We start from the raw sequence: 142,566 nt of genomic DNA, 5'->3' as shown, positions 1-142,566 counted from the left end.
CAAGTGCAGCGCCTGTTCGCTCAGCAATCAAGGTGGCTGATTCAGAATCGCATCGATCAACACATGATGGGTGAGTGAATGACTGAACAAGGAGGGAGGGGAGGAGCCTCCCCCTCCTTAATTTACCCACCTATCCAGGATATAAACCCCTGGCTGAGAGAGAGCTGCTAACAGAGGCATCAGCAAGAAGAAGCAACTTGAAACTTGCAGAAGGGCTGGCTGAATCCTACTTGCACCCGTCTGCATCTAGCTTTGCACCTGTTCCTACCTCGTTTTGACAGTGAGTACCTGGGACAGGCAATTGTTGGTTTGGTTGGTGTGTGTGGGGGAAGTCCCTTCGATCTGCTGCTGGGCTTCTTTTAAGGGAAGGAAATAAAGTTGTGGGGACTAGGGAATAAAGCCGAAGCATGACTTAATTTCTAAAAGCTGAGGGCTGCTTGGGGTTCCCGAACACAACAGGATGGCAGGTGTTTTTTGGGCACATGTTCATCTTCTGCTTGCTGTTTCCTGACATTTTATAGCAGGTGCTTGCTGAGTCTTGGGATCAGGGGTCAAAAGGGAAAGAGGCTGTTTCAGGGAACCGGACATTCTGCTGGATGAACATTTGACAGCGGCATGTTTGTACGCAGTTACAAACTGAGCATCTGCCGGTGTTCTGTTTTCCGGGCAGTTTAGGAAAGGCTGATGGCCATGCCAGATCTCAACAAGGTGGCAATGTATTAATGTAAAGCTGGCATTTCCACAAGGAACTATGGGATGCTTTTGCAGGGCTCACCTGGCAGCACGGGGTTAGTTCAGGCTGCTTAGCAGGCTTTGTGCGTTCTCGTCTGTTTCCTTCCAGATGGTGGCCTCTCTGAAGCCCTGGCCTCTTGTGATCGCCGTGACCCTGTGCATCTTGTTCTGCTTGGGGACCTTAGTGGATGCCTACCCTCCCAAGCCAGAGAGTCCCGGAGAAGATGCTTCCCCAGAAGAGATGGCCAAATACTTCTCAGCTCTCCGGCATTACATCAACTTGGTGACACGGCAGAGGTGAGCAGGATCGTGTGGGTTTGGGTGTGCAGTAGTGGTTTCTTATGTACCAGGGAAATAATCACACACACACACACACACACACACACACACCCCGCTGCTTGCCTGAATGTTGGTGGGGAATGGGCATTGGGTGTAGAGGTCCAAAGCAACGGAGGAAAGGCTTTAGCTCCCTGCCAAGTAGAGCACACATTCTTAACATTCCCCAGGTGAAGGCAGCAGAGGGAGTGAGTCAGGGCAAGGCTGCTGTCTGAGACTGTATCCAGCTCACTAGCATCCTTGTCTGTCATCAGTTGTGAAGCTGCAAGGAAGCCACAGTGAACCCTTTCGAAAGATGATACCTTTCTTCAACCTTAGACTGTTCCTGTGCCAGGTTTCATTTTCGCTGTGTTGTGAAAGCACGCTAACAGCATACCCTCCAACATTTCTCCAATGAAAATAGGGATGTCCTATTTACTACTACTACTACTACTACTACTACTACTCTACTACTAATACCCCTCCCATCCAACTGGGTTTGCCCCAACCACTCTGGGTGGCTTCCAACATACAGTCATACCTCGGGTTGAAGTCGCTTGAGGTTAAGCCTTTTTGGGTTGCATTCCGCGGCAACCCGGAAGTAATGGAGTGTGTTATTTCCAGGTTTTGCCACTCACGCATGCACAGATGCGCAAAATGACGTCACACGCATGCACAGAAGCGGCAAATCACAACCTGCGCATGCGCAGATGCGGGTTGCATTCGCTTCAGGATGCAAACGGGGCTCTGGAACGGATCCCGTTCGCATCCAGAGGTACCACTGTATATAAAAACATAATAAAACATTAAACATTAAAAAAACCCCTTCCCTATACAGGGCTGACTTCTGATGTCTTCTAAAGGTTGTAAAGTTACTTGTCTCCTTGGCTCAAGGGGAGTCACATGACTCCATACCCTCCAACATTTCTCTTATGAAAATAGGGACATCCTGAGGAAAAGCAAGACATTCTGGGATCAAATCAGAAATCGGGAAGGCTTCTGTAAATCTGGAAAATAGGGACACTTGGAGGGTCTGCAAACAGTTTTTATCTTCTGCTGAGTGAGTGTGTAAGTTAAGAAGGCCCACGAAGCAAGTTCTTAAACCTTATTTGCCTATGCAAATAATCACTACTTTGTCAAGTACGTTAACTATGGTCTGTGCGCCCACAGAGTGTAGCTTTTCACTTGCAGAGATTGCTGAGCCCTGCAGCTTTTAAAGGCAGCCAATCAAATCAGCAGCCCAGCTGCTTAAAAAAAAAGAAAAAAGCCTATTTCAACACCTCCACCATTAGCACCAAGTGCCTGGTACAGCCCATTAACTGTCATCTCCTAGAAACTTAATTGGAAATCTGACCCAGGAGGCGATTAGCAAGCCCTCACCCCTCTGGGGTGATTCATTTTGTCTCCATGTCCTTCTTGAACTCCTGACCCAGTTCTGAACCCAGGGGAGCTGTGGATCTGACTTCTGCAAACCACGGAACTGCAGCACATATATTCCTGTGGGGGGGGGGGGAGCACAAGCCTTTTAGAATCCACTGATAAATGCCCACCTTTGCAAGGAGAGTCACACCCTAAGGGTCAGCTCTTGTAGCCAATCTTTTCTGTTGCTCTTCTCTGACAAGCCTTCTTTGGGGATGTTCAAACACAGGCAAGATTTGCAATGCAGGTTTTGCATTTGAGTTGCATGCCCAAACCATTGTATTGGGAAGTTTTTAATGTTTGACATTTTGTGATGTCTTTATGTGTGCTGGAAGCTGTCAAGAGTGGCTGGGGAAGCCCAGGCAGATGGGTGGGGTATTATTATTATTATTATTATTGGTTGTTTAGGGCTACTTGAAGTTTCTATCCTCTGCTCCGAAATTCCTTGATGATGATGATGATAATAATAATAATAATAAAATAATTTCTTATTTATACCCTTCCCATCTGGCTGGGTTTCCCCAGCCACTCTGGGTGGGTCCTAACAGAATATTAAAAGAACACTAAAATGTCAAACATTAAAAACTTCCCTAAACGGGGCTGCCTTCAGATGTCTTCTAAAACTCAGATACAGTCATATCGCGAGTTGAATGTGCTTCGGGTTGAGCACGTTTGAGTTGCGCTCCGTGGCAACCCGGAAGTAACAGAGCACGTTACTTCCGGGTTTCGCCGCTCGCGCATGCGCAGACGCTCAAAATGACGTCACACACATGCGCGGAAGCGGCCAAACGCGACCCGCGCACACGCAGACGAGCCGTCGCGTCTTGCGTTCCATTTGGGATGCGAACAGGGCTCCGGAATGGATCGCATCCCGAGGTACCACTGTAGTTGTTTATTTCCTTCACATCTGATGTGAGGGTGTTACACAGGGCGGGCGCCAGTACCAAGAAGGCCCTCTGCCTGGTTCCCTGTAACCTCACTTCTCACAGGGAGGGAACCGCCAGAAGGCCCTCAGAGCTGGACCTCAGTGTCTGGGCTGAACGATGGGGGTGGAGACACTCCTTCAGGTATACTGGGCCCAAAGGTGTAGACGTGAGTGGTGATGCCTCAGTAGCTCATTCTGTACATGCTTAGAGGCATTCCTTTCTTATCCTTGCTCCATCTGTTGCAAGTGCAGTGTGGGGCTCCTGCCTTGTAGCTGCTGAAATTAGGTGATGGGGAGAGGAAGAGTAAAAATCTGGACATCTCTCCAAGGGAACTTCTAAGATGGCACTAACTCAGTCCTTCCTCTCCATCCCTCTCTCTACACAAGGTATGGCAAGAGATCTAGTCCAGAGAGCTTGATGTCTGAACTCATTTTTGGAGACAGCAGCAGCAGCAGCAGTAACAGCAACAGTGACCACAACATGAGATCACGGTGAGTCCTCCTAGCATTGCAGGGCATAGCCCTTTTTAGAGTACCGAAAGCCACTTGTACCTGACATGGGTCCTATTCTTTCTAGAGGAGTGGGTGGCGCTGTGGTCTAAACCACTGAGCCTCTTGGGCTTGCTGATCGTAAGGTTGGCACTTCGAATCCTCACAATGGAGTGAGCTCCCGTTGCTCTGTCCCAGCTCCTGCCAACCTAGCAGTTTGAAAGCACACCAGTGCAAGCAGATAAATAGGTACCATTGCGGTGGGAAGGTAAACAGCATTTCCGTGCGCTCTGGTTTCCGTCACGGTGTTCTGTTGCACCAGAAGCAGTTTAGACCTGCTGACCACATGACCTGGAAAGCTGTCTGTGGACAAACGCTGGCTCCCTCGGCCTGAAAGTGAGATGAGCGCTGCAACCATAGCTGAGAACTTTCAGATTTGAAAATAAAGGGATCAGCAGCCTCGAAAATAAGGGTTCAGCAGACTCAGCTGTCCTGGGGACAGTCTACCGGATATCTAACTGTCCGGGATAGCAGTGGGAAGCAGTGGGAAATGGCGCTGGAATAAGGGAATTTCCCGCAAAAAAAGGGAAGGTTGACAGCTATGGCCGCAACCCCATAGTCACCTTTGACTGGACATAACTGTCCAGGGGTCCTTTACCTTTCATTTTTACCTATTCTTTCTAACCACGACAACTTTTGAGGATTGCTAAATAGGAAGGAAAGGACATGCTCTAAATGCTCAGCAGTGGTGTAGCGTGGGGGGTGCAGGGGGGGCCGGCCGCACCAGGTGCAACATCTGGGGTTAGGGGGCGCAAATCCACGGGTTAGGGGGTGCAAATTACTTGCCTTGCCCTGGGTGCTGACAACCCACGCTATGCCACTGATGCTCAGATACTTTTCTGTGTGATTACTGTGATGTCTAATCTGTAGAAACAAAGGTGAGTTTAAGACTCAGACTTGCTTGGGAGCCACCTCCATCTTGACCCAGTGCAATGTTTCCCCTCTGCCCCCCCACAACCCCCGAAAGATTACCCATCACTAGGAAAGCAGCATTCTGCACTTATCCAAAGGAACCTCCCTGCTACTATTATATGCCACCTTCTCCTCAAAGCTGGTGCTCACAACAACCCTGTGAGGTAGGTTGGGCTGAGAGGCAGTGACTGGCCCAAGGCCACCCCAGCGAGCTTTGTGGCTGAGTGGGGATTCGAACCCGGGTCCTGCTCCAGCATTCTGACTGTTACACCACGCTGCCTCTGAAGACAAATGCGGAATAATTCCAGGAATCGTGCACTGCGGATTCAGAGCTGTGCGTGATCCAGTGCAATTATTCCATCCGTTTATCTTTTATGGCCCTTATTTCAGATCTAGCACATCCAAGGGCGACACTGAAAAAAGGTTTATATGAAACATATACAGCGGTACCTCGGGTTACAGACGCTTCAGGTTACGCGATTTCGGGTTGCGCTTCATGCCGAACTTGGAAGCACCAGAATAGGTTACTTCTGGGTTTTGGTGCTTGCACATGCGCAGAAGTGCTAAATTGCGCTTTGCGCATGCACAGAAGCACCGAATTGTGACCTGCGCATGTGCAGATGCGTCTCTGCGGGTTGCGAACTTGTCTCCCGCACCGATCACGTTCGCAACCCAAGGTTCCACTGTATTTAACAATGTAATATCATTTAAGCCAGGCTTTCCCAAACTTGGGTCTCTAGCTTCTTTGGGGACTGCAGTTCCCATCATCCCTGACCTAGCTGATGCTAGCTAGGCATGATGGGAGTTGTAGTTCAGAAACAGCTGGCGACCCAAGTGTCAGGTGGCAGAGGAACCAACCCCCACGGCAGGTTGCCAGGAACGGATAAGAGAAGGAAAAGGCCTTACCATCTGCTTTTCATTCAATAGTCACAGAGAGAGGCTCTTGGAATAATGGCATTTTCCCAAGTAAATCTTCACCTCCCTTCTCTTCCACTTCCCCATTCATCAACAGTACTCCCCGCCCCCCATGGTCTCCAAGCCCTTTGCTCTCCTACTTTTAAGGCCTGCCGGGTTCTAGGAGGTTGTGGGTCTGGAATGCTTTCTGGTGATATTCCCACACTTGCCTATTCAGAATCAGAAGTAAGTCATAGTTTTGTGGAGCTTACTCCCTGGAAAAGGGGTATTGTCAGGCAACAGAGGAACCAGCCCCCTCGGCAGGTTGCCAGGAACTGACAAGACAAGGAAAAGTTCTTACCATCTGCTTTTATTCAGTATTCACAGAGAGAGGCTCAGGGATGTGGCCTCTCAGAATTATGGTGTTGCTCAGAGTCAAGCCCCACTCCCTCTGTCCCTCCCACTTCTCATGAGTCATCACTATGGGTGCTGAAAAGTTGAAAAATTGAAATACATTCTAAAATCAGTTCAGAATCAAATTAATTGCAGCCATTGGGCTAGAGTTCTATGAAGATTACAGAAGGAAGGGGTCAGACTGTGCCTTGGCCAAAGGCCTGGTGGAACAGCTCTGTCTTGCAGGCCCTGTGGGAAGATGTCAAGTCCCTCAGGGCCCTAGCCTCTTGTGACAGAACGTTCCACCAGACCGGGGTCACGGCTGAAAAAGCCCTGGCTCTGGTTGAGCTCTTTGCTCTCCTACGTTCAAGGTCCTCCATGTTCTGGGAGAGGGTGTGTGTGTCTGGAATGCTTTCTAAAGACACGGTGTCCATCAGCTGTCGCCTATCTCCCTCATCTGCCTCAGAGCTGTGACCTCCCTCAAACCCCAGTTGTAATTCTGAATTCTGAGAGCCAGCGTGGTGTAGTGGTTAAAAGCGGTAGACTCGTAATCTGGGGAACCAGGTTCGCGTCTCTACTCCTCCATATGGAGCTGCTGGGTGACCTTGGGCCAGTCACACTTCTCTAAGTCTCTCAGCCCCACTCACCTCACAGAGTGTTTGTTGTGGGGGAGGAAGGGAAAGGAGAATGTTAGCTGCTTTGAGACTCCTTTGGGTAATGATAAAGCGGGATATAAAATCCAAACTCCCCCTCTTCTTCTTCTGAACTGTCTTCTTCTTCTCTGGAAGGGTCAGGCTGGGGAGGTGGTCTCCACCATTCTCCCTCTTCCCAGTCCGTAACACCAAGTTTTGGGAAACCCTGGTTTAAACCACCCAGCCTGTGGTGTGCCATTGTTCTGGATGGATTTGGAAGGGTGGGTGGCCTTGTTTTTGGGACAGAAGCAGCGAATCTTGCTCCTTCCCCTGTAATTGTGTGATTCTGCCTTTGTTTCCTGCAGATTTGATGATTCCTATGGGTGGTGATGACCTTCGCACACCTTTGCCGATGGCCCGCCGGCTGCCACTTTTTAGACGTTCCAGTTCTGTGGTGTCGTTTTGCGGTTTTTAAATTTTATTTTAAAGAAAAACAATCAACCCGTGACGAGAGCCGAAACTTTTCTTTGAAGAGACCCTCTCCTCTCCCCCACTTCGATTTTTTCCACCTCGTACTCGTGAGGCTTGGGGAATCATTTCCCCTCCCCAGGCAACACTACAACAAAGCCATGCCTCCGTCTTTCCATAAACCAGCAGGGGGCGACACAAGAGATCTTTGTGTCTGGGGACAAGGTGGGGGTGGGGGTGGGGCTGCCATTGGTGGTGATCTAGGTTGTATTCGTAGTGACGTCTGTGTTGACTCACCAGTGCAAGAGCCTACTATGTCTCCTCTGGGTTGATCTTTATTTTATATACCATTTGTGTGCGAGTGTGTATGTGTGGTTATGGGTGAATGTATGTAAATGTATGCATTTTCAATGAATTTTCTCTGCATCCACAATAAAAAGCAAGTTTAATGGAGAAGCCTCCTGGAGTTTTTCTTTTAATTAAATTTCCCCAATTAATTTCAAATCAAATAATTACATAACATATTTGTTTCACGGATGGGCTTCCCACTCACACTCCCATAGTGTTTTTTATTCAAACCCTTTTCTTTCTTTCTTTTTTGAAATCTTTTTTATTTGATTTCCCCCCAGTACAGAGTTATAAGAATCCAAATATATATCCATATACAGAGATTTCTCCGAATCTCAGGACTCCCCCCCCCCATCCCCTCCTTGGAGTCCCATTTTAAACATTTAAAACTGTATCTTTTTCCAAACTCTAAGTTTTATATCAATCCATATTGTCCATGGTAATTGTTACACTACAAGTGAAATCAAAGTCCTGCCAAGGATTCCATCTGCTTTAAGTGGTCTCTTAAATAACTTATAGTTTCCCCCCATTCTTTTGTAAAAATGTTACCCTCTTGCATCCTGAGTTTTCCAGTCGGTTTTGCCATATCGGCATAGTCCATCAGCTTAGTTTGCCATTCCTCTCTGACAGGGACCTTGACTTGTTTCCATCTCTGGGCTAGCAGCAGTGGCGTAGCGTGGGTTGTCAGCACCCGGGGCAAGGCAAGTAATTTGCGCCCCCTAACCCGTGGATTTTAGTAGGGGCAGAGAGCTGTGAGTGCGAGCGCGCCCCCCCATGTTGCGCCCGGTGCGGCCGGCCCCCCCTGCACCCCCCACGCTACGCCACTGGCTAGCAGCATTCGGGCGGCTGTTGTTCCATATATAAAAAGTCTTTTCTGCTCCTATAATTCCTAATAAAAAAGCTTCTGGTTTTTTTAAAAAACAAAAGTTAATTTAAACACCCCCCCCCTATTTCATTATATATCATCTCCCAGAAAGGGTTTACCACCTTACAGGTCCACCACATATGATAAAAAGTGCCTTCTTTTTCTTTACATTCCCAGGAGGTATTTGTACTTGTCCTATACATTTTTGCCAGCTTAGTTGGGGTCAAATATCACGGTGCAACGTTTTCATATAGTTTTCTTTCAAAGTACAGTGGTACCTCGGGTTACATCCGCTTCAGGCTACATCCGCTTCAGGTTACAGCCGCTTCAGGTTACATTTCCGCTACATTTCAGAGCATCCTTAGCAAACCACAGTCCCTGGGATTCTCTGGGAAGCTGCAGGTAGACTCAGGGACTGACTGGTGGTTGCCATTTTATCCATGAGCATAGGAGCCAACTCTTAGGGGCCGAGGGATCTTTGCCCCCCAATAAAATATTTGAGGGGGCCACTCCCCAAAGTTGATGTGCATTGCCATTCAAATTGTGTGTATAAAACCGCATCAAGCAGCCAGTTATGCAGGGCGGAGCTTATCCCATAGCTGTCAATGTTTACCGTTTTTAAAGGGAAATTCCCTTATTCTGAATAGGATTCCTTGCAAGGAAAGAGAAAAGTTGACAGCTATGGCTTACCTGGCCCCCCCAATATTTTGTTCAAGTTGGCACTCCTGTCCATGAGGGATTTGATTTGATTGGTTTATTACGGCCATTGGCCCATATCTAAAAACAATACATCAAAATTTATCCATAAACAATACAATTTAAACAGTTCCAAGTTAAAACACCCCTATAAAACCAATTTTACTTCAATTTAGTAAACTATACACAATAAGCTCCCTCTATGTCAACCGCAATTCAAATCCCTCAGATTTTGGGGGATATGCGTCTTAGTTCTGGCACTTATTGATGGTTCTTAAGTTTGGCTAAGCTGTCAGAGTCATACAGTGATCCATTTCTCCTCTTATGAAATAAGACATTAATCAGGTATCTAGCGACTGCAAGGGATCTACTTGAGTCTTCGTCGTTTAATAAGTATATTATTTGGGCTTCCTGAGGTCTGTCAGCTATTCTCGATAAATATGGAGCCAAAAACTTGGACCGTGAAGCCGAATGTATAGGACAACAGAAGATTATATGATATAACGATTCTGTAGATCCACTTTTACAGTCACAGAGGAGTGAGATCTGTCCGTTGGAGAGTCTATTACCCAACACATTTGATGGGAAAACATTGAATCTAGCCTTTATAAAGGCGTACCTGTGCATCACCACAGATAAGGTAGTTAAATAAGATGGAAGCTTTGTTGGTGGTGTTAAGCCAAGGTTTATCGGCGAACAGGTGCCACCACCTGTCGCAATATTAAATTGTAAATCCATCTCCTCTAATTTGTGAGTTATAATTCTCTTGGCAGAAATTAAATCCAATTTTAGTAGTTCAGATGGAGATAGTCCTAAGGACACAAGTTTCCCATGTATTATTTTTGCCCAAGGGCTAGGGAAGTCGTCTCTCCAGAGACACTGTATCAAGTGGAGATTTGGAAGTTTATGCCATAATGCCAACCAGTAACAGAGGATGCATTTCCATAATGTGGTTTCTAGAGATGTAACATTTAGTTCGAGACGTATAGCAGTATTGCCTACACACCTGGGTAATTTTAGCAACCTTCTTAGCAGCTGGTTTTGGATTACCTCCAATTGGGTTAGATTAACAAAGGACCCCCATATTGGAATTGCATATGCTATTGTTGCAATCACCTTTGCCTTGAAAACTTTTAACACTGATGGAATATGGAAAGCCCCATCTGAAAAGAAAAAACGCAGTAGCGCAAAGGAAAGGGCTTTAGCTCTATTTAATACATATGCCAGATGGACCTTCCAGCCCATGTTGTGTTGGAGAAGGACTCCCAAGTATTGAAATTTAAAGACTTGGTCAATGGCTTTTCCGTCTATTCTCCAATTATAGGTTTTTCGACTCTTGGTGAAAATTAGAACTTTGGACTTGGCATGATTAATTGTAAGAAAATTTGATTTGCAGTAAGCATCAAAAATTTTCAGTGCCCTCCTAAGGCCTACTCTTGAGAAAGATAGGATCACTGCGTCGTCTGCGTAGAGTAGAAGGGGGCAACGATATTGGGCAAGGCGGGGGGCATGGATCGTTTCTTGAGAATCTATCAGAGGCGCCCTCATATCACTTATAAATAGATTAAAAAGGGTCGGAGCAAGGATACATCCTTGACGGACACCTCTATTGATGGTTACTGAATTTGAGAGGTCGCCGGCCGGAGTGATTCTCACCCTTGCGGCTGATCCGTCATGCAATTTAGTTATTAGCCACAAAAGTCTTTTGTCTATTCCCCATCGTGCTAATTTTCCCCAAAGTAATCCCCTGGGGATGCTGTCAAAAGCGGCCTTTAAATCAATAAAGGCTGCACAAAGTTGGCCTCTATTTGGGGCGGAATATTTCCGGGCAAGGTGGTATAAAACTAAGACATGATCAACCGCTGACTGATTCGGTCTAAAACCAGCCTGTTCAGGCCCAATCAGGTTGTTCTCTTCGGCCCACTTAGTAAGCTTAGTTAACAAGAACCGTGCATATATTTTCCCAATTATTGACAATAAACTGATATTCCTGTAATTTCCCGGGTCATCTGTCGAGCCCTTTTTATGAATTGGAATAATAATCGCATCCTTCCATATTCTTGGAACCTTCCCACTGTTGTTTACGGCATCAAAAGTAACGGCCAGGATTTTCGCCCACCAGTGTGCATGAAGTTTTATAGCTTCCGCCGGGACTAGGTCGGGACCGGGGGCTTTTCCAACTTTGAGATTGGATATGAGTCCGTGGATTTCTTCTGGGTCAGTGGGTGGCCAAAGAGGGAGCTGCTCATAGAATCCATCGATTTTGTTAATATTAAAGTCTGGTAAGGCAAAATAGTTCCTTAGAAATGATTCCCAAACTGGGGCAGGAATAACGGTTAGTGGGTAACTTTTAGATTTTCTGTTAACCAACAGCCAGAATTTTCTGGAATTACGGGTATTTGAGGCAGCTATAAGTGCATGCCAGCAGTTCAGTTGCCATTCCTGTTTGGCCTTTTTTTGCACATATTTGTAAGCTGATTTTGCCTGATAGTACTCCTTGGGAAGCATAGTCGCCCCTGAGGATTTGTAATCATTATAAATAGCACAAAGATGTTGTTTGGCTTCTTTGCAATTACGGTTAAACCACAGTGCACCTGTCTTGGAGTGGGCCCGATTTACCTGGTGGGTTGGGACAGTAAAGAATGACGTGAGGTCATTCAACAAATAGATTAATAGTTTGATCGTGTTCATATGAGGTTATGTCAAGGGCTGAATAGGTTTGTACGATCTCCTGCTGAAAAAATTGAGAATATTTTTGAGCCTGCGTTACAGACCACTTTATACCCTTCACTCGTAATGCCGTATTAATGCCCTCTACCGGGTTTTCTGTGTTAGTGTCTAATTGAGTTGGATGACTGTACTCGTCCCCGTGCCAGTCTAGGTCAAACATAGCAGCAAGTGGAAGGTGGTCACTGAACTGAATATTGTCAATCTTAAAAGAGAGAACTTTCGGCATCAGATCACTCGAGGCTAAAAGGTAATCTAGTACACTGTTTGATTTTATGCCTAGGTGGGTATACTCCCCCGGTATATCGGGAGGGCAGCTACCATTCAGGGGTACTAGGTTTAAGCGAATAGCCATTTGGTAAAGAAGTACTCCCGCCTCGTTTACTTTAGAGTCTTTTGAGGTTCTCCTCACGGCGTGTCTCAAATCATAGTTGTCGAGGCATGGAGCAGACCACCATTTAGCTTTAGTTAAATCGACCCAATTTGCTGCTATGCGTGCGTTAAAGTCACCCCCAATTAAGGATTGGCTGTTGGAATATTTAACTCGGCATGATACTAAATGATCTTCTAATATTTCCCATCTATCATGCAGTTCAAGGGATGAACCCCCTGGCGGGAGGTAGACATTGGAGATTAGCAGTGATACTTCCCCCCCCAACATCAACCCGGATAAAGCATAGGGGGGAGCAGTCGAAACTAATGAAAATTTGAAATGGAGCTTCAGTGAGATACCTATTACTAGACCACCTTTCGGCCGTCCTCCTTTCTGGGAGGGGCAAGCTGGAAGAGATAGAAGGTCGAATCCGTTTATAACAATTTCACCCTCCTCCCAAGTTTCTTGCAATAGAATGTCCATGAGGGAGAGACAGAGGTACGGTGAGGTTTTAATAATAGGATGGTTCCAGATGAGTGTTTTAATGTGGGGTCAATACTCCTCAGGCAACCTCCCCCTGCTATAATTAGATTTTATTTTATTTCTTTCAGACATATATACTCCACTCAAACCCATTCATGACAATAGTTACTAAATAAATACGCCGTGTATTTCTATAATGCCCAAAGAACAAGTGTTTACGAGTCAAAACACACCTGGCATGTTTTCTGAAACACATCTTCATCGAACAGCCTTTGTCCTCAGGATAGCAATGGTTGGGGCAACCATGTATTTGAATTTCATTGCTGTGGTCCAGACAGTGTTTGAAAGACATATATCCAGTTAGTACAGCAAGATATTTCGGAATACAGTGACGTTGTATTATACATATTATCTTCATTTCAGCGTCGCGAAGCCACGCATGATGGTTTGTTTATTACGGTAACTGTACAGCCTATTGGCCATAGGCCAGGGATTTAATCTTTGTGAAGTTTTTACATCGTTTCATATCTATGTTGTAGATATACATGATGTTTATTTAGTACCTTGACTTTATTTGCTCTTTTGCATCTATTGATTGGTCGGGGAAGGTTTGCCTCACAATGACAGAGCACAATACAACAAGCAAGAACCAAATACACCCAAAAAGTCATATAACATCATTTGGTGACATAAGAGTACCAGCTGCTGGTAAGGGAAAATGTCACCAGCTGTGACATATCCCATCACAATGCCTGTGATGCAGAATTAAGTCACCCTGGGTGAAATTCCCCCTTAAGGTTACAGGATCCTTTTAGGGTGTGAATATTTATTAAATTTAGGGATGCTGGAGAATTCTGGAAAGTTTATTGGCAGCTAGGAAGTGGAATGCGGCAAGCAGAATATAAAATGGAAGAATTTGTGATAAATTAACATGTGCCATTAAGGTAAGACGAGGAATATGCAGAAGAAATGATTTCGATGAGAAATGGAGGGTGTTTTTTTAGAATTTGCACTGTTAAAATGAAGGGACTCGAGTGGCACTGTGGGTTAAACCACAGAGCCTAGGACTTGCTGATCAGAAGGTTGGTGATTCGAATCCTTGCGACGGGGTGAGCTCCCGTTGCTCGGCCCCTGCTCCTGCCAACCTAGCATATCAAAGTGCAAGTAGATAAATAGGTACTGCTCTGGCGGGAAGGTAAACGGTGTTTCCGTGCACTGCTCTGGTTCACCACAAGCGGCTTAGTCATGCTGGCCACATGACCCGGAAGCTGTACGCCGGCTCCCTTGGCCAATAAAACGAGATGAACGCCGCAACCCCAGAGTCGGCCACGACTAGATCTAATGGTCAGGGGTCCCTTTACCTTTATGTATGCTTATTACCTTGTCAAAATAAAAGAAGAAGAATAATTTTAAAAACACACACAAAAAACAGAAACAAGGGCAGGAATGGCTGATGCTCGCTTACTCAACCTTTGTCCAGAATCAAAATCAATCCCGCAAACACAATCGGTATTTGCTGTTGCTGCTGATTTCATCTCGCAAATTATTCGCAATTGCCTTCCCCTCCATTTGGATCACATTTCCTTGACATTGAGATAAGCAGGGGTGGAGCAACATAATGATGACATAATTTACATAATGAAGCTGAGGGGGTTTATAGCAAGACCTGCATTCATGGCCACATGGAACTGAAAGAAGGTGTGAAGGCTTTGTTTAGAGGTTATGGTATTCCCTCACATGGAGGATGTGGACAGAAGGACAGAAGAAACCATTTTTAACCGTCGTACCCAGATCATAGGATAATTGGAAGGGAACAGATGTAGGAGTTATCAGAGACTGGGATGTTCCCTTCAGGCCAAAGTACAGTGGTGCCTCGCAAGACGAAAAGAATCCGTTCCACGAGTCTCTTCGTCTAGCGGTTTTTTCGTCTTGCGAAGCAAGCCCATTGACGGCTTATCGGATTAGCGCTATTAGCGGCTTAGCGGCTTAGCGGATAAGCAGATAAGTGGCTTAGTGGCTTAGAAAAAGGGGGGGGGGAGGAAATAAAGCTGCAGGAACTCACAAGACATTTTTGTCTTGCAAAGCAAGCCCATAGGAAATTCGTTTTGCGAAGCGCCTCCGAAACGGAAAACTCTTTCGTCTAGCGAGTTTTCTGTCTTGCGAGGCATTCGTCTTGCGGGGCACCACTGTATATTCTAGCGCATGAAGGAGAATTCAAAGACTGATGTTGCTGCAACCAAATACCTTGAAACTTTATTCAGATAGTAGATTGGGAAAGGTTATGGAACCATCATGCAACGTTTTGTCATATGTGGTGGAATTGTAAAATAATCAAAAAGTATTGGGAAATGATTTGTAATGAAATGAAGAAAATGTTTAAAATAACTTTTGTTAAAAAACCAGAAGCTTTTCTTTTAGGCATTACAGGACAAGAATTACCAAAATAAATGAAGAACTCATTTATGTACGCCACAACAGCAGACAGGATTCTATGGGCACAACTTTGGAAAGATTAGAAGTATACCTACAAAAGAGATTATGAAGTTAGGTAGAACAATAGCAGAAGGAATAAATGCATCAAAAAACCAGAAGAAGTTGGGGGAAGTCCCTGGGGTAGGGGGGACGAGGGATAGGCATGTGTGATTTGTGGCTTTTTTTGGGCTTTTTTCCATTATACGATGTCATTATGTTGACTGAATATAAAATGGTAAAATCTAATAAAAGGAAAGGTCATGGAAAACATGTTGTACGCTGAAAGAAAATTATATGAAAATGATGTACTGGTGGTATTTGACTCCTAGTAAGTTAGCAAAAACGTATAGAAAAAGTACAAATACCTACTGGAAATGTAAAAAAAAAAAGGGTACCTTTTATCACATGTGGTGGTTATGTAAGGCAATAAAAGCTTTCTGGGAAATGATATATAATGGACTGAAAAGAATGTTTAAAAGAACTGTTGTTAAAAAACCGGAAACATTTCTATTAGGAACAGATGTTCCAAAGGAGCAGAAAAGACATTTTATGTACGTGACAACAGCTGCACAGATGCTACTAGCTCAGGGATGGTAAAGAAGTGTCCCTATCAGAGAAGAATGGCAAACTAGGCTGATGGACTATGCAGAAATGGTGAAGCTGACTGTAAAGCTCAGGAACCGAGAGGACAAAAACTTCAAAAAAGAATGGGGAAAATTTATAATCGATTTAGGAGACCATTGCAAGCAGATAAAAACATTAGCAGGATTATGATCTCACTTGTAATGTAACAAATATTATGGACAATATGGATTGATAGAAAATATAGATTACAGAATAATATGCAGTTGTAAATGTTGGCAATAGGACCCGTGGAGAGGGTGGGGGAAAGTCATGAGATTCAGAGTAATCACGAGTAATTCAGAGTAATGAATGGATATGTATATGCATTGTTATAATTTTATATTTGTAAAATCAAATAAAAATGATTTTGAAAAAGAGAAACTTTAGAGGAAGCCTGGGGAAATTCAGACGGTCTAGTCCTCAGGACTCTTCCTCCCCAGACCACATCTCACACCAGCCCTGTTCCAGTACCCACAATGTGCTTTTCATTGGCTGAGTCCTTGAACTGAATCAGGCTGATCTGGGGCAATCCAGGCTTTGCTAGCCAGCTAGACTGGTGACTGGGAGTGGCCGCCGAGACCATATAACACCGGTTCTGAAAGATCTTCATTGGCTCCCAGTACGTTTCCAAGCACAATTCAAAGTTTTGGTGCTGACCTTTAAAGCCCTAAACGGCTTTGGTCCTGTATACCTGAAGGAGCATCTCCACCCCCATTGATCAGCCCAGACACTGAGGTCCAGTGCTGAGGGCCTTCTGGCGGTTCCCTCGCTGCGAGAAGTGAGGTTACAGGGAACCAGGCAGAGGGCCTTCTTGGTACTGGCGCCCGCCCTGTGTAACACCCTCACATCAGATGTGAAGGAAATAAACAACTACAGTGGTACCTCGGGACTGGGAGTGGCCGCCGAGACCATATAACACCAGTTCTGAAAGATCTTCATTGGCTCCCAGTACGTTTCCAAGCACAATTCAAAGTTTTGGTGCTGACCTTTAAAGCCCTAAACGGCTTTGGTCCTGTATACCTGAAGGAGCATCTCCACCCCCATTGATCAGCCCAGACACTGAGGTCCAGTGCTGAGGGCCTTCTGGCGGTTCCCTCGCTGCGAGAAGTGAGGTTACAGGGAACCAGGCAGAGGGCCTTCTCGGTAGTGGCGCCTGCCCTGTGGAACGCCCTCCCACCTGATGTCAAGGCAATAAACAACTATCTGACTTTTAAAAGACAACTGAAGGCGGCCCTGTTTAGGGAAGTTTTTAATGTCTGATGCTTTTTAATATTTGGTTGGAAGCCACCCAGAATGACTGGGGAAACCCAACCAGATGGGCGGGGTATAAATAATAAATTGTTGTTGTTGTTGTTATGGGACAGCCCTGGACCACTTCAGTACAGCACAGTTAAATTCTGCATAGACCACTTTCTTTTGATGCTTCTAGTCAGTGCTCTCCTCCCCCTGGGGGGACACAGGAGGACGTATACCCCTAAACATTTTCTGAATCTAAGCTTGGCCTTATTGAGGGGCAATATTTCAATATGAATAGGAAAATGAGAGTACCGCTAAACATTTTTCTTATAGAAAAAAAAGCACTACTTCTAGTGCCCTTCATCTGAGCACTCAATGTGTGCAAAAAGTTGTAGCTCATGGAATCTTGGAAGAATTCATTCTCCACACCTGAAGTATTTCTTCTGAGTAAGAATTACTATCTTTGGCTGCTCAGCATCTTCTCTCCTAGGGATGGACAAATTGGTCCATTTCAGGTTTTCTTAGTTTCTCATCTTCCCAGTCTTAGACTTGGTTTTTACGCATTTAAACAGCAATCTGCCAATACTTTTTTTTTTTTTAAAAAAAAAACCTTCATGAAAATTTGCCAGAATTTTAGGGCAAATTCCTCCCAATATACACATTTTTGTATGTAGCCGTGAATAATATACGCATTTCGGCAGTTATCTTCACAAATATACACATTTTTGTACGTGTTGGAGAACAGCATCACAAAATTCGAAGAAGTGCAAATTTCAATGGATAGTTGTCTTCCAGCTTCAAAAACCAGGTAGTGTTACCAAGCCCTTCACAATGTGCCTGTCACAACAATTATCAGTGCCGAGACTAACAGGTAACTTCTGCCATGATGTAAGCAAAGGCCACCCCCTCTTTAAACATTGCAGCCGATCAGCTTATATTGATGCTTCTCTTAAACTTCGAGAATACAGTGGTACCTTGGGTTAAGAACTTAATTCATTCTGGAGGTCTGTTCTTAACCTGAAACTGTTCTTAACCTAAAGCACCACTTTAGCTAATGAGGCCTCCAGCTGCCCCCATGCCGCCGGAGCATGGTTTCTGTTCTCATCCTGAAGCAAAGTTCTTAACCCGAGGTACTATTTCTGGGTTAGCGGAGTCGGTAATCTGAAGTGTCTGTAACCTGAAGCGTCTGTAACCCGAGGTACCACTGTATACCCCCTAACTCTATAACCAGAATGTCTGTATGAATGTATAAAGCGCTATCATCCTAGCCCCATCCATGTTCCACAACAGTTCCAGTTATTCAATCCTACAAAGAGCTCAGCTCAGGAACACAGTCGCTGTGTCTATAAATCCCCACACCCTGCCTGGGTTGAACCCGTTCTCCTTCCTGCTCCCCCCCCTTTACTGGGTGCAGCTTCCTCGCAGAGTAATCAAGGTGCCTGATACAGAATTGCGTCGATCAACAAAAGATGGGCGAGAAGGATGGGGAGGGAGGAGCCACCCCCGCCTTCGTTTACCTACCTCCCAAGGATATAAACCCTCAGCCGAGAGAGCGCTGCTAGCAGAGGCACCGGCGAGAGGCGACTTGAAATTTGCACCCCTCGGCACCCAGCTTTTGCACCTGTTTCGATCTCTTTTGGACAGTGAGTACAGTGCGGCAGGAAAGCAGTTGTGCTTCAATGTGTTGTGCTTCTTTTCAGGGGGGGGGGGGAGTTGTGGGGAGTAGGGAAGCAGAGGCCGGCTGAAGCACGACTTTGTTTCAAAATTCTGGGGGCTGTTTGCGGCTGACAAACACAAGATGCTCTGTGCGTTTTGGGGCAGCCAGTTCCAAGTTTAGATGTGAATGGGAGGAGATCTGATTTTAGAAGCAAAATAAAATAGCAGCTGAGGAGTGACAATCGTCTCATTGATCTTCTTCTCCTTAACTCCCAGAAGCCCCTCTTTCCAGCCATTTTCAACCAGTGGAGGGCTTGGATATTGGAACTGTTCCTGGCTTAGGGCAGAGGGTCTTGGAGAGAGAAACTGCAAGGGAGAGGAGGCCAAAATAGGGAGGAGGGATATCACTGAAGTACCATTACCATCAGCCTCAACCAGCATGGCTTATTGTCAGCAATGGTGGGAGCTGCAGTCCATCAAGATCAGGAGGGACACAGGTTCCTCATCCTTGTTTTAGGTAAAGGTAAAGGGACCCCTGACCATTAGGTCCAGTCGTGACTGACTCTGGGGTTGCGGCGCTCATCTCACTTTATTGGCCAAGGGAGCCAGCATACAGCTTCCTGGTCATGTGGCCAGCATGGCTAAGCTGCTTCTGGCAAACCAGACCAGCACACGGAAACGCCGTTTACCTTCCCGCCGGAGTGGTACCTATTTATCTACTTGCACTTTGACGTGCTTTTGAACTACTAGGTTGGCAGGAGCTGGGACCGAGCAACGGGAGCTCACCATGTCATGGGGATTCGAACCACCGACCTTCTGATCAGCAAAACCTAGGCTCTGTGGTTTAACCCACAGTGCCACCCATGTCCCATCCTTTTTTAAAGGATGCTTAAAAGTTCAGTATGGAGAGGGTTTGCATTGGAAAAGTATTCTTGTCTCCACTACACTGTACAAGGAGCTATTGTCTAGATAGGTAAATTTCCAATAAGCTTATGGCCAAGTGTGATTTGAACTCTCCCTTGCAGGAAGGGGGAGAAGGTCAATTCAGTTTTTATGTCAAGCTGAATAGATCAAATCCATACTTTCCGAAACAACGTGAGACCCAAAACACAGCCACCCTTCAAAATCCGCCCTCTTCTAAATTTTGCGATTCAGTTCTAGAAACAAGAACCAAAAAGTGTTTGCCAAAATGGATACATTAGGTAGGAAAATCAGCCTATTTGCAGAAATGAAATGTGTAAGGTAAAGGTAAAGGTACCCCTGCCCGTACGGGCCAGTCTTGACAGACTCTGGGGTTGTGCGCCCATCTCACTTAAGAGGCCAGGGGCCAGCGCTGTCCGGAGACACTTCCGGGTCACGTGGCCAGCGTGACAAAGCTGCATCTGGCGAGCCAGAGCCGCACACGGAAACGCCGTTTACCTTCCCGCTGGTAAGCGGTCCCTATTTATCTACTTGCACCCGGAGGTGCTTTCAAACTGCTAGGTTGGCAGGCGCTGGGACCGAGCAGCGGGAGCGCACCCCGCCGCAGGGATTCGAACCGCCAACCTTTCGATCGGCAAGTCCTAGGCGCTGAGGCTTTAACCCACAGCGCCACCTGCGTCCCATAATGAAATGTGTAAATGCATTCTATTAGGAGAAGCTGCTTTTATCAAAACCGCTTACCAAAATACGTTTTTAAGGCTTCATTTGCACTAAAATCTGAATAATTTTTATGAGGGTTTTTTTTTTATAAAAAAAATGCTGCGGAAACACGGGGCACTGAATTTAAGATTAAGAGAAACTGAGAAATGAGAAACTCAGGAGACCTTTCATTTGTACTCCCATATGAACCCAACACGCTCTCTCTATTACCCAAGTGTTTCCTTCAGATTCTGCACATCATATCTTCCTGTTCTGCTTGCTTTCAGTCTGCTTCTTGAATATTAGCAGCAGATGCTTCAAGACACGGAAACCCTAACTGCTTTCTATGCTGAGCTTCATAATTGGGGCAAATGTGTTATGAATGTAGAAAGAGGGCATATCTCTAAGCAGGATGTTCTGGAGCATGGCCTCTGCAGCAGGAGGTGCTTATTCCCACACAGAACATCTGCTTATGTTTTGCTTTCCAGGCAGTTTAGGTAAGCCTGATGCTTAGTACAGTGGTACCTCAGGTTAAGAACTTAATTCGTTCTGGAGGTCCGTTCTTAACCTGAAACTGTTCTTTTTGGTTTTCGCATATTATATTACAATACAGATGTACCAAAGCCAACACCATTTCTTCCCCATCCCCCCATACATTTACATTTATATTTCCTCAGTCCATCATATTATTCTTTTCTCCTTCCTCCCACTTCCCTCTGCCCCCACTCGATTTCCTCCACATTATACAATTTACAATAATCTTTGCATTCTGCAATCTTCTCAAATCGTCTGTATATTCTTATTATCTTTCCTTACTAATTTTTCTTCCATCCAGTACTTCACATGTTAATCTAGGCATATTAGCGTATCTTTTTTTTGAGCAACTTTTTGCCATATATTCATCAAAACATTTCCACTCCTTTTAAAATTTTTGATTCGACTGATTTCTTATCATAGCAGTTAATTTTGCCAAAATTAAATATTCATTTAGTTTACAAATCCATTCTTCCTTTGTGGGTATAATTTGTGACTTCCACCTAGCAGCAAGCACTATTCTAGCAGCTGTACTAGAAACTGAAACTGTTATTAACCTGAGGTACCCCTTTAGCTAATGGGGCCTCCTGCTGCCGCTGCACCGCAGGAGCACGATTTCTCTTCTCATCCTGAAGCATAGCTCTTAACCCGAGGTACTATTTCTGGGTTAGCGGAGTCTGTAACCTGAAGCGTCTGTAACCCGAGGTACCACTGTACACCAGATCTTGACAAGTTGGCGACATGTAAGACAGCTAACGTAATGTAAAACTGGCGCTTCCACAAGGGACTGGAAGCACGGGGAGCTTTTGCAGTGCAAACCTGGGAACACTCAGTTAGCTAAAGCTGCTTTTCGGACTCTGTACATTCTTGTCTCTTTTCCGCTAGATGGTGGCCTCCCTGAAGTCCTGGCCTCTCATGATTGCTGTGACTCTGTGCATCTTGTTCTGCCTGGGAACCTTGGTAGAGGCCTACCCTCAACAGCCAGAACACCCTGGAGAAGATGCCTCTGCTGAAGAAATGGCCAGATACCTGTCAGCGCTCCGACACTACCTTAACCTGGTGACAAGGCCAAGGTGCGGGTTGCTTTTAAAGTGGTGCGGTGATGGTCTCTGGAGTGGTGTCTGTGAGCCCTATCTACACACACACACACACACACACACACACACACTCCTGCCTGCTGAATGTTGGTGGGGAATGAGCATTATGCGCAGGGCTCCCAAGGAAGGGAGAGAAAAATGCAGCCTTCTTCCATCCTGAGCACATTTATTTAACATTCCCCAGCAGTGGGAGCGACTCCCTATGTGGGTGAGTGCGTGAGTCAGAGCAAGGTTAGCGGCTGAGGCAGTACAGGTGTCCCTGGGGATGTGGGTGGCGCTGTGGTCTAAACCACTGAGCCTCTTGGGCTTGCCGATCGTAAGGTCAGCGGTTCGAATCCCTGCACCGGGGTGAGCTCCCGTTGCTCTGTCCCAGCTTCGGCCAACCTAGCAGTTCAAAAGCATGCCAGCACAAGTAGATAAACAGGTACCTATGCGGCGGGAAGGTAAACGGTATTTCCATGCGCTCTGGCTTCCATCATTGTGTTCCGTTGTGCCAGAAGTGGTTTAGTCATGCTGGCCACATGACCTGAAAAGCTGTCTGTGGACAAATGCCGGCTCCCTCATGAGATGAGCGCCGCAACCCCATAGTTGCCTTTCACTGGACTTAACTATCCAGGCGTCCTTTACCTTTTTTTACCTTACAGGTGTCCCTCCACTTACACAGGGGTTATGTTTCGGGCATCGGTGAAATTGCATAAAGTGGGGAGCATTCTCTAAACACCTTTTAAACGCTCTCTTGGCAGCTCTCCCTCAAATTGATTCAATAGATTTTTTATTGTTTATTGCCAATGGCCATCACAATATAGGCAAAAAACACACAACTACAGAATGAAAGATACCATGTGCACCAGACCAAGACAAACCTAAAATGCCCAAATTTTAAATCCAGACCAAATGCAGACCAAAAAATACTGCACCCAAAAATATCCACAGCTAGAATTGAAGCTCTGGGGTTGGCAGGAGGCTGGAAGACACATGGGAAAGCTGTTACTGCGATACCCCGCACATCAGCTATGGGGCGGGGAGGCTAGGCAAAGCCCCACTGGTCTCTTCTCTACCCTCACTGATGTCCTCTTCAGGCTCTGGGGAAAGACTCCTAGCCTGCCACAAGGACTCCCCAGCTCCCTCCCACAATTTCCGGGTTTGAACTGAATTTTTAAAATATTTCCCAGCGGCCGTGCAGGAATAAAATGTGCACCAGTGGTGTGGGTGTGTGCTAGTGTTCAATTCCTTGCCATGCATGTCTGCTGTCATTAAATAACAGGAAGGGGGGCCTGCCTCATGGCTGTGCAAATCAGAGGTAGGGTGGGGAGGAGGAAAAATCCCATTTTTTGTCTCCAAGGGAACAAATAGGATGGCATTAACTCAGTTATTCCTCTCCCAACTGAAGGTTTGGCAAGAGGTCCAGCCCAGAGACCTTGATGTCTGAGCTTATTTTTGGAGACAGCAGCAGCAACAGTGGAGCGAGCCATGATGACCGGTCAAGGTAAGTCCTAGTAGCGCAGGGAGCAATCATTTTTGCAGCAAACCTACCCAGGACCTGCCTGTTTCTGACCCAGAGCCAATTCTTTCTAACCACCACAACCTTGCTAAAGGGAAGGGCAAGCTCTAGGCTTGGAGACCCATTGTGTTTTCTGTGTCATCTATTGGGATGGGGAGGGGCGTCCCAAGGGCCTCATAAACAGAAAGAAAAGTGATTCTCAAGAGATTGGAAAGCACCTTGTCTGCTCCAGATTACCCAGCAATGGGGAAGCAGCTTTCTGCACATATGCAATCCTTTTCCAAGCTAAACCGCAGACACATAGAAGAATCCCAGGAATCATGTAATATAGATTCAGGGCCAATCGTAATTCAGTCTAAGCATGGTATCATGGTATCTAGCATGGTATCAACCCTATTTTATGACATTTGTTGAGATCTAGAGCTTATCCTAGCCCATATGCTCAAGCAAATCATGGAAGCATAGAGTTGGAAGGTACCCTGAGGGTTGTTTAGTCCAACCTCCTGCATTGCAGGGATATGCAGCTGTCCCTTATGGGAACTGAATGTACAACCTTAGCATTATCAGTACCACATTCTATCCAATGGAGCTAGCCAGCTGATAATGCAATGCAATGCAATGCAATGCAATAATAAAATAAAATAAAATAAAATAAAATAAAAGGTGTTGTTGTTGTTGTTAGAATTTATATACTGCCCTATACCCAGAGGTCTCAGGGTGGTTCACAGAACAATTTAAAAAAACTTATTGGAATCAATTAATCATGGAAGTTTCACTATCAATAATCTATCTCTAACTTGCTCATGAGTAAAAGCAATATTTTTGAAGCAACCAGCATTTTTGAAGCCACAATGTATGTAAAATATATGCTTGCTAAGAAACCATTTTAAAAAGTTTGTGCGCGCCTGGTGCACCAATGTTCTGGGTTCTGCAGGTAGATGGTCTTGGCCTTTGGGACAGGGAGCAGCAGCGAATTGTACTTGAGCTTCTTCCTACAATTCTCTACGTTCACAACAATTTCTTTTTTGCAGGTTCGATGACACCAACATGTGGTAATGATCTCGATGCTTCTCAGCCAGTGGTCCATCTGCTGCTTCTTTTTAAACAGGCAAATCGTTGTGTTCATTCTGCATTTCTCAAAACCAATTAAGCTGTGATGATTTAAGGAGTCCATTCCCCACCTCAACTTTCTCCATCCAATACTGAAACGGCTTGGGAAAGAAACTCTCACTGCACCCCCCCTTTCAAGACAACAACATTGCAATAAGCCAGGCCTCTTTCTCCCTACAAGCCAACAGGGGGTGCCAGAAGAGTGCTTTGTGGTTGGGGGCACAAAGGTTGCCCCCAGCCCTTGGCAGCAGCCAAGGTTGTAAGACCCCCCCCCCCCAGTGCAAGCCCTCATTATGTCTACTCTGGGTTGTCCTGTACATCATGTGTGCGGGTGTGAATAGGAGTATGTGTGTCTAAATGTACGTATTTGAAATTATTTCTGTTTGTCTCAAGAATAAAAAGCAAGTTTGATGGAGAAACTTATTGCATTCCTCCCTTTGTTCCCAACCAACTGAAGTGGGATAATCTTTGGGTGCTGGGGTACAGAAACTGCTACAGCAAATATACTATTGGCACAACCAATTTGGTGTTTCGCAACTTTCTGACTAGTTGCAGGACCTTAGCCAGACCTAGCAGAGTACACGCAGAATCCACGGAAGCAATTGGCAACTTGGCTGCAGACAGGATAGACGAAGCAGGAACCAGGAACTTGTAGTTAGATGTTTATTATATACAGCGGACTATTTACAGGAACAGAACACGGATCTTATGCTAGCTCTCTCTGACACGACTCACAACTCCTATACTCACTGACACACTGAACTCTGAACACGAAACTCTGAACTAACACATTCCAGTTGGTAGACCATTAATTATCACTCCCTTGAGAGAGCTTGACCAATCAGGGAGCAGTCTCCATGTCTCTGTTATCACCAGGCAGACTTACTCCTTCAGATTGCCTTCTGGCTGTCTGCCAAACCTTAATGGAGTGTGAGTAGCTGTACATACACAGTTTCCCAGCGTATACTAGAGAATTCCAACTGGGAAACAGAATCCCGGGATACCATTTTCCAAGTCCTTGTCATGCCAAAATGCCCTCCAAGGAGAACCCTTTCTCTACTGCAGAGAAAGCCTCCAGTTCTACCCTTTGCTTTCTGTGCCCGTTTTCTATGTCCAGAGAAGCTTCTGATGGAGGAGGGCATTAAAACACACCCTTCCCCGCTTACTGTCTGAAATAGAACGAACCATCTATTCTGACATCTTGTTCTGGTGATTGGGTAGGCCGGGTTCTGTCCTTCATGTATGGCCTGAACAATGGTCCCCTCTCTACTTCTCCACACCCCTTTAAATATTAAAATCTGTCACCTTTCCCAGTGGCCTAGTGTGGTTTGCCAGCACCCACAGCTACACAGAGGGTGTGTATGGGAGGGAAATGGTCTCGATTGGTGTTTGTTCCCCTTCAGCACTAAAGATCAAGTTTCCTCAGGGGAAAGCAAATGGAGGTACGCAGAAGCCCAAAGTCAAGACTGGCTCCCAAGGTGGCCTACACAGCTCTACCACAAAAAAACCCCACAATCTAATTTATGTCAAATGGTTATAACCAAACCGTTTCCAAAAGGTGGCTTAGAATATCATGTAAGATATTCTAAGACATGCACCAACCAGCAAACTATGGATGAACAGCAACATCATCAAAATCAGGGGTCAGCAAGGTTTTTGTGGCTTGGGTCAGTTCATGGTCCCACTAATGTCGCAGTGGGCCGGAGTGTGCGCGCACACGCACACACTATTTCCGGTGTTCCTTCCGGTGCGGAGGAGGCGTACACAGCTCCTGCAGCCAATGGGAAGCCAGCTAGTGTTGTGGAGGGCGGTCCCCGCTCTGCTCCACACCGGTTTAGCGTGGTGCATGGGAGTCGATTGAGGGGGTGGGGGGTCCTCAAGAGGGTGGCAGGGGTCCATGGGCCGGTTAAATGACCCCCCCATGGACCGCTTGTGGCCCATGGGCCTTACGTTGCCGACCCCTGATCAAAATATAAGAAACTCAGTTAAATATCGAGAGTGAGTACTTTATAAAATAGTGATTAAAAGGGGGCACCATTAATGTAATACACAAAAGGAGAAAACGATATGCTTTAAAAATATGAGCCCCCCAACCCCCCTTATTGAGAGTCGCTGTACCTTTATGGATTTATTTTCTTGATTTTTAAATGGTTAGGGCTAACCTGGCTAATGTAGCTCCTCTCTGTTTTTATAAAAGCACGCACACACATCCATATATGTTTGGGGCAGTAGGTCTCAACCTCCCAGGCAAGTTTCCTTCTTAAAGAAAAGAAAAAAAGAACCCTTGTGCAATTGCCGAAATGGCCATAATGACTGGAAGAATCAGAAATCAGGAAGACCAGAATTTTAATAAGGAATGGGGAAAATTCATAATTTATCTTAAAAACCATTGTAAACAGTTAAAAATCGTTAGCAGGATTGGAAAATCACTTGTAGTTTCATGATGAATTTTGGATATAATGGAGATGCAAAAGATTTGGATTATTAGAAAAGATGCAGGAGGAAATGATTAACAATAGGACCCCCACAAAGGGGAGGAGGGGAAAGTCCAGGGGGTTCTTTGGAATCTTGATTTTATGTTGTATGTTGAATACGTGATTGCAAAATCGTAATCTGAAAAACCATATTTTTTTAAAAAAATAGATAGATATATGATAGATAGATGAAGATAGATAGATGATAGATAGATAGATAGATAGATAGATAGATAGATAGATAGATAGATAAAAGGTAAAGGGACCCCTGACCATTAGGTCCAGTTGTGGCCGACTCTGGGATTGCGGCGCTCATCACGCTTTATTGGCCAAGGGAGCTGGTGTACAGCTTCCGGGTCATGTGGCCAGAATGACTAAGCTGCTTCTGGCAAACCAGAGCAGCGCACGGAAATGCCGTTTACCTTCCTGCCGGAGGGGTACCTATTTATTTACTTGCACTTTGACATGCTTTCAAACTGCTATGTTGGCAGGAGCAGGGACCAAGCAACGGGAGCTCACCCCATCACGGGGATTCGAACTGCCGACCTTCTGATTGGCAAGCCCTAGGCTCTGTGGTTTAACCCACAGCGCCACCCGCGTCCCTAGATAACAGCAAAATTCACAACTATTAATGAAAGGTGCAGGAGTCCTTTTGCACCTGTCCACTCCAGAGGTTTGAAAAGAGATGTCCTTCCCAAGGGTGGAGGGCCAAAATTCTGAAGACTTGACACTTACACTTTCGTAAGTTTGGAGTCTAAATTAATACTTGCTAGACAGTTGAAACAAGGGGAGAAGAAAGAACCAGACAGTTGACACCTGCTGGAAATCGGACAGCTACTGCAAGGACAAAAAATAAAATAAAATGCCCTTATATTCTGGATGCACTGTTGGGATTCTGGGACTTGATGAATAACTGGGCTGCCACCTGCTGGATGCAGGCAGCAGCAAGGAATTTCCATTCAGCTGCAGCGTAACATCTTATTCTTAGAAGAAACAACGCTAAAAGTCACCAAGAGGGCCAGGTTGCAGCAAACGGAAACAGATGTTTCTTAGCACGACGTAAGCCCAAATCTGTGGCCTGTTGCAGTCTCAGACTGGAATTAAGGAGGTGTGATGGAGACATGATTAATTTTAGACGATGCTCAGATTGCACCCAAAGTCTACTGGGGCAAAGTCTGAAAACACAGCAGCCAGCCAGCAGTTATTTAAATCTGCCTCTGGCATTAATCAGCTTTCAGGTCATAGATAGCGATATCTGTTTCTCTTCCTTTCTTTCGTTGAACCCGAAGAAGTACACCCGCTTGGACCGCTTCGTTGGTCCTGTTAAAGATCTGTTTTGCAAACGCCTTTCCGAAAATGGAAGGGAAACTTAAATGAAAATTGTCTTTCTCTAAAGGATCAAGGGGTGGAGGGACCCCAAACAACCCCCCCAAAGTCCGTCTGTCGCTTTTTATTGGAATCCGCTGCACGTGTTGCCAAATTCAACGTTGCTTTCTCCAATTTTCACCCAATGTGTCTGTCTTCAAGGCGTTTAATAGACAGACACTTTGCACACCTTGACCTAAGTGAAATTATTGCATGTGTGGGAAGAGGTTTCCATGCAGGGATCCGCTGCCCTTGATGTGGGAATGGGAGAACTGGTCAGATTTTGCCCCTCTGTTTCTCATTTTTAAAATCTTAAGTTCAGTTCTGTGCATTTGAACATCTGTTAACTTTTTTAAAAAATTCATTGTGAAAATTCACCGGGATGTTAGTGCTAATTTCTGCTAACGTGGACTTTTTTTTTGCAAAGCAATTTCCCCTAATGCAATACATTATTATCTGTTATTTTTACTGGTATGTGCATCTTTACGTTTACTTTAACCCAATATATGCTATTCTGTACACATTACTTGGCTGGAGAACAACATTACAAGATTTGGATGGCTGTGTTTATGCATAGTTTCAGAAAGTGAAAATTATTTATGTAGGTTTGCTTATATAAGTGAACTGAAGTGGATTTCCCCACCCACTCCTACTCTCTCTCTCTCTCTCTCTCTCTCTCTGTATATATATATATATATATATATATATAGACAGAGAGAGAGAGAACCTCTTTCACAGGGAGCAAAACCCAGAAACCTAGCAACACATGCATAATTATAAAAGTAGCTCATAGATATGTTCATGTGGAAGTTTTTAGGTGAAGCACTATGCACCTCCACATGCTCAGCCTTCTGTGGTTTATACAGTTCTCTGAATCTTAGCGCTGTGGATCCCTGGTCTTAGTGCTGTGGGAGTCCCAAAATGCAAAGGATTTTTTAATATGTATATATATATATATATATATATATATATATATATGAATGAAAATGGTTTATTGAATATTTACAGATAAATTATAAACAGATCAAAACATTGGCAGGATTATTGTAACAATCTGCAGTTTTATAAGAGTATATATTTAAAGAATATGAATTAATGAGCAAATTAAGTTAATTTGGATAGGCAGAAGATATTAAAAAATAAATTTAAGGAATTGCAGAAAGCAGGGGCTGGAAGTCAAGTTTTGAAATGTCAAAATGAATGTAAAACTAGTGAAATGTATAAACTTGAAAAGTATAAAGAAATAAATAAAATGAAAGAAAGTCAGGCATATTGATATGGAAAGCACACCCATTTCCTACTCCCTTTAATACATAGCAAAGCAGTGTCTTTATTGGCACCAGAATATCTTTCTCTCCCAGGGCCATCTGGATTGTAGCAGGAGAGAAAAGAGTTAAACCAACTGCTGCATTCTAAAACCAGAAAGATTGCCTTGCAGAAATTAATTGTTCAATTAAACCAGCACAGACCCCCCAGGTGACCCATTTAGAATCACATATAAAAAGCTGTAATCCTGTATATGCTTAAGTAAAGGTAAAGGGACCCCTGACCGTTAAGTCCAGTCGTGGCCGACTCTGGGGTTGCGGCGCGTATCTCTCTTTATTGGCCGAGGGAGCCGGCGTACAACTTCCGGGTCATGTGGCCAGCATGACTAAGCTGCCTCTGGCGAACCAGAGCAGCGCACGGAAACACCGTTTACCTTCCCGCTGGAGCGGTACCTATTTATCTACTTGCACTTTGAGGTGCTTTCAAACTGCTAGGTTGGCAGGAGCTGGGACCGAGCAACGGGAGCTCACCCCGTCGCGGGGATTCAAACCGCCGACCTTCTGATCGGCAAGTCCTAGGCTCTGTAGTTTAACCCACAGCATCACCCGCGTCGATCAGGGGGTATATCTCATTGGACTCAATGGGAAGAGGTTTTAGATGCCATCCTTGCCATCAGTGTGACCTATGAAGCAGATCTCTTTGGTTTTATTTCATTATTTGCCTTTGGTTAGCTACACTCATTGTGTGGGGGCAGGTCGGCACTGAGTCTATTATCATTCCTTTTTTTGGTAATAGATCTAGCAGGACCATGAAGACACAGAATGATAAAAGCTTACCTTTCCCTCTTTCAGGCTAAACAGAAGTTGTCTGTTTTGTCGTTACTACTCTATGGACCTGAAGAACAGAATAAAAGTCCAAACCAGAAATTTTCAGGCCTGCTGTGAAAACAGCTTCGGAGGAATGAAGTTGAGGGAAGCCATAGGGAAGTGGTAGGAACTGAACATTTCACTTTGCACCAAGAAAGAGAGGTTTGCTGAGGGTGAAGGATCCGGCCTCTGAGACTTAAAAATAGTAGCACTCTCTGAATGATTGCCACTTGGCGGATTACTGCAGGCAACATATATCTCCTACTTAGGTTTGGGGAGGAAATTCAATTCCATTTGCATCCCACCTATCAAATTTGCCATTACAAAAAATTAATGAGAACTGAAACACAGCCATCTTTCGAAGTTTTCACTCCTCTGAATTTTGCGATGCAGCTCTCCAACCCAAAAATGTTCGCAAAAATGCAAATACAGTGGTACCTCGGGTTAAGAACTTAATTTGTTCTGGAGGTCCATTCTTAACCTGAAACTGTTCTTAACCTGAGGTACCACTTTAGCTAATGGGGCCTCCTGCTGTTGCCGCACCATTTCTGTTCTCATCCTGAGGTAAAGTTCTTAACCTGAGGTACTATTTCTGGATTAGTGGAGTCTGTAACCTGAAGTGTATGTAACCTGAAGCATATGTAACTTGAGGTACCACTGTATCAGCAAGGTGTAAATAAAAATTGGCATATTATTGAAAATAACATACAGTGGTACCTCGGGTTAAGTACTTAATTCGTTCCTGAGGTCCGTTCTTAACCTGAAACTGATCTTAACCTGAAGCACCACTTTAGCTAATGGGGCCTCCTGCTGCTGCAGCACCACTGGAGCATGATTTCTGTTCTTATCCTGAAGCAAAGTTCTTAACCTGGGTTAGCAGAGTCTGTAACCTGAAGCGTATGTAACCCGAGGTACCACTGTGCACACCAAGAGCTATAAGACCAGACGCTCTGTGCTTCTGTTTTTTCCCCCTTTCCCCCTTTTAAAGGCGATTCTTTCCATTTTTTCTTCTGGTGGACCAAAAACAAATAAGTAATTAATCACTCGCATTTGGGGGGGGGGGAACCCCCCACAATCTAGTTCTTGCCAGAAAAATGTTTTCAGGTGGGTGAACTGTCAGGCGAGGGACGGAAGTCACTGGTTGCAAAGGGCTATTAAGAGTGTTCCCCTTTACGCTGTGTGGAGCTGTGAGGGGGAGGGGTGGAGGGGGGGAAAAAGGTATAAAAATCCCCCAGGAGCTGCCATAGATTGAGACTGAGAGGAAACACAGAAAGACTCACCCAGCCCAGCACATTCCTGTTTCCAGCTTCCAAAAGGCTCAGGGTAAAAACTTGTTGTGGTTGTGATGAAGTGTCTGGGGACCAATTTCTCTATTCAGTTGTCCTGCTTGGAGGAAATTTCCTTTCAAGGCTTTTGAAATCTTGCTGTGCACCCTGATATTTTCCTGGCTTGTAGGACAGGAGGGAACGACTACAGTGGTACCTCAGGTTAAGAACTTAATTTGTTCCGGAGGTCCGTTCTTAACCTGAAACTGTTCTTAACCTGAGGTAAAACTTTAGCTAATGGGGCCTCCCGCTGCCGCCGCGCGATTTCTGTTCTCATCCTGAAGTTCTTAACCCAAGGTACTATTTCTGGGTTAGCGGAGTCTGTAACCTGAAGTGTCTGTAACCCGAGGTATCACTCTATAGGATTTTCTCTCTCCTTTCTTTGCTAGCTTCTGCTGGGGAAACAGGTCCAAGTAAAAGCGAGGAGTGTTTTGCACTAGTGACGGAAAGGTCTTGAGAGGTGATAAAAGTTTTTTCTTTTTCAAAAATACCGTATTTTTTGCTCCATAAGATGCACCAGACCATAAGGCGCACCTAGTTTTTGGAGGAGGAAAACAAGAAGAAAAAAAATTCTGAATCCCAGAAGCCAGAACAGCAAGAGGGATCGCTGCGTAGCGAAAGCAGCGATCCCTCTTGCTGTTCTGGCTTCTGGGATAGCTGCGCAACCAGCATTCGCTCCATAAGACGCACACACATTTCCCCATACCTTTTAGGAGGGGAAAAGTGAGTCTTATAGAGCAAAAAATACTGTAATTTTTATTGCTTTTCAATGACAACAATCCAATAATAGCCTCATTATAACAATGCCAAATTATAACACAATTAATAATACCAATCACTGAGGTGCCAAATTATGCAAATTAGGTTGCTCCCCCGTGTGCTAGAATTAACGATTTGATGATTTTCTTTGTTTCTGCATTCCAAAATCTTATAAGTTTCAATTACGCTCCAGTCCAAATACCAATCCCTTATATCGCAACTGCAGTTTTAACGACCTCCATTCGTATTGACACATGGAATGATTTCTACAACTACAGGTGAAACATTCAAACTCTCTTCCTCCTGTGGGTGGCAATTATTCTGTCCGTAATGTTTCTTTTTTTTTTCCTTGAAAAGTTTTTATTGTTAAAATAATTCAGCATTAATACACACATACTGCGAATATACAAACATACATTTCATACAATCCTTAAAAATGTTCAAACATACCTACACTCAATCCCACAGATAATTCCTTTTCCCATCACCATCCACCACCCCTCACCCCACCGTTGTGTAAGACTTCCAATCTACTCAATTGCAATTTCTTTCCACTTCTATTACTTTCTTCCACACACCTTTAACCTAATTTCATGCTTCTTTTTCTATTACCCATTGTTATCCATCTTATTTAGTATTCCAGTATTTAAAACGGAACTTGTTTATTCTAATAGGAGTTCTGATTTTTCAACATGGTTTTGCATGTATCCTTTAAACACCTTCCAGTCCCTATCTATCTTCTCTTTAGAAATCCTTCCAATTTCTCCCATTGTTTTGGATATATTACAGTACTCCAATATTCTACAATACAATATTCTGTCCGTAGTGTTTCTTTCTGTCCTTGTAATATATTATCTCCATCTTTTGCCAGCCGTTGCTGCTCTCCATCACGCCTTGGGCGGTGCTACTTGTTGTTTCAGAAGAAACAGAATTTTCTGTTTTCGCCATCTTTCTCTCAGATAAAATCGTCTTGCTTGGAGGAAGTTTCCTTCCAAGGCTCTGTCACCTGCTGTGCATTCTGATACTTTCCTGGCTTGTGGGGCGGGAGGAGATGACTATAGGATTTTCTCTCTCCTTCCTAAGCTTCTGCTGGGGAAACGGGTCCCAGGGGAAGCTGAGAGCGTTTGGCACTAGTGATGGAAAAGTCTTGGGAGGTGATAAAAGTATTTTTGACCATTGTGAACTATCAAGTGAGCCTGCTGTGAGTGGAAGAAAGTTTTCACAGACAAGTCTGTGGGCTTCCATGAAACTTCTTTTTTTAAAATAGATTTTTTTATTAGCATATAAAACACATACTTATACATTTACACAATACACATACATAACACACTACTTTATTTTCATAACATAAAACATACCTATATTACTCTATATAATACCTACCTATACTGTAAATATCAACATACCTACACACCTACCCCACACGGACACCCACCAAGTGACTTGACTTCCAGCCATTCTCATTACGTTACTTTATTTTTCCAACTAGCTTAAACGCATTTCTTTATTTCTTCCATCTCTTCTTCTATCTTGTCTTTACTCTCCTTTCACTTTAATCATTTTCTGGATTCACTAAATATCTGCCAGAAATTCTACTTTTTCCACATAAATTTTGATGTATCCCTTAAAGATAGCCCACTCCTTATTCACAGGCTTCCATGAAACTTCTGGCTGGCCAGAGACGTGAACAGAAGGATGGGCTTTGACCTAGTTCAGGATAGCTCAGAGCTCATCCTTTTGCGCTGCGCTTTCAAAGCACAGATCCACACTTGGAAGGTTTGTGTCCTGGGGGTGTTCCCCTCCCCCCCCGGGAAAAACCTATGTTTTACTGCTGGATCTAAGCAAACACCATTCTGCAGAAAACCCAGTTGCCATTTGCTCTAATCAAACGTGGGTTTTGTTTTGTTTTTTGGCTCCCTGTCGGGGAATTAAATGTGTGTTTTTCTGGAGAAAGAAAGAAAGAAAGAGTTCAGACACAGAGCTTTAAAGCCTGCATCTGTGCCTCAAAACATAGCACAAAAGTCAGAGTGAGCCATTAGGTTCACTGTATCGGATGCAAAAGGATAAGGTTGCCGTAATGTTTCTAAGAACAGGCACCGAGAAGGAGGATCAATGCTGCAGAACATGTCTAGCACTGGGGTCAGCACTCATATGCATCTACCTACCTTGCTTCACACAGTTTCCAGACCCTCCAAGTGTCCCTATTTTCCAGGGACAGTCTCGGATTTACAAAAGCCATCCTGGTTTCTGATTTGATCCTGGAATGTCCTGCTTTTCCTTAGGACGTCCCTAATTTCATTGGAGAAATGTTGGAGGGTGTGGAGTTATGTGACCCCTGAGCCAAGGAGATAAGTAACTAGACTACCTTTAGAAGACTTCTGAAGGCAAATCTGAAGGGTTTTTGTTTTTTAAAGCTTAATGCTTTATTAGGTTTTTATATATGTTGGAAGTTGCCCAGAGTAGCTGGGGCAACCCAGTTAGATGGGTAGTGTATAAATAATAAAATTATTATTATTATTATTATTATTATTATTATTATTATTATTATTATTGTTATTGAATAGGATGTCCCTATTTTCATCGGAGAAATGTTGGAGGCTATGAGTTCCCCATACACTAGCTCATATTGAACTTACACAATTCCATGGACATAGCAGTGTGTGGTTAATAAAATAATATATGGCCTTTTAAACTGTTTTGTCTGTGCACTGTTTTTGTTAGTTACTATTTATGCATTTTTGTGTTTTTATAATGTAAACTGCTCTGTGATCCTCAGATGAAGGGTGGTATAGAATAATAGCAATAATAATTTTAATTATGAATAGTAGTGCACTAGCTCATTAGCTACATACACATATACCATAATAAGGCTTAGTGATGTTGACATCCAATGGCTCCCAAGACGCCTTGGTATCATAGGGACTTTCCCCTTCCTTTCTCAATACAGATGATTGCTCCACGGAGATTCTGTCTCTCTTTCTTCACCTTCGCTTGCTGTCTGGCTTTGTTTCTCAGCCACGTTGGGGACACGGCACGCATTGCTCCCGAATTCCCTGGTGAAGATGCTCCACTCGACCAACTGGTTCAATATTACAATGAGTATCAGCAATACCACAACTCAATCAACCGTCCCAGGTTAAGTGAAATGCATTTAATTCTTCATGTAGACTGTCTCGCCAGAGTGGTGCATGCTCTGGTTATCTCTCGCTTGGACTACTGCAATGCGCTTAATGTGGGGCTACCTTTGAAGGTGACCCGGAAACTACAACTAATCCAGAATGCGGCAGCTAGACTAGTGACTGGGACCAGCTGCCAAGACAACATAATAATGGTCTTGAAAGACCTACATTGGTTCCCAGTACGTTTCCGAGCACAATTCAAAGTGTTGGTGCTGACCTTTAAAGCCCTAAATGGCCTCAGCCCAGTATACCTGAAGGGGCGTCTCCACCCCCATCATTCTACCCGGACACTGAGGTCCAGCGCCGAGGACCTTTTGGCAGTTCCCTCACTGTGAAAAGCCAAGTTACAGGGAACCAGGCAGAGGGCCTTCTCGGTAGTGGCACCCACCCTGTGGAACGCCCTCCCACCAGATGTCAAAGAGAACAACAACTACCAGAATTTTAGAAGACATCTGACGGCAGACATGTTTAGGGAAGCTTTTAATGTTTGATGGATTACTGTATTTTAATATTTTGTTGGAAGCTGCCCAGAGTGGCTGGGGAAACCCAGCCAGATGGGCGGGGTATAATAATAGATTATTATTATGTAGACCGCCTTTTTACCTTGTAGAGCATTTTGAGAAACCAGGGCTGAGCATATGTGGTGCCGGGTGGAAAGATCCGCCCGGCACACCCACCCACACCCACCCACCCGGTTGCCCAGAGTTGTCCACCTTTTTAAAGAGAGAGTTGACACCATGCTTATCTCTGCTCTAGAAAAGAAAACAGGAATCATAAGGAGCCCAGCACAACAAATCAGACCAAGGCATTGGAGACTGAGTGAAGCCGGGTGACTCGTGGTGTAAGCAGCATGCGCTGGGCAGGCCTCTCCACAGCCCTAGGTCAATCCCAGGCACACAGGAGGGTGGAGCCAGCTGGCTGCCTCAAAGCCTCACTGGCTCACTCGCCCCCGAACTCATGGCGCAAAACCGCCCACAGCAGAAGAGCCCACCGCGGTGCTCCAACCGACGGGCGGGCTCTTCCCCGGACTCCAACTCTTGGGCCCTGGACTCTTGGCCTGGCGCCCCTGAGAGCCTGGTGCCCGGTGCCCTGCACCCCTAGTACCTATGGTTAAGATGGCCCTGAGAGAAGTGCTCCACAGGACTCTCTAGTTCTCATTAAAAGCCAGAATACAGAGAGAGAGAGAGAGAGAGAGAGAGAGAGAGAGAGAGAGAGAGAGAGAGTCAGTCTGTGGTACTGCATAGGAATGAATTATTGTTGATGATGGTAAAGACAGTTTGACAAACCAGCTTTTCATCTTTACCCAGATTTGGTAAGCGATCCAGCAGCCAGGCACTCTGCAGAGATCCAAGCACCAGATTGGACTGTTCAAACTGACAAGTAAGTTTTATTTTTGGAACCGGTGCAAATTTCTCAGACGCATATCCCAAGGTACTTTCCATCCATACGCACATTTCTGCAAGCAGTTTTCCCCAATTATAACACACTTTTTCTGGGTTATTTTTGCTAATATGTCTGCACACGTTTTGCACTCGTTGTTTGGGTTGGAGAACTGCATTGCAAAAAATAAAATAGAAATAAAAACAAAAACAAACTCCCCAGAGATGTGTGAATGTCAAAGGATAGTTGTGTCTCAGGCTGCTTATTGGTTTGAGAACTGCGAATTAGGTGGTTTCTCATTAGAATGCAAACAAAGTTGAATTTCTCCCCAATAAATATGGCGCGCTGGAAGGTGGTGTCCTTGGTTTTTGCCTTCAGTGTGTTCGAGGATATTCTTTGGCTGGAGTACTTTTGTCCCCAATGTAGGGTTGCCATATTTCAAGAGGTAAGAAGCCAGACAGAAAAAGTTGTTGAGCCGTCAGCCGCTGCCCGTGCTGGAGCCAGAGCCCTGGCCAATTCCGCCAAAGCCCAAGCCTGCACCTGAATCGCAGGTGCACAAAATAATATTAAACAAAACAAAACAAAAAATCCCAAACCCAGACAATTGCTATAAATTGTAAAACACCCCCCCCCCAAGGATGGGCATGTAGCCCCCCCCTCAAGGGATAAGTCTGGGATTTCCTGGATGTATGGCAACCCTACTCAAATGTCTATCAGCACCAGATCCTGGTTGTTGGGACAAGCATTGTGGTTTGCAACGCAGGAGGTCGAGGAGGTATATTACAGTGTGTATCGAGCTGACTGGGCTTGTGACAGATGAAGGCCCATATGACCTTTCTGGGTGAACAGGAGCTATAACACAATAGGATTCACAGGTGTAGCCTCAAGGTGTCAGGATGCTGTCGGCAGCTCCTGGCTGGTTGCCCACGAAAGTATAAAGACAAGGAAAAGTTCCTTGCTGTCCTTTTTTATTTCAATCTTTACAGAGAGAGGCCATAGAACCCAGCCTCTTGGATAACGGCATGGTCCCGAGTGAATACTCCATACCCAGTCTCTCCCACTTCCTCATTAGTCATTCTCATCATCTCCTCTACTGTCAGGGACCATGCTGAGGAGGAAGAATGGTGAGACCCCCCCCTCCTGCTCCTGAATCTTCCCAGGAGCAGGAGGACAGTATAGATTTTGAACTGTGGTTTGCAGAGGGACATAGTTCAGAAGGCAGAAGCTGGGAGATACTGAATGGGGAACAGCTAGGAAATGAAACATTGGAGAGAGAAAGTTAACAGATTCACAGTCTCTGCACAGCATTCCTCCAGTCAGCCCAAGGTCAAGAAGAGCTCAGAAAGGGGCAGAACAGAATGCACATAGGGTACAAGCTCAGATTACAAGACGTGGGAGTGACATAGATTAATAGGGACAGAGGGGGTGTAAGCCTTAATTGGGAGCACCGCCATTCTGGGTAGATGCATCCTTTTGCCCTGCGCTGTGTTTATTAAAGAAACTAACTGGTAAGAATTCGCTTATGTTTGATTTGCTCATTTGTGGCCATGGGGCAGGAAGCCGATTTCCTGAAGCCTGACATCTACAGGTGCTGAAATGTGCCCTCTGTCTTTGAGCTCTTTGCTCTCCTACTTTCAAGGCTTGCTAGGTTCTGGGAGATGGAGGGGTAGGAATGCTTTCTAAGGACAATGTGTCAGCCGGGTGTTGTTCTGGCTCTCCCATGATTTCCCAACTTTCCCCCTCATCTGCCTCTGAGCTGCGACCTCCTTCAGACCCCAGTTGAAAATCTATACTGTCTTCCTCTTCCACCTTCCTGGAAGGGGAGGCGGTCTCCACCATTTCTCCTCCTCTCCCTAGCCCCAGACATAAGAAGAGATGAGGAATCCCCCACTTACAGCTTCTGTTGGATTCTTCCATTGCTTCTTACAGGAACATGTCCACAAGGAGGATGTCTGCAAGCCTTCCAGACTGAACCTTGATTGCTCCATGAGCCTCTTCACCTGACTTTTTCTTCATATGATGGCTGCCTGCTTCCGAGCAAGACATTCCCTACTGGGCATTCTCTTTCCTCTCCTCTTCAACTAACTGTTGAATTTAATCATTATAATAAAGCAAGATTATTGTTGCAATCTGGTCGCCTTTCAATGTAAGACCACTGTAATCAAATGTGGACGCATCTTGCAGTATCTGCTGTTGAATTGCTTTGGTGGTATTTTAAACCCAGCTTTGCAGGAGGTATCAGTGGTCATGGGACCAATTCACACCCATGCCATACATTTACAGCACATTGAATGCACATTCAGTGGCTGCTGGTGGTTGGAGGATGGATGGTAGTTAACAGATTGAGGCTGAATCCAGACAAGACAGAAGTACTGTTTTGGAGGAACAGGGGGGCAGGTGTGGAGGACTCCCTGCTCCTGAATGGGGTAACTGTGCCCCTGAAAGACCAGGTGCGCAGCCTCGGAGTCATTTTGTACTCACAGCTCTCCATGGGGATGCAGGTCAGTTCTGTGTCAAGGGCAGCTGTCTACCAGCTCCATCTGGGATGCAGGCTGAGACCCTACCTGCCCACAGACTGTCTCGCCAGAGTGGTGCGTGCTCTGGTTATCTCCCACTTGAACTACTGCAATGCGCTCTATGTGGGGCTACCTTAGAAGGTGACCCGGAAACTACAATTAATCCACAATGCGGCAGCTAGACTGGTGAGTGGGGGTGGCCACCGAGACCATATAACACTGGTCCTGAAAGACCTACATTGGGTCCCAGTATGTTTCAGAGCACAATTCCAAGTGTTGGTGCTGACCTTTAAAGCCCTAAATGGCCTCAGCCCAGTATACCTGAAGGAGCATCTCCACCCCCATTGTTCAGCCTGGAAACTGAGGTCCAGTGCCAAGGGCCTTCTGGCCGTTCCCTCCCTGCAAGAAGTGAGGTTACAGGGAACCAGGCAGAGGGCCTTCTCGGTAGTGGCGCCTACCCTGTGGAATACCCTCCTATCAGATGTCTAGGAAATAAACAACTATCTGACTTTTAGAAGACATCTGAAGGCAGCCTTGTTTAGGGAGGTTTTTATGTTTGATGTTTTATCATGTTTTTAATATTCTGTTGGGAGCCACCCAGAGTGGCTGGGGAAACACAGGCAGATGAACGGGGTGTAAATAAATCATCATCATCATCAGTATCAATAAATCATGGGAACTGAAACTTAGCCATCACAGACCCACAATTCACAGCACCAATTTAATTTGTTTTAGTCGTCCCCATTAGATTCACAAAATGTTTAGGGGTATGCGTACCCCTGCATCCCCCCAGAAAAAAAGCACTGACCTTAACAAACTACAGTCCACACACTTTGAACCATTCCTGGAGCTTCCTTGAAATCCACCAAATCTCACCCACACCAGTATGTGCAGGTTTGGGGTTCACGAGGGTTTCTTTGCATTCAATCTGCAGTCCTTTTCTCCATTATAAGTTGGGGTTAAGCACAATATGAGCACAAGAGGATTTGCTTCTGAACAAACAGTTATCACCAGTTTCTGTAGCACATCTGCTGACAGCAAAATCCCACACTTGCCCTATTCAGAATTAGAAGTAAGTCATAGTTTAGTGGAGCTTACTCCCTGGAAAACGGGTATTGTCAGGCAACAGAGGAACCAGCCCCCTCGGCAGGTTGCCAGGAACTGACAAGACAAGGAAAAGTTCTTACCATCTGCTTTTGTTCAATATTCACAGAGAGAGGCTCGGGAATGTGGCTTCTCAGAATCATGGTGTTGCTCAGAGTCAAACCCCACTCCCTCCGTCCCTCCCACTTCTCATGAGTCATCACTACGGGTGCTGAAAAGTGCCTTTTGCCTTTGAGCTCTTTGCTCTCCTACTTTCAAGGCCCACCATGTTCTGGGAGAGGGTGTGTGTGTCTGGAATGCTTTCTAAAGACACTGTGTCCATCAGCTGTCGCCTTCCTCCTCTTCCTCCTCCTCCTCCTCCTCCTCCTCCTCCTCTTCTCCCATTATTTCCCATCTTTTCCCCTCATCTGCCTCTGAGCTGTGACCGCCCTCAAACACCTGTTGCAATTCTGAACTGTCTCCTTCTTCTCTGGAAGGGTCAGGTTGAGGAGGCGGTCTTCACCATTCCTCCTCTGCCCACCCCAGCCATGAAATCATTGCAGGAGCAAAGAAATGGTACCAAATGCATACCCCTCAATGGTCCCATTTTAAGATGGACTTCCCAGAATCACAAAAGCCAATCCCAGCTCCTGTGTGGAACTGGTGTCAATCTCCACTCCAGAGCACCGGACCAAAAAATGCTCCCTCTGGTATGAGTCAGCTGGGTCATGCTGGAGCCCTGGACTGGAAGAGACATATGTTTGTGGTCCAACGCTCTGAAGCGAATCAGCTGGGTCACACCAGAGCACCGAAACAAAAGCTGCCCGTTATTCGGCCTTGCGCCCTTGCATATGCACGAGAGCTCAAGCCCCAAAATGGAGCATCCCGATTTAGGCGCCAGAAATGTTGTGAGGTATGCAAATGTGGGATTACATATGACCATCACAATAGCATTATGGGCACAAATCACCACCAATGCGCAATAAAAAGGACATTTGAAGGGCCCCACATTCTGTGTAGCCTTGGTCATTGGTCTTGAAGAGTAACAACCTCTCTGCTGACATAAACTCTGCACAAGTGACGCTGGACAAACTGAGAACGAGAAATAAAAACAAACCTTAGTACAGAACTTATAACAATTGCCAGACATCACTGTGTGGGGAAGGAAGGGTAATCTTAATATATAAAAACAAGGCTATATATTATTGAAGCCTGTCAGTAGTAGAACATTAGGGGGGGGGTTGAGGCGTAGAGCACTCTCCAGTTTGTCCTTAATGCATACTTAACAGGGCCAGTGTACCTATTCTGTCCAAGTGTGTACCTAATCTGTATCTTTCGTGTGGAACATATCATCCCAATGTGCTGATCTGGATGGCTGAACACCAGCTCTTATGCTTCAGCAAACCGAAAACAAGGATGTTGATGTTTCGTTAGAAGTCCTAGAAGACTATGAAGAGCAACTTGAAGGATTTATCGAGCAAGAGAGAAGGTAAAAAGCGTTGTCTCCTATCCTGTTTATCTACATGAAACCACTGTTAGTGGGGTCATCCATAGTTTTGGAGTATGTAAGGAATATACTGGGACGCGGGTGGCACTGTGGTCTAAATCACTGAGCCTCTTGGGCTTGCCGATCAGAAGGTCGGGGGTTCGAATCCCCACAATGGGGTGAGCTCCCATTTTTCTGTTCTATCTCCTGCCAACCTAGCAGTTCGAAAGCACATCAGTGCAAGTAGATAAATAGGTACCACTCCGGTGGGAAGGTAAACAGTGTTTCATTGCGTTCTGGCTTCTGTCACAGTGTCCCATTGTGCAGAAGCGGTTTAGTCATGCTGGCCAAGGTAAATGGCGTTTCCGTGCACTGCTCTGGTTCGCCAGAAGTGGCATAGTCATGCTGGCCACATGACCCTTTACCCTTTACCTTTAAGGAATATACTGATGACACGCAGCTCTGCTTCTCCTTTACATCGGCAGGAGGGGCAGTGGATGTGCTGGGCTGGATGAGAGACACTGGATTGAGGCACTGTTAGTGGCTGTTTCTCTAGAACAGATGGATGGGAGGTTGCCTGCTCTCTCTCTCTCTTTGAAAATGTTTTTATTTGACTTTACAAATCTAATTTTATAACAGCACCAAATACATATCCGTACAGTGGTATCTTGGTTTACGGCATGGGTAGGCAAACTGAGGCTCGGGGTGGGGGGGCAAGATCTGGCGCAATCGCCTTCTAAATCCGGCCTGCGGACAGTCCGGGAATCAGCGTCAAAAGTTATTTTTAACATTATTTTCAGTTCATTATATATCATTTCCCAGAAAGCTTTTATTACCTTACATGACCACCACATATGATAAAAGGTACCTTTTTTTCCTTCACATTTCCAGCAGGTATTTGCACTTGTTTTATACATTTTTGCTAACTACATGAGTAGAATGTGCCCTTTTATTAAAAATGCATCTCTGGGTTATTTGTGGGGCACGGGAATTCATTCATTTCCCCCCTCCAAAATATAGTTCCGCCCCCCCCCCAAGGTCTGAGGGACAGTGGACCGGCCCCCTGCTGAAAAAGTTTGCTGACCCCTGGTTTAGGAACTTAATCCATTCCCGAAGTCCGTTCTTAAACCAAAGCATTCTCAAACCAAGGCATGCTTTCCCATAGCAGCGGGGGGCTCAATTTACAAATGGAACATACTCAACATGTTCTGCTTCCAAGGCAAAGTTCACAAACCAAAACACCTACTTCTGGGTTTGCAGCGTTGTTTCCAAGTTGTTCATAAACTAAGCTGTTCTTAAACCAAGCTACCACTGTTTAAAGAGATTTCTCTGAATCTTGAGACTTCCCCCATCCCCTCCATGGGTCCTATTATCAGAATTTGATTTTGAATTGATTTTAGAATGTATTTTAATTAATTGACTGTGATTTTATGTAAATTGTGCTATTTTTACTGTTGTTAACCACTCTGAGTCCGGCTTTGGCTGGGGTGGGTGGGATATAAATATTATTATTATTATTATTATTATTATTATTATTATGCCTGCACTCCACAAACACAATTTTCTTTCTCCACACTGAGGTGTCAGAAACACACACCTGCTGAGGACGACCAGTAATACAAGACCCAAAGGGCCGTTCTCTGTGCATGCACAGCCTAAACAAGCACTGATTCGCTTTACTTCTATCCCCAAGGGCACGGGCAAAAGATGGAAGGCTATATGTTGGACTGACCAGTGCCTAGACTGACTGATGAACAGCCCTGGTAAGTTGGATTCTAGGAGCTGGGCTGGTGTGGGAAGCAGAGAAGCGGCGCCCGCCCAGTGGAACGCCCTCCCATCAGTTGTCAAAGAGATAAACAACTACCTGACATTTAGAAGACATCTGAAGGCAGCCCTGTTCAGGGAAGTTTTTCATGTGTGACATTTGAATGTATCTTTAATCTTTGTTGGAAGCAGACCAGAGTGGCTGGGGAAACCCAGCCAGATGGGCGGGGTACAAATAAATTATTATTATTATTATTATTATTATTATTATTATTATTATTATTATTATTATTATTTTCACTTATATTATTATATTTTCGCTTACAAAATGAGACGAGCCATTTGTGAACATCATGCGCTCAGCTCCAGGAACATCTTTCCTCTCGCTTGGCATGTGTCAAGGCAGTTTTCGTGAGTGGCCAATGGTGAGAGAGTGGCACTCTGCAGATGCTCAGAGGCATCTGGTTCTGGTTGACTAGCATCAACACTGCCCTGGAAGCCATGCTCTAGTGGGCATGATTCCCAGGGTCCCTTCCAACTCGACAATTCTATGGTTCTAGGCCAGTGGTGGTGAACCTATGGCACACATGCCAGAGAGGGCACTCAGAGTCCTCTCTGTGGGCACGTGCAACATCACCCCAATAGGACCATAGCTTCTGTGCTGGGGGTGGGGGAGGAGTGAGGAGGAGAGGAGGGCTGGCGTTAGGGTTAGGGTCAGGATTAGAATTAGGGTTAGGGTCAGTGTTGATTTATGTTTTCTTGTGATTTTGAGTCATATGCGGTTGGTTTGCTTTTTCCAATTTCTTGTGCTGCTGCTTTTTCACGAGTTGCAAGTTTGTGAGCTTTGTGGTTTTCTGGAAAGTCTCAGTTTTTATTTTAAATGCAGCCCTGCGGCCCTGGCGCTGAGGGAGAAAAGGCTGGACCGGGGCAGCAAGCAATCAGGCAGGGGATGTTGCTGCTGCCCCCCCATCACTGTTCTAGGCAAATGCGGGTGACACTGTGGGTTAAACCACAGAGCCTAGGACTTGCCGATCAGAAGGTCGGGGGTTGGAATCCCTGCACGGGGTGAGCTCCCATTGCACTGTTCTAGCTCCTGCCAACCTAGCAGTTCGAAAGCATGTCAAAGTGCAAGTAGATCAATAGGTACCGCTCCGGTGGGTTACGGTTAGTAAATGGTGTTCCCGTGCGCTGCTCTGGTTCGCCAGAAGTGGCTTAGTCATGCTGGCCACATGACCTGGAAGCTGTACGCCGGCTCCCTCGGCCAATAAAGTGAGATGAGCACCGCAACCCCAGAGTCAGTCACGACTGGACCTAATAGTCAGGGGTCCCTTTACCTTTACCTTGTCTCATTCTTTTCAGTTCCATTTCCCACAAATGCCCACTAGATGGAGCTAAATTATTATTTTTTTAACCTTTGCTGTGTAGTGCAGAATGTTCTTCATCTGCAGCTCCCACTGACCACCATTCATTGCTTGGCTTTTTAAAAAAATCTTTTGATATTGCTTTTGATATTAATTTTTTGGAGGTGGTGGTAGAGGCTGGCAGGTCATCCTGGAAATGTTTTCATGGAGTGGGGGTGGTGGCGGCGGTGGACTCAATATATATATTTGTTGGGAAATATTGGATTGTTTTATTTTTTTCTCCAGGTCTGTGCGAAGAAAAGTTGGACTACATTGCTGCCACAGTGGACGTGTTGGAAAAGTGATCTCTTTTCGATTTTGTCCAGTTTCCTTTTCCACAGATGCGAACCTGTGTTGCCCACAGAAGCCCTTTCTGTCTTCCTTACTTAATTATGGCTCAATCAGATAATTAGAATTTAAATGAAGTGAAAACTGCATTTTGTCACTTCTTTTATTTCCCCCTTTTTCAGATTGTTAGATCTGAAATCATATCCAATGGGGCTTATTTTCGATAACGGCAATAAGAAAACCCTGACCTACTAGATAATGTCAGCCATGTGTTTGACAGCTGCAAAAATACACAAATTCCATGCTAGAAATCATTAGGAAAAGTATAGAAAACACTTATCAAAATGAGGATAAGGCTGTTTTAGGCTTTGGACTTGATGGTGGTGGGCTCTTTAGATGCTATCCTGGATTACTCTGTTTCCTTCAAAATGTGGCAAGATGATGATGATGATGATGATGATGATAATAATAATAATAATAATAATAATAATAATAATATCATTTATACCTCGCCCATCTGGCACTCTGGGCAGCTCCTAACAGAATATTAAAAACACAATTAAACATCAAACATTCAAAACTTTCTGAAACAGGGCTGCCTTCAGATGTCTTCTAAAAGTCAGATTGCACCCTCCTCATTGAGATAAGTGGGGTTCTGTCCTTTTGCCCCACAATTGTGGCTTAGGGTGGCTATTTTACACCCCTCACACAAACACCAATGACAAACGAGGATGCAGGTATGCATTGTTGTTGTTGTTTAGTCGTTTAGTCGTGTCCGACTCTTCGTGACCCCGTGGACCAGAGCACGCCAGGCACTCCTGTCTTCCACTGCATCCCGCAGTTTGGTCAAACTCATGCTGGTAGCTTCGAGAACACTATCCAACCATCTCGTCCTCTGTCTTCCCCTTCTCCTTGTGCCCTCCATCTTTCCCAACATCAGGGTCTTTTCCAGGGAGTCTTCTCTTCTCAAGAGGTGGCCAAAGTATTGGAGCCTCAGCTTCAGGATCTGTCATTCCAGTGAGCACTCAGGGCTGATTTCCTTAAGAATGGAGAGGTTTGATCTTCTTGCAGTCCATGGGACTCTCAAGAGTCTCCTCCAGCACCAGAATTCAAAAGCATCAATTCTTCAGCGATCAGCCTTCTTTATGATCCAGCTCTCACTTCCATACATCACTACTGGGAAAACCATAGCTTTAACTATACGGACTTTTGTTGGCAAGGTGATGTCTCTGCTTTAACCCAAACCCTGCTTTTGCACAAATAAAGGCTGGTGGGACCCAGAGAAATCACCTTTGCCGGGAGCGTCGCCCTTTTAAGGAGGCGCTGCCCCCTAAAGGCCACTCCGAGGAGCGACGCGAGACAGTCCTGAGCCTCGCCTCGCCAGATCCAGAGCCGCGGGAATTCGCAGCGGCTTCGGAGCGCAGCGACTCCATCCATCCATCCATCCCATCGCATCCCAGCCTCGCTCGCTCGCTCCTCCGGAGTCTCCGTCGCCTGTGCACCGAAGCAGGTGAGCGGCGGCCGCGTTCCTTTCCCTCTTTGCCTCCCCTATTCATTCACGCCGTTTCCCCTTCCTACACGCCATGGAGCGTGTTTAATCAGAGCGCGCCTAACAACGTGGGAATTCCCCCCCCGCCGGGTCTTTGATCTTCCTCCCCTCTTCTCCGTTCTACCCCCGCCGCCGCCTCCTCTAAACACACCGGTCAGTTCCAACGCTATCAATCCCAGGCTTGCATTACGCGACCCCGACACCCAAGTCGGATTTTAACACCCCCCCCCCTCTTCTTGTGTGAAATAGAGACCTTCGTCTTTGATGGCGAAGACGCGCCTCTTCATTTTCAAGCTCTCGCCGACCACCCCACCCCTTAATTCTTGCCGCTAGGTTGCAGGGGCGCCTTTCACACAGCCCCCCAACCCCTTTATGATCTGAACATTTGCAATGGGTCCCTTTCCTCGTCATTGCATCCTCCTCCCCGCCCCCTACTCTTGCTTTTGATGATGGCTGCTGCGCGCGTGGAAATTCGGCGTTGCAATTCATTCCCCACCCCGGAACAGGTGGAAGGTGATGCTCTGGGTGCTACTGACGGCTTTTAATCCGGTTTCTCTTGAATTATTCTTATTTTAACTATTTAATTATTTAATCGAATTATTTTTAATTAATTATTTTTTATTTTAATCATTTAATCATTTTTATTTTTAATTAAATTTGTATACCGCCCTATACCCCGCTTGTGGGTCATATTGATAGATGGATTGTGTTTGATCCCATCCTTTTTCTCTCCACGGAGCTCAAAGGGGGCATACGTGGTTCTTCTGTCTCCCCTTATTTAATCCCCACTACAACCCTGCGAAGGGACGCAGGTGGCGCTGTGGGTTAAACTACAGAGCCTAGGACTTGCTGATCAGATGGTTGGCGGTTCGAATCCCCGCGACGGGGTGAGCTCCCATTGCTCGGTCCCTGCTCCTGCCAACCTGGCAGTTCGAAAGCACGTCAAAGTGCAAGTAGATAAATAGGTACCGCTTTGGCGGGAAGGTAAACGGCGTTTCCATGCACTGCTCTGGTTCGCTAGAAGCAGCTTTGTCATGCTGGCCACATGACCCGGAAGCTGTACACCGGCTCCCTCGGCCAATAAAGCGAGATGAGCGCCGCAACCCCAGAGTCAGCCACGACTGGACCTAATGGTCAAGGGTCCCTTTACTTTTACAACCAAGCGAGGGAGGCCGCAACCAAGCGAGCTTCACGGCCGAGTGGGGATTTGAAGCTTGGCCTCCTAGGTCCTAGTCCTACACTCTTAACCCATTTTAATGTATTTTGAATCTTTGTTGGAAGCCGCCCAGAGTGGCTGGGGAAACCCAGCCAGAAGGGTGGGGTGCAAATAATAAATTACTATTACTGTGCCACGCTGGCTCCTAGTGCCATAGACCTGCCCTTACCCCAGAAGTAAGTCCTACATGGTTTACTCCCAAGCAAGCTGGTAGAGCATTGCAGCCTCCGTTTTTCGGTTTCCTTCTCCTATCCTCCAATCACGATTTTTATTTTGGTTGCTTTTGGGTGAGGCTTGCAAAGTGGGGTCCCTCTTCTCATTCTTTTCTGGCAGAGAGGAAGGGGATAATTGTCACAGACATTGTACAGTGGTACCTCGGGTTAAGTGTTTAATTAGTTCCGGAGGTCCGTTCTTAACCTGAAACTGTTCTTAACCTGAAGCACCACTTTAGCTAATGGGGCCTCCTGCTGCTGCTGCGCCGCCGGAGCACGATTTCTGTTCTCATCCTGAAGCAAAGTTCCTAACCTGAAGCACTATTTCTGGGTTAGCGGAGTCTGTAACCTGAAGCGTATGTAACTTGAAGTGTATGTAACCTGAGGTACCACTGTAGAGTTAAAAGGGACCACAAGGGTCATCTGAGGGATGCGGGTGGCGCTGTGGGTTAAACCACAGAGACCAGGACTTGCCGATCAGAAGGTCAGTGGTTTGAATCCTTGCGACGGGGTGAGCTCCCGTTGCTCGGTCCCTTCTCCTGCCAACCTAGCAGTTCAAAAGCATGTCAAAGTGCAAGTAGATAAATAGGTACCGCTCCGGCGGGAAGGTAAACGGCATTTCCGTGCGTGGCTTTGGTTCGCCAGAAGCGGCTTAGTTATGCTGGCCACATGACCCGGAAGCTGTAGGCCGGCTCCCTCGGCCAATAAAGCGAGATGAGCGCCGCAACCCCAGAGTCGGCCACGACTGGACCTAATGGTCAGGGGTCCCTTTACCTTTAGAAGGGTCATCTAGTCCAGCCCCCTGCAATGCAGGACTACTTTTGCCCTATGTGGGACTTGAACCCACAACCCTGAGATGAAGAGTCTCATGCTTTACCAGCCGAGCTATCCCAGGGTATATACATCACCACAGCCTGTTGGTTTAGAGTTGTACACCCTGAAATATCAAAGGACCTGAAATGCTATACAACCCTAAACCAGGCGGGACAATACACACACACACACACACACACACACACACATATATATATATTAAAAGCCCTACCCTGTCTTGGGGGATGTGGAAGGTTAAAGGTCAACCATTTTAGGAAAGGGAGTAGCACTTGAGAGCCATAATGCCTAAGAGTGCTCCTTTTTATCCCCCCCCATTAATGTTATTGTCATCGTAACAGTTACAATAAAGAAACATGTCATTTGTCATCTTTAGCTGAGATTCCTGCATTGTAGGGGGTTGGGCTAGATGACCTCTGAGGTCCCTTCCAGCTTTATAATTCTATGGCCAGTGTGACATTCTGGTGAGTCTTTCAGCTCTGAAACTGTTCTATAGAATACAGTTCCGTCGAGTTCAGTTGTGCTCCTTTTAATTTTTAATCCCATCCTTATCCAAGGAAATTATTATTATTATTATTCGTTTCATTTCTATACCATCATGTATTTTAAAGAAAAAAGGGTGATGTATTCAGTTCTCTCTTCCCTGGTTTATCCTTGCAACAACCCTGAGAGGTAGGTTAGGCAGAGAGAAAGGCAGGGACAGAGAGGCAGAAAGAGATACTGGCCCAATGTCTCCTAGTGAACTTAAATAACTGAATGAGGATTTGAACCCAGGTCTTACCAGTCCTAGGGCAGATTCACACCATGCATCAGGATAATCATAAAACAGAACAGGAATACAATGAATTGCAATTGGGTATAACAGAGACAATACAAATATAGTGGCAGTTAAAAATATATATAAAATCCTGATCACTAAAATATAACCTAAAATTGTCATTTGAAACCTTAATTAATTTGGTAGTACAGCTTGTTCCCTAAGTTTTATGGCACCATGTATTTAAAGCCCATGAACAACCCTCCACCCCCCCCAAAAAAAATCTTAGGAACGGGGCGGGGGTTGGGACTTTGGTAATACAGCACCCTGAGCAAGGACACAATTTGGTGCCCTCCCCTCTCTCACCTTCCATTCTGTGCATGCTCTCAGTGCCCTGTGCAGGGGAACTGAATCCGGCGCTGCTGAGAACTACAGTTCCCTGAATTCTTGTGGGGTAGCCATCTGCTTTAAACGTGTGTTGGGTGTGCTTTAAGTGCAAGGTGTAAATCGGCCTCTAGTCTGTCACCCAAACCACGCTGTTGCCCTAGTTTTTGCTGGTGAGAGTGCCATCGTATCGGTATCATACTTACTATCTGGGTCTGGACAGGAACCTGTTGTTCACTAGATGCTCTTATTCTTCAGCTCAAGAGGTCAGTAAACTTTTTCAGCAGGGGGCCGGTCCACTGTCCCTCAGACCTTGTGGGGGGCCGGACTATATTTTGAAAATAAAAATAAAAATGAACGAATTCCTATGCCCCATAAATAACCCAGAGATGCATTTTAAATAAAAGGGCACATTCTACTAACGTAAAAACTCGCTGATTCCTGGACCATCCATGGGCCGGATTGAGAAGGTGATTGGGCCGGATCCAGCCCCTGGATTTGCCTACCCATGTCCAACTCCCATCTGACCCAGTGAGTATACTCATTGGGCAGGGATGATTGAAAACAATAGTCTTTGGACATATGTGTGAATAAGCACACCTTCGCCAGGTAGATGTAAGAGAGGCAAAGAGGGAACTGGGTTGGTGCGACTCTGTAGCAAGAGAAGGGAACCTGTGGCCCATCAGTGGTCTGTAGGTGACCCTCAGATCCCCCCCCTCAGGTTACAACCTTCACTGGTCCTGATTTGCACCCCCAGATATTTTTGTCTAGTTAGTATGAAAGAGGTGCATGCGACTGTGTGTACAAATGAGCCTACTTACATAGGCAAAAATTGCAATTATTACTCCACCCACTTTTGGCCCTGGCCCCGCCCACCACTGACAATGTGGCCCCCAAACGGTTGCCCAGAAGGGGCATGTGGCCCTTCAGCTGAAATCGTTTCCCCACCTCTGGTATTGACACAACAAGTTTCACCTGCTACAATTCCCTCTTCTGCACAATTTTCAAAGCTGCAGATGTCCTAGCCCCTGCTGCGGTCCAGGCACAGACATTGCATACTTTTAGAAAGTTGATTAGCGAAACGTGGCATTACTAGGAACCACCCCCAGTATTTTGTGTCTATTTTTGATTTGTCGGGGTTCTCATACGGTAGAAAATAAAGCGCCTCTTGGCTTGCCTTGTGGGCAGAAAGTCTTTAGTTTTTAAGGGGGGGAAAGGTAAAGGACCCCTGACAGTTAAGTCCAGTCGCAGATGACTCTGGGGTTGCAGCGCTCATCTTGCTTTAAAGGCCGAGGAAGCTGGCATTTGTCCGCAGACAGTTTTTCCGGGTCATGTGGCCAGCATGACTAAGCCGCTTCTGGCGAAACCAGAGCAGCGCACAGAAACACCGTTTACCTTCCTGCCAGAGAGGTACCTATTTATCTACTTGCACTTTGAGGTGCTTTCGAACTGCTAGGTTGGCAGGAGCGGCGCTGTGGACGCAGGTGGCGCTGTGGGTTAAAGCCTCAGCGCCTAGGACTTGCCGATCGAAAGGTCGGCGGTTCGAATCCCTGCGGCGGGGTGCGCTCCCGCTGCTCGGTCCCAGCACCTGCCAACCTAGCAGTTCGAAAGCACCTCCGGGTGCAAGTAGATAAATAGGGACCGCTTACCAGCGGGAAGGTAAACGGCGTTTCCGTGTGCGGCTCTGGCTCGCCAGAGCAGCGATGTCACGCTGGCCACGTGACCCGGAAGTGTCTCCGGACAGCGCTGGCCCCTGGCCTCTTGAGTGAGATGGGCGCACAACCCCAGAGTCTGTCAAGACTGGCCCGTACGGGCAGGGGTACCTTTACCTTTACCTTTTACTTTGAGGTGCTTTCGAACTGCTAGGTTGGCAGGAGCAGGGACCAAGCAATGGGAGCTCATCCCGTCACAGGGATTCGAACCACCGACCTTCTGATCGGCAAGCCCAAGAGGCTCAGTGGTTTAGACCACAGCGCCATCCGCGTCCCATGCTTTTAAATAAATAGTTTTTAAGAACTATTATTTAATTCATAATAGCTTATATAGCTTTGTATATAACTCAGTTGGCAAAACACGGGACTCTTAATTTCAGGGTTGTGGGTTTGAGAACCATGTTGGGGTTGGACTAGATGACCCCTGGTCCAATTTTACAATTCTATGATTCTATAATACACAAAAGTGATTTACCATGATTTCGGCATTCTAGAGGTGAAAATGGTTGGAGTGGGGCAGGGGAAGTGGTGGCACAAACCCTACAGTTTTCTTGCAAATCAAAGCTCATACAGTGGTTAATAACAGGTTAATAACAGTTTCAGGTTAAGTATGGACCTCTGGAATGAATTAAGTACTTAACCCGAGGTACCGCTGTATTCTAATTGCAGTTTCAAGATTTATAGTTATAGGAATGAATGGACTGGGTGGGGGGTTGTGGTGGGGGAGGGATGAGTTGCACGCTGACACCTAAAACGATTTCTTAAGAATTCCCAAGGATAAGAGGACTTTAAAAAGAGAAAAAAGCAACCATTTAAGTGTGGTGTTGACAAAAGCGGAACAATAATGGAAACTAAATCTCAGCGATTCTTTTTTAAAAAATGCGTATGAAATTATATTTCAGCTGCGCTCTTCTCATCCTCAAAATGGCTCTCTCCGTGGTACCGCTTCTGTCCGTTTCGAAAACCGCTGACAATAAAGAGGGCATTTGTGTGTTTTTCTTTGAAAACAAAGAGCAGCAAACATTGGAGCTTTCCAGCAGGCTGACTGGAGCAGGGTCTTACATAAGGGGGAATGTGGTGATAGGCTGGCAGCACAGAGCAGCTCAGCAGCCTACGATTTCCCCCTTCCTCCCCCCCCCCCCAGCCCCATGGCAGGTCCTAGCTTGTCACGTGAAATCAGGCTCCTATAATCCAGAAGGCTACTGCTTTTGAATGGATGATGTTGGAATCCTTTTCAGCTGCTGGGGATGGGAAAAAAGGCTGGAGGAGGCTGCTGAGTGAGTAGGTAGGATTTGTATCTGCCGGTGTGTGTGAGAGAGAGCTGTTTTACGATGAGATTGATGCTTCCCTAGAGACTATGGCGGCGTAGGCACTAACCTGCTTGCAGCACAAAAATGTCATTTTCCCCTCAATCTGGAATTGTGCATGCTCATCCTGAGTGCGCTGCTTTCAGCCTAGATTGAGTCTGGATCATAGCTGTCAACTTTTCCCTTTTTAAAAGGGAAGTTCCCTTATTCCGAATAGGATTCCTCGCAAGAAAAGGGAAAAGTTGACAGCTGTGGTTTGGATCCTGCCATCCCCGATGGTTGGGGTGGATTCAAGTTTCAAGAAAGGGAATTGTGACTAACTACCAGGTGGCGCTGTGCGTTAAACCACAGAGCTTGGACTTGCCGATCAGAAGGTCGGTGGTTCGAATCCCTGTGATGGGGTGAGCTCCCGTTGCTCGGTCCCTGCTCCTGCCAACCTAGCAGTTCGAAAGCACGTCACAGTGCAAGTAGATAAATAGATACCGCTCTGGTGTGAAGGTAAATGGCGTTTCCATGTGCTGCTCTGGTTCGCCAGAAGCGGCTTAGTCATGCTGGCCACATGGCCAGGAAGCTGTACGCCGGCTCCCTCGGCCAATAAAGCGAGATGAGCGCCACAACCCCAGAGTCGGCCACGACTGGACCTAATAGTCAGGGGTCCCAGGAAGAACTTTCAGGTGGTGGAAGCTGTTGGACAGGGGAACGGACTCCCTCAAAAACTGGTGGGCTTCACTGGTTTGTTTTTTATAGCAGAGGTTGGACGACCATCTGTCATGGGTGCTTAAGTTTGAGATTTCTGCATTGCCAAGGGCTGGACTGGATGACCCTTGAGGGTCCCTTGCAACTCGATAGTTCTGTGATTCGATGGTTCCTTGATATGTGCTTGAAAATCCACTCTTAGATGAGGTTTACCTTTTCCTCCCTGCTCATGCCCCAGGTGAACAGAAGAGGAAGAAGCGGTGATCAGGGTGGATAGAAATCAATGATATTTTTTAAATAAATAAATAAATCAGATTTTTAAAATTTAAATCAGATTTTAAAATAAAATGCTTTTGGAGGAAAAAAACTTTCTAAAGATAGAAATGTAATGTTACTGTTTTAGTTAAATAAATTGTTTAAATTGTTATGAAGGAAATGATTATTTTTCTCCTTCCAATAAAGCACAGCAGAAAAGTTAAAAGAGTTAACTTATTAAACCTAGCAATAATTTTATAATTATCGGTCTATGTATTTCTAACAGTATAACCGAGTCGGTAATTTTTGATATAACTTGTAAAAACTACTCTGAAAATTTATTAGTCCAAAAATGAAACCTTCATCTGGTTGTAAATATTAAGATTATACCAGCAAGAATGAGTCTTTCTGTAAAAACAAACAAACAAACAGATTTAAATCAAGTCTTACTGACTAGTGATTTAAATTGTGATTTAAATCAATTTGATTTAAATCAAATCCACCCTGGCGGTGCACACCCAGCCACAACATCATGGGGCAGGTATGGATACACACACAAACACAAACACACACACACCACACACAATGCACAGACCACCTTCATCTGTTTTCCAATGAACACATTATGGGGTAAAGCAGAATCAATCTGTGGTTTTTGGAACGGAACCAGTTCCCCAAGAAGCACTTTTCAGGGACTAAAAATACGCAAGATCTCGATGGTGTTTGGACTATGTGGAATAAACAAGTACTCAATCACCATTGATTCTAAAATAAAACGTCACAGCCTTCAACAAATCTCTCATCAAGCCTGGACTGCTTGTAAGTATGCAGACAGGCAGGTGGCAACTGGCAGACCATTAGGTCCAGTCGTGGCCGACTCAGGAGTTGTGGCGCTCCTCTCGCTTTATTGGCCGAGGGAGCCGGTGTACAGCTTCCGGGTCATGTGGCCAGCATGACTAAGCTGCTTCTGGCGAACCAGAGCAGTGCACGGAAACACTGTTTACCTTCCCACTGGAGCGGTACCTGTTTATCTACTTGCACTTTGACGTGCTTTTGAACTGCTAGGTTGGCAGGAGCAGGAACCGAGCAACAGAAGCTAACCCCATCGCGGGAGGGAACCGCCAGAAGGCCCTCGGAGCTGGACATCAGTGTCTGGGCTGAATGAAGGGGGTGGAGACGCTCCTTCAGGTATACTGGGCTGAGGTCCCTGCCTTTCACACTGTGTTTCGCTACTCTGATTTCCAGCTAGCCTCTCTGCCAGCTCAGAAACCCTCTGGCTCTCTCTCCATGCTCTCATCCCGACAATAAATTCCATTTCTTGTTAGACCAGAGATGGGCAAGCTGAATGTGAAGCTGAATGTGACCCCCAGGTCTCTCTGTCTGGCCCTTGGGAAATACCCCGGGTGATATTTTCCCCAGTGTTGCTCCACACCGTCTTTGAGTGCTTTTGCCTGGCTAACAGAATGCACCTTTGACCTGCTGTAAAGAGTATTTCTTGCTCTGCTGGCTAGAAGATGGAAAGATGGTGTGAGCTGATGTGTACTGTATGTAGAAACCTTTCGATTCTGTGTGTGCCTGTCACATAGCTTACTTTACAAAGGTATTTCCTGCAGCCAACCTGTTTCTTCTGTCCCTTTCTCCAGGGATGCCTTTCCATGGATCGTAAATAGCCAATTGATTATATTTATATGCTTGCAAGAATTTTAGAAGAAAGTTGACCTTCATTTCCAGCTCCAGACTGATTAAAACATTCTATTGCAGGCAATTTCCATGATCGGACTACAGTCGTACCTTGGTTCTCGAACGCCTTGGTACTTGGATGTTTTTGCTCCCAAACGCTGCAAACCGGGAAGTGAGTGTTCCGGTTTGCAAACATTTTTCGGATGCCAAAAATCCAACGTAGCTTCCTCGGCTTCCAATTGAGTGCAGGAAATTCCTGCAGCCAGTCAGAAGCCATGCCTTGGTTTTCGAATGTTTTTGGAAGTCGAACAGACTTCCGGAACGGATTATGTTCGAGAACCAAGGTACGGCTGTATTTATGTGTAGCCCAGATCATCAAATCAGTGCAGAAAAAGTGTTCTTGAAGTTTCCTGGCTGCCTCTGCTGCCAGAAAAACATTTGCACTTTGCTTTACAGTTTTTCCCATTGGGATCTTAAGATTTTATAAAACTGGCATCTTTAAAATGCTTAGAAAACATTTGCAAAATGCTGTAACGTTTTTAGCTGCTTAGTTCAGGCAGCAAGGATGTAAAAATACCTGCTCAAGATATTTACGCAGTCTTTAGACTACAGATCCATGATGTAGCGGAGCTGGAGACAGAATATGCATGTGTGATTATATCTGAGGCCCGGCTGTAATGGAAGCAATCCTCTGATAATTCAAGACCAAAGATCCAAAAGGGTTTCCAAAAGAAATCCATTGTGCTTCCCACCCCCACTAGATCAAAAGACAAAATTCTTCCTTGCGGGTTTCAATATCCCTAATTTAAGTGGCTGAGGGTAGTATTCAGGAAATGTTCACCAGGGTCCTTCCTTGGAATCTGCTAGCCTAGGAAGCTGTGAGTAAGGAGGTGATATAGGTGTCTCTGGGCATGTGCAGAAGGCCAGCTCCAGAAGGGGGGCATTTGCCAGAGCTCAGTAGAGTATGAATTTCAAGGTTGTGGGTTTGAGCCCCATGTTGGGCAAAAGCTTCCTGCATGGCAGGAGGTTGGACTAGATGATTCTAGCAGCTCACCATTTCAACTTTGCACAGAGTATCTCAATCAGATAAGATGCAGCCTGAGAGAATTCTCATTTTGCACATTCAACCTATTCCAGTTTAGCCGGGTCGCTTGACTCCCTCTCTCCCAGATTCTGGATCCAGGTCTGCCTTCGGGCCCCACCAAACATCTACGAGTCCATTAGCAAAAGGGATGTGACTCCTCCGTCCCCAGAGTACTATTGATCCCTCGGTTATTGATGGAGCCCCTGCTCGTGGGCATGTTGGCTGTGTGATGGATTATTTCCCTCTGCCGCCAGAAGACCAGGTTGAGATTTCTCTTGCGAGCTGTCAGCGAGGGCTGCATTAATAATGGAGCGTCTTAGGGGTGACCGGCCAGGGCAATTTCCTTGGCTTGTGTTTTTATTTATTTTTTAAGTGGCTTGCTTGGAAAGAGAAGCCTGCAAATTGCGTGGCTTCTGTTTGCTGAAACCCTGGAAGGTGTAGAAGTGAAACCTGAAGCTCAGGAGAAGCTCATCATTGTAGCCCCCATAGCCCCCAAATACCAGCAACTATGTTGATCATGTTGTTGTTGTTTAGTTGTTTAGTCGTGTCCAACTCTTCGTGACCCCATGGACCAGAGCACGCCAGGCACTCCTGTCTTCCACTGCATCCCGGAGTTTGGTCAAACTCATGCTGGTAGCTTCGAGAACACAGTCCAACCATCTCGTCCCTGTCGTCCCCTTCTCCTTGTGCCCTCGATCTTTCCCAACATCAGGGTCTTTTCGAGGGAGTCTTCTCTTCTCATGAGGTGGCCAAAGTATTGGAGTCTCAGCTTCAGGATCTGTCCTTCCAGTGAGCACTCAGGGCTGATTTCCTTAAGAATGGATAGGGTTGATCTTCTTAGTCCATGGGACTCTCAAGAGTCTCCTCCAGCACCATAATTCAAAAGCATCAATTCTTTGGCGATCAGCCTTCTTTATGGTCCAGCTCTCATTTCCATATGTTGATCATAAGTAATACAAATTGGGATGTTAATTTGTTGTTGTACTACATCCTTCATCATCCCTGACCACTGGCTGTGCTGACTGGGGCTGATGGGAGTTGGAGTGCAATGACAGCAGGAGGGCCACAGGTTCACCTTTCCAGATATAATTCTGAAAGAGTAGTGCCTGCTCCCCAGTTTATTATGTTCCACTAACAGTTACAAGATGGTGAGCTGGCAAAGGGCAATGCAGTGGTTAACATGTGTCACTTTGGGGAGAGTTGGGCTCATGTGCCTTCATCAGCCCTGGTTGTGGAATATTATCCTGACAGAGAAGGGGTTGGGAACCTTTTTAGGTTCCCTCATGGTCTTCCTGGGACCGCAATACCTCAAGGACCACCTCCCCCCATATGAACCAACCTGGACTCTGCAACCATCCTCTGAGACCCCTCTTTGTGTGCCTCCTCCACAAGAGGTTCAGAGGGCGGCAACACAAGAGCAGGGCCTTTTCTGCAGTGGCTCCCTATTTGTGGAATGCTCTCCACAGGGAGGCCTCCTTGCTGTTGGGATGGGGGCGAGATTAAATTCAGTTTGCACTTAAATGCAAACAACTCGAATAATTTGCAAACTGATGCAGAAATGTGAAGAACTGAAGATTGGGGGGAGGGGGGAAAGAGAGAGAAACCATATTGACAGATTCATCTATCCCTTGCCTGGAGATGGCATGTGGTCCCTTCTGGGGGTGGGTCCTCAGCGTTATACAGTGGTACCTCGGGTTACCTACGCTTCAGGTTACATACGCTTCAGGTTACAGACTCCGCTAACCCAGAAATATTACCTCGGGTTAAGAACTTTGCTTTAGGATGAGAAAAGAAATCGTGCAGCGGTGGCAGCGGAAGGCCTCATTAGCTAAAGTGGTATCTCAGGTTAAGAACAGTTTCAGGTTAAGAACGGACCTCCGGAACGAATTAAGTACTTAACCCGTGGTACCACTGTACTCCCAAAGGATGTGTAAGTCTAGAAATGGATTTTTGCCGTTCATATTTTAATCAAAGTGGGAAGACTATCTTTGAGGGCATCTAATGCTCACCTCTTCTTCTAGGTGGCAAGCATTGCCAAGCCCACAACACTCATTTCTCGACCTGAGCCTAGAGGACACAAGCATCTCATTTGAACCATGGGCCTCCCTGATGCAAACCCAGCACTGTTATTGTACCCCAGCCTCCCCACTCTGGTGCCTTCTGTATGCTGTCAGACTACAACTTCCATCATCCTGACCATTGGCCAGCTGGGAGCTGGAATCCAAGAATATTTTGAGGGCAGCATGTTGGTGCAGGCTGCTCAACCGCTTGTAGCAACCTGGTTTTAAATAGGTAAAGCTGCACGAGGTTTGAAAAGCCGCTTCGCCTGCTTATGGTTAGTAGCTAGCTTAGAACTATTTTTATGCTTTGAGTGTGAGCATCTGTTGAGCTGTTCAGCTCCAGTTTCGAGAAGGGAGAGGATGCAACGAATAAAGCCCATCCTGTACAGGGAAATCACAGGGAGCAGTCCAAGATCTGCCAAGAGATGCAAAAAGAAAACAATCCAAAAATCATAAGCAGTATAGTGAGAAGCGCTGCTGCAGGCAAATCCCCCGCGATGGAGTCGAATGCCTTATCCCGAGCATCCTGAGTCTACTGCTTCCGTCAGAAGCGTCTCCATAGGCTTGCAAGCAGCAATCACAACTCTGCAAATGGAATACAGTGGTGCCTCGCAAGACGAAATTAATTCGTTCCGCAAGTTTTTTCGTCTTGCGAGTTTTTCGTCTTGCGAAGCACGGTTTCCCATAGGAATGCATTAAAAATCAATTAATGCGTTCCTATGGAAACCGCCTTCAGACCAGGTCCGGGACAGTCTGTCCCCCGACCTCTTCTGAAGGCTGAGGGGGGGGGACAAGGGCTTTTCTTCCCACCCCCAGCATTTTAAAAAACCCCGGGACAGCATTTTAAAATGCTGGCGGGCGGCAGCGAAAGCTGTCCCGGGGCGATTTAAAAGCCCCCGGGAAGGCAGGCAGGCAGGGGGGACAAAGACTTTGGACCTCTTCTGAAGGCTGGCGGGGGGCGAAAGTCTTTGCTCCCCTCCGCCTGCCTTCAAAAGCCGTCCGCTCTTAAAAGCCCCTGGGAAGGCAGGCAGGGGGGCCAAAGACCTTTGTCCAGGACCTCTTCTGAAGGCTGGCGGGGGGCAAAAGTCCTTGCTCCCCCCTGCCTGCCTTCAAAAGCTGTCCGGGACAGCGGAGAAACACGCTGCGTTTCTCCGCTCTCCCGGGAAGGCAGGCAGGGGGGAGCAAAGACTTTCACCCCCTGCCCGCCTTCAGAAGAGGTCCTGGAAGGGGGGAAGCGCTTCCCTGCTATCCCGGACTGCTTTTAAAATGCTGGCGGTGGGGAGCAAAGCCTTTCGGCCCCCGCCGGCCTTCCTGGACCTCTTCTGAAGGCCGGAGGGGGGGGGGGAAGGCTTTGCTCCCCACCGCCAGCATTTAAAAGAGGTCCCCGGAGATTTCCCTATGGGCTTTCTTCTTGCGAAGCAAGCCCATAGGGAAATTCGTCTTGCGAAGTGCCTCAAAAAATGGAAAACCCTTTCGTCTTGCGGGTTTTTCGTCTTGCGAGGCATTCGTCTTGCGGGGCACCACTGTAAACCCAAAAGGACAGCATCCCAAAGCTGAATCAAATGAGAGGGGGGAGATGCAGGAGACAGACTTATGAACTCATGTCTTATAACCCCCAGCCGTGTGTTTTGAACTATTAGGTCCCCATAAGATGATTGTCTCTGTTGAGATTTCTTAGCCGACTAGTTTCTAAGGAGCTACAGATTCCGATGATTGTAGAGCTTAGAAAGGTTAAGGGAAGAAAGTGTTCACTTCCTTTCCTGGAGTGCTGATCTTCAAAACATAGGTAGGGGGTCCACTGGGAGGGTTTTTTTTGCCTGAAACCTAGGCTTGGTCCTGTTAGCAGTGTGGGTAGACAATCTCATCCTGCTTTTTAATGCTTTTAAAAAGCTCTTAAAGAGAAGCTTTCCAACACCAAAGCTTAAGCAGAGAGCGCAGAGAGACCCACCTGTCTTTAGTTCTGGCTCCACCCACCACTGACATTGGCTCCGCCCATTATGGACATTAGGTCCTCGACCAGTTACCAGTAGGGGAAGTGATCCTCAACAATGAAAGCTCAGGGACCAGGGCATGGTCAGGGAGTCAGCCAGCAATAAATCACACAGAGTAAGTGAACTTACTGCTCAGGGGCGCGAGGCCTAATGAGCACAGCAGCTCTTCTCAAGGTAGGGCTTGCCCCTATGAGGCAGTTGTGGGAGAAGAAGGTCCCTGGCTGCCTAAATCTCCTCCTCCCCATGGTCTTTCCCAAGCAGTCTGAGACTACACCGCCGTGCCTGTCTCTGCTGCTCTCTCTTCATACCTCTTCTGGTTCTGGGAGACTTGGTGGGAGGGGAGCTTCTTCACTAGTCTGACTCATCTCTGCCTCTTGGCCTCCCTCCTCTTCTGCTGCTGATTCTGGACTTCTCTCTGCCATAGACTCTCCCTGCTCACTAAGCCCTGTCACCCCTTCATCTTCTGACACTTCTTTCTCCCAATCTCCTCCCTCTGACCACTCATTGTCCTCCCACTACCACTCTCCAGTTTCTGAGCCTTCTTCCTTTGGGGGCTCCCCAGCTGGTGCCTCCCACCATTCCTCTGTGTCCAGCCAGCCCATGACAGGCATTTGCTGTCCCTGGGTTCAGTACAGTAGACCCTCTGAATGCGCCTCTTGGTGGCCTCGACTGACTCCTCCCCAGCTTTCTGGAAATGAGAGCTGGTTTTGTAAGCTCAGCTCCGTTCTGGCCCTAGATTCAAAGCATGTTCGGAGTTCCCTGTTCTTTAATTCTAGGTGCGTTTCTGCATTTGGCAGATCTTGTGGTTGTAGGCACAGACAAGATAGGCTGGAAGCTGTCCTCCTCATGCCCTAGACTAGGCATGTCCAACAGGTCGATCTGTGGTCTCCTAGTTATTTCTCTCCACCAAAAAAAGCTCAAGAACTTTGGCTCCCTAAAAGCATAGATCACTGTCAGTTTTTTTTATATTGTGAGTAGATCGCAATCTCTTGGGAGTTGGACGTGCCTGCCCTAGACCATCTATCAGTTGTTCCATTTCTCTCCTCTTCACAGCACCGCCAAGAAGACTCATCAGAAGGAACGCCAGCCACCTGAACTTCTGACACTGCGCAAACCCCCCCAGCTGCTGAGATGCCTGTTGCTTCCACCGACTCAGAGACAGGTAAAGATTTGCTCCTATCTCAGCATCCCCAAACCTGCTCCACTCCAAGTACAGTCGTACCTTGGTTTTCAAACAGCTTAGTTCTTGAACGTTTTGGCTCCCAAACGCCGCAAACCCAGAAGCGACTGTTCCGGTTTGCGAACTGTTTTTGGAAGCTGAACGTCTGCCGGGGCTTCCGATTGGCTGCAGGAGCTTCCTGAAGCCAATCAGAAGCCGGGCTTTGGTTTCCAAACATTTTGGAAGTCGAAGGGACTTCCGGAATGGATTCTGTTCAACTTACAAGGTACGGCTGTGCTACAGATTATTCCTCAAATATCTGCTTTGTACCATTTTACGACTGCCTGCAAGTATGCGGGGCTACGGCTGGAACCAAACACTTGCGAGCACACCTTGACAGTCGAATCCAGGTGGGAAAAGTTTCCTTGATGATGGTGGGGGGGGGGTGGAGCTTGCAAAAGCAGCTATAGAAAACAAACGTGCCTATATGTAAAGGTATATAAGAAAATTCTAAAATCCACGGTAGGGTGGTACCTTCAATTAGCCCAACCAAAATATCACAAAGCAGTGGGAAAGCTGTTGAGTTCTTCAGAGCTCTTCATCAGATCAGGTGTGGGGAAGGCCTCAAGATGTTGCTGGACTCCAGCTCCCATCAGCCCCAGAAAGCATGACCAATGGCCAGGGATGATGGGAGTTGTAGTTCAGCCATATCTGGAGGGCCACAGACTTCCTGCACCAGGGCTAGATGGTAAACGGAGCAATGTGAGGTGGAAGACTTCATTGTTGTTTTTTGGGGCTGATGTTGAAGCCAAGGAGTCTGCCTCTAGGGCTGGGCAATATACCATCCAAAACTGTTTTGAAGTCCATGTCAAGATATTGGTTTCATAATTTTTGACCTGGTGATATATACCACCAATCGTGATGTGTCTTTGCTATGCAAAAATCACCATGTGGGAGAGGGTGATCCAGTCACGCTTCTGAAGGGTCCTGATGGCTCCTCCATTCATGAGCATCCCGCTGGCCCTCAATGCCTCTTACCCGGGTCTACCTTGCAGGGGTGGCAGCGGTGGCAGTTTACATGGGCTACGACGGTTACTACTGGCCCTCGGTGAAGGAGGAGATGGAGACGGGGAGCTGCTCTGGGGGCGGGTTCCCTGCCCCCAAGGCTGTTAGCGGCCCGGAAGGGAAGGGCCCCAGAAATAACCCAGATCTCTCCCCGTGGTCTTGCAGCTCTGGGTTATTCACTTATTATACACCAGATTCTGCAAACTGCCCCAACAAGCCGCCCCCTCCCCAGATCTGACTGCAAGAAGGAAAGTAAAGGAGGCAAGAAGAGCAAAACTGGCACCGCTTTCTCTCAAAAGCAGCTGCTGCAGATCTTGCACCACAGATTCCAGATGCAGAAATATCTCAGTCCACAACAGATCCGAGAACTGGCCTCAGCCTTGGGACTCACCATGTGGGAGAAAGCGTGATAGCTCCATCCTTATTCCAGACATTGTGATATATCAGTATATTGCGACATTTGGTTGTGATACATTGTGATGTTGAAAAGCACGTACCACCCAGCCCTGGTGATTCAGTGGGGGAAGAAGGTAGCAGACATCAAAATGAGGTCCTATTTGCTTTCCTTTGCCCTCGCTTTTGTTGCTGCCAAGCCGAGTGCACTTTCCCATGGCGTAACATGATCCTGACTCATTCTGCTTTTGGTATCAGGGTTTGCATGGCCTTCCTTTTCCGCAGTGTTTTGCATCAAAAGTTCTAATTGTTGCTGGGAAATATAAGCAGGAGCGTGAACAGTGCTGAGTATCTCAATTTCCCTCCAGCTTCTTTGAGGTGTTTAGTCTAAGTGGGGCTCTCGGAGTTTGTTGTCATTCCTACGAGTTTCTCATAAACTATCTTTTGTGCTTTTCTTTTCTTGGCGCTGAAGACAAGATTATAACATCGTTTGGGAAGTACTTGATAGTCAGGGTGCTGTGTATATGGCACAGACTTCTTGTCAATAACTTTTGGGATTTTCACCATTCCAAATATCCCGACACTCATCTTGAACTCAAAAAGGTGCATATTTTGAGAGAAACTGCAACTCCATTCACACAGCAGTTTGTTCCATGTGCTCTTTGTTTCAGAAATGCTGTTGGGCTACTTCAGTTGCTTTTGTTTGATTTGGAAACAGCCCAAAGTCTGTGAATTTTGATAACAAACGTGGTTTGCGACGGGGGTTGAATAACTTCGAACACAGCTGTACATCTTAACGTGGTTTGTCGCTTGACGGAGGTGGCCTTTGTTCTTTCAAATTTCAGTGGGGCCTACAAGAAATATGCAAAATAACTAAGCAGATATTAGAAGTCACCCCAGAACTGGCCCTTCTAAACATCTTCCAAGATAAAAATGCCCACTCACACCATAAAGAGCTCATAACCAACCTACTCTCAGCAGCCAGAAACATCATAGCCAGACACTGGAGAGACCTGTCAGGAGTAAGCATGGATCATGGATAGGTAAACTAAGGCATGGGGGCCAGATCTGGCACAATCGCCTTCTAAATCTGGCCCATGGATGGTCTGGGAATCAGTGTGTTTTTACATGAGTAGAATGTGTGCTTTTATTTAAAATGCATCTCTGGGTTATTTGTGGGGCATAGGAATTTGTTCATTTCCCCCCAGAAAATATAGTCTGGCCCCACACATGGTCTGAGGCACGATGGACCGGCCCCCGGCTGAAAAAGGTTGCTGACCCCTGATGGATCAATGGTATCAAATAGTATGGGAAATAGCCTTATTAGAAAAACTAACCATGGAAACTGACATGGGGACAAATAGAAGAAGACGCCTTCACCCCGGTATGGTTCCCCTTTATCACATACATAGCCCAACAAGACAACAACAAGAATCCCCTGACAGCAGATGGATCAATCTGGCTAATCTGATCCAAACACCCACCCACACACCCTACTCTCACACAAAAGCAAATCTCACTACAGCCAACCAAAGACAACCAACCACATCCTAAGCCACCACTAGCCTCTCTCACCATTTAGTTCAGTTAAAGTTATGGTTTTCCCAGTAGTGATGCATGGAAGTGAGAGCTGGACCATAAAGAAGGCTGATCGCCGAAGAATTGATGCTTTTGAATTCTGGTGCTGGAGGAGACTCTTGAGAGTCCCATGGACTGCAAGAAGATCAAACCTATCCATTCTTTTTTTTTTTTTAAATATATTTTATTAAGGGTTTTCTTGTTTTACAGTGTAAGTGTAATGCCTCGTGTATTTTTTCCCCCCGTGTAACATTTTTACAAATCCATTTCATTTGTTGAGGCATTAGGAGGAGAAGAAAAAAGAAAAAAGAAGAAGAAGAAAGGAGGGTGGAAGGAGGGGAGATAGGAAATCAGCCCTGAGTGCTCACTGGAAGGACAGATCCTGAAGCTGAGGCTCCAATACTTTGGCCACCTCATGAGAAGAGAAGACTCCCTGGAGAAGACCCTGATGTTGGGAAAGATGGAGGGCACAAGGAGAAGGGGATGACAGAGGACGAGATGGTTGGACAGAGGATGAGATGGCTGGATGACTAAACAACAACAACCACTCTCACCACCAAGGAAATACAACAAGCCAATAGTAAGAGAACCCACACAAGTGACGCTAACACAAAAACCAAGGAAAAAGAGGAACTTTCACGCAGCTTTGGGTACATGTGTGAGCCAGAGGTGCAGTGATGAGCCGCTGTGCATGGGGGTGGTGAGGCGAGCCTCCCACGGTGTGCCTTTTTGTCACCCACCCTCAGGGATGGCACCCGAGCCACGCCGCCCCTGCCCCCCTTCGTATGCCTCTGCTCCCAGGGTGCACATCTCATGGACCAGAGGAGCCATTTGGTTTCAAGTCTCTGCACTCATGCTCAGCATCCTCACCTGCTAGCTCTTGTCTCGATTTCTAAGCTCCTGCCTGTCCAATTATATCTCCTCTCCGAATCTTCTGATTACACAGGGAGTGCAGCCTGTAATCCTCGCAGCTCTGCATAAGCCGGTTAACCACACATGGTAGTGAAAGTGTCAGGTCTTGCCCTAAGCTGAGAGCTACCACAACTGTGGATGAAGTTTGCAGGTTAGAATTCCAAACAGCCTTCATACATACCCACAGCCCCTATTAGACTGCATATTAAAGGTAAAGGTAAAGGGACCCCTGACCATTAGGTCCAGTCGTGACTGACTCTGGGGTTGCGGCACTCATCTCGCTTTACTGGCTGAGGGAGCCGGCGTACAGCTTCTGGGTCATGTGGCCAGCATGACTAAGCCGCTTCTGGCGAACCAGAGCAGCACACAGAAACGCCGTTTACCTTCCCGCCAGAGCGGTACCTATTTATCTACTTGCACTTTGATGTGCTTTTGAACTGCTAGGTTGGCAGGAGCAGGGACAGAGCAACGGGAGCTCACCCTGTCGCGGGGATTCGAACCGCCGACCTTCTGATCGGCAAGTTCTAAGCTCTGTGGTTTAACCCACAGCACCACCCGCGTCCCAGTCTGGATATTAGGCAGTCCCTATTTCCTCTCTCCTTTCCTTTTCTCTAGCTAAGTACAAAACCCCATCTGCTAGGGTAAAGCGTGGCTCTGTGTGCATATAACAGGGGTACAAGCATGTTTTCTATTGGGGAACATGGGTGGCGCTGTGCTCTAAACCACTGAGCCGATCAGCTTGCCGATCAGAAGGTCAGCGGTTTGAAAACCCGCAACAGGGTGAGCTCCTGTTCCTCTGTCCCTGCTCCTGCCAACCTAGCAATTCGAAAGCACACCAGTGCAGGTAGATAAATAGGTACCGCTGCAGCAGGAAGGTAAACGGCGTTTCCGTGTGCTCTGGTTTCCGTCACTGTGTTCCGTTGTGCCAGAAGCGGTTTAGTCCTGCTGTCCACGTGATCCAGAAACCTGTCTGTGGACAAACGCCGGCTCCCTCAGCCTGACAGCGAGATGAGCGCTGCAACCCCATAGACACCTTTGACTGGACTTAACTGTCCAGGGGTCCCTTACCTTTTGCCTTACCTTATATTAGGGGAAATTGCTTTGCAAAAAATGTGTGCATCAGGCAAAATTGCATATTTTAAAAATATGTATATTTGGAGAACTTCACACTAAAATGCTGAAGAATTGTCATGAGGGTGCTTTTATTTCTAAGTAACACATTGCAAAATTGACATGGACATGCCGAGAACTGAATTCAGTATTGGATAAATGAGAAATTGGGTTTATTTGCCCATTCCTGCTTGTGACTTCTCCTTTTCTGAGAGACTTGATGTCCTGGTGGGATTTGGGTTCAGGGCTGCAGCCAGAGTTGTGCTGTCTCTTTGTCTCTGCTTCTCTCTTTAAATCTTTCTTTCATCCATCCCTAGTTTTAGCGTAACCTTGGATGCAAATCTCTTCCCCCGGTTGCCTCAGAAACAAGGATGTAATAGAGCAGGCGCCGTGGAAGGGGAGGAGTAGGGGGAAATCAGGGAGCATCTTAAAGAGATTAGAAAACTGATGGCTTCCTGTGCAAAAACCCTGCATCAGGTGGAGCTCATGAGGGAGGCAAGGGGGGGGGGAATGAACAAACACATCCCCCCCCAAGCATCTTGGCCTCTTTCCAAAGCCTCAACAAGTGCAGTGATGCAAATGGTTGTCATGCTTCAGTGAAAATGTTTGAATATATATACAGGTGTACCTTGTTTCTTGAACGGAATCCATTCCATCCACCTCCATCGTTCTGCCCAGACACTGAGGTCCAACGCTGAGGGCCTTCTGGCGGTTCCCTCACTGAGAGAAGCCAAGTTACAGGGAACCAGGCAGAGGGCCTTCTAGGTAGTGGCACCCGCCCTGTGGAACGCCCTCCCACCAGATGTCAAAGAGAACAACAGCTACCAGGCTTTTAGAAGACACCTGAAGGCAGCCCTGTTTAGGGAAGCTTTTAATGTTTGATGGACTACTGTGTTTTAATATTTTGTTGGAAGCAGCCCAGAGTGGCTGGGGAAACCCAGCCAGATGGGCGGGGTATAAATAATAAATTATTATTATTATTATTATTCCGGAAGTCTATTCGACTTCCAAAATGTTCGGAAACCAAAGCGCCAGACGTTCAGCTTCCAAAAATTGTTTGAAAACCAGGACAGTCACTTCCGGGTTTTGATTGTCTGGGAGTCGATTTGTTTGGGAGCCAAGTTATTTGAGATCCAAGGTACCCCCCCTTTTGTATCCTATTCTTCCTCCCAAAGGAGCCCAAGGCGGAAGACAACAGAAGAGCAAGACAATAGAATTCGACACAAACACACAATGTTTTAAGAATATTGGAAAACACTTCAAAATAGCCACCTATTTTCACAGCTAACAATTTCAGGCTTGTCAGAAATGGAATATTTTAGCCATTTGATGTTTGGATGAGGAGCAGTGCTGATAATAATAATACACTGGTACCTTGGGTTAAGTACTTAATTCATTCCGGAGGTCCGTTCTTAACCTGAAACTGTTCTTAACCTGAAACAGCATTTAGCTAATGGGGCCTCCTGCTGCTGCTGCGCTGCCATAGCACAATTTCTGTTCTCATCCTGAAGCAAAGTTCTTAACCTGAAGCGTATGTAACATGAAGCATATGTAACCTGAGGTACCACTGTAATAATAATATCCTCCAGTTGGTTAATATGAGGGAGACACTGTGGATGATGCTGAACTTGGCAGGATGGTTTTCAGGTTCTCAAGTTTTGGTTGTCTTCTCAGCACCTGCAGGTGAAAGAAGTAGGTCTTGGGGTGTTCGGTTAGACTTAGAGCATGGGTAGGCAAACTAAGGCCCGGGGGCTGGATCCGGCCCAATCGCCTTCTAAATCTGGTCCACGGACGGTCCGGGAATCAGCCTGTTTTTACATGAGTAGAATGTGTGCTTTTATTTAAAATGCATCTCTGGGTTATTTGTGGGGCATAGGAATCCATTCATTTCCCCAAAAAAATATAGTCCAGCCCCCCACAAGGTCTGATGGACAGTGGACTGGTTCCCTGGTGAAAAACTTTGCTGACCCCTGAGTTAGAGGCGGTGGGGAAGCTGTTATTTGATTGGCTTCAGCCCTTTTCTCCTTAGCTCCGCCCATGCCTCTGAGCCTTCAGCCTCTAATCCCCACTCCAAACCCTGGCAGTGCGCTGCCCACCAGCTATGGAGGGACCATAGCTCAGGGGGAGTGTGCATAAAGTCCCCCATTCATTCCCTGGCACTTCCAGCTGAAAGAATTACATAACAGGTGGTGGGAAAGACGCTCTGCTGGAGTGGAGACCCATTTCCCGGTATGCCCCGTGGAGGAGGTCCACAAATGACAACATTTTGGAGGTCCCAAGTCGCAAGGTGGTTAGGTTGGTCTCAACTAGGGCCAGGGCCTTTTCAGTATTGGCCCCGACTTGGTGGAACGCTCTGTCACAACAGACCAGGGCCCTGCGGGACTTGACATCTTTCCGCAGGGCCTGCAAGACAGAGCTGTTCCGCCTGGCCTTTGGTCTGGACTCAGTCTGACCCTTATATTTCCCTCCCCCTTATGGCTTTGACTTTTAAAATGAGGCTGCGTTTTAAATTGCATTTTAACCTGTATTTTAAATGGCTCTTTTTCTTTTTTCTTATTATGTTTTACTGAAATTTTATTGGTGCTAGCTACCCTGAGCCTGGCTCTGGCCGCGGAGGGCGGGGTATAAATAAAATTTATTATTATTATTATTATTATTATTATTATTATTATTATTATTATTTATTATCAAGAGTAGATGGTCAAAATAGCTTGGCAAGACAGCTGCTTCCTATGCCCTGCTCCATATTTGAATGCTAGCCAGGCTTTGCCCCAACCTCACCTTCAATTTCAGAATCTGAGCCTCTAGAGTCCTAGCAAACTGGCTTGGGAGGCGGCAGGAATCAAGACCACTCCTTTCTTCAACAGTCAAGATAAATTTGTGTTGCACCTGGAATTCTCCATCCTATCCAGCAACTGTTAAAATATAAGCCAGGCTAGCTTTCTGGCGAAGCGATAGCCTGGGTGATGGGCCATTAAGGGAACAAAGGAAGTGGGTCTGTGCCTGATGACAAATGGGTGGGGTTCCTCCCTCAACTCTCGAATAGTGAGAAGGACAAAGGGCAGAGTGGAGAGAGTTGGGTGGTGTGCACTAAAAGCTAGAAGGAAAGTGGTAGACTGGGAAGTCAGAGGGATGCTTGATTTCTGTTTGAATCAAAGGCTGTGACTATGAGGGAAGCAAGTTATTAGGTAAAGGTAAAGGGACCCCTGACCATTAGGCCCAGTCGTGGCCGACTCTGGAGTTGCGGCGCTCATCTCGCTTTACTGGCTGAGGGAGCCGGTGTACAGCTTCCGGGTCATGTGGCCAGCATGACTAAGTCGCTTCTGTCGAACCAGAGCAGCACATGGAAACACCGTTTACCTTCCCGCCAGAGCGGTACCTATTTATCTACTTGCCAGAGCGGTACCTATTTATCTACTTGCACTTTGATGTGCTTTTGAACTGCTAGGTGGACAGGAGCTCACCCTGTCGCGGGGATTCAAACCGCCGACCTTCTGATCGCCAAGTTCTAGGCTCTGTGGTTTAACCCACAGCGCCACCCACGTCCCAAAGCAAGTTATTGCTGGGGTGTTAATGCTGTGAACAACCCCCCCCCCCCGGTTGTAGGCTCAGGTTGTGTGTGTACAGGCTGGGGGAGGCATTTTGCCAAATTTTCCCCTGTGTCTGCTGATACTTTCCAACAGTTTGAGGGGAGACTGAAAGTTCTCTGGTAACTTTTGCTGATAAAGTTTGGCTCAACTCCAGCCTGAACAGGCTTGATTGACTTAAGTACCCTTTATAAGATTTAAGTACCCTTATAAGATTTAAGTGTCCTGAGGCTGGAAGTGGCACCCAGTTCCTAAAAACACTGGCAGCAATCTTTTAAAGAGTCAACATTATACCAGTAATTTTGAGAACCAAGCGGAATAGATAATTATTCAATTTCTGGCCACTTTGCGAGGGCTTGTAGCCTAAAAGTGGGATATATGTACATAAAAATAGATTTCTAGGTTTCTGGGCTGCAAGTGTTTGGGAAGCTTCCATATTTGGTTTAAAATTTGAGCGATCTTTTTAGCTACACATTCAGGGTGGTGAAAGCCCATTTTTAATGCACAGTAGTAGTGAGGGTTCATGGCAGCAAAGCACATTTACAGTGGTACCTCAGGTTAAATACGCTTCAGGTTACATACGCTTCAGGTTACAGACTCCGCTATCCCAGAAATAGTACCTCAGGTTAAGAACTTTGCTTCAGGATGAGAACAGAAATCGTGCTCCGGTGGCGTGGTGGCAGCAGGAGGCCCCATTAGCTAAAGTGGTGCTTCAGGTTAAGAACAGTTTCAGGTTAAGTACAGACCTCCGGAACGAATTAAGTACTTAACCCGAGGTACCACTGTATATCACATTTAAAGGGCGGTAGCTGCTGGTCCAAATCCATTAATCAGCCAGTTTCACTTGTTGCCCCATCAGAGTTCAGTCCAAATTTGCTGGCAGTAGAAGAGAGAACACAATCCACAATGCCAACCTCCTTGACAAGTGTTTCTTGCTCTTGTAAGCAGGCACAAATGCACGCACGCGCGCGCGCGCACACACACACACACACACACACACACAGTTTATATATTTTGCATCTCATTGTCTGGCAATTTTTTTTTTTTTTTTTGCCTCATTTGAGACTGTTAGAAAAGAGGTGGGGAAGAACTGCCTCCCCTTGCCTTTGGTTCCACTGCAAAACTGAGCTGAGAGCAATCTTAACAGGGCTGTGGTACCCTGAGACGGTTGCCACGGCAGCAGGAAGAAGTGCCTTCAGCATCTTTCCAGAAGACAGCTGTGAATGGCAGCCCAGTGAGTGACCTCTTTTCGGAAGAGAGGTTCTTCGTTTCCTCTCTGAAATCGGAGCTTCATCGAGGAGGTAGGAGATAGCTGTCCCCGAGGCAAGGGACTGTGGGAATGATAATGCTGCCCACTTCCCTGGTGTTCCAGATTAAGGCTCCGTCCTAGATATGTGTGAAATATTTAGAAGGGTTAATTCTGTGGAAGCTGCTTTCTGTCTACCCAGGGGTGGAAGCAACAGCAGCCGGCTGAGAGACAGAAAGAGAGAGTTGTAAAGCCAAGCCACACATTCTGCTGTAGCAAAGATGACCTGGATAAGTCAGTTGGTTAGAATGTGGTGCTGATACTGCCAAGGTTGCAGTTTCGATCCTTGCATGGGACAAAATGCATATTTCTGTCAGTTTGCATTTCTTAGTACAGAAAGTGTTGATCTGATGTGTAGATATCTTTCCTATTCTACTTAATTCAGGAAGGTTCTGGAAGCTTCTCTGTGTGAAAGAAGCAAGCAGAAGGTTCGTGAAGTTTGGGTTATTCATTCAGAGAAGCAGAGTACAGTGGTACCTCAGGTTAAGTACTTAATTCATTCCGGAGGTCCGTTCTTAACCTGAAACTGTTCTTAACCTGAAGCACCACTTTAGCTAATGGGGCCTCCTGCTGCTGCCGCACTGCTGGAGCCCGATTTCTGTTCTCATCCTGAAGCAAAGTTCTTAACCTGAAGCACTATTTCTGGGTTAGAGGAGTGTGTAACCTGAAGCGTATGTAACCTGAAGCGTATGTAACCCGAGGTACCACTGTACAGCAGGCTTAAACTGGCTCTCTTATCCAGGGGTCAGCAAACATTTTCAGCAGGGGGCTGGTCCACTGTCCCTCAGATCTTTGGGGGGCCAGACTATATTTTGAAAAAAAGAAGGAGGAACGAATGCCTATGCCCCACAAATAACACAGAGATGCATTTTAAATAAACGCACATGTTCTACTCATGTAAAAACACGCTGATTCCCGGACCATCCATGGGCCGGACTTAGAAGGCGATTGGGCTGGATCTGGCCCCCAGGCCTTAGTTTTCCTACCCATGTTCTTATCTCTCTCTGTCAAGGTCATGCCGACTATAATAGTAAGGCCAGAAGGAGCTTGGGTTTCACCTTCTCTTTCTGTCTCTCTTCCTTCTGGTGTGGTGGTCTGTGTGCTTAGTGTTAAGGTTTCGACTTCTTATAAGTTATTGGAAGTTTAAGTTAAGTCTTCCGCAACTGGATTTCTTATGGACTGTGCCAATCCTGAATGTATTGGATTTGTGACCATAATGCTCATATGCTTTCAGTAGCGGTAAAGCTCTTCTGGAGGAAATACAATTGCCTCTGGTCTATTTTTTGGGGGGAATCCTGCAATGCGTTTAAGTTGTCACTCTGCTAACTATACACTGGAATCTACTCTGGATCAATATTGAGTAGAATTCCATGACAATTCCTGCAATGGCAAAGGGTTGGACCGGTGGCGAGCTTGCACCTGGAGGAAGGGGCTAGTGTCCCGGGGGCAGTGGCGATGTCAACCACCCCCCAGGGATGACACCCAGGGCGGACCACACCCACCACACCCACCTTGCTCTGCTTCTCGGTTGGACTCGATGATCCTCAGGGTCTCTTCCAACTCTACAATTCTGTGATTCTATGTCAGCTTTCAGATGGGCAGCTATAAATGCTGGGGCTTGAACCTAGAATCATAGAATCATAGAGTTGGAAGAGACCACAAGGGCCATCGAGTCCAACCCCCTGCCAAGCAGGAAACACCATCAGAGCACTCCTGACATATGGTTGTCAAGCCTCTGCTTAAAGACCTCCAAAGAAGGAGACTCCACCACACTCCTTGGCAGCAAATTCCACTGTCGAACAGCTCTTACTGTCAGGAAGTTCTTCCTAATGTTTAGGTGGAATCTTCTTTCTTGTAGTTTGGATCCATTGCTCTGTGTCCGCTTCTCTGGAGCAGCAGAAATCAACCTTTCTCTCTCCTCTATGTGACATCCTTTTATATATGTGAACATGGCTATCATATCACCCCTTAACCTCCTCTTCTCCAGGCTAAACATGCCCAGCTCCCTTAGCCGTTCCTCATAAGGCATCGTTTCCAGGCCTTTGACCATTTTGGTTGCCCTCCTCTGGACACGTTCCAGTTTGTCAGTGTCCTTCTTGAACTGTAGTGCCCAGAACTGGACACAGTACTCCAGGTGAGGTCTGACCAGAGCAGAATACAGTGGCACTATTACTTCCCTAGGAGCTTTTGCATGCAAAACAGATGCAAAACTGCTGAGCTTTGCTTCTTCATCTAGGCTTTGTGCAAGGAAAGAGTTCTGCATAACCTGGAAGCTTTGTGAATGTTCTGAGTGGCATTTGTGTAGGGAAAGATGCCATCATGCCTGTTTTGGTTAAACTGAAATAAAAGTCCGCTTTCCCCTCCTTTCTTTCCATTCACAGAGCTGGAAGGGATCCTGAGGAATAATTATTCTTATTTACGGAAGTTTTTAATGACTGATGTTTAAATGTATTTTTAATCTTTTGTTGGAAGCCGCCCAGAGTGGCTGGGGAAACCCAGCCAGATGGGTGGGGCAGAAATAATAAATTATTATTATAGAAATAATAATAAATTATTATTATCTAGTTCTGTGGTTCCCAACATGGGGCACATGCCCCACAGGGGGGCAATTTGATTTTTAAGGGGGGGGGGGCAATTTGGAAGCTTGTTTAGATCAAGCCAATGGCTTTTTAGGCTTCCTCCATGTGAATAGGAGTTCACTTTTTGAATAATAAGAATTATATGTCACCGGTGGTGGTGGGGTGGTGGTGGGGGCAGTGCATCAGGAATTTAGAGATGCTTAGGTGGGGCATGGCCAACAGAGGGCTGGGAACCACTGATCTCGTCCAACCCCCTGCAATGGAGGAACATGCAGCTGTTCCTTACGGGGATCGAACCTGCAACCTTGGTGTCATCAGCACCACGCTCTAAGCAACTGAGCTTTCCAAATACCTTTTCTGACTCTGGCTGAACTAACAGGACAATAGGGGTCCAGCCCCCTGGTTAGGATGTGCTAATGCATACCTATCTACACTTCCCATTTGAAACTGGGTTGACCCCAACCCCTCATCCCCGGCATCTCCCCACACATCCATGATTGAACATGGTTAATATGTACCTTCTTTTGTCACTAAGTGCTGCTTACTGGTGGCAGCTAAATTCCTTCACAAATGCTGCTACCCACCAGCTGCCTGTTGAGCTATTGCAGGTGGCACGTTCCTATCTTGGTAACAGACTCTGACAGCTCAGCCTTCTTTAAGTTATTGGGAGTGTGTGTTGACAGCAACAAAGAAGTGGTAATTCATAGCTTCTGGTTGTGGCAAAAGGGGGGGCGGCTTTCTGCGTTTTAAGGAAATGTACAATTTCGGGTTGATCTTTCCAAATGTGCCCCTGGACATTTCGAAAATGCATTTGGCTTCTTTGGAACCATGCTTTGAATCCTCTTGTTCACTTAATGCACAATGAAGACTGCCCATTTCCCTCCATCGGATGGGGAAAGGAGTAGATTCAAAAGCATTGGTGGCGGGTGGCGCTGTGGTCTAAACCACTGAACCTCTTGGGCTTGCCCATTAGAAAATCGGTGGTTCAAATCCCTGCAGTGAAGTGAACTCCCGTTGCTCTCTCTCAGCTCCTGCCAGCCTAGCAGTTTGAAAGCAGGCCAGTGCAAGCTGATAAATAGGTACCTCTGCGGCGGGAAGATAAACACCGTTTCCGTGCACTCTGGTTTCTGACACAGTGCCCCACCGCACCAGTAGTGGTTTAGTAGCAGTTTAGTCATGCTGGCCACATGACCAGGAAAGCTGCCTGTGGACAAACGCCGGCTTCCTCAGCCTGCAAGCGAGACGAGCACTGCAACCCCAGAGTTGGCCACGACTGGACCTAATGGTCAGGGGTCCCTTTACTTTACCTTTATTCCATATCTTCCAACATTTCTCTGATGGAAATAGGGACATCCTATTCCATACCCTCCATCATTTCTCCAATGAAAACAGAGACATCCTAAGGAAAAGTGGGACATTCCTGGGTCAGATCAGAAACTTTGATGGCTTCTGTAAATCCGGGACTGTCCCTGGAAAATATGGATACTTTGGGGGCCTGCTGGATCCAGGCCTCCTGCCAACAAGGGGGGAGCGGTGGCAACCCAGCCTAAGCCCCCAAACCTGAGCCTGCAAGGCAGGCTCTGAAGCCTGGTCTGCTATAGGTGCAGCAGAATATGGCAGTAATACCCCATTGCGGAATAATAATAATAATAATAATAATAATAATAATAATAATAATAATAATAATAATTTATTTATACCCCGCCCACTCTGGGCAGAAAGATGGTGCTGTTTCAGAACCTTTCTCCCTGGTGTGATAGTTTTTATTTTCAGGATTTTTTTGTTTTTAATCGAGGGAGCAGAGTTTTAAAATATGCCATGTGGAACCCTGCTGTCTGAAGTACAGTGGAACCTTGGTTCCCAAATGTTTTGGCTCCTGAACGCCGAAAACCCAAGAGTAAATGCTTCCATTTCCGAACGTTTTCCGGAACCCGAACGTGTGATGCGGCTTCTGCTGAGTGCAAGAAGCTCTTGCAACCAGTGGGAAGCCAAGCCTCGGTTTCCAAATGTTTCGGAAGCCGAACGGGCTTCTGGAACGCATTTTGTTCGAGAACCGAGGTTGCCACTGTCGTACGGTCTAAGCTGCCCCCTCAGGGTTGAGAGTCCCGAAACTCCCGTCAAGGGCTGGCAGAGACTCCAGCCGAGGCAAAACCCCCTCATGAGGAGAGGGAACTGCTGGCTCGCTTCTCCCTCTCCATCTGCTGTCTCTGCCCTGTCCCCTCATAACTCACAGGGACAATTAGCCACTATAGCGGGGGGTGGGATACACGAGAAGAACAGCCGTCCGTCTCTGGGAGAGCCTCACAATTCCCAGCAGTCAGTGCCTGGCGTTTGCGTGTGGCTATTTCTGTCACAATGTTTTCAACAGCCTCTCAACCATTCGCCCCACAGCGGTCAGTCATCTTCAGAGGCCTCTCTGCCTGCTCTGTGGACTGACAGGCAAGAGAGGAACCCCAGTTATATCCTGTATTAATGAATTTATCATCTGGGGATGAAGCAGATGTCTGTGGCTGTCTGCCAAGACCCACAAACGCTACTTGTTTGTTTGTTTGCGCTCTGTGTGCGCATGTGGACAAAGGCACAGAGGCTGCAGTCTGGTTTTTCCTTCCCTCTCAGGGAATGCAAATATGAGGGGGAATTCCCCCCCCCCCCCACCGAACACAGCAAATGAAGTAGGATTGGTGATCCAGTCAGTAAATTGATCAACAAAAGCGCCCGTCATTAATGAAACGTTCTCCTGAATTAGCTAGTGGGCCTGGAAATGTAGGGCACACTACTGACTAGTCTGTGCCAAATACCTCCTCATTTGGTTAAATTTTGTGAAGGTAAATGGCTTTCCCCACTTCCCATTTGTATTCCGATGAAGCAAGATTCTTTAGTTATTTAGGGTGTTAACGGAAAAATCTGAGGGCTCCCTTGGACAAAAACAAAGACACCAACCAGGATAACTTGGAGCAAAACAGCAGCCTGTAGGCTTGGCCTTTATTGAACTGTTGCAACAGGGTGCTCCCCTCACTTGCAGGAGAGAGGAAGGACCCACAAAAATGGTGTGCAAGACCTTATAAAGACTTTTGAAATTGCCACCCTGTAGATCAAGACCACCCCCAGAAACATACATCACAGAAAGGAGGGGTTGATGGAGGAGTTGTGGTGGTAACCTGAGTGTCCTGTCACCTGGCTGGTTCCCCCTTTCCCCCTCCCCATGAGTACTTTCCAGGTGACAGAGGGGAGTTTGCAGTTTCCTGCCCCCAGAGGAAAGAGCTGATTATTGCCCTTTGTTCCAGTCCATGCTGAATCCACCCCCATATGCAAGTTCTTTGTGATCTTGATTGTCTTCTGTCTAGGACCATCAGGGTTGGCATAGCAACTGGGCAGGGCTCCTGTGGATGTGCTGGTATGCTGAAGGGATTATGGCTGGCCTGTATCAAACCTTCCCCATTTTGTAGTCCTTCCTTCATGGAGTATAATAAAAGTGGCACAGTGCAAATCCGATGTATGGTTGATTTTCTATGAATTTATAACAGAAGTGTAGCGTATGTAGTGTGTGAGTGTGAGTGTGTGTGAAGTTTGTACAAACTGAATGATTTTTTTTGGGGGGGGGTTCCTGCGACAAGGGCATTTGTCTAAGATAAAAAGCCCCCCAGAGCAGCTGAAAACAGGCCCTATTTTCCAGGGACAGTTCCAGATTTACAAAAGCCTCCCTGGTTTCTGATTTGATCCCGGAATGTCCCACTTTTCCTTAGGACATCCCTATTTTCTTCAGAGAAATGTTGGAAGGTATGGAATTATCTGACCACAGGCGGAGCCAAGGAGATAAGTACAGTGGTGCCTCGCAAGACGAAAATAATCCGTTCCGTGAGTCTCTTCGTCTAGCGGTTTTTTCGTCTTGCGAAGCAACCCTATTAGCGGCTTAGCGGCTATTAAAGGCTTAGCGGCTTAGCGGCTAAGAAAAAAGGGGGGGAAGCGAAAAAAAATCGTTTTCGTCTTGCGAAGCAGGCCCATAGGGAAATTCGTCTTGCGAAGCGCCTCGGAAACAGAAAACCCTTTCGTCTAGCGGGTTTTTCGTCTTGCGAGGCATTCGTCTTGCAGGGCACCACTGTACAGTAACTATACAACCATTAGAAGACATCTGAAGTCAGCGCTTTATAGAGAAATTTAAAAAATAAAAATAAAAATTAATGTTTTATTATGTTTGTATATATGCCAGAAGCGGCTGAGACAACCAAGTGAGATGGGCAGGGCAGGAATAGTAAAATTAATATTATTATGGGATAGGATGTCCCTATTTTCATCAGAGAAATGTTGGAGGCTATGGTGGGGAGGTAGGTTACATTTTGTGGCCTGCCTCAGGTGCCAGAATGTCTTGGGCTGGCCCTGATCACACCTGTTTTGTTATGATTTCTGTCCCCGTCGCAATAAAAAATGAAATAATATCCCTAATTGCAATAGGTAAAAGTAAAGGGACCCCTGACCATTACGTCCAGTTGTGACCGACTCTGGGGTTGCAGCGCTCATCTCGCTTTACTGGCCGAGGGAGCCGGCGTACAGCTTCCGGGTCCTGTGGCCAGCATGACTAAGCCGCTTCTGGCGAACCAGAGCAGCGCGCGGAAATGCCGTTTACCTTCCCGCCTATTTATCTACTTGCACTTTGACGTGCTTTCGAACTGCTAGGTGGGCAGGAGCAGGGACCGAGCAACGGGAGCTCACCCTGTCGCGGGGATTTGAACCGCCGACCTTCTAATCGGCAAGTCCTAGGCTCTGTGGTTTAACCCATAGCACCACCCACGTCCCTAACTGCAATACCTAATTGCAAATTCAAATGTATCCCTATCGTGTTATATGACTTCCTTGATATTGTATGTGGGCTGGAACTAGTCTGTGACCGAAATAATAAATTCATTCATCCCTGTTGTTTCTCTACACAGCAATGCAGCAGGTCTTGGACAACCTCAGTGACCTCCCGAACTCTATGGGAGCCGGAGACCTGGACCTCATCTTTCTCCGTGGCCTCATGGAGAGTCCAATAGTAAGATCATTGGCTAAGGTACAGTTACACGGGGTAGTTGGGAGAGGGGCAGTTTGCTGCAACAGATCCTGCTTCTCCAGTTCCACCCACTTCCGCTGCATCGCTTACTCCTTCTTAATCTTGCTCTTAACGCATTTGCCGAATAGATTAGCTGACAACCTATTCTCTGCTCGCTCCCCCCCCCCTTACCTGGATACACAATCTGGCCTTCACACTGCACACACATAATACAAATGCACACACACACACACACACTAATGCACACACATATATGACTTCTTCCGTGTGTTTTAGCTGAATGGGTCCCATGTGGTGTGACAGAATGGATGATGGTATCTAGCCAAGTGCAAGGTGGTTTTTTAAAAATGAGATTCAGGAAGAATACAAAACAGAAGTGGGTGAGAAGATTAAAGATTCCATTCCAAACTGGTTACGACACGTCCAGATAAATGAATGATTTAAAAATGATAAGGGAAAAAAGATTTGCTCACGAAATCTCAAAATTCCAAAGAGAAATAATACAATGTGATATTAAAGTAAGCGGCCTGGGTCCAGTGTACCTGAAGGAGCGTCTCCACCGCCATCGTTCAGCCTGGACACTGAGGTCCAGGTCCAAGGGCCTTCTGGCAGTTCCCTCACTGCGAGAACCACATTACAGGGAAGCAGGCAGAGGGCCTTCTCAGTGGTGGTGCCTGCCCTGTGGAACACCCTCGCACCAGATGTCAAGGAAATAAACAACTATCTGGCTTTTAGAAGACATCTGAAGGCAGCCCTGTTTAGGGAAGCTTTTAATGTTTAACAGACCACTGTATTTTAATATTTTGTTGAGCTATAATGTAACTTAAACAGAAAACTATCTTTAGAAAGACTTTTCCTCCAAAAGCATTTTATTTAAAAATCCAATTAAAAATAATAATAATCTGATTTAATTTTTTTTAAAAATCTTATATATTTTTTTTAAAAAATCACTGGTTTTTATCCACCCTGTTGGGGACCATCCCCCCTGCCCAGCCTATTTCTGCTGTTACAGACAACTTCATTTTAGCCATAGTTCATCACAGCACAGCTCCAGCTTTGGATTATACAGGACACAGGCCTGTGACACATGAACTGCCTGTATGCAGGCTCAAGATTTCTTTCTTTCTTTCTTTCTTTCTTTCTTTCTTTCTTTCTTTCTTTCTTTCTTTCTTTCTTTCATGTTCCAGGAGAGAGGTGGTGGTCAGAATCTGCAGAAATATAAAACTCTGGCAATTTTGGGACAAGACATTTTAAGTTTAAAAGTGCCATTTTAAGCAGGAAAAACTTCCTCCTCAAAATTCAACCGCTTTAAGCCGCGAGTGTCTCTCAGGGTAGTTTTTCAAAAAACAAATCTCTTAAGTTGTCCAGCTGTCTAACGCTGTCAAGTACTAACTACCATTGCATGCTGTCCATCGTGTGGGCTGGCTGGTATTTTTGTTTGTTTTAAAAGCCATTGCATATCAGCTGGGGACCTTTGCCTGATTCCCCGCTGCTAAGTAGTTTTGTGTATTATTTACTCTCCTCTGCTTGTTCATATTCTTTGTTTTTGTTGATGTTTATTGATCAGACTTATTGATTTTGCTGCAAGCTGCCTCAAGCTGAGGCAGAAAGGCCCGGTTATAAATGGGTTTTTCATTTAGTGTTTTTATAAGAAAAAATGTTACAAACAAGGTGTAACACAGTTAGGATAAACTGCGGGGTGGGGGTGGGGGCAATGCTAGTCTTACTCAAGAGTAGACCCATTATAGCTAATGGACATGACTAACAAAATTCATATTTTATTTTGTCTACTCTGTGTAGGACTTACTGTATTTTTCTGTGTATAAGATGCCCCCAGGTATAAGACGACCTCTATTTTTTGAACCCAAAATTAAGAAATAATGAATTGCAACATTCTGTGTATAAGACGACCCCCAATTTTAAACTAAAAAAAAATGGGGGGAAATATAGTCTTATACACAGAAAAATACAGTAATTGAATAGAGCCCAAACATGTTTACCCCCAGTTTTAGAATGAGCTTTCGACTCTTGTTTAGCATAGGGTGGGATACTATCCCCCAATTCTATTATTCCAAAAATGTATAAATAAACCCCACATTTCAAGAAATTTGCTTTCTTGAACATTTATTCCAGCTGTTGCTTGGTGTGCCAGTTTAAATACCGATGCTGATTCCCACGTTTTTTTTTCTTAACTACTCTGGGATGGAAAGTTTTTTTTTTTTTTTCTAGTATAAAACGTTTTCATTTACTTTTTCTTATTTAAAATATTTATGGATCACCCTTCAGTGGGGCTTTCCCAAAAGAAGATAATAACCATCTTATTAGTAGATATAATTAGCCGTAATTTGAGTGTGCTTTTTGGTTTGAAGCTCAATAATACAATTTGTGTACAGTGGTGCCTCGCAAGACGAAATTAATCCGTTCCGCGAGTCTCTTTGTCTTGTGGTTTTTTCGTCTTGCGAAGCACAGCTATTAGCGGCTAAGCGGCTTAGCGGCTTAAAGAAAAAGGAAACAAACTCGCAAGAACTCGCAAGACATTTCATCTTGTGAAGCAAGCCCATAGGGAAATTCGTCTTGCGGAACGACTCAAAAGACGGAAAACTCTTTCGTCTAGCGAGTTTTTCGTCTTGTGAGGCATTCGTCTTGCGGGGCACCACTGTACTTGCTATCTGTCCAGCCTGCACTATCAAACACAATTGCTAACATCAACCAATAAATTATTGTCAAAACCTGTCAGGCATCAAACAACAAAATTCAGTGTAGCTGGATGTCAAAAGCAGCCATCAAATATTCAGCCACTTAGAGAATAGCGGGAGAGTATTTGAGAAAAGCATTCACTAGTTAGAATTTGGAGGGGATAATTTTGTCTCAGCACACATTGCTGTGCAGAGAACTCCTTTTCAGGCTTCCAGCCAGCGATGTGCTTTTCCAGAATAATTCATTCCATCCTCCCTGTCCATAGTTTTCCATTTTCTTCCCTGAACAGTCAGGCAGTATTCTGCACCTACCGTATTTTTCGCCCCATAGGACGCACCACCCTATAGGACGCACCTAGGTTTTTTTTGGGGGGGGGAAATAAAGAAAAAAATTTATCCCCCCCCAGGCATGCGGCTGGCGCAGGGGAAGCCCGAGCTTCCCCTGAGCCCAGCCCCCAGAACAGCCTGCTATCCACAAGCCTAGGGAGCCGCGCCGGTCTCCCCAGGCTTGTGGACAGCTGTGCGAAGACCGGGCGCACTCTTCAGCGCGCCTGAGGCTTTGGAATGCAGGCAGCTCTGCGCGATCCTCCGGAGCCTTGGCGCCAGGCTCCGGAGGGTCGTGCAGAGCTGCGCGGACCCCGGGAGGGCAGGCAGCTCTGCGCGACCCTCTGGAGGCCGGCGCGGCTTCGCCGGGCTCTGGAGGGTTGCACAGAGCTTCCTGAAGCCTGGAGAGCGAGAGCCTCTCGCTCTCCAGGCTTCAGCGAAAGCCTGTATTCGCCCCATAGGACGCACACACATTTCCCCTTCATTTTGGGAGGGGAAAAAGTGCGTCCTATAGGGCGAAAAATACGGTACTTAGCATGCTTATTCCTCCTCATTGGGCTGTTTTGGGTACTTCTGCAAATCTTTAGTCCCCACACTCCATTGATCCATCCCTCTTCTGATTGGATGGCATTGTTTTGGCTGCACAAGAATGCACACTTGAAGAATGAGTTCCCTGTTAGAATATGGGATACCATGGAAATAGCCTGATGAACCTGCAAGGGCTTATATATCCATAATGGGAACGGGTGGCGCTGTGGTCTAAACCATTGAGCCTCTTGGGCTTGCCAATCGGAAGGTCGGCGGTTCGAATCCCCGCGACGGAATGAGCTCCTGTTGCTCTGTCCCAGCTCCTGCCAACCTAGCAGTTCGAAAGCACATCAGTGCAAGTACAGTGGTAACTCAGGTTACAGACGCTTCAGGTTACAGACACTTCAGGTTACAGAGGCAGTTCCCCTAGAGGCAGGCAGAGGAAGATGGGGTGTGTGAGAAATGCTCACAGTTGCGGGTGCACACATACTCTCAGAGACATTAATCCCTGGCCACCTTTCTGTTGTTTACCTCTGCTTATCTTTCTTCTGGCAGCTAATTGTCCCTCATTCTCTCCACTGCAGCCACTAGGGAAAATTAGCCATTAAAATGAAAGATAATATAAGCAAACAACCCAGGAAGAGTAGACAGCCAACAGCACCTGCTCTCAAGTGTGTGCAGTCGTTATTGTCATGGAATTCTACTCAATATTGATCCAGAGCAGAACTCCAACGTATAGTTAGCAGAGTAAAAACTTAACAGACCAGAGGGAGAGCTTTACTGCTGCTGAAGGCAAATGAGAACAATGGTCACAAATCCAATACATTCAGGATTGGCACCGTCCGTAAGAAATCCAGTTCCGAGACAATACCTACAAAAGATGACTGGCTACACAAATTAAGCGAATTTCTAGAAATGGCAAGCTAACTGCAAATATAAAAATGCAGTCAAATCAAAAACTTAGACAAGAATGGCAATGTTTTGAAGAATATATGGATAAACACTGTTCAAAAAAGAATATGCTGATATGTTTAGATTAAAGGAGTAAAGTGGAACAGAAACCATTAATAAGTCATGTCATAACAAGATCAAAATATAAAACTTAAAATATTGCAAAGTTTTATACGAAATTCAAAATAAATGGTAGTCGAGGTGCGGTGGAGGGAAGCGGTGGGGTGTGGTAATGGGTAGTCACGGGGTGGGAATGACTTTTGTTTGTGTAAATAGTAATTTATTTTTGTATCTATGTATTTCCTTTTCTCTCTTTTTGGTTTTGTTTTATCATTCCCCCCCCCCCCCGTACCAATAAATTCAATAAAATAAAAAAAGAAATTAAAATAAAAAAAGAAATCCAGTTGCAGTAGACTTAATTTAAACTTACAATAACTTATAAGAAGTCTAAACCTTAACACTCAGCAGACTATGTACAGAACACCACACCAGAAAAAAACAGATAGAAAGAGAAAAGTGAAACCCAGGCTCCTTCTGGCCTATTATTTTAGTCAGCATGATCTTGGCAGAAAGAGATAACAGAGCCAGTTTTAACCAGTTGTATTCAGCTTCTCTGAAGGAATAACCCATACTTCAGACACTTTCTGCTTGCTTCTTTCACACAGAGAAGCTTCCAGAACTCTCTTGAATGAATTAGAATAGGAAATATTTCTATACATCAGATCAATGCTTTCTGCACTAAGAAATGCAAAGAGGGAAGAATGGAGGCAGAATTATGCACGCTCTGCCGACAGGTGTGGGGACCCAGAAACAGACCCCTGTGCGAAATGGTTGTCACCTAGATCATTAATACACCACCTTCCATCCGAAGATGGCAGAGCAGTTCACAGCAAACCTGCTTCTGGCTTTGGAATTTTCAGTCATTTGGAGCCAGGTTGCTTTTGAAATGGGGAATGCATCACCAGGATCTGAAACACATATTTTATTTCAACCAAGTTCAGATAATAATGAAATTTAATTTATTTATAATCAAGTAACAATAACTGAAATAGTAATTGAAAATGAAATGGGCAGCATCTCTCTGAAATGCTGACTTCATTTCTAACTAAGCCAGCGGTAACACCATAGTCTTTCAATTCTCTTGATTTCTCGCTTTTCAAATCTTAATTTCAGTCCTTCGCATTTCCACTTCAGTTTGATTTTTTTAAAACGTCCTCATTAAAATTCACCAGCATTTAAAATACACATTTTTTTAATGTGATATACCCATTTCTGTAAAACATATTTGTCTTCCTTTGTATGCTTTAACAGTTAATATGCATTTTTACTCACATTTTACCTCTGTTGTATGCATTTTTGTACACATTACTCAGCTGGAGAATGGCAAAATTCAGAGAATCTCGAAGGATTGTTGTGTTTCTGTTTACATGCAGTTTCAGGAAACTGCACATTCGGTAGATCTGCCTTTTGATGTGAATCGAATCAAATTTCTCTCTCTCCTCTCCTGCCACATCCCTACCCCAAATAGCTTTTCTCCTTGAGGGGGGAAAAGATACAGGGAACACATATCTTCCAGGGTGAAAAAAGAGCTTGGGGAGTGATTTTGAGCAGGGAAATGGCAGGAAGGATAAGGGTTAAGCGGACCCTCCCTCATGCTGTACCTCTGATCCCAATCACTGTATCCCCCTTTTAATAATAGTAGAAATACTACTACTACTACTACTACTACTACTACTACTACTACTACTAATAAAAAATATAATTTATTATTTATACCCTGCCCATCTGGCTGGGTTTCCCCAGCCACTCTGGGCAACTCCTAACAGAATAATAATAATAATAATAATAATAATGTGATTAAAACATTAAAAACTTCCCTAAACAGGGCTGCTTTCAGATACTGTAAGAAAACTGGACATCTCCTGTTTCTCCTTTAGTTGGGCCCTAAGCTGGCCGCAGAAACCTAGTGAAACTTGTATGTTAATGTTTCCTGGATTGAGGGCCCAAATGCATTCTCCCTTCTCACCTAATCCCCTGTCAAATAGTGGAGTCTGGGAAAGTTGCTCTCGAGAGGGCTAGAATCAGGATTTTTTGTCCCATTTTCCAGCTAAAGCTATCCAGAAACATCCCACCTCGCTATCCAGTCCTGGATTCTAAAACTGGCTCATATTAAGCTCTCCTTCCCACCCCCCTCCTGCTGACTTCAGGCAGGCAACGCTAAGCTTCTCCTTGAGAGCCTTCTTATTTCTAGTTCCTTCTCTTTTGTGTCTGCCTCCCTTTTGACAGCCTTTCTCAAGGCTCCTTCAGAGCCAGCGATTCATCCCTCTTGCAGCAAAGACCTGCCTGATTTCTGGCTGCGCTCCCTGTCAAAGGCTGGAGAGGCTCTGATCTTTCTGGAGGAGCTGCTCTGAGCAAGTGGGCTGTGTGTTTGTGTGAGAGCGGCATGTGTGAGTAATTCTTCCAATCCCCTTTCCTTTACACAGTTCACAACACACACACCCTCTCTCTCCTGCCCCCCCCAACCTTACCCTTTTGGCTCTGGAAAGTGCTGATGAATTTTCCCAAACTCCGCAGGCACCCATATTTAAAATTTGGAGAGCTCTATCAACCACACACACATGCTTTTGGTTTAATTTGAGGGACAGGGCCGTGGGTTTTTCAGGCATCCACAGAAACATAACCCCGTAGGTCTCCAGCATCCACAGTGTGGGAAGGACAAAGGGTTCGCAAGGCTTTGTTGGTTTGTTGGTTTATTTACATCTGCCTCTCTAATCCACCCCCCTCCTTCACCCTTTTGCCACCCGCCCACTGTACAGGCTCACGAGCGACTGGAGGAGACAAAGCTGGAAGCTGTGAGGGACAACAATCTGGAGCTGGTCCAGGAGATACTCAAAGACATCACTCACATCGCTCAGCAAGACAGCACGGCCGCCGAACTGGCTCGCATTCTCCAGGAGCCTCACTTCCAGGTAGGAAGCAGCTGTCTCTCAAGATCCGGGGAAATGGTGAAACTTACCGGAAGACTAAGAAATCAAGATAACTAAACTTTTTTTATAAAAGAATGGAAATGGTTTCTCGAATATTTACAGATAAATTGTAAACCAAAACATGAGCAGGATCATTGTAATAACCTGCAGTTTTATAAGAGTTTGTATTTACAGTAGACAATTAAATGAATTTGGATATGCAGAAGATCTTAAAAAATAAATTTTAGGAACCGCAGAAAGGGGGAAGGAAGTCAAATTTTCAAATGTTAGTTTGATTGTAAAACTAATGAAATGTATAAATTTGAAAAGTATAAATAAAAAATTAAAATCAGCAACAACAACAGCTTCCCGATACAAGGCTGCCTTCAGATGTCTTCTAAAAGTTGTGAAGTTTTTTATCTGAAGGGAGCCTCACTTCCAGGTGAGAGGCAGCTGTCTCTCAAGATCCGGGGAGTGAGAAAAAGGTGTTATTTCCAGACCTGAACTGGGATTTTTGATGCCACATAGACCCTGGAGCCCGGGGCTCGTTGCAAGTTGCCCTGGAAGGAGGACAGACAATTCACTAAGGGCTCATTTCTCATAAGGAGGTGTTAGCAGGAATCCCAGCGCATATCAGCTTGGTCTGTGTGTGACATGCACAGAGAGAAAAGTGTCGGGAGAAGTGCCCTTTCGCACAAAGACCCACAGGGCCAGGATATTAATAAGGGACATCTGTGGATGTGCCCTGTTTGGCAGCTGGAGTTGGGGGGAGGGGTCCGACTTGGCGATGGATAAAGCTTTCTGCTTCATGCCAGGCTGAGAGATGAGGTGCCTTTGGTCAGCAATGTGCGACAGCGAGATGTATTTTATTTCCCCCCGTGTGTATAAGAAAGACATGGTTTATGTCCTCTTTTTTTGCAGAGACACCTGAGGCATCTGGCTTAATGCTGTTGGTTTATTTGCTTGTTTCCTTATTGAATTTGCACCTGGTCTTTCTTCTGTATGGGCTGTGTGGTGACACACCAGGAGTTCCCAGGTGTTTCCCCACTTAGGAACTGACCAGATGAATACCTGCTTAGCTTCGGCAAATTTGCTGGATCGTGTAACTTCAGACTGTTGATGTATATACGCAAAGTGTAGATTCTCTGTGCTAGTGTTGCCTTTTCATCATCATCATCATCATCATCATCATCATCATCATCATATCATCATTTATTTATACCTGCCCATCTGGCTGGGTTTCCCCAGCCACTCTGAGTGGCTCCCAACAGAATATTAAAAACAGAATAAAACATCAAAGATTAAGAACTTCCCTAAACAGGGCTGCCTTCAGTTTTCACAGGAAACTGTAGTAGAAGCTTTTTAACAGTGAAAGCTTGATTTATTGCCTAGTTAAAAGCTTAAGACTATATTTAAACAATATTTAAATGGCCTTGCCCCAGTATACCTGAAGGAGCATCTCCACCCCCATCGTTCAGGCTAGACACTGAGGTCCAGCTCCGAGGGCCTTCTGGCAGTTCCCTCTCTGCGAGAAGTGAGGTTACAGGGAACCAGGCTGAGGGCCTTCTCGGTAATGGCCCCCGCCCTGTGGAAAACCCTCCCATCAGATGCTAGGGAAATAAACAACTATCTGACTTTTAGAAGACATCTGAAGGCAGCCCTGTTTAGAAGTTTTTAATGTTTGATGTTTTAACGTGTTTTTAATATTCTGTTGGGAGCTGCCCAGAGTGGCTGGGGAAACCCAGCCAGATGGGCGGGGTTATTATTATTATTATTATTTAATAGTCAGGTATCAGAAGCCAAGTTGTAATACACTTGGAATGCTGTTCTTTAGATTCCGTCCGCCTCCCAACGTCATTCAGATGTTGTGATCCCACCTCCCTCTAAAGAGTTCAAGGTGACACACATGATATTATCTCTGCAATAATCCTGTGGGCTCAGAGAGAATGAATGACCCACAATTACCCAGTGACTGTCATGGCTAAGTGGGGATTTGAAGCCTGGTCCACTCCCTAGTCCCAGCTTGATAGGCACCTCTACACCTGTTGTACTATATATCTAACCATTTATATATGGCTTAATAGTTCCCCAGGGCACTGTGCGTTTGTGTATGTTCTTGCTGGGCTTAATCTAGTGATTTCGGAAATCACCGTGGAAGAGAGCCTCTTCTGATCAAGAACATACCGTATTTTTCTGTCTATAAGACGCCCCCATGTATAAGACTTCTCCTATTTTGGGGGACTCAGATTTAAGAAAATGGGGGGATGTATCCGTATATAAGACACCACTTTATTTTTGACATTATTTAAAAGGAAAAAAACAGTCTTATACATGGAAAAATACGGTATTTATTTTATTTTTAATTGCATTGTTTCGCTCCTGTTGTTTGCCACCCTGGGCTTATTTGGGAGGAACAGTGGGATAGAAGTAAGACTACAGCAGCAGTTGGTCCTTCCAGGAGGCTGGGGAAGGGAATGACCACCATTGCCCTCCCCAACATTTGCCGTTCGCTGCTTCCAGCCTCCTCTAGGAACCAGTTGTTTGTTGTCCAGCTTGGTGAGAGTCCCCCACCCACTCTGAACCATATTTAAGCCAGCCTCCTTGGAGTCCAGGAAGACCAGTGCCAGGAACTGCATTGTTAGTTAACTCTTGTTTTGCTTTGTATTTATGTATTTAAACCTGAATTTATTATTTATGTATTTATTCTGTGCATTTTAAATGGTTGATTGTTGCCATTATGTGCTCTGCATTCTATATATATTTGTATTTTGATGTTTCGAACGTTTACTGTAAGCCACTTTGGGCCCAGCTCATTGTGAAACAGTGGCATATAAGTACAGTGGTACCTTGGTTCTTGAAATCCGTACCAAAACCAAAGCGTTTCAAAACCAAGGCTCACTTTCCCACAGAAAGTAATGCAAAACAGATTAATCCGTTCCAGACTTTCAAAAACAACCCCATGGGGAGCTCACCCCATGGCGGGGATTCAAACCGCCAACCTTCCGATCGGCAATCCCTAGGCTCTGTGGTTTAGACCACAGCACCACCCACGTCCCGTTGTTGTTAGTACTGTATTGTTATTGTTACTAATAATAATCTCCAGGGGATCCCATTCTGCGTATGACTTGGAAGCCTTGCCCCTGCTTCCAGAATTGTAACTAGGGACTTTAAGGTCTCTGGACACAGGCCCATGGCACAAATTTGCACAAATATGCATATTAGCTGCAGAAGGGTTGTAGCTCAGTGGTAGAGCACCTGTTTATGTGCACACAGAAGGTTCTGGGTTCATTCATGGGCATATCCCAGTGGGAATGCATGAATCCCTGGAGAGCTGCTACCAGTCAGTGTAGGCAATGCTGATGGACCAAGGGTTTGACTCAGCATAGGGCAGTTTCTTAGGCTTCCTATATGAATGGATGCCTCTAGGCAAGCCATCACTGTGCTTTCTGGGGTAGCATGAGCGTGCTGTTTGGAGAGCAAGGCCTGGAGATCCAGGACCTAGTGCAAAAGACTTGATCCTCATGACCCCCCGTAACGAGGCCCATTCCCCTCCTTTACGTTTTACTTAATCTGTCTCTGGTCTCAGCTGAGCGAGTCTTTCTGCTGTCTCCTTTTTCCCACCCCTGCCGCGCCCCTTTCTCAGTCCCTCTTGGAAACCCACGATTCCGTTGCCTCCAAGAGCTACGAGACGCCACCACCCAGTCCAGTCCTGGACCCCATGTTCAACAACCAGCCGGTGCCCCCAGATGCCGTGCGCATGGTGGGGATTCGTAAGACTGCTGGGGAGCACCTGGTGAGTAAAGTCTTTTCCCACTGTCATTGGCCTCGCCACATTTTAGTTTAAAGGCTAGTATACTGAGCAGACCTGTAACAAACCAACTAACTAACCAACAACCAACCAACCAACCAATTAACCAGCCAACCAACCAGCTAACCAACCAACTAACCAACCAACCAACTAACCAACCAACCAACCAACCAACCAACCAACCAACCAACCAACCAACCAACAATTAACCAGCCAGCCAACCAATTAACCAGCCAGTCAGCCAGCCAACCAACCAACCAGCCAGCTAGCTAACTAACTAACTAACTAACTAACTAACTAACTAACTAACTAACTAACTAACTAACTAACTAACCAATTAACCAGCCAACCAACCAACTAACTAACCAGTGCTGGATTTATATATAAACTGAACAAGCTATAGCTTAGGGCCCCACTCTCTTGCCCCCCCCCCCCCAAAAAAGGGAAAAAACCTGGATGTACATTTCCAAAATATAAGATAAAAAAAAAGAAATAAAACCTACATACAGCAACAGTGTTTTGTGTTGTGTATGCTCCTATTGGTTATGTGCAAATGGCTTTAGCTACCTATTAGGCCCATAAATTACCATCTAGCATATATTCAACACAAAAAACAGCGACAATTTGTTGTTGACAAAGGACAGCTGGACATATAAAGGGCCCTTCAGTAGCTTAGGGCCTCATCAAACCTAAATCTGGCCCTGTAACCCACCAACTAATAAACCAACCAACCAACCAACCAACCAACCAACCAACCTGTCACTTACATAGCAATAGGGTAGCCCAGGTGGAACAGCTGCTTCAGCCGGCCTCATAGTAGGGCTGGACCTGCCCCCATTACCCATAACTGTTTTGCATTGACCCTGTGCTCTTGCTGGTTTCTCTTCCCATCAGGGTGTGACGTTCCGGGTGGAGCGCGGCGAGCTTGTCATTGCCCGCATCCTGCACGGTGGCATGATTGACCAGCAGGGGCTGCTGCATGTGGGTGACATCATCAAGGAGGTGAACGGGCAGGAGGTGGGCAGTGACCCACGGGCATTGCAAGAGGTGCTGAAAAATGCCAGCGGAAGCGTGGTGCTCAAGATCCTGCCCAGTTACCAGGAGCCACACCCACCTCGCCAGGTAGGAGGCGCCATCATTTAGTTACTTGTCTCCCCTGTGCTAAATACGGTCTTGCTAATTGCACCCCCCCACCTCTGCCTGGAACAAAGATAAAATGTGATCGTCATCTCTGACTGAAACAGGCAGGCTTTCCACTTTATTCTTTCAATTTTCTCCACTCTTTTCTTGCTTCTCTCTTCTGTTCAAAAAGATTCCCCGTCCTAAAATCATCATGATTACGCTGTCGGCTGATTAAAGAATTCATTAATTATTTATCTATTTTCTTTTTTTGGATATTATTAGAACATCCGTATTGGTGCCTTTCTGAGCTGCTGGGGGGAAGTCTATGATAACATCCCAAAGCTCTTTTTCTGAAAAGGAAAGGCCGTCCGTAGTATTTTCTTCTGCATTCCCTGTGGCAGGAGGAGCACACTGAGAATTAAAATAGCCCCTGAAAACAAACAAGTTTCGCGTTCTTAACATGCAGGGCCACCAATTTAAATTTGGCCACCACAACCTGTTAATCAACAAAACATTGAGTCAGTACCGATTAAACCTTTGAAAGCTCAAAGTGCTTTTAAAAGCCCCCCTGTTTTCGGTAGCTGCATGTTTGGCATAGGCTGATAATTATTTAGGTCATTGGAAATTGCCGGATAAGAAGACTCTGTAAGAGCTGAGCATGGAGACTTTCTTGGCATTTGCAAGTGTTGCTCAGATGCTCTCGTGTTCATAGCTGGCACCTACAAGAGAGCCACGAAGGACCCTTTATGGCCCTTCAGCAATATCTGCAGCCTTATAGCATGAATATCCCCTGCCCCGAGTGACGTTTTGAATGCTGTGATGCTGTTAACTACTGTGATATTTTTTTGCTGAAAGATTCAAAACAGATAAAAGAAAGCACTTCTTCATGCAGCACATAGGAAGCAGTGATGGCCACCAACTTGGACGGATGGTTTTGAAAGAGGATTAGACAAAATCATGGAGGAGAGGGCTATCGATGGCTACTACCGGGTGGCGCTGTGGTCTAAACCACTGAGCCTCTTGGGCTTGCTGATTGGAAGGTCGGTGGTTTGAATCCCCATGATGGGGTGAGCTCCCAGTGCTCTGTCCCAGCTCCTGACAACCTAGCAGTTCGAAAGCACACCAGTGCAAATAGATAAATAGGTACCACTGCGGCGGGAAGGTAAATGGTGTTTCCTTGCGCTCTGGCTTCTGTCACAGTGTCCCGTTGTGCAGAAGTGGTTTAGTCATGCTGGCCACAGGACCTGGAAAGCTGTCTGTGGACAGACGCCGGCTCCCTTGGCCTAAAAGCGAGATGGACTACTGCAATGCGCTCTACGTGGGGCTACCTTTGAAGGTGACCCGGAAACTGCAATTAATCCAGAATGCGGCAGCTAGACTGGTGACTGGGAGTGGCCGCCGGGACCACATAACACCGGTCCTGAGAGATATGCATTGGCTCACAGTACGTTTCTGAGCACAATTCAAAGTGTTGGTGCTGACTTTTAAAGCCCTAAATGGCCTCGGTCCTGTATACCTGAAGGAGCGTCTCCACTCCCATCGTTCAGCCTGCACACTGAGGTCCAGCTCCGACGGCCTTCTGGCGGTTCCCTCATTGCGAGAAGTAAGGTTACAGGGAACCAGGCAGAGTGCCTTCTCGGTAGTGGTGCCTGCCCTGTGGAAAACCCTCCCATCACATGTGAAGAAAATAAGCAGCTTTCTTATCTTTAAAAGACATCCCTGTTTAGGGGAGTTTTTAATATTTAATGCTGTATTGTTTTTAAAACTCAATTGGGAGCTGCCCAGAGTGGCTGGGGAAACTCGGCCAGATGGGCGGGCTATAAATAATTAATTATTATTATTATTATTATTGTTATTATTATTATTATTATTATTATTATTATTATTAGCGCTGCAAGTCCCCTAGTTGCCTTTGACTGGACTTAACCATCCAGGGGTCCTTTACCTTTTACCTTTTTACTAGCCCCAATGGCTATGCTGTGCCGCCACAGTTGGAGGCAACCATGTTTCCAAATTCCGGCTGCTGGAAACCGCAGGAGGGAAGAGCAGCGTTCTTGTGCTTGCATCCTGCTTGCTGGTTTCCTCCAGGCATCTGGTTGGCCATGTGAGAACAGGATGCTGGACCAGATGGGCCTGATCCTGCAGGCTCTTCTTAATGTTCTTACACTAACCTCCACAAGCTGCCCAGCTTTCTGTTTGCAGCTGTTGCCAGTGATTTCTTCATCTTGTTTTATGTAATACTGTATTGGGAAAGTTGGCCAAACTTTCTATATACTGCATCTAAAACGAGCCGTCGCGAGGCGGGTCATCTGGGGAACAACCATCAGTCTCAACCGAGGATGGGTAATAGATTCTGACAGGCAGGCAAACAGAGTGGAATGAAATTCAGCACCTTGGTCAGCGCACTTTGGAGTCAGAGACAAGATTTTGCATTTGCAAGCAGTGCTCGCTCAGCAAACTGAAGTCTTGCCCCAGCACCAGTCTGAAGCCTAATGACAACTGATATAGTCTTGTTTTTTAGTCAGGGGTGCAAAAATCCAAGGTTTCACCTCCCTGGAGGAACTCCGTCTTCAACCAAAGGGGCCAGGCTCCTTCTGGCTGCAGTGTCTCTTGTCTCCCTGGAACTTGCACACTTTATCATCATTTTTTAATTTGTATACCGTCTTTCTATCTTGCAATACTCAAGGTGGTTTACAAGCTGAAGAAACAGAAAATGTACATCTTATAACAATCTAATGCAATACAAAAATGTGATAATAAAACTTTAAAATAGGCAACCTACATCAAAAAAGTAACAGTCAATCGTATTATATAATAATAACATATAAAAGTTAAACAGTTACAATAAATAATTTCTAAACTATAATCAGTAAAACAACGGCAAGCCACAGTACATAAAATAGGTAAAGGGACCCCTGACCATTAAGTCCAGTCGTGGCCAACTCTGGGGTTGTAGCGCTCATCTTGCTTTATTAGCCGAGGGAGCCGGCGTACAGCTTCTGGGTCATGTGGCCAGCATGACTAAGCCGCTTCTGGCAAACCAGGGCAGCGCACGGAAACACCGTTTACCTTCCCGCTGGAAAATCCTTACCTATTTATCTACTTGCACTTTGACATGCTTTCGAACTGCTAGGTTGGCAGGAGCAGGGACCGAGCAACGTGACTCACCCCGTCACGGGGATTCGAACCGCCAACCTTCTGATCAGCAAGTCCTAGGTTCTGTGGTTTAACCCACAGCGTCACCCGTGTCCCAATAGTACATAAAATAATACAATACAAATTGAGAAGCAGAGACTAGAGGGTGGGGCAAGGCAAGTTGAAGGAGACCTTGCCTGACAAAGTCTCTCCCCTCACAGTTCTTCCTCCAGGAACAGCTCCCTTATGAGGACTCCTAGGGTCGGAGGGTGGGGTGAGGCAGGTGGAAAGAGGCCTTGCCTGATGGAGTCTCTCCCCTCACAGTCATGGAAGACAGGGTGTCCAGAGGGAGGTTTTTTTTTGGAGAAGAGCTGTTAGTGTTACAGCCTGTATGCAAGGAAATCTCAGGAGCAGGGGGTGGACTCATCGCAGATCCTTTGGATTTCTCCTCCTGGAAGTACATGCCAAAGTATTTGACACTCTGGCTGCTTCCTGAGATTGTCCAAGGAGAGGATCGCTCCATCTTCCATGACTCTTGGTGCATAAAGCATTTCTCGTGTGTCCTGAGTTATGACAGATGGCCTTGCTCAGAGGCTCCTGCTGTCAATCTCACAATGGACTCAGCAGAAGATTTCTTCATAACCAATGCATTGTTGTGTTTGCATCTCAGATTTTCAGCTCGCCTGAGATGGTGTGCAGATTCCAACTTAAAATAAAATAAAATATGTGAATCTAAGGAACCCTATAGAAACCATCCCCATTCCAGCCACAGTTGAGTACATGGCTCTTCCCTGTATACTCTCTCCCTGTTCCTCACTTTTCTTTGAGTTATGATCTGGCAACCATTACTTCTGGCAGCGTTCTTACACAGTTGGACATACCACCTCCTGGTATATCTTCTTAGATGTTCCTAATTCCTATCTATATTTATTTATTTGATGGCCACAGGGGTCGCCAGCTTTTTCGGACCGGGGGCACATTTTGAATATTGAGAGTTCTGAGGGCACAAGTCACAAAATGGCTGCTGTGGGGGCACAAAATTAGAAAGTGTGCAGTCGGGGAAATGTTTTCCTCATAACTGTATTTCCATATGAGAGCAAGCATAAACTGTTGAATTTCTGCCTGGAAAATAAGACAGTAGCAGGAAAAAAAATACATTAAAAAGGAGAAAACAGCAGGCCTTTAAGACCCCAGGAATTCCTCTTGCCTGTTGGCTCAACAATTCACTGATCAACCACAGCTCTGACTTCACTCATTGGTTAAAAAGCCGGGCTTGCTCATTTCACAAAAAAAAATGCCGGGCTTGCTCATTTCACAAAAAATGCTTGAAAGGGTATCTGCATTTTTTGTTTCAAAACTTCATTTCTAGGAGAAAGCTCAAAAGACTGGGGCCGCTGTGCAGGGGTGCAAATGAAGACCCTCATGGGTGCAATGGCTCCTACAGGCATGAGGTTGGCAGCCCTTGAATTGCTGCATTGACTAGAACCCAAAATGTTTGCAGATTCCTGTACAAAATTAACACCTCTTGGTTTGATTTCTATCTCTTGGACAAGTGTGCAGATTGCATCTACTCAACAGATTTCATACTTCTCATAATGTTTGTGCATTTATTAAAACAACTCATTCGCCACCTTTAAACCAGAAGTTATAATGTTGCGACATAAACATATCAAAATACAGCCATACCTTGGTTTTTGAACTGATTAGTTCTTGAATGTTTCGGCTCCCGAATGATCGAAACCTAGAAGTGACAGTTCTGGTTTGCAAACTATTTTTGGAAGCCGAAGGTCCGATGGGGCTTCCGCGGTTTCCGATTGGCTGCAGGAGCTTCCTGCAGCCAATCACAAGCCATGCTTTGGTTTCCAAACGTTTTGGAAGTCAAACGGACTTCCGGAACGGATTCTGTTTGACTTCCAAGGTACGACTGTACGTATTTAAATGCTTTATTGGAGATTTAAAAAAATGCATTTTTGAATATTAAAGGAAGTAGAAATTTAAATGAATACTTACATGGAGAGTCTTTGGTTTTTTTAAATCACAGATTACTTCACAAATGGCACAAACAGATTTAATGGGTAAAAACAGAAATACCGATTTGTCCCTCCCAGGCTGAGGGCTGTAACTCCTCATCTCTCACAACCCTTTGGGAAGGAAAGAGAGAGAAATCTGCTGCCTCAGCCAATGTCTGTGTCCCTCTCTGTTCCATCCCTCCTTTGCCAAGTGACTTTTCCATTCTGCTCTGTCACGCGTCCCCTCTCTTTGTCTCAAGCAGCGGAGTTCAGAAGTGACTTAATGCTTGGGTGCTTTGGGTATAGTGGCGTAAGAATTTAATGAGCAGGTGTCAAATCAATTACACATAGCCGTCTCAGGCTCCGAGCATGGGAAGCTTTGTAGGTGTGTCACACAGCCCTTTTTGGGGGGGCAACCTGGTTCTGGGTGAGGCCTAAGTCGACGCGAGCAAATTTCTCCTCAGGAGGTAGCGCTTTTCTACCTCAGGCATTCGTCTCTGGCCTAAACCAACCTGGACTTCACACCTTGGAGGGGACCCTGGCGCAGCCATTAGTCCTTCGGGGTGCAAGAAAAGCATGGGGAAGGGCTTTCTGCTTCCTAAGACCACCCCATCTCTGCTTCTCACATAAGATTTGTTGCCTGAGACATCCTCTCCAGGCGTCCTGCTACGGTGAATAGCAGGAACGCCTGAGGCAGGGGGACCGGGGGCGAACAAGCTTCTCCCACCTCTCCTCAGTGTCGTTCTTGCCGTCTTCCGTGAGTCGGAAGGTGGCTTCATGAAGCGCAGTCACTCCCCGTGCAAGGACTGAACGAATTGTGGAATTCCCTTCTGCAGTTACAGAAGATTCCCCACTTCACTGTCTCGCATGCTCTAGTTATCTCCTGCTTGGACTACTGCAATGCGCTCTACGTGGGGCTACCTTTGAAGGTGACCCGGAAACTACAACTAATCCAGAATGCGGCAGTTGCTCTGGGGGGCTCCCAACAGAATATTAAAAACACGATAAAACATCAAATGTTAAGAACTTCCCTAAACAGGGCTGCCTTCAGATGTCTTCTAAAAGCCAGATACAGTGGTGCCTCGGGTTTCATACGCTTCAGCTAACATACGCTTCAGGTTACAGACTCCGCTAACCCAGAAATAGTACCTCGGGTTAAGAACTTTGCTTCAGGATGAGAACAGAAATGGTGCTCTGGCGGCAGTGGGAGGCCCCATTAGCTAAAGTGATTATTCAGGTTAAGAACAGTTTCAAGTTAAGAACGGACCTCTGGAACGAATTAAGTTCTTAACCCGAGGTACCACTGTAGTTGTTTATTTCCTTGACATCTGATGGGAGGGTGTTCCACAGGGCGGGCGCCGCTACCGAGAAGGCCCTCTGCCTGGTTACCTGTAATCTCAGTTATTGCAGTGAGGGAACTGCCAGAAGGCCCTCGGAGCTGGACTTCAGGTGGAGACGCTCTTTCAGATATATTGGGCCGAGGCCCTTTAGGGCTTTAAAGGTCAGCACCAACACTTTGAATCATTCATATATACAGACACCGCTGAGAAGTAAGGTCCATTGCGCTGAACGAACGGGAGTTAACTCCTAACTCCTAAGCAGGTATTGTTTTTCAGCCAAAGTCGGGGCCCACACTCTGAATCAAATTGCAACCAGCTGCAGAAGACTTAAGTTTATGGTGGGCAAGGTAAAAGGAAGTCAAACAATCTTCACAGTAAGCAGAATGGAGGTGCTGCTTCTGTAGCCTCCTGCATTTAACTGGAAATGCCTCAAAAGACTCATGATCTTTGCAAGTTTTGATGGGAATCAACCTGCTCTGTACCTCTTAGACTAATGTTCAGGTTGGAACATGGCAGATATCAAAATACCTTTAGAAAACCATATGGAATTGTGCATGTCGAGTGAAAATACATATAGGGATTTGTCTTTTGAGAGGAAATATATGTACTGCAAGGGGAAAGATGTTTAGTATCGCATATTTAAAAGCTGATTTTTGTGCAGTTTTTTTCAGAAATGCAGTTTAATGCAGGAATGGGGTAGAGTGGAGCTATGGATTAAGAGAAGTGAAAGTGACATGGAGCAGAAGTAAACTGATACTCTTACCCTTATCTCCAACATCCTTATTCTCATTCCCCTTCAGATGTCAAGGAAATAAACAACTATCTGTGACTTTTAGAAGACATCTGAAGGCAGCCCTGTTTAGGGAAGTTTTTGATGTTTGATGTTTTATTGTGCTTTTAATATTCTGTTGGGAGCCGCCCAGATTGGCTGGGGAAACCCAGCCAGATGGGCAGCATATAAATTATTTTTATTTTTATTTTTATTTTTATTTTTATTTTTATTTTTATTTTTATTTTTATTTTTATTTTTATTTTTATTTTTATTTTTATTTTTATTTCAGGACCAGTTCGGCCTGGCATGCATCCCCGTTTGGCCCATGTGGTTATTTTTCCAAAATCAGACCCATCTGCCCCTCACCTGATATCATACATGAGGTGGGGAGACATATAAGAATGTAGCTGCAACTGGGAGCTTGAAACGAGCTCCCGATTATTTCCAATAGGAACTCCCCAGTGCAGCTGAGTGAGGCACAACCCTTTGCAAGTCCGACAATCCGCTGATTCTCAATGCCTGCAGGGCCCTGTGCTGTGCAAGTGGGGGGCTTGCAAAGTGCTGTATCTTTGCCTACAGCTGTTTTGATTTCAGACTGCTCAGCCAAAGGAAAATGGGTCACCCAATGTCATGGTGACATCAGGTGATTGACAGGTGGCTGGCCCTGCAAGGGGAGAGGGGGGTGGAGATAAGAATCCACCCGCCCCCCCACCAGCTGCATCCAGTTCCCTACCCCTTCTTTATTCCATAGAATCTATGCTCTGTTTTGCAGCCTTTTAAAAGCAGCCTTAGCACCTGATGGTTGTTCTTTTGGCTAAACTAAAGCAGTACAAGGAAACATCATTTCCCTACAGTGATGCAGTTCTTCTTTAATACATATAATAATATTGTATTCTTTCTCCGTACAGAAAGTTACATTTGCTACTCTGTATTAAAAAACACTATTGATTTCCCGCTCGTCCAGCATCAATGCTTATAACCCAAATCACATACAATTGCATTTTAGGTTTCCTCTTTATCTGATTCCATCCTCTGTGACATATTTCTCAATATGTTCTGCTGTTTTCTTACACTTCAGACACCGCTGTGGTCCTCATGTGTGGAAAATAACCTTTTATATAGACTAGGAAAAGTTTCCAGTCTTCTTTAAAAGATTCTAAATTTAGACAGCATCTTAAGAAGCAGAGACATCACCTTGCCAACAAAGGTCCGTATAGTTAAAGCTATGGTTTTCCCAGTAGTGATGTATGGAAGTGAGAGTTGGACCATAAAGAAGGCTGATCGCCGAAGAATTGATGCTTTTGAATTATGGTGCTGGAGGAGACTCTTGAGAGTCCCATGGACTGCAAGAAGATGAAACCTCTCCATTCTGAAGGAAATCAGCCCTGAGTGCTCACTGGAAGGACAGATCCTGAAGCTGAGACTCCAATACTTTCACCACCTCATGAGAAGAGAAGACTCCCTGGAAAAGACCCTGATGTTGGGAAAGATTGAGGGCACAAGGAGAAGGGGATGACAGAGATTGTTGGATTGTGTTCTTGAAGCTACCAGCATGAGTTTGACCAAACAGCGGGAGGCAGTGGAAGACAGGAGTGCCTGGCGTGCTCTGGTCCATGGGGTCACGAAGAGTTGGACACGACTAAACAACTAAACAACAACAACAAAAATTTGTATCTTTCATCAGTGCCGTCAGTTTTGCCATCTCTGCCTGTTCCAAGATTTTCATCAAACGTTCTTCCTTGGAGGGTGTTCTCTCTTCCTTCCATTTCTGTGCGTGTAGAATCCTTGCTGCTGTAGTCACATGTGCACATAAATACTGTTGAGGCTTCTTTTGGGATTTCACCGTCTACTCTCCCAGTGATGCAGTTTTCACGTAATGCTAAGCCAAATCGTAGCTTAGCCAAACCAAAAATTGTGGCTGTCCTCAGTCCTGCTGTGCTAACTAAGCTATGGTTTGGTTTAGCATGTCGTCCGGGCCCAGTTTCATAGTTCTGCTCGCTGCAGACAAAGATTTCTTCTCGGTTTCCTGCCTATGGGTTTGTCTTGCAGATGCAAGCCCAGGTTTAGATGTAGTGCTCAGTGGTGGACTTGTAAAAAGATAAAATGCTTCTTAGGCATTTAAGTAAGCAAAAGAAACAACATTTTCCTGCTCTTAGCAGACTTGTTAAAATATATAAGTCTAAATCAGATAAGTGCTAGAGATGTAACAAGGTACATTTTATCATATGTGGTGGACTTGTAAAAGGGTAAAAGAGTATTGGGAAATGATATATAATGAATTGAAAAAAATAACAATGTTTAAACGTACCTTTCCAAAACAAACTAGAGTCTTTTTTTGTTAGGAATAATTCAGAGGGAAATTCCCAGGTGTCAAAAAAGACTACAGTGGTACCTCGGGTTACAGACGCTTCAGGTTACAGACTCCGCTAACCCAGAAATAGTACCTTGGGTTAAAAACTTTGCTTCAGGATGAGAACAGAAATCGTGCAGCGGCAGCAGGAGGCCCCATTAGCTAAAGTAGCTCTTCAGGTTAAGAACAGTTTCAGGTTAAGAACAGACCTCCAGAATGAATTAAGTTCTTAACCTGAGGTACCACTATATTTATGTATGCTACAACCGTGGCCCGTGTTTTGTTACCCCCAAAATGGAAAACGAGCGAGGTCCCAACCAAAGAAGAATGGCAACTTAAAAATTGATGGAATACATGCAACTTGCAGATTTAACATGTAAGAATAAGAGAACAAGAAGAATGTATGTTTAAAGAAAACTGGAAAATATTTACTGAATATATGGGTGAAAATTGTGTTCATTCGAAAATGTTGGTAGCAGTAAGATAAATTCAACAGTGAAAGCAAGTTTTAATGGATGTAACAATGGATTACTGAATGGTTTAGTTCATGTAAAATATGCAGGAATTTGTGGTATGCAAAATGAGAAGGGAAGTCATGGATTTAAGGTTCTTTAAATGAATATTTTGAAAAACTATAGATAGATAGATATAGATAGATAGACAGATGTAGTGCTCAGCCGGAGCATGCCATAGCCCTGGGTAGCGCAGGTCATGCTAAACCATGTTCTGGCATGGTATATCACATCCAAACATATGTAAAAACCAGTTCATGGTGCCTTGCTCTCCCAGTATAGGATGATATGCATTGACACATCCAGTGGGAGACTGAATCTCTAGATGCCACTGGAGAAAAACTAAACTCTGAAGAACGATGCCAATGCCTGACCCTCACAAAATGTAATGAATAGAGATCTATTTACAGGGGAACTGTTCCTGGTAAACATGGACACTTGATTCTTCCTTAAAGTCTGGAGCAAATTTCAAGCCCTGCTTGCAGGCCGCTGTGACAGAGATGTTATCCTCCGAACACGGGTAGCAGAATGCTTGCAGCATCCCTCTGCTATCCACCAGTCTTTGGAGTATATCTGGGATCGCTCAGTGGAAACACTTCAGCATGAAACGTGAAACGCAGGGAATAAAAAGTAGGGGGGAACGATTTGAGGGCATACGTGCGTTCTGTATAGAATACTCGAGTGTTCTCCCTGTTGCGATGGTGCAGGTGGGGATTTGAGAGTAACGTCTGGCGATGCTAGAAGCATTCCAGAGGGAGGGACTGTGTAATGAGTTAGCAACAGCTCCTTGTCACAAAGCCCATGCTGAGTCCAAAGCGAGCGAGCGGCAGAGGGGTGGGGGAAGTATGACGTGAGTGGTGGTGATGGAGACGAGCGCTGCTTGTTTTCATGTGAATATAATCCTGCTGCTTTGTGGAAGCAAAGAGGATTATTTCACACCAACAAGCTCAAATAGTGGCCTAAAAAACGACAGCAGGGGCATGTGTGTATGTGTTTGTGTGTGTGTGTGTGTGTGTGTGTGCGCGCGCTTGGGAAGACACATTAACTTATTACACAAACCTCCTCTGCCTCCCCACCTCAATCTTTCCCTCTGTCTGGAGAGATAATATATAACTTGCTCAAGGGCTTTGGGAGGGAACAACTTAGAGCAGAGAAGCAACAGGGGAAGGATGTATTCAGGGCCGGCCCTGCTGTTAGGTAGAATGAGGAGGCTGCTTCAGAAGGCAAATGCTGGGAGGGAGGGGGGAAGAACAGCATTCTGCCCTCAGGTGCCAGTGGAAGACACAGTCCACCATCACCTGTCAGGTTTCCTTGTGCTCCCTTCCAACTCTAGGACTCTATGATCCTAGACTGCATTTATGCACATTTGCAGGACTGTACTGCAACATTCGGGACTCGGGTGGCGCTGTGAGTTAGACCACAGAGCCTAGGGATTGCCGATCAGAAGGTTGGCGGTTTGAATCCCCGTGACGGGGTGAGCTCCCGTTGCTCAGTCCCTGCTCCTGCCAACCTAGCAGTTCAAAATCACATCAAAGTACAAGTAGATAAATAGGTACCGCTCTGGCGGGAAGGGAAACGGCGTTTCCATGCACTGCTCTGGTTTGCCAGAAGCGGCTTAGTCATGCTGGCCACATGACCCGGAAGCTGTATGCCAGCTCCCTCAGCCAGTAAAGCGAGATGAGCGCCGCAACCTCAGAGTCGTCCATGACTGGACCTAATGGTCAAGGGTCCCTTTACCTTTTACTGCAACATTCAGGGACACAGGTGATGCTGTGGTCTAAACCTCAGAGCCACTTTGGTTTGCTGATCAGAAGGTCAGTGGTTCGAATCTGCTTGATGGTGGTGAGTTCCCATTGCTCTGTCCCAGCTTCTGCCAACCTGGCAATTCAAAAGCACACCAGTGCAAGTAGATAAATAGGTACCGCTGCGATGGGAAGGTAAATGGCATCTCCGTGCACTCTGGTTTCTGTCACTGTGTCCCGTTGTGTGAGAAGCGTTTAGTCCTGCTGGCCACCTGACCCGGAATGCTGTCTGTGGAGAAACGCCGGCTCCCTCGGCCTGAAAGCAAAATGAGCGCCACAACCCCATAGTTGCCTTTGACTGGACTTAACCATCCAGGGGTACTTTACTGCAACATTCAGAGCAGTGCACATTTTAAAGGACAGCTGGGTTTCACTTTGCGTATTGCTTCCTGAAAGTGCAAGTGATTTAAGTTCTCCAGACTCACAATGCCTACGATAGCAATTTCTCGCTCCAAATGTAACTGAGCTGTAGAAAAAGTCTCTATGAACTGAAAGCAGAGATGCTCTATGTGGCTTGTTATCCATTAAAATGTTTCAAGGAAAACATTTTTAATGGAATCACATTTCTCCCACATCCCCGGCCAGCCAGTGCCTTAGCCCATTACCCTTGATCTGTGAGAAGTAGAGCCGAGTTAGATCTTCGACAACATTTCATTTTTGAGATTCAGTGGGGGGCTGCAAGGGTGGGGATCGAGAGAGCCTGAACTGGGGTTCTCTTCTCTCTTTGCTACTGCTCAAGCGCTGAGCCCCTGAGTTTCTTTGCAAACATCCTTCTGTGTTTTCGTCCCCACAAGCGTTCAGATTGGGCAGGGAGGGGGACGAGTGAAAGGTCTCGACAGACAGGCTCAGATATGATCCGTTTCCTGGGAGACGTCAGCAGTGTGTGTCTCCTGCGAATGCAAATAAAAGGAGTCTATAATGAAGAGAGAGAGAGGCTAGTGTTTTTTCCTCTCTGCCTTCCACCACCAGGATTTATTGTTCGAAGATAACAGGGCAAAATGAGTACTGTACTGGCCTTGCTTTTGCTCTGCAGTCTCTCTGGCAAATTGCTGGATTTGTCTCCTGACTGCCGGATTGTTCTTTTCAGTCCACAAGGAGGGAGGAGGTGTTTGCAGTTAGAGCGTTACAATGAAAACCAGCAATTTATTGCTAAAGAAAAGGGAACCAAGCTTCAGTTCGGCTAGGAAGCCTCATGTTGCCAACTCCCCACCTCCCCCAAGTTTCTGAGCTGTGGTTTAATTTGCAAAAATGGGCAGGCTAAGTTTGCTCATCTCTGTGCTGCAAGTTATTTATTTCACTGGTTTCTGCAGGTCAAGCTGTGTGTGTGTGTGTGTGTGTGTTGTTGTTGCTTGTAGCTAGTCCTAGATGGAATTGCACTCCTGAAGGACCATGCCGGCTGTTTGGCAGTTCATCTGCACCCAACATGCCCGGGGATGCCCCAGTGGTGGCAGAGCCTGGAGTGCTTTTTACCAGCTTAGGCTGGCACACCAATACCTGATGCCACCACTTCTTCTTTTTCCCTGCTATAAGTTTTCTGGGAAGGTTTAGGGGTTGGTGGTATGGGGCTACCTTTGAAGGTGACCCAGAAACTACAACTAATCCAGAATGCGGCAACTAGACTGGTGACTGGAAGCGGCCGCCAAGACCACATAACACCTACATTGACTCCCAGTACATTTCCAAGCACAATTCAAAGTGTTGGTGCTGACCTTTAAAGCCCTAAATGGCCTCGGTCCTGTATACCTGAAGGAGTGTCTCCACCCCCATTCTTCAGCCCAGACACTGAGGTCCAGCGCCCAGGGCCTTCTGGTGGTTCCCTCATTGCGAGAAGTGAGGTTACAGGGAACCAGGCAGAGGGCCTTCTTGGTAGTGGCGCCCGCCCTGTGGAACTCCCTCCAATCAGATGTCAAGGAAGAAAACAACTATCTGACTTTAGAAGACATCTGAAGGCAGTCCTGTTTAGGGAAGTTTTAAATGTATGATGTTTTATTGTGTTTTTAGTATTCTGCTGGGAGCTGCTCAGAGTGGCTGGGAAAACCCAGCCAGATGGGTGGGGTATAAATAATCAATGATAACAAATTATAATCATAATTGTTACTATTTTATTATTGCAGGGTTGGGACAGGCATAGCTATCTCTCGCAGAACTGGAGACTTGAGATGGGTAGAACTGTCCTGCTCACATTTCCCTGTAATACGTATCTTTCATTCCTTCCTGTTTTCAATTCCATGGTTTCTGGTGTCAAAGCCACAGTCTACCGTGACCTGCAAGCCCACTTTGTTTCAATCTTAGCTGGCTCGTGATGTCAACCCCCCTCGGATCGGTCCTTCTGAGTCTCCTCTCTCACTCCAGAGCCTCCCTGCTCATCTCATCTTGCTTCCCCTTCCATAGGTGTTTGTGAAGGCCCACTTTGACTATGACCCAGCCTCTGACAACCTCATTCCATGTAAGGAAGCCGGGCTGAAATTCATTGCCGGAGACCTCCTCCAGATCGTCAACCAAGATGACCCCAACTGGTGGCAGGTATGGACCTTGTGTCAAATAAATGAGCCATGGGCAGGATCAGGCCCGGGTGCATGTTCATGGGATTAGGCATGGGTGGCATTCAGGGAGAGCTGTTTGCCGCCAAGAAATCAGTCTGTAGGGAGCTAGGCCAGAACCAGCAAGGGAAATCAGACTGGCTCCATGCAAGACAGAATAGGACATCTGCACATTTAGGTGTCCTAGAAAGTAATGCAATTCCTAGGCAAAAAACAAGAAGTCTGTATGAGGGGGTGTTATGTACTGAATTGAATAGGATCCAAACTGCAGCAGTCTGATTGGTCCTAGAACAATAGGATCCAAAAGGCAGCAGTCTGATTGGTCCTAGAACAATAGGATTCAGAATGCAGCAGTCTGATTGGTCCTAGAACAATGCAGCAGTATGATTGGTTGGCAGGAACCACCCAATCATGCTCCAGATAGAAGTGAATCCACAACCTGATTGGCTTACAGTAGAATTCTGGAATTAGCCAATCATGTGCAGCCCATTGTGTAAATAATGTATATAAACCAGATACTTTGAGGGGACTTTCATTCATTCCTCCTCACCACTATGAGCTGAATAAAGAGCATGAAATCACTTTGCGACTCTGAATATATTTCAGGGGGTCTCCACCTCTACTTTACTGCAGTTCTTTTATTATATTACTGCAACTGCTAAAAATGTCAGAATGAAGAAAATGGGTGGCGTGCCTTTGTGGGAGGGGAAAGGTTTTTCCGTGATCTCGGGTCCCGCAATTTATCTCCCCACCTGGGTGCTCAGAACTAACCTTTGGTTGTTTCAGGCCTGCCACGTGGAAGGCGGCAGTGCTGGTCTGATCCCGAGCCAGCTGCTGGAGGAGAAACGTAAGGCCTTTGTGAAGCGAGACCTCGAAGTCACCCCCTCATCAGGTAAAAGGCACAGCCCATCCCAGAGCCTCAGTTCTCAGAGTTCCCTGGGAAGAGAGAACTAGCTAGACTGGTGACTGGGAGCGGCCGCCGAGACCATATAACACTGGTCTTGAAAGACCTACATTGGCTCCCAGTACGTTTCCGAGCACAATTCAAAGTGTTGGTGCTGACCTTTAAAGCCCTAAATGGCCTCAGCCCAGTATATCTGAAGGAGCGTCTCCTCCCCCATCGTTCTGCCCGGACACTGAGGTCCAGCTCCGAGGGCCTTCTGGCGGTTCCCTCACTGCGAGAGGCCAAGTTACAGGGAACCAGGCAGAGGGCCTTCTCGGTAGTGGCGCCCGCCCTGTGGAACGCCCTCCCATCAGATGTCAAAGCGATTAACATCTACCTGACATTCAGAAGACATCTGAAGGCAGCCCTGTTCAGGGAAGTTTTTAATATGTGACATTTCAGTGTATCTTTTATCTTTGTTGGAAGCCGCCCAGAGTGGCTGGGGAAACCCAACCAGATGGGCGGGGTACAAATAATAAATTATTATTATTATTATTATAGATTGTGAAACGGTTTGAGGGGGGAAATGGGATTCTCCCAACAACTCTGAGCACTTTAGACAGTCATGACTTCTTCCCCCAAGGCAGCCTTTCTCAACCTGTGGGTCCCCAGATGTTATTGAACTGCAACTCCCATCACCCCTAGCTAGCAAGGCCAGACCTCAGGGATGATGGGAGTTGTAGTCCAACAATATCTGGGGACCCACAGGAACATATCTGCCCCAAGGAATTCTGGGAGCTGCCGTTTGTCAAGGACGCTGAGAATTCTTAGGAGACCCTCTGTTCCCCTCCCAGAGCTACAATTCTCAGAGTGGTTTAACAGTCAATCTGTCTTCCTGGGGACCTCTGGGAAATAGCTCTGAGAGGAGAATACAGTGGTATTTTGGTTCTTGAATGGCTTAATTGTCGAACAATTTGGAACTCGAACGCTGCAAACCCAGAAGAAAGTGTTTGCAAACTTCTTTTCGGAAGCTCAACATGCTCTGATTTGAGTCCCACACTTCCAATTTGAGTGCCACACTTCCGATTTGAGGGCCACGCTTTTTTTCTGAGTGCTACATTCAGGTCTGTCTGTTTTTGCCATTTATTTTAGGGGTTTTTTTTAAAAAAAGTGTGGAATGGATTAATCCATTTTGCATTACTTTCTATGGGAAAGCGTGCCTTGGTTTTGGAACGCTTTGGTTTTGGAACGGACTTCCAGAACGGATTAAGTTTGAGAACCAAGGTGCCACTGTAAAGTGTCTTCTAAGAATTGTTGACAATCTGCGGCTCCCAGAATTCCCTGGGGGAAGCGATGGCCATTTAAAGTGGCATTGTGGTGCTTTCAAGGTGCGTCGTGTGAATGTGCCCCTACTCCCACCTTCTTCCACACGTGCAATAGCTTTCTCTCTCCGCAGCTTTGCTTAGTGCCTCCTTTCCCCCTCCTGGCAGGTGCCTTGTGCGGAAGCCTCAGCGGCAAGAAGAAGAAGAGGATGATGTATCTGACCACAAAAAATGCAGGCAAGGGATCTCAGTCTGCCTTCACATTTCTCCGTCGCCTGGCCGTGCTTCCTCTGCATTAATGGCTGACAGCGATTTCTTTCCCTCCCACTTCAGAGTTTGACCGGCATGAGCTGCTGATCTATGAGGAAGTGGCTCGCATGCCTCCGTTCCGCAGAAAAACCTTGGTGCTAATCGGGGCTCAGGGGGTCGGCCGGCGCAGTCTTAAGAACAAGCTCATCATGTCTGACCAGTCGCAGTACGGAACCACTATCCCGTGTGAGTCTTGCTGATTGCAGACGGGGTGTTAGGAATGAGCCAGCTCCAAGCGAAGGTTTGCAGCTAACTGCAGAAAGCAGCCAGGAACAGAGAGACTTAGATGTTAGGCAGGGGAGAGCCATCAGCTGCAGACCTCTGCTCTTCCTGACCTTGATGGGCCGGCTGATAAGGCCATAGCTGAGAGCAGGCTAAGCCAAAGCTCTCAGGAAGTACAAATAGGCACAAATAAACTCAGCCTCTCAGGCCAGGAAGAGGTTGGAGCTGACTCACTAAGTCCAAGGAGTTGGTGAATGGGAGGGTTGCTAGACAGGAAGCAAAACAAGAGGCATAAGAGCCGTCAGTTCAATATCTTCTGCCATGGCCGGAAGCACTCTTCAGAAGTGTCATCTTGAGTAATGATGCTGGAGCCGTTGGGAGCTATCTGTTTGTTTTTGCAATAAATCCTCCTTTTTCATTACCTACCCTTACTGTGTTATCAAGCTGGGAACCTGGACTCCTGACTTGGGGGCACGGGGGGCATCTTAATATCCTGGCAGATCCTAGTCCTGTTGTTGCACTCTGCCCTGGGTCTGTGTGTGTATGCAAAGGAGACTCCTGCATCTTGTGTTAGGAATGGATGAATCGGTCTATTTCCGGGTCCGTTTCACATTTACACACCTTGATTTATTTGTAAAATAATATTTGTGGTTGTGTGTGTGTGTATATATACACACACACAGACACATACACTTTTTTTTGGTTTTTCAGATTAAAGTTTTACAGCCACATATCCAACGTACAACATAAAAACAAGATTCAAAAGAATCTCCTGGTCTTCTCTCCTCCCCTTTGCAGTTCCTATTATTAATCATTTCTTCCTGATATCTTTTACGATAATCCAAATCTTTTACCTCTCCAATGTGTCCAAACTGGAGATCCCATCTCCAGTTTCAGTTTCCGGGTGATCTTTCTTTGTTCATCTGTGCTTCTACAGATACTTCGCGGAGACCCAAGGAGCACGAGAAGACCGGGCAGGTGTACTGCTTTGTGACCAGGAGTGAGATGGAGGGAGACATCAAAGCAGGCCGCTACCTGGAACACGGCGAGTATGAAGGGAACCTCTATGGGACCAAGATTGACTCCATCCATGAAGTCGTAGAGTCAGGCAAGATGTGCATTCTGGATGTGAACCCCCAGGTACTGCTTCTTTTCTGGCTCCAAGGGTTGGGACCAAGGGAGGAGTGGGGAGAGAGTCTTCCCTTGGTGGGCTGTGCCAGGAACCTTTCCTGGTTGCAATGCTAGGTCTTGGATTGCATAATTTATTCAGGTCACATAATTTGTAAGTACAGAATTGCATCTCGACTGTTGCAGTACTGGAAGTCAGTCTCTCTTTCTTTCTTTCTTTCTTTCTTTCTTTCTTTCTTTCTTTCTCTCTCTCTCTCTCTCTCTCTCTCTCTCTCTCTCTTTCCTCCTTTTTCTCTTTCTTTCCTCCTCCCTCCCTCCCTCTTTCTTTTTTCCTTCCTTCCTTCCTTCCTTCCTTCCTTCCTTCCTTCCTTCCTTCCTTTCTCGTCTCCTCCCTCCTATCTCTCTTTCTTTCTTCTCTCTTCTCTCTCTCTCATTCTTTCCTCTCTCTTCTCTCTCTTTCTTTCCTCTTTCTTTGCCCCCCCCTCTCGGATGCGTCAAAAGGCTGTGAAAGTTTTGAGGACAGCGGAGTTCGTCCCGTACGTGGTGTTCATTGAGGCACCGGATTTTGAAACCCTTCGAGCCATGAACAAGGCAGCGCTGGAGAACGGTGTGGCAACCAAGCAGCTTGCGGTGAGTCCCCTCAATGCCCACATGGCAGGCAGGCAAGCAGGCAGAAGCAGTGGCGAGGAGGAGGGGTAGCAGCAGCAGCTGGGGCTAGCGGCTGCAAGGAAGGAGGCCTCTGGAGGTGGCCTTGCCAAGTACACCTCCTGCACAGAACTTGGCCTGGGCGGGGAGCCAGTCCCCCCACAATAACCCCTAGCGTAACACAGAAGGGTTGTTAGAATCTAAGCTAAATACCATCATTTTGATATAAGGTGTGGTCCTCATAAATATATCAGCTATATTAGTGGAAATGCTGTTAATGAGAGACCTCCAGCCATCCACTTACGGGGAGAGACTATGGCATGGAAATCTTGCTGATGTATTGAATGGTCCAGTTATTTGACAGTGTTTCTGTTCAATTTTCGTTTCTTCTTTGTCTTTAATAATAATAATAATTCAATTTACAGTCATACCTCGGGTTACAGGCGCTTAAGATTGTGTTTGTTTCGTGTCACGGCCCTGCCGAAACCCGGAAGTACTGGAATGGGTTACTTCCGGGTTTTGGCGGTCGTGCATGCGCCAAAGCGCTAAATTGCGCTTTGTGCATTCCCCGAAGCTCTGAAGCACAACCTGCACATGTGCAGATATGCCTCTGTGGGTTGCAGACGTGCATCCTGCACGGATCACATTTGCAACCCGAGTGTCCACTGTATATACCACCCTTTATCAAAATACCTCAGGGTGATGTAGCATTATTATTATTATCATCATCATCATCATCATCATTATTATTATTATTATTATTATTTAATAACCTCTCCATTCTTTATATTCTAATAAAACTTATTCAAAAAACCCAAACGGAGCATGAAAACTAAAACATAATAATAGACAGCATAATAATAAAATAATCATAATAACAGCCCTCCGCTGCACGGCTTTAACGGGCCATAGATTATGGAATGGCCAAAGGGCTGGGTTAAGAGGAATGTTTCTGCCTGGCTCCTAAAGACATGTAATGATGGTACCAGGCGAGTCTCTCTGGGGAGAGCATTCCACAGATTGGGAGCCGCCACAGAGAAGGCCTGTTCTCTTGTTGCTACCTTTCAAACCTCTCTGGGATGGAGGGAGATAAGATAGCTATCTTCAAATATCTAAAGGACTCGTTGTCACATGGAAAATGGAGCAAGCTTGCTTTCTCATGATCTGGAGCAGGCATCCCCAACCAGCGACCCTCCAGATGTTTTGGCCTACAACTCCCACAATCCCTAGCTAACAGGACCAGTGGTCAGGGATGATGGGAATTGTAGTCCAAAACATCTGGAGGGCCGAAGGCTCTGGAGGGTAGGACCTGAACCAACGGCTTCAAGTTAGAAGAAAGGAGACTTTTTGGATTACAGTGGATGCTCAGGTTGCGAACGTGATCTATGCGGGATGCATGTTCACAACCAACAGCATCTGCGCACACGCGGGTTGCGATCCGGCACTTCTGCACATGCGCAAAGCGCGATTTAGCACTTCTGCACATGCATATCTGTTGAAACCCGGAAGTAAACCATTCCGGTACTTCCGGGTTTCTGCGGTCCGCTAACCCAGAAATAGTACCTTGGGTTAAGAACTTAGCTTCCGGATGAGAACAGAAATCGTGCTCCGGTGGCGCAGCGGCAGCAGGAGGCCCCATTAGCTAAAGTGGTGCTTCAGGTTAAGAACAGTTTCAGGTTAAGAACGGACCTCCGGAACGAATTAAGTACTTAACCCGAGGTACCACTGTTTTGAGTTTGTTCTTTGAACCGCCCTGACACCTCCGGGTATAAATTCAAATAATAATAATAAAATAATAATAATAATAATAATAATAATAATTTGCATGTCCTGCCAGGATGCCGACCTGAAGCGGACGGTTGATGAGAGCTGCCGGATCCAGCGGGGTTACGGTCACTACTTTGACCTCTGCTTGGTCAACGACAACATGGAGCAGACATTCCAGCAGCTGCAGGAAGCCTTGGAGAAGTTGCACAGCGAACCGCAATGGGTCCCCGTCAGCTGGGTCTACTAGAGGGACGCCCTGCCTCTCCTCCTCCTCCTCCTCTTCCCCACAGCCTCACAAGTGTCGGCTTTGTCCTCCTCACTTGGTCAAGAATCCCAGATCTCTTAACTTGCAGCACCTAGCACATGCCCGCCCCCCGACGTCTTTCTCCTTTTCCCACCCACCGGGCACCACCTGAATAGCCCAGGCAAATCAGGCGCAGCAAAAAAGTTGGCTTTATTAGATTCGAAAAGCAAAGGTGCTTCCTTGACGGTCCGGCCCCAGATCACCTCCAATCAGCCAAGAACTCTGCCACAGATGTGGGGGGCGGCTGCTCTCCCCCACCCTCTCCTACCATTGCTGGCAACGCAGGAAGAATTCATCTCATGGCGGACGTGAGGGGTTGGCCAGAGGGGTCGAGCCAGGCTACCAGTTACCCACAATGCCTTGCCCCGTCGGCTCCACCCAATTGTGTCCGGCTCCTCTGATTGGGTCAGGCAGAAGAGGGGTGGGTGGGGAACACAACGCCTCTCCAGTCACAGCTAACTCACTGCCAAAATCACAGCTTTGTCAATGGACCACAATCTCAATATTGCCAAAAGAACTGGTAGTCTGGGGTGTTGCCCCCTCCCGCCCCCCCCGAACATACCACGCTGAGTAGATTGGTGGAGGGGAGGGGCAAATGCCTTGCCAACCTTGGTCAGCACGAGATTTTGCGGGGTGTTGGGAAAACGGCAGAGGGACGCCTGAAAGGTTTGTAAGCGAGGCAAGGAAGAATGTGATGCAAGGTAGCCTGGTGGTGGGGACTTTACACTTGGACTTGTTCCCCTGGGCCGTGGTAGCTGGCAGCTGAATGAGATCCTTCGGCCTCAGTTTAGCTGTCTGTAAAATGGGGCTATTTATTATGGTTTGTTTTTGTTTTACGCTGTTTGCAGAGGCGGGCTCCCTCGCTGCAAATATCCTGAAAGAGCTGTTGGGCGCATTGTGTCTCTGGTGCAACCTGGGTCTCCCTCAGCCTCCCCAAAGACCTCTCTCCCTGCCCCAAGCTCTTAGAAGAGCTTCTTTCAACTCTCCTAGGCAACACTGGGCAAGGGGGGCTTATGGTTCGACTCTGCAAAAGGCAGCGTCGTCGTACCAGCTAGGAAGTCGTTCTTCTCCAGCCTCCGGGAAGTTGACCCGCTAGTAGGAAAGCAGCGTAGGGAGGCTGCGAGGGAAACCCAGGGCTGGCATCAGGGATCAGCATCGGTGGGCACCTGCCAAGGCCCACACCTTTGCAAGGGGGGCACCACAACCTCTCTGCTCCTCAGCTGACTTCTTGCCTCCAAGCATGTAAACATTAAGAGCATAGAGCTATAGCATGCTGCTCCACCTGCCTTATGTTCTCCCTGTAGGTGAATTCATGGATCTAGCCCAGGGGAGAGTGGGCACCTTAGAGGGGAAGTGGGGGGGGGCACCACATGAGCACCCATTGTCCAAGGTGCCCCACCCCTTGCAAACAAACCCCTAAAAGCACCACCAGAGAAAGCAATAGCAATTACAGTCATCTTTGATCCTAATCCTTGCTGTTCCTGCTCACAGCTCTCTTTGTCCCTTTTTACAACATCAAAACGCAAAACAGATTATCAGGCATTTAAAATCCATAGCGCATAAATACGGATTCCCCTCGCAGATTCCCCTTCATGGATTTTCCGTTACCTGCAGTTGCTTCCCTTGAGTTCCAGGGTTCTCCTTTTCTCCTGCCAAGGACCAACAATCACTACCTCACAACTCTATGGCAGCTGTTAACTGGCGGGACTACCCGCTGCAGGGCAAGGGCAGAACCTTGGACTTGGGGAGTGTTTTTTATCACCAGGTAAAGAAAAGAAGCTTCTTTGCAGTGCTTCTCCCACATGCCAATTTCTTTCTCCACCCCCCTTAAAAAAACCGAAACCCAATTTCCTCCCACCCATCACCCACCTCTGAGATGATGCTGAGTCCATGGGGAGCTGGTCAGCAGGGCAACGTGGGGCAGAGCCCAACCAGTATATTTACCACCGTATCTTTGCAAGGGAGGAGGGTAGAGAGAAACCCAGAACAAAACAGCCCCATCTCAGGCAGACCCACACTTATGCATCGGGTCTAGCAGTTATCAGGCTACAGAGCCAGTGTGGTGTAGTGGTTAAGAGCGATAGACTCGTAATCTGGTGAACCAGGTTCGCGTCTCCGCTCCTCCACATGCAGCTGCTGGGTGACCTTGGGCCAGTCACACTTCTCTGAAGTCTCTCAGCCTCACTCACCTCACAGAATGTTTGTTGTGGGGGAGGAAGGGAAAGGAGAATGTTAGCCGCTTTGAGACTCCTTCGGGTAGTTTTAAAGCGGGATATCAAATCCAAACTCTTCTTTCATGGGGTCAGGAGAGGGAGGAGGTTACAGAGCTGGGATATTTTCCTTTATAAGTCAGGAGAGAGGATAGCAGAGTAACTGCCCCAACTTTCTCCCCCCACTGTATTATGAACATTTATCCTGATTTGTTCACAGAACGTTTGTGGAGAAAGGTAGACACTGTTAGTTATTTATGGAACATTTTTTGTTTGTGGAAAGGTTAGGCCATGTTTCTTGTGCATTTCCCTGTCCTGGTTGCAAGAAGTCCAGTTTTGGGGAGAGGGAAGGGGCAGTAGGTTTGCTGTGCAAGAGCATGAATCAACTCTAAGGGTGTGCTACCTGAATTTGCCAGGGGCAGCCTGGTAGCTCCTGAAGTCCCTGGCCAGGTTTCCTGTTTCTTGCAAAACCTACCGTTAATTTGAAAAGAAAAAAATAGCAATAACTCCACCTGCTGGTGATCAAGTGTGTGCTTTTCCAGTAACTATAAAACCCACTTGCTCATGGACAAAACTGCAAGGAGAAGGGAGTGCATTGATACTGTTGGGGGAAATATTGGGGTTCAGTACCCAAGACCCTGGACAGCCAGTAAGATGCAGAGTCGAATTGTCCGTCAAACAGAATATTTATTAAATCACTGCAACGCGTTCTGGCTTACTCTCACCATGCTGATGAGGCAAGCGGGACCCCAAGAGCTGAAACACACTGCTATTTCTACCAAACATATATTAAGATGTATTTCAGACGTGGTGAGAGTCAGGATTTTCCACTCCACAATAGCAAGGCTGTGAAACAGGAGCTTCTGATCTTCCTTGTCCCTTCATTGTTTGCTCAACAACCTTCCCTGGGAGATAAGCAGGTCTGGAGATAAGGGCTACATGATCTTGTCGAGGACATCCGCGGTTATCGGTTTATGCAGACCTGACATTCCACCCAGCCCAGAGCTGCAGGCACCCCCTTGCTCACAAACACGTTTCTGATTCTTACATCTGTTGATAACTTCAGTTTTTCAATTCCCACCCACCCACTGCCCGGCAATACTCTGTGAGTGGTTGCTGTTGATGTGGGGACTGTCAGGAGCTTGTCCTACTCTCGGGTAGGACCCTGGCAGAGACACATGCCCGACTGGCATGTACCCTCCCTCCTGGTCGATCGGGAACTACAAAAGCTTTCTTCTGCCCAAACATCACAGCAACCAATGCCAACAGACATTGGCACACTTAGGGATCCGCAGAGTCTTCTACCCCCCCCCCCAAGTAGGTGTCTAGATAAATTGAAGTGGGGAAGTTGTGGAACAAGGAGGCAAAGCAACCCCCCCCCCCCAGAACAATAAAAGGGGCGTTTCAGAAGAAACCTGCTCATCCCCAGGAGGGGAAAAAGCACAACTCTCTGGCTTTGGAATATTAATAGGCATCTCCTTCAAAACTGTCATCATATACCACAGGAATGAGGAAGCCGTGGTTCTCTGGCTGTTGTCAGAACCCAACACCCATAGGTTCTGGCCACCATGACCAATGCTGAGCAATGATAGGAGCTGAAATCCACCGATATCTGGGAAGGCCAAGCCTTCCCCCTTCCCTCCTTGGATCCTAAACGCCTTGCGAGTCAAACGTTTTGGCTCCTGGATTGCGGCAAACCCAGAAGTGAGTGTTCCAGTTGGCGAATGTCCTTTGGAACTCGAACGTCCGATGAGGCTTCCGGTTGGCTGCAGGAGCTTCCTGTAGCCAATCAGAAGCCGCACCTTGGTTTTGGAAGTGGAACGGGCTTCCGGAACGGACTCCGTTCGGCTTCCGAGGTACCACTGTACTTGCTTATCCAGAAAGAAGGTTGAACATGGCAGGACTTCTCAGTAGACATATTCAGGATTGTGCTGCAGCATGGATGCAAATCTGGCAAGATAACATCAGTGCCGGATTACCAAACGGGTATTGTAGGCACCAGCCCCACACCTTTTAGGGTCAACAGATCAAAATAATATTGATTTGATCTTGAAAGAAAATTACAATCAAACTTTCTTAGTTCCGTGTCATCCCTCTAAAATCAGAAACGTGTTAGAAGATAATTTGCGAGGGGGACCCTGAGATTTCAGTTCCCTAGAGGCCTCCACACGGTCTAATCCAGCACGGGCTAAAATCCTCATTTGAATTTGCCTTATGGCAATGCCTTCTCTCCAGACACAGTGGGAATGGTTTGATCTGCGGCCCTTACCTCCTTGCCACCCTCCCAAGAACCACGCCTTATTTATTAGCTTCTCAAATAACCACTCTTTGGGATCTTAACTCTCTCGTGATCAGTGGCTTCCAAATCTTTCTCATGTGCTTTTTATATCCCACAAAATGTATGTGTGCATGAGTTTTTAATTTTGTACAGATAGCTAAAATAGAGGAGAGATTTATGTACCTTTATTTGGGACGGGGAAAAACATGTATATTTAAAGAGAGAGAAATCTATATAAATTGGTAGCAGTTACGGGTGCGCTAAGAGGAATCGAGTATTATTAACTGTAGCACCCTGGCTAGAAATGGCCAAAAGGACATGCCTGATGTTATAGCAAAACAAGCGTTAAAAATCAAAGCAGATTTTTTTTTGGGGGGAGGCAGTAATTTAAAAGCAGTTATGCTATTGTTTACATGGATTAAGTCACAGAGCGGGGGAGGGGCTGTCTCTTTTGGAGCAGTCACCATTTCCTATTCCTCTGAGGCCCAGCTGAATCACACACGTAGCTACGTAGTGGTCACTCAGAATCCAGACATGGGTTTTGTAGAGGGTGTCTGGCAGAAACTTGCCAATTATTATACTGCCTTGTGGCTGCAGTGGCGTAGCAGAATTGCTGGATTTACAGTGGGGCCGTGGCACCCACTGAACTTAGTGGGACTTAATTCAAAGTAGATACATGCGCGGGGTTTAGCTGTTGGTGACATTAATTGTGCGCATTCCCACCAATGACTCCTAGGTTCATTCTGAATGGGGTTTTGCTTATATTTGCATTTCTGCTCGGAATCATTTAAATTTTTAATTTTTTTACTGCAAATGCTCCTGCGGTTTTGTCCTGTCACCCACTTCTCATGGTTTTGATCTTTGTACCTGCCCATCTCTCCGTAGTAGTTCTGTGCCTCTGTTCCCTTCTTTCTTTCTTTTACATGCGTCTCTTAGCTGGGAGAAAGATAAAGTCAGGGACTTGCATCTAAATGGGGCCACAAATACCGGTATTTTAAAGCTTTGGGCTTAGTGGGGATGGGGCACCTTTGGGATTCTGCTTCAGGCAGCGAAATGTCTTGGACAAGCACCGACCCTGTTTTATTCCTTTTGGGCCACATTCGCGCCATACTTTTAAAGCACTGTGTTGCCACGTTAAACAGTCATGGCTTTCCCCAAAGAATCCTGGGAACTGTAGTTTATCAAGAGTGGTTAGAAGACTCCCTCAGCTACAGTTCCCAGAATTCCCTGGGAAGACGGATGGACTGTTAAACCACTCTGGGAAGGGAACCGGGGTTCTCTTATCAATTCTCAGCGTCCTTGACAAATGTCAGCTCCCAGAATTCCTCAGGGGAAGCCACGACTATTTAAAGTGGGATCCTAGTGCTTTTTAATGCATGAATGTGTCCTTGGCCTCCTCCATCACTTTTTTTTATCTTTCCCCTGTTTCCGGTTGAGCTAACATTTCCCCCTAACTCATTCTCTCCATCTATCTCTCTTTTTAAAATAATAACTGCGGGTTTTGCCTGGGGCTCCACTCACAAGTCTTGCTTCCAGTATTATATCAATGACTACAAGGGCTAAAAATGTTATTAAAGTGGAACTTTAGGCATAAAGAACACCACACACTTAAAATGCACGATGAAATCGCAAGAAGTGGAAAGTCTGGAGGACAGCCCCACTTCACGGACCTGGCAGCATATAATGGCTTTCTTTCCCCTTATTTATTTTTAAAAACTGTTTATACTGTGCAACAGAGTCTCATACTGGAAATGTCACATTCTTAATTTCTATCTTTCTCCCTCTCTTTTGGAAAGGAGTGCAGTCTGCTGTCATGTATTTTTACCGTTACCTTAACTTTAAAGAAGATGAACAGTTCAGTATCTTGTCTATTGTGTGTGCGTGTGATAGAAAAGTCATCTCTCTTGAGAGTGTCGTGTTATTTTCAGTAGCGCCACATTTTAGATGGTGTTTTTGTCCTGGATGTTTCGAAAGCTCGGTAGGTTCTCTTCTAACTGATTTGGTGGGTCCTTTCCTGTTGTCATTGCTATAGGGTGGGGGAGAGAAGCATTGTACACGTTTTCCTGTTCTGAGTTTTTATTATGGTTATTATAGTTATCTATTTATTTATTTATAAAGAACGATAAGAATGACACTTTCCGATTAAGAGCGTTCAGATTTTTCCCTTGCAGTTGCTGCAGGCAAACTCGAGGGTGCTGTGGCCAGAACAATATCTAGGTACAAACTGGACCAATACAGTGGTACCTCGGGTTAAGTACTTAATTCATTCCGGAGGTCCGTTCTAATGTAGTTGGTGACAAGCTTGTTGCCGTTGCCACAGTGCAGTCCAAAGAGCAAAACATCACTGGCTGTGATGCCAGGAAGAAAAGGACTCCAAGCGAAATCAGGGTGTGGCAGAGCCAGACATTGGGCCCAGGAATTCCATGCGGCTGAAAACACAGGAGATGATTACCTATTTATTGACACCCTACCTTTTTCCCTGGCAGAGACTCAAAGCGGCATACAGTCAAATTAAGAAGTACTGAAACCACACACACAGAGAGGATAATTTAAAAAAAGAAAAGAATTGTTATGTATATGTATAATGTATATGCGGGGATTTTTTTTCAGCCGGAACTGAGCTCCTGTCTCAGGTGGGTGCCATTGCCATTCTAAGAGCTGCAGCACCTCTTTTCCTAGAAAAATAGCATTGGAAACACAAGGACCAATCTAACTGAGTTTGAGAAATAAGTACATGAATTTTTAAAATAGGAAAGGATTTGTGTGTGTTACACTGAAGGAAATGGACAGACACAGCAGAAGTTTTAATATCAGAACAGACATGGAAGTTCATATTTATACAGAAGTTCAAATGTACCATATTATGTAATGTTGTGACATTAGTTGTGTGGACGGTATATTTCACAGAATTGCAATGCCATTGCTTTTCAAAAGAGGCACTGCAGCCCTCAAATAAGACACACATTTGCGTAAAATTTGCATTTGCTAATTCATGCAGAGTTGCCGTATTTCAAAAAGTGAAAATCCAGGCACAATAGTTGCTGAGTTTTGTTTGGCAAAGTTTGTGGCTGTTTTTCCCCCATTTTATTTTGGGTGGAATAAAGGTAAAAGTGGTGCTGTCGGCTACAGTGGTTCCAGCAGCAGATAATGCGCCCTGGTGGGGGGGAGAGATTTGATTTCCCATTGCATTTTAATGCAAACCAACCAAGCTGGCACTTCCCCAAAACAATTCTTCGATCGAAATGCATATTATTCAGAAACTGCAGTTCCTTGAATGAACAATATAGCTCTCCAACATGCGTATATATACAAAAAGGCATCTTACAGAGGAAAGTATTTGCGAAAATGCATGAATTAGTGAACGCAGCATACAGAAATGCGTTATCCTAGGGGAAATCGCGCCCATCAGTAGGTACACTGGTTTATGGTAGGCGAGAGCCATGTTTATATTATGGGCTCACATGCAACGAAATGTGGGAAGAGCAACCTATGGAAGAATGGTTTCTTACCATGAAACAAAGGACTGAAACGCTGCCAAACTTAGAAGATTCTGATAGATCGGACCAAAATTCAGCTTTGTGTTCCCACTAGACATGGCCTGAGAGCCCCGCTTTCAGAACATGTAGACAAGAGCTCTAGTAAAATGAGAGGTTTTTTTAATGTTAGGAAGCATCCTTGGTCTCAACAACAGGGTGCCAAAGCAGCAGTCAGAGGAATAATAATAATATAATAACAACATCATCATCAACAACAACAACGAGATGGCAATGGCTGGGCAAGAGGATAGGATAGGATTCAACTGGACTGTAAACCCCAGCCCCTGAAAGTATCCATTCCAAACTAAAAAAACACATGCTCTCATTTTAACATTTCAATCTATATGCCTGAGATATTTGGAATTAATCTGGGTCCGGCCCTGCTGTTAGGTAGAGTGAGGAGGATGCCTTGTGTGAAGGATGCTCACGGGCAGCAGAGGGCAGCAGCTAGCAAGTTGTTGGAAAACCTGCTGCCAAGGCAGATGTAAAATTCAGGAACCAATCTGGTTGGCTTCTATATCAAATTCAGACTGCTGGGGGTGGGGTGGGGGCAGAGGCAGGGGGAGAGATGATAATCTCATTAAATAAACTGCCCTTTTAAAGAAGCCCATCTCTGTAGCGGTGTAACTGCCAAGGATAAAGCATGAACACTGCCAAACATTTACCATCTTGGGGGAAGATACGGACCTCAATGGAATCACTTAGCTGTGATTCCTGCATTGCAGAGGGTCGGACTAGATGACCACTTGGGTCCCTTCCAACTCTACAGTGATTTCATGAGAACAGGTGTGGGGAAGCTTAGGCCCTCCAGATGTTGCAAGCATGGCCAATGGCCGGGGATGATGGGAGCTGTCGTTCAGCAAGATCTGGGATGCTTAAACCTTCCCCTTCCCTGCAACAGAAAATAAGAACGTTACCTTTGCCTCTCTTTCTAAAAATCTGTTTCTACCTCTCCAACTGTTTGTCTGGCGTCGGTGGCTGTCCTGGTTGTTTTTTATGTTTACACTTTCCTCACTTTCCCTTTTCTTCGTGCTGTTTTATACTCCTAATTAATAGGAGAAAGAAGTAGCTGCTTTTGAGAACCCAGGATGCTGTTGTAACTTATTTTCTTCTCTCTGGTGCACGTTGTGCCCCTGTAGCCACTACTGAAACGGACCCCTTTTGTTACACATTTCTGTTGACTTTTATTAAATTTCAAAGAAAGAACACACAAAATTCGAAACTCTTGTCTTCTTGTGTCTTCTTCCGGCTTCTCGGGCTGAAACTCGTGGCATTTTGGGGAAATTTGGGGTTTTCTGTGCTTGTTAGCAAGACAGAGCTTGCATGATAGCAACTCGTCCGATTGCCCCACTCTTGAGGAATGCAGGTGATGGGCGATGTTCAAGCTTTACTCAAGAGTAGACCCACTGGGATTTAAGAGCACTGCAAAGGGTCCCAGTGGTTTTCACTTGGGCCCGTGCTTTCTAGGCTTGGGCCTGAGTGGTTTTGGCCTTGCTGTTTTCCTCGGGAAAAGGTATTCTTTAGCAATAAATTGGAGCAAACATCTATCTGGAGAAAAACTGGCTCAGGTTTCCTCCAGTTCAGTGGTAAATATTGGGTTTCCCTGGGGGAAAGGGGCAGGGCAAGGGCAGGTCTGGATGAGCCATATGTCTAGGGTTGCCATATGTCCCATTACCATCTTTTGGGGCAATTCCCCCCCAAAAAACCTTTCACCAAAAAGCTCAACTTTTTGTGTCCAGATTTTTACTTCTTGAGATATGGGGAACCCTACACAAGTCAGGCCCATGTACTGCTGGTGAATTAGGACCTCAGTAACTGCCCACAGACAGGATGCGGGTGGCGCTGTGGGTCAAACCACAGAGCCTAGGACTTGCCGATCAGAAGGTCGGCGGCTCGAATCCCCGCAACGGGATGAGCTCCCGTTGCTCGGTCCCTGCTCCTGCCAACCTAGCAGTTCGAAAGCATGTCAAAGTGCAAGTAGATAAATAGGTAAAGGTAAGGTAAACGGCGTTTCTGTGTGCTGCTCTGGTTTGCCAGAAGCGTCTTAGTCATGCTGGCCACATGACCTGGAAGCTGTACGCCGGCTCCCTTGGCCAATAAAGCGAGGTGAGCGCCACAACCCCAGAGTTGGTCACGACTAGACCTAATGGTCAGGGGTCCCTTTACCTTTACCTAACTGCCCACAGACACCGGGTGTTGGTGCCAAGCCTGCCTCCAATTTATGAGCTTTGAAACCTTGCATTGCGAAGATTTTGGTTTGTCTTCCAATGTAAGTCCACAGAGCACTTCAGTCAGTCGTGAAGCACCGTCGCGACACTTTTCTTCCAGGAATGGCAGTGTTTCACCACCTCAGCAGTGTTGGGTGCCGGTCAGGGTGCCCTCTTGGCATCTGGCCTAATGTAGTTGGTGACAAGCTTGTTGCCATCGCCACAGTGCAGTCCAAAGAGCAAAACATCACTGGCTGTGAAGCCAGGAAGGAAAGGACTCCAAGCAAAATCAGGGTGTGGCGGAGCCAGACATTGGGCCCAGGAATTCCATGCGGCTGAAAACACCCCACCTTTTTCCCTGACAGAAACTCAAAGCGGCTTACGGTCAAATTAAGAAGTGCTGAAACCACACACACACACAGAATCATTAAAAAAAATTCAATAGAATTGTTATGCTTATGTATAATGTATATGCATGGCTTTTTTTTAAGCCGGAGCTGAGCTTCTGTCTCAGGTGGGTCCCAGCGCCATTCTAAGAGCTGCAGCACCTCTTTTCTTGGAAAAATAGCATTGGAAACACAAGGACCAATCTAACCGAGTTTCAGAAATAAGTACACAAATTTTAAAAATAGGAAAGGATTTGTGTGTGTAACACTGAAGGAAATGGACAGACACAGCAGAAGTTTTAATATCAGAACAGACATGGAAGTTCATATTTATACAAAAGTTCAAACGTACCTGTCAGGGAACTGCCATCGGAAGAACAGGTGGTAGAAAGGCTCCAGGAGAATAGGAGAGACTCTGCAGCAGAAGAGGGAACCAGTAGGGGGAGAGCAGGAGCTCAAAGGGAAAGGGAGTCGGAGGGGAGGCTCTGGGATACTTCCAGTGAGAACAGTGAGGAGGTAACAAGACCCCCTTTAGGAACCCCCACCCCTTGCCGGAAGCTGTCACGCAGAGAGTCCAGGAGGCGCATGTCCGTCAAACAGCTTTTATGTTGGAGTAAGTTCCGTAGACGCCCACTGTCAGATTCTACCAGCGACTGACGGAGTCATGCTTTGGGGGCTCCGTTAGAGACTCAGGTTGGCTGACCAGCCAAAACCCGGAGGGATCAAGCTTTACGCACAAGCAGCTCATTATCCCATCAAAGTACCATATTATGTAATGTTGTGACATTAGTTGTGCAGATGGTATATTTCACAGAATTGCAATGTCATTGCTTTTCAAAAGAGGCGCTTCAGCCCCCAAATAAGACAGATTTGCGTAAAATTTGCATTTGCTAATTTATATAGGGTTGGCATTGTTACTTCTGAGCAGTGCTTTTTTTCTTCTAAAAAGAATATTTAGGGGTACTCTCATTCAAAAAGTGAAAATCCGGACACAAAAGTTTTTTGGCAAAATCTCCAAGAAAATTGAAGTTTTTGAGCTACTTTTCAGCGGGGAAAATCAACACTCCTGACATTGCCAAATCCCAGTAATGTCTGAAAAATCCTGGGTGTATGACAACCCTAAATTTATAGTAATTGAGGAACAAGAGCAGGAGAAGGCTATTTGCTTAATCACTGTGGAAAACTGTGTGTTGGATTCAAGTCATTTCATTTCCTTTATTTTATTTCTGTGCTGGTTTTCACTCAACATGAGTCAAAAAGCAGCTTACATACAATAAATAATAACATGGCAGAACGTCGCAATTACAACATAAATCAATTAAATCATAAGCCTTTGGGTCTCATCCAGCAGGGCTAGATCTGGAAGCCGAAGTGTGTGTGTGTGTGTGTGTGTGTGTGTGTGTGTGTGTGAGAGAGAGAGAGAGAGAGAGAGAGAGATTTGTACTGATTCCTTACCTACAAGTGACCGTAGCATGTTTCAAAGATTTGGTTCCAGTCAGTCCCTGGGAATCCACTAATATGCAAGAAATAAATGTGTGCAGATCTTCTGCTTGGAAATCCCACACGATAATCACTTTCTCAATCTCAGACCTGCCCCGTTTAAGATTTCTGGTTGCCTTGCATGACGGGCATTGGTACAATGTTTAGGGGGTACAGTGGTACCTTGGGTTACAAATCCTTCAGGTTACAAACTCTGCTAATCCGGAAGTAGTTGCTCTGGGTTGCGAACTTTGCCCCAGGATGAGAACGGAAATTGCGCACCGGCGGCAGCGGGAGGTCCCATTAGCGAAAGCGCGCCTCAGGTTACAAACGGTTTCGGGTTAAGAACGGGCCTCCGGAACGAATTAAGTTCGTAACTTGAGGTACCACTGTATTCTCATTTTGACTCAAGAAAATCACCATGTTACAGTTCAAATCGGGGGAAATAAATACAGTAAATGGACAAAAATACAAAGGTTCACAAAATGTTTAGGGGTATGCGTACCCCTGCGTCCCCCCCCCAGAAAAAAAGCACTGCTTCTGAGCAACATACTCACTGGTGCTGCGAAAGGGAGGTTCCCATGAGGTGGATTTCGTAGAACCTTATAAACGAAGGGAAAGAGCCATATATTCTCCTGGAGGAGTTCTTGCAGAGGGTATGCCTACTGTTAAGTTGTGGGTAGACATAGCAGACGACACAGCGATTCTCCCAAAGCAGCTCTTTATTTGTAAGCTGGAACAGAACTGACTGAGGAGCTCAGTCAGCCTGCTTATATAGAGCTCCAGAACAATGTAATTGTTGCCATTTTCTAAAACTATCCAATCACTGAACGTCACTTTCGATCCTTCATTTGCATAACTATCTACAGTATCCCCCTGCTGGCCCAGGGTGAGAACTTCAGTACATAACACCTACAAGCCAGGGTAGTATAGTGATGGACTAGGATCCAGGAGACCCGGGTCCACATCCCCACTTGGCTAAGAAACCCACTTGGGGGGCCTTGGGCCAGTCACTGTCTCTCCAGCCTCATCTCAACCTTGTTTTGTTCTCCCAATAACCTTGTTATGTTGTTTAGGCTGAGGGGAGGTGGGTGAGCTGGAGGGGATGGGCAGGGAGAACCACGTTTTCCACCTTGAGGTCCGTGGAGGAAAGGTCAATAAATAAACAGACATACCAGATAACATCCTCCATATAATTCCCCATGTGTTGATTTCTATACAATCGTACCTTGGTTCTCATATGCCTTGCGATGAACGTTTTGGCTCCCGAACGCTGCAAACCTGGAAGTGAGTGTTCCGGTTTGCAGACTTTTTTGGAAGCCGGCTTCCACAGCTTCTGATTGGCTGCAGGAAGCTCCTGCAGCCAATCGGAAGCTGATCCTTGGTTTTTAGAACATTTTCAGAAGTCAAATGGACCTCTGGAACAGATTCCGTCTGAGAACCAAAGTATGACTGCATTGGGCAATCACACAACCCTTTGACCTGGAAGTCCCAGGAACCAAATTTCAGAAGTGTGTAGTGCAGACAGTTCTCTGTCTGATCGCACGCAGAGTTCAAGAATGTAAAGAAGATGAGATACCGACAAAAGACAGATGGTTTATAAGAATGATGGAGAAATGGGCAGAAATGGCAAGGTTAGCAGCCAAAAATAGAGATAAAAAATGAAGGAACGTTTTTGGAGGAATAGCATATCTAAAGAAACAGTGTTATGAAAACACGAACAGGATTTGAAATACGAGTAACAGCTTAGAAATAGTCAGATGAATAATTTAGGATGATAATTATAAAGATAATAAGCAGCACAAGGGAAAACATATAACATCATAGAAGGGTGGATGAGAAGTCACAAGGAGAGTCCAATGTCTAGGGGGAAATGTGCAAAATTTGAAAATTCAATAAATATTTTTTTAAAAACAACAGCAACAAGGAGGTTTCCTCAGCTGACGAGAGAATTAAAAGGGGGGGGGGGAACTGTGGCTGAGGTTTGTAGCTTAGAATTAAGTCCCTTGTGGGGGCAATAAGTATGGAGACACTTTCTTCTGTATCTGATGAACCAAGGAAGGTGCTTCTTCAACACATAACCGCCCTGAGACGTCCGGGTATAGGGCTGTGTATAAGTTCAATAAATAATAATAACAACAATAATAATACACTTACTAGCCTGATTAGTTAACAACTGATAAGCATGGAGTAAGTCCCACAAGATGTGAAGGTGGCCACAAGCTCGGAGAGATTTTTAACAGGGGTTAGGCAAAGTAATAATAAAGCACAGATCTGTCAACAACTATTCAGCATAATGCCTAATGGAACCTTCATGAGGCAGTATATCTGTGAATACCAAATGTTCGTGGAAGGGAAAGGCCATCACCTATATTCCCCGCTTTTGTGCTTCATAAGGACACATCGCAGACTGGGAAGGGAATGCGAGCCTCGATCGATCCACCCATTATTATTATTTTTATGTTCTCCTCACAGTTCTGGTTGTAATAGCAGCAGAAACATGGCGCTCTTCAGCTGTCATCTTTCGGTTATGTATGCAGGAGGCTCGGAGATATCCAGAGCTATGTTGTCATAAGCAGGTGGCTGTCCCTCAGGAGTTGGGTAACAGGGTAGCTTCCAAGCAACCTGGAGAGAATGATAGGAATGGTGTCAATGTCAAAACACGAAGAATTCGGGGGGGGGGGGGCTCTTAAACACACACATCTACTCTACCCAACCATCGGGAATGAAAAGGGAAGGAGCTTTTCTCCAGGGTGGAAAGAAGGTTGTGTGGCGACTTCCCAACCCCCCCCCCCAGGTGGAAATAATGACACATGGCACAATTATTAAGGTTAGTGGGTTAATCAACTTTATTGATTAATTGTGATGAGCGGTATTGGCTTAGGCATTGGACCTAACCAATGACATCTGACTCCAGCCCGTCTGCTTGAAGTCCGGGAAGGGTTAACCACCAGTAGGGGGAGTCCTGCTGATGCACATCAACTAGGAATCCCCCTGGGGTCACTGATAGGGTGTGTGCCTTAGGCCCTAACTTCCTAAGCTTCAGTCAGGGCAACGCCCCCCTGAATCCTTTATCGGACTACCCTTCAATATGTGGGGCAGGTGATGGCGCTACCTCTCCTCTTCCATCTATAGAACTATACCAATGCCTAACCACCAATACCCAGAATGTTGTGGCGATTTGCTACGAGGTAGGTGAAAACCAAGTGGCTGGTCCCAATTTGTCAAGTGGAAAAATTCCTACCATGTGCCCCCAACGGCGACCAACCAAGGTCAAAGAAAGCAAACCTTAGAGGGCAGGAGAGTGGGGAAACCGGAGCAGCTGGTGGGCGGACAGAGAAGGAGATCCCCCACCTGTGCCCTGCTTTTAAGGGCCAGGCCACACCCCCAGACCAACCCGATTGGCCAGCTAGGGGGTGACGCAGCTGGGAATCCCCCAGTCGTGCAGGGGCTGGCCTCCCACCCCTGGGCACGTGGAGGGGCCGTGAAGCCCACAACCCCACGTCCTCCTTAAGGCAGATGTGGCTTTCTCAGAAGACAACGGCCATCTGCAAAAAGTGAGTTCCAGCCAGGAGGGACTCAGTGGACGAACACCGTGCTTTGCCTGCAGAAAGCCTCAGGCTCCATCTCTGGTGCCTCCATGTAAATGAAGGCGGCAGATGGTGGGAAAGGACCCTGCCTGAGGCCACGGAGAGCTGTTGCCTGTCAGCGCAGGCTATACTAGATTGACAAATGTTGTGAAGCTCCCCACCACAAAGCGGTGGAACTCCCTCTTCAACACCACTATGAAGCTCACCGGAAGCAGGCTAGCTGTCGTCATTGCAGGAATACCTGCCGTATCTCACGAGCAGAAGAAAGAGTCACATGAGATAGTTACCTCACTGTAGGGAGGAGGATCCATGCTCTCTTGCTGTGGAGGAGCTGTGGGCACAGGTGGGGCAAAGGCAGGCGGCAAGGTGGGCATGTGTATTGCCACTTCTTCTTGGTCGGTCTCCTCCGGGTCTTTGCAAATTGCACAGCAACACTTAAAAAGCACCGTCAGGCAGCCCACGCCCACGCCAATCCCAATGACAGTGACAAGACCTCTGCATGGAGACAAAGGAGAGGCATAGCATAAGTCTAGCTCCTGGATCCACCAAACCCCATCAAGGAAACGTTTTATCTTTTTAAAAAAGTTAAAGGGACCCCTGACCATTAGGTCCAGTAACGGACGACTCTGGGGTTGCGGCGCTCATCTCGCTTTACTGGCTGAGGGAGTCGACGTACAGCTTCCGGGTCATGTGGCCAGCATGACTAAGCATCCTCTGGCGAACCAGAGCAGTGCATGGAAACGCCGTTTACCTTCCCGCCGGAGTGGTACCTATTTATCTACTTGAACTTTGACGTCTTTTGAACGGCTAGGTTGGCAGGAGCAGGGACCAAGCAATGGGAGCTCACCCCGTCGCGGGGATTCGAACCGCCGACCTTCTGATCGGCAAGTCCTAGGCTCTGTGGTCTAACCCACAGCACCACCCGCGTCCTTATCTTTTACCATGCTGCTAATACAGAATATCTGAAACCCACCACCAAGAAGACATTCCTTCTCTAGGCTGCATTCTGCTCCAGGGCATTGTTTTTCTCCCAGCCCCACCCCCCCCCAGCAAGTAGAGCATACAAATTTGCATTGTATCAGGAATAAAATGCTTGCAAAAAAGAAAAACTGTATAGCAGTGGAAGATTAGACTACTGCAATGCACTCTCTGTGGGGCTTCTCTCACGCTTGATCTGGAAGCAGCTGAGAGGGCAGAATGTGGCGGCACGATTGCTGACATGAATGAGACCCTTTTGGTGTATAATACTTGTGGTTTTTAACGTATTTAAGGAAGTCTTAAGGAATTGTTTAGATAATACAGATGGGCACATGACCAGGGCCGGATTTAGGTTTGATGAGGCCCTAAGCTACTGACGGTAATAGGGCCCTTTATATGTCCAGCTGTCCTTTGTCAACAACAAATTGTCACTGTTTTTGTGTGTGTGCTGAATATATGCTCTATGGTAATTTATGGACCTAATAGGTATCTAAAGGCATTTGCACATAACAAAATAGGTATTTTATCAAAGTAATTGATGAACTGAAATACAATTAAGTGAAATAATTATTAAGCTCTAACTTAAAATGATTTTTTATTCATAACAAACTTAATAATGCAAACACACTTGCGTTCGGCAATAACTAAAGTTCCTTTAGAGACACAATTTACAAAGACTCATAATCTAGTCTCTAGAAACTTGCTATAACATGTAATAATAATAGGTGTAAATATATGATGCAAACTATTAATAATTATAAATAATTATAAATAGCAGAATGTAGGCACCCTATATATAGAAATGAGCAAACCAGTGATATTTTAGGGAGCAGAGTGGCAGACGGGACCCATGACTTACATCATAGGAGCCTGCACAACACAAACACTGTTGCTGCATGTTATTTGTTTTTTAGCTTATATTTTGGAAATGTACATCCATATTTTTTTCCTTTAATTTTTTTGGGGGGCCCCAAGAGAGTGAGGTCCTAAGCTAGAACTTGTTTAGCTTATATGTAAATCCGGCACTGGGTGTGGCTTCGGGAGAGGGGGTGTGGCTGGGAAGGGGCATAGCCTGGACCACTTTTGGTTCCCAACCCCTGGCAGCACATAAACGGATTCCTCCAGTCCATCGATCTGATAATGGACCAGTCTCAACACTGGTGTGATCAGGGACAAACCAAAGTCTTCTCCTGCCAGTTCACAAGCAGTGATTCCCCCACCTAATCCACTCTCCAGGGAGGGGATCCCACACTTGCTCCATACGTACATGGACCAGCCAGGCATTGTCCATTGAATGCAGGTGCAGTAGCTGCCTATACACCTTGAAGAAGGAGAGAGGCAAAAGTTTATAAAGACAAAAGCTATCATTATCATTATCATTATCATTATCATCATTATTATTTCCATTTAATATACCACCCTTTATCAAAAGATCCCAGGGCAGTGTACCCCGTTAAAAACACATTGTAGAACATCAGTAATAAATAATAAATCAGTAATAAAAATAAATAATAATAAAACAGAAAAAGGCCGCTCTCGCTTTGCCCGCCACTCCTCTCTACCAGCTGCTCCTGGATTTTCCCTAACTTTCTGGGTAGAGGCTGCATCTCAGTGGCACAACATGTGTTTTGCATGCAAGTTTCTAGGCTCAAACTTTGCATGCAAGTTTCTAGCTCTCAGCAGCGAGAGCTGGGGAAGGAAACCCTGGAGAGGGTCTGGATTTCTTCTCAAGCCTAGTTTTTTTGGCCATGCCAATTGTTTTTGCTTGGGTTTTCCTCACCTCCACCCCTGTTGTCTTAAAGGTAAAGGGACCCCTGACCATTAGGTCCAGTTGTGACCAACTCTGGGGTTGCGGTGGTCATCTCGCTTTACTGGCCAAAGGAGCCGGCGTTTGTCCACAGACACCTTCTGGTTTATGTGGCCAGCATGACTAAGCCGCTTCTGGTGAACCAGAGCAGCACACGGAAACGCCGTTTACCTTCCCGCCAGAGCAGTACCTATTTATCTACTTGCACTTTGATGTGCTTTTGAACTGCTAGGATGGCAGGAGCAGGGACTGAGTGACGGGAGCTCACCCCATCGCGGGGATTCGAACCGCCGACCTTCTGATCAGCAAGCCCTAGGCTCTGTGGTTTAACCCACAGCACCACCCGCATTGCACCAATTTCTACCCAATTTTTTTATCTACCCAATTTTCCTACGCCCAGGTTGGACGCTCATCCATTTAAGGTCTGAGCCAGTCCTTCTAGCATATTCAGTACAGGAGAACAGGCCAGAGGAAGAAGCTGGAGCTGTAACTTACGAGTAATCCAAACAGTTTCCTTCTCCTTTGAACGTCAAAACCTAGAAAGAGAACGAATCTGGAAGTGAACGACTGGAAAGGAATATGTCTTTATTTAAAGAGCATTTATTTATTTAGTTTATATCCCACCCTTCCTTCAGCGATATATTTTTATCTTGATCTTCACGGGGGGGGGGGGAGTTGCCAGTGAAGGTTGTGGACCAATTATTTAAAAAAACAAGTTCCCTACCTTGAGCTAAAAGACACAACATGAAAGGAGGAGAAGTTGGGGATGGAGGAAGAAAAAGCAAATTCGGGCACTACCGTATTTTTCCATGTATAAGATGCCCCCATGTATAAGACGACCCCTAATTTTTTTCACCCAAAATTAAGAAATTAAGTTGTTTAGCTTTGGGTGGGGGGTGGGGGTGGTCACTTCCGTCAATCGCTCACCCGCCTGCCCGCCACTGCCGATCGCTTGCCACAGCCACTACCAATTGCACACCTCACGGCAGCCGCCAATTGTCTGCCTGCTCACCTCCACCAACAGCCCACCCGCCCACTTTTCACAGCTGCCAATCGCTTGCCCAATTGCCACAGCCACATCCAATCACCAGCAGGCCTTGCTGCAGCCACCAATCAACCGCCCAATCACCGCTGCCAATCTTCTGGTGCTGCTGCCACTAATCGCACGTCCCCCCCTCTGCATTCACTATCCTCATATGAGACAACACCCAATTTTTGCCTAGCTTTTTTTTTTTAGCGAAAAGCATAGTCTTATACACAGAAAAATATGGTAGTTTCCAAAGCTGTGAAGTTCTTCTAATCAGCTGGTCTCGCAGCAAATCCACTTCTTCTTCCCTTGTCTTCCTCTAATGATGGAATATTAATGGGAAATATGTTGCTTTTCTATCCATCCACTTGATAAACACACCTTTGGTTGGCAAGCAAGGAAGAAATGAGGCCGAATGAGAAAATATTTGCTTACAAATTTCCCACCTAGGGTCAATGTGCATGCTCAGAAGGCACTCATGGTTTATTCCAAAGAGGAACTGGAAGTCTTGGTGTGATTGCCTGCCATACTGCAAGAAGCTTAGGGGACCATGGGACCAAGAGTTCAGGGATGCTTTGTGCACCAAACAGTCTCGGTGAGAGTCTGACTAAATGTTTGTGAGACACTGGAGGGGTGTAGTGCTTAGAGGATGGGTAGGCAAACTAAGGCCCGGGGGCTGGATCCGGCCCAATCGCCTTCTAAATCCGGCCCGTGAACGGTCCGGGAATCAGCGTGTTTTTACATGAGTAGAATGTGTGCTTCTATTTAAAATGCATCTCTGGGTTATTTGTGGGGCCTGCCTGGTGTTTTTACATGAGTAGAATGCGTGCTTCTATTTAAATATACCCACTCAGCCACTGGGTGATTTAGTCACCCTCTCTCTGCCTAACCTACCTCACAGGGTTGTTGTGTAGATTAAACATGGGAGGGGAAGCAGGAATGCCAGAGATGGGGAGCCCATGGCCCGGCAGCAGTTATTACACAGCTCCCATCAGCCCTGGCAAATGGTATGGGAAGATGGGAGGTTAGTAAGTGATGGCAGTGGCAGAGCTAGCTGCTTGGGTACCCAGAGTGGTCACATGATGTGCACCCGGGGGCGGGGCGATCCGCCCAAGGGGAGGGGCGATCCTTCTGCAAGGGGTCCGATTGTGGTGCGGCAGCATGATTCATCTAGTGAGGAGTCTGATCATGGCGTGGCGGCATGATCTGCCATGGGGGGATTTTGTCACCCCCCCCGGATGACACTCGGACGGACCACCCCCACTGCCCTCCCTTTCTACGCCCCTGAGTGATGGTGGCAGGCTATTCTGTGCCCTAGGAAAGACTAACTGCTTGCACTCCCCGCACAAAGAAAAAAGGAAAATTGCTAACTTCGATGTTCAAAAAGAGATGCCTTGTAGGGAAAAAATGGAAAAGGACTCCAAACTGCTAACTTTATTTTAATTGCAAGGATAAGGAATACGACAATCTTTGGTCACCTTTCTCAAATAGAGAAGAAAATGATTTCTAGTTCACAAATTATTTTGAACAACCTTGCGAATTGTAATTAAAAAATGTAAGTCTCTTAAAATTTTCAGTTTGGGGCACATCTCCTTTTCCGTTGCAAATTTTGACACCAATTCCTTCAGAGTTGAGAGTATGTAAATTGATAAAATTAATCATTTTACACATATTTTTTCCTTGTTTCTATAGATGCAATTATTTCCACTGTTTTTATATCTGTAATTGGTTCGTTCTTGTTGGCATCCGTCTGTCATGAGAGACAATGGCCATTGTATTGCATCCCCTCCAATATTTCTCAAAGTAAAATGGGAATATGCTTCAAAAAGGACAAGCAGGACAGTCTGGAAACAAATAAGAAACTGGAATAGTTTCTGTAATTCGGGGGCTATCCCTGTGAAATCAGGGCACTTGGAGGGTCTGGCTGTCCAGGCAACAAGACTGCCCACTCTCAGTAATTGATAGATCACATGCAATGATAATACTTAGTATTTGACAGCCCACGAGATTTCATATTTGAAACCTGCCAAAATCAAAAGTATTGTGAGGGAGCATGAGCCTAAATTTTGAAACCAGCATTTGCCATTCAACACCCCCTGCCAAATTTAAATAATTAATTCAAACTTTCTCACAGAAAAATTTACAGGGCAAATAGGGAAAGGATTCATTTCAGCATCAGTAAAACTTGCCTATCCCTTTCTGAACTATTTCTAAGGATGGAGATGTCCTATCCTCCCTCAGTTGCAGATTGCCATTCAGTCATTTATTGCAAACCAACGTCCCTTTTCTTTTTTCATACTTCTTTCTGACTGTTAAAAGGACAGGTTAGGAAGGGAAAATCTATTTCCCTGCCTTTAACAGTCAAAAAGCTCTCACCACCTTACACTCTTCACACCGTTAATTCACAGAAATATAAAAGCAGCCGTGCTGAATCAGACCGGATTTACAAAAAGCACCCCTTCATGTCCATCGAAACTAAGGGGCACCACCGTATCTTGTGGCAATGAGTTCCGTAAACCACTTAATGTGCCAGGTGAAGAGGTACGGCTTTTCTTTTGTTCCAAATTTGACTGCCCATCGGTTCCATTGGGGGAGACACACAGCAATACTGGGGAAGAAGAATAACAACTTCTCTCTATGGCATGTCTCGCCTCTTGGCAACGTAGTTCCCCGCTCACTCAAAACCTAAAATATCCCCAAAGTCGGAGCCTTTCCTCGCTGATAAGGTTCCCTCCCTTCCACAGCTCATTGGGGCTGCCTCTTCCAGCAACGTCCCCAGCTCTGTGCTATGAGTCCCACGGCATCTGGCAAACTCACCTCCCGGTAAACAGCGAAGAGGCAAGTCAGTAGCCTTGCTGCTTGGTTTCGCCATGTCGCCATCCTCTTGCCTTGCAGTTCAGTGCCCTGTGCACGACTCGGATCGCTCGGAGAAAGTCTTATCTTGCTCGCCGCCCTGTGGACTTTGCCTGAGGGTGGGGAACGGGGTCATTGCCACTGGGTACAAGACACCGTCATGTGCTGTGCTGAGCACACAGCAAGGTGTGGAGAAGGAGATCAGGCATTTGCCAGGGCTCCACAGAGCAGCAGATGGTTCCCCCGCCCCACCAGGGCTACCATTTCTGAAACTTGGTATGGAATATCCAAGGAGATCAGGTGAGGCATAAGAGAATTGTGCGTCTTGCCTCTCCTAAGTTAGGAGGAGCATGGATTCCATGTGAAACAGCAAGGCAGGAGTTTAGAACCCACTGGAGGTGGGGTATTACAATACGATACGATAATCTTTATTGTCATTGTCCCATACAGAACAACGAAATTGGGGGGGGGGGGAGTCTACATAAGACATTCAAAACCAACAAGCCTGCTATCCCAGCTATCCCAACCAGGTTAGCCCCCTAAAAACTCTGATACCCCATTTTTAAAATACAGTACACTCCCATAGAGCAGAGACATCACCTTGCCAACAAAGGTCCGTATAGTTAAAGCCATGGTTTTCCCAGTAGTGATGTATGGAAGTGAGAGCTGGACCATCAAGAAGGCTGATCGCCGAAGAATTGATGCTTTTGAATTCTGGTGCTGGAGGAGACTCTTGAGAGTCCCATGGACTGCAAGAAGATCAAACCTCTCCATTCTGAAGGAAATCAGCCCTGAGTGCTCACTGGAAGGACAGATCCTGAAGCTGAGACTCCAATACTTTGGCCACCTCATGAGAAGAGAAGACTCCCTGGAAAAGACCCTGATGTTGGGAAAGATTGAGGGCACAAGGAGAAGGGGACGACAGAGGACGAGATGGTTGGACAGTGTTCTCGAAGCTACAAACATGAGTCTGACCAAACTGTGGGAGGCAGTAGAAGACAGGAGTGCCTGGCATGCTCTGGTCCATGGGGTCACGAAGAGTCGAACACGACTAAAAGATTAAACAACAACAACAAACAACAACACTCCCATAGAGACTCCTTACACTGCATTTAAAACCAAAATCGCATTTGGATAGAAACTGTTTCTCAGGCGGCTAGTTTTTAAGATCTTCTGCATATTCAAATTCATTTTACTTGCTTGTTTAATTGTCTACTGTAAATACACACTCTTATAAAACTGCAGGTTATTACAATAATCCTGCTAATGTTTTTGTTTACAATTTATCTATAAATATTCAATAAACCATTTCCATTTGTTTATAAAAAGTTTGTTATTTTGCTTTCTTAGTCTTCTGGTAAGTTTCGCCATTTCTGCATAAGTTTTTGTATCCATTCTTCCTTTACTGCGATTGTATCAGGAAGTTTTTAATGCTTGATGTTTTACTATGTTTTTATATGTGCTTTAAGCCAGCCAGAGTGGCTGGGGAAGAATTGTTGTTGTTGTTGTTGTTTAGGGGTAAGCACCATTGTTTTTAACAGAACTTACTCCCAGTTAAGTGTATATAGGATTTCAGCTGCTATCATTTGACCTGTGTCACTTCATTTTTTCTAGATGCTTGCATTATTATTATTATTATTATTATTATTATTATTATTATTATTATTATTATTATTATTATTATTTGACTTCCTTCCCGCTCTTCCTTTCCCCCTTTATTACATTTCTATCACCTGAAGATCACAGGGTGCTTTACAGTATAAATTGTGTAACCAGCTGATCCCTGATTTGCCTGTCACATTGAGGCAATGACTCATCCTTTGCCATGGCAGGAGCCACTCAAAATACGGTACTGGTGTGTCCTTCAGCATCATGGAAACTGCTTGAGGCGTCAGGTGCTTTGTGACAGTGAACTTTAGAAGGGGAATCCCGTGTATTCTGATATCTTGCTGGTGACACGGGTACCTGTGGAGAAAACGGTGTGTCCTCCTGAAATGTGAGATTACTTCCTGTTTTAGAGGGAAACTGAGGCAGGAGGGGGAAGACAAATCAATTCTTCTCTCCAGGACATGACTCTTACCATAGGAAACAATTTGTAGAGGTTCCTTAAGGCCCACCCAATAAAATATTTGAGGGGGCCAGACCCCTCACCAAATCCATGGGCATTGCCATTCACATGGTATCCGTGTGTCTCATCTTGCAATTGATTATGTGGAATAAAATATTTTATTCAAGTTGGCACCCCTGACTGCTATCTTGAGCAGCAGGCAGCTGAAATCATAAGGAACAGGTTGTGTTCATTTTTAAAAAAAACATTTTAAAGGCTCAGTGCTATTTGGTTATTCTCAACTTTCAAGGCAAGCATTCAAATGTAGATTATTTTAAGGGGAGACAATATCTTAACACCCGGGAAAATCTGTAGGGAAGGAGGCGGTCTTTCAGATATCTGAGGCCTAAGTCATATAGGGCTTATACAAGGGCAGACATTGATGCCAAAATCCAGCATCACCTGAGCTCTGTGAGTGCAGCTTTCTCTCGATTGAAGTGCAGAGTGTTTGAGGACCAAGACATTCGCAGGGGAACCAAAATGCTTGTTTACAAAGCTATTGTACTACCAACCTCACTGTTTGCTTGTGAAATGTGGATCACTTATAAACACCATCTCCAACTCCTCAAAGGATTCCATCAATGGTGTCTCCAAAAATTTTTACATATCAATTGGGAAGGTGAACTAATGCCAGTGTACTGGAAGAAGCAAAGATCACCAGTGTCAAAGCAATGATTCTTCAACATCAGCTTCGCTGGACTGTTCGTGTTGTGAGGATGCCTGATTCCAAAGCAACCACTCTATTCAGAACTTAAAAATGGAAAGCGTAATGCTGGTGGTCAACAAAAGAGGTTCAAAGACTCTCTCAAAGCAAATCTTTTAAAATGTAGTATAAACACTGACAACTGGGAAACACTGGCCTGCGAGTGCTCCAGTTGGAGAACAGCCTTTACCAAAGGTGTCATGGGCTTTGAAGACATTCAAACTCAGGACACAAGGGAGAAATGTGCTGAGAGGAAGGCACGCTTGACCAATCCACACCATGATCAACTCCCGCCCAGAAACCTATGTTCCCACTGTGGAAGGACATGTGGATCCAGAATTGGCCTCCACAGACACTTACGGACTCACTGTTAAAACCGTGTTTATGAAAACAATCTTACTCGGCTACGAGTGATCGCCAAAGAAAAAGATATGGAGAACTGAATTCAAGGGTGGAAAAATGAGAAAGTGGGAGAAACCAAAACAGACAGATTCACCCACCCTGAAGTAAAGCAGAGCCCACCAAATAGACAGTGGTTATTATGGGTTTCAGCCACAAGGTGTCAGTCCAAGCCCACCGACGGAAGGTCACCTTGGCTGTTAATGGTCTTTCCTGATGGTTAACGAAGATGCTAAGAGTGTGACCCACCTGAGTTCAGTGCTGTTGTGCAGGTCTTCCGCCAGCCTCTTTTCAATGCCAAGCACAGCAAATAACTTTTGTATCCTTAAACGTAAAGGAACCCCTGACCATTAGGTCCAGTCATGGCGCTCATCTCGCTTTATTGGCCAAGGGAGCCGGCGTACAGCTTCCAGGTCATGTGGCCAGCATGACTAAGCCGCTTCTGGTAAACCAGAGCAGTGCACGGAAATGCCATTTACCTTCCCGCCAGAGCGGTACCTATTTATCTACTTGTACTTTGATGTGCTTTCGTACGGCTAGGTGGGCAGGAGCAGGGACCGAGCAACAGGAGCTCACCCCCTCACAGAGATTCGAACCGCCAACCTTCTGAACGGCAAGTCCGAGCCTCTGTGGTTTAACCCACAGTGCCACCTGTGTCCCTTTGGATCCTTAGGATCTGTGTATCCTCCCTTTGGTACTAAGAGCATTTCGCACCTGTTCTTTCCATAATCCCAATTACAACATTATATACTGGGCCGATATTATTACTCCCCCCAACCACACACATTATAAATGCTGGGGTGTGACACCAAGAGATAATTTTGTTGTTGTTTAGTCGTTTAGTCGTGTCCGACTCTTCGTGACCCCATGGACCAGAGAACGCCAGGCACCTCTGTCCTCCACTGCCTCCCGCAGTTTGCTCAAACTCATGCTGGTAACCTCGAAAACACTATCCAACCATCTCGTCCTCTGCCGTCCCCTTCTCCTTGTGCCCTCCATCTTTCCCAACATCAGGGTCTTCTCCAGGGAGTCTTCTCTTCTCATGAGGTGGCCAAAGTACTGGAGCCTCAGCTTCACAATCTGTCCTTCCAGTGAGCACTCAGGGTTGATTTCCTTCAGTATGGAGAGGTTTGATCTTCTTGCAGTCCATGGGACTCTCAAGAGTCTCCTCCAGCACCATAATTCAAAAGCATCAATTCTTCGGCGATCAGCCTTCTTTATGGTCCAGCTCTCACTTCCATACATCACTACTGGGAAAACCATAGCTTTAACTATACGAACTTTTGTTGGCAAGGTGATGTCTCTACTTCTCAAGATGCTGTCTAGGCCTGTCATTGCCCTTCTCCCAAGAAGCAGGCGTCTTTTAATTTCGTGCCTGCTGTCACCATCTGCAGTGATCATTGAGCCCAAGAAAGTAAAATCTCTCACTACCTCCATTTCTTCCCCTTCTATTTGCCAGGAGGTGATGGGACCAGTGGCCATAATCTTCGTTTTTTTGATGTTGAGCTTCAGGCCATATTTTGCGCTCTCCTCTTTCACCCTCATTAAAAGGTTCTTTAATTCCTCCTCACTTTCTGCCATCAAGGTTGTGTCATCTGCATATCTGAGGTTGTTGATATTTCTTCCGGCAATCTTAATTCCGGCTAGGGATTCATCCAGCCCAGCCTTTCGCATGATGAATTCTGCATATAAGTTAAATAAGCAGGGAGACAAAATACAGCCTTGTCGTACTCCTTTCCCAATTTTGAACCAATCAGTTGTTCCATATCCAGTTCTAACTGTAGCTTCTTGTCCCACATAGAGATTTCTCAGGAGACAGATGAGGTGATCTGGCACTCCCATTTCTTTAAGAACTTGCCATAGTTTGCCGTGGTCGACACAGTCAAAAGCTTTTGCATAGTCAATGAAGCAGAAGTAGATGTCTTTCTGGAACTCTCTAGCTTTCTCCATAATCCAGCGCATGTTTGCAATTTGGTCTCTGGTTCCTCTGCCTCTTCTAAATCCAGCTTGCACTTCTGGGAGTTCTCGGTCCACATACTGCTTGAGCCTTCCTTGTAGAATTTTAAGCATAACCTTGCTAGCGTGTGAAATGAGTGCAATTGTGCGGTAGTTGGAGCATTCTTTGGCACTGCCCTTCTTTGGGATTGGGATGTAGACTGATCTTCTCCAATCCTCTGGCCACTGCTGAGTTTTCCAAACTTGCTGGCATATTGAGTGTAGCACCTTAACAGCATCATCTTTTAAAATTTTAAATAGTTCAGCTGGAATGCCATCACTTCCACTGGCCTTGTTATTTGCAGTGCTTTCTAAGGCCCATTTGACTTCACTTTCCAGGATGTCTGGCTCAAGGTCAGCAACCACACTACCTGGGGTATACGAGACATCCATTTCTTTCTGGTATAATTCCTCTGTGTATTCTTGCCACCTCTTCTTGATGTCTTCTGCTTCTGTTAGGTCCTTTCCACTTTTGTCCTTTATTGTGGAAATCTTTGTACGAAATGTTCCTTTCATATCTCCAATTTTCTTGAACAGATCTCTGGTTCTTCCCATTCTATTGCTTTCCTCTATTTCTTTGCATTGCTCGTTTAAGAAGGTCTTCTTGTCTCTCCTTGCTATTCTTTGGAAATCTGCATTCAATTTCCTGTATCTTTCACCATCTCCCTCGCATTTTGCTTGCCTTCTCTCCCCCGCTATTTGTAAGGCCTCATTGGACAGCCACTTTGCTTTCTTGCATTTCCTTTTCATTGGGATGGTTTTCGTTGCTGCCTCCTGTATAATGTTACGAGCCTCCATCCATAGTTCTTCAGGCATTCTGTCCACCAAATCTAAATCCTTAAACCTGTTCCTCACTTCCACTGTGTATTCATAAGGGATTTGTCTTAGATTGTATCTTACCGGCCCAGTGGTTTTTCCTACTTTCTTCAGTTTAAGCTTGAATTTTGCTATAAGAAGCTGATGATCTGAGCCACAGTCAGCTCCAGGTCTTGTTTTTGCTGACTGTATAGAGCTTCTCCATCTTTGGCTGCAGAGAATATAATCAATCTGATTTCGATGCTGCCCATCTGGTGATGTCCATGTGTAGAGTCGTCTCTTGTGTTGCTGGAAAAGCGTGTTTGTGATGACCAGCTTGTTCTCTTGACAGAACTCTATTAGCCTTTGCCCTGCTTCGTTTTGATCTCCAAGGCCAAACTTGCCAGTTGTTCCTTTTATCTCTTGACTCCCTACTTTAGCATTCCAATCCCCTATAATGAGAAGAACATCCTTATTTGGTGTCACTTCTATAAGGTCTTGTAATTCTTCATAGAATTGGTCAATTTCAGTTTCTTCAGCACAAGTAGTTGGTGCATAAACTTGGATTACTGTGATGTTAAA

At 46.0% G+C, this 142,566-nt stretch overlaps 4 protein-coding genes and 1 long non-coding RNA gene across 7 annotated transcripts; 4 read left to right on the top strand and 1 right to left on the bottom strand.

The window, feature by feature from the left end:
• Positions 1 to 161: 161 nt before the first annotated feature.
• Positions 162 to 7,695, top strand: LOC310830254 (goannatyrotoxin-Vere1-like). The gene is made up of 4 exons (XM_083710004.1): positions 162 to 280; positions 842 to 1,029; positions 3,779 to 3,883; positions 7,137 to 7,695. Exons 2-4 carry the CDS (start codon positions 842 to 844, stop codon positions 7,159 to 7,161), a joined length of 318 nt encoding a protein of 105 aa, XP_083566130.1. The 5' UTR covers positions 162 to 280; the 3' UTR covers positions 7,162 to 7,695.
• A 10,914-nt stretch (positions 7,696 to 18,609) lies between these two features.
• Positions 18,610 to 25,000, top strand: LOC310830255 (goannatyrotoxin-Vere1-like). Its single transcript, XM_083710005.1, has 4 exons — positions 18,610 to 18,706; positions 21,759 to 21,946; positions 23,361 to 23,456; positions 24,503 to 25,000. Exons 2-4 carry the CDS (start codon positions 21,759 to 21,761, stop codon positions 24,525 to 24,527), a joined length of 309 nt encoding a protein of 102 aa, XP_083566131.1. The 5' UTR covers positions 18,610 to 18,706; the 3' UTR covers positions 24,528 to 25,000.
• Positions 25,001 to 31,818: 6,818 nt separating this feature from the next.
• Positions 31,819 to 39,220, top strand: LOC310830340. The gene is made up of 4 exons (XR_014557602.1): positions 31,819 to 31,875; positions 35,584 to 35,771; positions 37,123 to 37,195; positions 39,125 to 39,220. It is a non-coding gene; the product is annotated as an uncharacterized lncRNA (long non-coding RNA).
• Positions 39,221 to 47,108: 7,888 nt separating this feature from the next.
• On the top strand, positions 47,109 to 114,555 carry MPP2 (MAGUK p55 scaffold protein 2). 3 transcript variants are annotated; one of them, XM_083709488.1, is made up of 13 exons: positions 47,109 to 47,242; positions 62,520 to 62,628; positions 80,081 to 80,199; positions 87,515 to 87,667; positions 91,308 to 91,457; positions 92,367 to 92,594; positions 106,906 to 107,037; positions 107,841 to 107,946; positions 109,428 to 109,496; positions 109,593 to 109,754; positions 110,728 to 110,930; positions 111,420 to 111,548; positions 113,401 to 114,555. In XM_083709488.1, the coding sequence occupies exons 2-13, from the start codon at positions 62,598 to 62,600 to the stop codon at positions 113,575 to 113,577; spliced, it is 1,659 nt and encodes a 552-aa protein (XP_083565614.1). In that variant the 5' UTR covers positions 47,109 to 47,242; positions 62,520 to 62,597; the 3' UTR covers positions 113,578 to 114,555. The 3 variants fall into 3 exon arrangements, with proteins under 3 accessions (XP_083565614.1, XP_083565616.1, XP_083565615.1); XM_083709490.1 differs by having other exon boundaries at positions 47,111 to 47,242; positions 80,081 to 80,181; positions 113,401 to 114,554; XM_083709489.1 differs by lacking the exon at positions 47,109 to 47,242 and adding an exon at positions 53,661 to 53,678.
• Positions 114,556 to 125,446: 10,891 nt separating this feature from the next.
• Positions 125,447 to 136,567, bottom strand: TMEM92 (transmembrane protein 92). Its single transcript, XM_083709984.1, has 6 exons — positions 135,950 to 136,567; positions 132,601 to 132,641; positions 131,566 to 131,619; positions 129,608 to 129,815; positions 126,643 to 128,355; positions 125,447 to 126,392 (listed from the first exon to the last, which is right to left on the bottom strand). The coding sequence occupies exons 1-5, from the start codon at positions 136,010 to 136,012 to the stop codon at positions 128,248 to 128,250; spliced, it is 474 nt and encodes a 157-aa protein (XP_083566110.1). The 5' UTR covers positions 136,013 to 136,567; the 3' UTR covers positions 125,447 to 126,392; positions 126,643 to 128,247.
• Positions 136,568 to 142,566: the final 5,999 nt, after the last annotated feature.

This window comes from Podarcis gaigeae (genome assembly GCF_964106915.1).
Source record: "Podarcis gaigeae genome assembly, chromosome: 13".
In the NCBI taxonomy this organism is placed as follows: Eukaryota; Metazoa; Chordata; class Lepidosauria; order Squamata; family Lacertidae; genus Podarcis; species Podarcis gaigeae.
Note: the sequence above shows the minus strand (reverse complement) of the source record. Positions and strands in the feature narration are given on the sequence as shown.

What these genes read in the sequence shown, in the direction of transcription:
- TMEM92 (XM_083709984.1), bottom strand. Translation starts at nt 136,012, where the DNA reads ATGGCGACATGGCGAAACCAAGCAGCAAGGCTACTGACTTGCCTCTTC. An exon ending in ACAATGCCTGGCTGGTCCAT is followed by an intron (nt 129,816 to 131,565) that starts GTACGTATGGAG and finishes GTCTCCATGCAG; the next exon opens with AGGTCTTGTCACTGTCATTG. An exon ending in ATCCTCCTCCCTACAGTGAG is followed by an intron (nt 128,356 to 129,607) that starts GTAACTATCTCA and finishes CATTCTCTCCAG; the next exon opens with GTTGCTTGGAAGCTACCCTG.
- LOC310830254 (XM_083710004.1), top strand. Translation starts at nt 842, where the DNA reads ATGGTGGCCTCTCTGAAGCCCTGGCCTCTTGTGATCGCCGTGACCCTG. An exon ending in AACTTGGTGACACGGCAGAG is followed by an intron (nt 1,030 to 3,778) that starts GTGAGCAGGATC and finishes TCTCTACACAAG; the next exon opens with GTATGGCAAGAGATCTAGTC. An exon ending in GACCACAACATGAGATCACG is followed by an intron (nt 3,884 to 7,136) that starts GTGAGTCCTCCT and finishes TGTTTCCTGCAG; the next exon opens with ATTTGATGATTCCTATGGGT.
- MPP2 (XM_083709488.1), top strand. Translation starts at nt 62,598, where the DNA reads ATGCCTGTTGCTTCCACCGACTCAGAGACAG. An exon ending in TTCCACCGACTCAGAGACAG is followed by an intron (nt 62,629 to 80,080) that starts GTAAAGATTTGC and finishes TTCTCTACACAG; the next exon opens with CAATGCAGCAGGTCTTGGAC. An exon ending in TCCAGGAGCCTCACTTCCAG is followed by an intron (nt 87,668 to 91,307) that starts GTAGGAAGCAGC and finishes CCCCTTTCTCAG; the next exon opens with TCCCTCTTGGAAACCCACGA.
- LOC310830255 (XM_083710005.1), top strand. Translation starts at nt 21,759, where the DNA reads ATGGTGGCCTCCCTGAAGTCCTGGCCTCTCATGATTGCTGTGACTCTG. An exon ending in AACCTGGTGACAAGGCCAAG is followed by an intron (nt 21,947 to 23,360) that starts GTGCGGGTTGCT and finishes TCCCAACTGAAG; the next exon opens with GTTTGGCAAGAGGTCCAGCC. An exon ending in AGCCATGATGACCGGTCAAG is followed by an intron (nt 23,457 to 24,502) that starts GTAAGTCCTAGT and finishes TCTTTTTTGCAG; the next exon opens with GTTCGATGACACCAACATGT.